This window comes from Saccopteryx leptura, chromosome 3, assembly GCF_036850995.1.
Source record: "Saccopteryx leptura isolate mSacLep1 chromosome 3, mSacLep1_pri_phased_curated, whole genome shotgun sequence".
Classification (NCBI taxonomy): domain Eukaryota; kingdom Metazoa; phylum Chordata; class Mammalia; order Chiroptera; family Emballonuridae; genus Saccopteryx; species Saccopteryx leptura.
Window position 1 is genome coordinate 36,232,835 of NC_089505.1, and position 144,179 is coordinate 36,377,013.

The 144,179-nt window shown below is 39.0% G+C and overlaps 2 protein-coding genes and 1 non-coding gene across 4 annotated transcripts; all 3 read left to right on the top strand.

Annotated features, from left to right (window-relative positions):
- The first annotated feature begins 18,479 nt into the window (after positions 1–18,479).
- Positions 18,480–90,397, top strand: MTCL3 (MTCL family member 3). 2 transcript variants are annotated; one of them, XM_066373281.1, is made up of 8 exons: positions 18,480–18,819; positions 20,924–22,021; positions 22,471–22,695; positions 23,851–24,009; positions 55,208–55,279; positions 66,548–67,723; positions 69,152–69,460; positions 90,316–90,397. In XM_066373281.1, exons 2-7 carry the CDS (start codon positions 20,930–20,932, stop codon positions 69,260–69,262), a joined length of 2,835 nt encoding a protein of 944 aa, XP_066229378.1. In that variant the 5' UTR covers positions 18,480–18,819; positions 20,924–20,929; the 3' UTR covers positions 69,263–69,460; positions 90,316–90,397. The 2 variants fall into 2 exon arrangements, with proteins under 2 accessions (XP_066229378.1, XP_066229377.1); XM_066373280.1 differs by having other exon boundaries at positions 90,302–90,387.
- On the top strand, positions 84,742–105,883 carry KIAA0408 (KIAA0408 ortholog). Its single transcript, XM_066373282.1, has 6 exons — positions 84,742–84,940; positions 90,316–90,556; positions 97,535–97,897; positions 97,985–98,064; positions 100,276–101,605; positions 104,802–105,883. Exons 1-6 carry the CDS (start codon positions 84,792–84,794, stop codon positions 104,973–104,975), a joined length of 2,337 nt encoding a protein of 778 aa, XP_066229379.1. The 5' UTR covers positions 84,742–84,791; the 3' UTR covers positions 104,976–105,883.
- A 34,635-nt stretch (positions 105,884–140,518) lies between these two features.
- Positions 140,519–140,677, top strand: LOC136401724 (U1 spliceosomal RNA). Its single transcript, XR_010750729.1, has one exon. It is a non-coding gene; the product is annotated as a U1 spliceosomal RNA (small nuclear RNA).
- The last annotated feature ends 3,502 nt before the right edge of the window (positions 140,678–144,179 follow it).

Consider the following 144,179-nt stretch of genomic DNA (forward strand, 5'->3'; position numbering starts at 1 on the left):
GAAATGTAAACTTTATACTAGAGTTCATCAAATGAACTAAACATAATTTTAAAAATACTCGGTCAAGAGGTCAATATTTTTACACAAAAATATCAGGTTTCCCTTACATTAAAATTGCATTGTAGTAGCCTGACCTGTTGTGGTACAGTGGATAAAGTGTCAACCTGGAAACGCTGAGGTCAACAGTTCAAAACCCTGGGCTTGCCTGGTTAAGGCACATATGGGAGTTGAAGCTTTCTGCTCCTCCCCCCCTTCTCTCTCTCTCTCTCTCTCTTTCTCCTGTCTAAAATGAATTTTTAAAAATTGCATTGTAGTATATAGAAATGATAAATGCTAGAATCATATTATTTTAAAGCACACATTTATAAAAGGGCTCGATTGCATCCAAATGCTTGTTGGGACCGGAGTGGACATGTGAATTCAGAACTAGGCAGCTCTGCATCCGTGTCTCCCTCTCTACAGCCTGGCAGCAAAGAACAGAGCAGCTGCCAGGCAGGTCTCTGGGAGAGCCTTGTCAGGAAAGGCCCCTAGAGTTTACCTACCTTGTACTTCATTCATAGTAGCAACTATTTGTTCCCTAGGAAAAAAGACCATCTATCTTCTTTTCTGTTTGTTGCAAACATTGAAATTTGGCTCATTTTATACTGCATTTGAGAATAAATGGCTATTTTCTGAAAAAGAATGTATCGCAAATTTTTTAAATTTCAAAATCATTGTTAACATCAGTACTACAAAGCTGGTTTCTTGAATATCATTTGCAGTAATTCTTTAAATGTGTGCTTTTATCATAGTGGGCCCACAAACTATGTAAATTTATGATAAATATGTTTGACTATGATCTCTTTTTAAAGATTACATTAAACAAAATAAAACTTCCTCAGTTATTACAATGAAATTTGAATAATGATAAAATTCCTTAGATCACCACTAGATGGTAGTATAAAACCTGTTAAAAATAATCTATCCCTATTTTTTGGTACTTTCTGTTTCAGGATATTCACAGATGCTTTTTAATGATTACAAGCTTAATTATAACTGATATTTATGTAGTGACTTCCAAAGACATTGATCAAATTGTATTGTACTCGATGAGTGACCTTGGACAGTAGAAGACTCTTGGTCCTCACGCAGGATCTCACACCATGGCCTCTTGGCCTTGGCTGAATACACCAAGGGTGGACTTGTGCCTTGGAAAGGCTACTCAGAGTCCTTCCCGGGTTTTCTTCCAATGAGAATTAGGAAATGCCAGCCGGTGCCTCCCTGGTAGTGGGAGCAGCAAGGTGTGGGCTGCAGGTGCAGGACAAGGACCGCAAGCTGGCCTCCTCAAGTAAGAAAAATGAAGCTGAAAAGCAGAGAAGCAGAGATAGAAGGCTGAGATAGAGAGTCCAAACAGTGGTCATGTGAGTGGTTCCAGCTATTTCTGAAGCCTGTGGCCCCTCTCCTATGAGAATTTGATGAGTCATGCTGTTTAAAACACACTTGACAGTAGGGCATCCTCCAACAAATACTCCTTTGGACCCCAGCTAGTTTTGGGTTACCATCACTTTAACCAAGTAGTTCTCAAACTATTTGAAGTTGGGATGCATTTAAAATCCTACAAATAATTGTAGGTGCACTACATACAAATTTCTGAGAAATATGTTATAATAATTAAGTCAAATATTAAAGAAAAAATATAAAGTCCAAGCATGCTTTTGTGGTAATTAAACAAAATAAATACAACAAAATTAAATTTATTCTGACATTAAAAAGCATTTTTATGTTACATTTTTTGAGTTATGCTTTTTAGAATTAGTAAAAAAGAGGGGTTAAAAAATTTAAAAAAAAATTTAATTTTTAAAAAAGATAACTTTTTTGACAAAAAAGTTATCTTTTTATATATATAGATACATTCTTAGTAAGATTTCATAAATTCAGCAGGTCCTGGCACGAATGTGTTAAGTTTTTTCATTCTTGTGTTTATGAGAAACATGAGCCTGATGTATCCTAGTGATTTCTTCAATGTTTGGGCATATATTTGAAAGGCAAACTCTTTTTCCTCATCAGTACATTGAAGAATTTCTCTCTTTTTACTCTTAATTGTGTTGAGGGTAGAAAATCCTAATTCACATAAATAGGATGTTGAAAATTGCAGTAAAATGTTCAAAGCTTTTTTAGATATTGCCACATATTCTTCTTTTATAGAAATCCAAAAGGCTTCAGAGACAATTCCTTATGTTTAATCATTAATTCAAAACCTCCACCATACATATCATCTTAACTTTACACCAAACAAAGGATAGAAGAAACTTATCTCCAGTCTTTTCAGAGACGTAGGAGTGGTAGTGTAAACAATCCAGCACCACAGCTTAACAGCCTTTTGCAACCTAATCAGGCAAGTGAAGTGGGGGGTTGGGCAGACTGTCAGCTTACAGCCAATTTCCCACACCTCTCTGTCCCCCCAAAATCTAACTTTTTGGTCCCCAACAGGCACATATTTTTCTGGAATACCATAGGGCACACCTGGAAATCTTCTAGGGCGTACCAGTGCACCCTGGCACCACTTTGAGAACCACTGCTCTAACCAAAGGAACTCTTAGAAATTCAAGTGGTCACACATGCTTCCCACTCAAAGTTGTACAAGCAATTAAGTCTTTATTTACCCTATAATCTCTTCAAGTCTAACTCCCATTATATTTAAAAATATCAAATGAGGAAAATTGTAAAGAGACCAAACAGCAAAAATTAGAAGAACAAATTTAAACTTGTGACCCATTAGGCATAAGTAGTATCTTAAAGAAATACAACTCCAGGAATACCAAGCACTTTGCAAATGGATATAATCTCTAACAGACATCACTTCAGTCCTATAAATCTGGATGGTTCAGCCTTCCCAAATGTTCCGGTACTGGGGATTTCAATAGTTTTGGAGGATAGGTGAGTAGTATGACTTTAGTCTATCAACTGATAGTCATCTTGATTTCTCCTTTATAAATTAATGGCATAAGCATGTATATCCCGTATAGTTATATTCTCAGAAATTCAACATAAAGGAAATAGAAGATAATAGAAGATACTAGGATTCTAGTGCAAAAGCTCAAAGCTATAAACCAATTTGATAGTCTCTCTCTCTCTCTCTTTCTCTCTCTCTCTCCCTTCTCCCTTCTTTCCCTCCCTCCCATTCCTTTTCTCTCCTCTTTTCCTGTCTTCTGATTTCTATCTCAATGGGAAAATGTAGGATCTTGGAATCCATTATGTCAATGTGCTATCTATGAAAGCAGAATACTAATATGGGGACACTGCTGAGGAGTTGGTGCCAGGGAGAATCTGGGGACTTATTTACTACTTTTGTGACTATTTTAAACACAGCAGGAATATACCCTAAATAAGTGTGGAGTAATAAAGAATCACTCCTCTGTTGATTACTCTACAGATCAAATTACAACTGTCAGATATATAAAGAAACAATATAAAATACAAAAACGTAGTTTTTTAAAAAAAGCCTTTACATTACTATAAACAATTCATTTTTATTCATCCTTCCTACATCATTGCAATAACGATTAAAAGAAACACCAACAAGCCATACCCCTTCCCCCATCTTTTCTAAACAAGCTTAACCTCTCACTTTTTCCATTTTTAGGAGTGGTCCAATCATGTCCATTTTTCTAAGATCACCATAATTGGACTATGAAATGTCTCTTCTTTCCATCCACAATATTTAATTCAGCCTATTCATTTCTGGTCCCATTTGAATTGATTACTTCTTCTTCATTTCCGTTACTATTTTCTTAAACCAGATTCCAGTCATCTCAGTGGAATGGCGATTCCTTCCTTACTCTTTTTGTCTTCCTCAGATTTTTCCTCTCTCTGATTTCAAGTTACCTTTCTTCTTTTCCTCAACTATCCATATTGTACCTCTGTTGTTTTTCATCTCAAAGCAAAGCTCTATTTTTGGCATTTTAAAGCCTCCAGAAATTTTTTTCTGATTTATTCATGTATTTATGTGTTCATTCATTTATTCAAATAAATAAAACATTTTTTAGTGCTTTCTAAGGTCCTTGTTCTGAATTCTAGGGATAGAGCAATGAGCAAGAAAAGCAAACAAACAAACAAAAACAATGCTCTTCTACTATCTCGGAGGTTCCATTCTAGAGTGCGGAGACAGACAAGAAGCAAATCAAATAACAGAGTATGTTCGATGGAGACACGTGCTGTAAAGGAAACCGTAAAACACAGGGAGGAAAACAGAGATTATTGAATGGGCACAAATTTGTATGGTCAGAATATTGGACTAGTAAGAAAAGGTGTCGTTTGGAAAAAGGCAAGAGTAGGTGCAGCAAAATACATTTTTAATTTACAAAATAGTTTTTAAATTTTACTTAGAAAAATAAATTTAACAGAGTGACATTGGCCAATAAGAGCACGTACATTTCAGGTGAACATTTGCATACTATTTGAATTGTTGATTATCTTATATACCCATCCCCCATGAAGAACATTTTCTAAATAAGGGAAATAAATGCTTTGAAAATCATGATTCCTGCATGTGCCTGTAGTGTTTAAGGAGCTACAAGGAGGCCAGTGTGAAAGGGGAAGTGGAGCAGAGCAGGGAGAGAGACTGAGGGAGCCAGGCCATGTAGCATTTTGTGTCATACTTTTGTCTTGGGTTTGCGCTGGAAGAAGGGCCAAGCCACTTCAAAGGCAACATATGTTCAGATTTACGATGGAAAGAATCACTCTGGTCACCATGTGGCCGTTACTTACAAACGGAAGAGAACAAGAGTAAAAGCAGGGGGAATCTTCCCTGGTAAGTGATGATTTCCCTGTGGACTGCAGGGCGAGTGGCAAGATGGGAGTCTATTTGAAATTTATTTTGTGTTTAGGGCTGACTAGATGACCTAACTATTAGAGGCGGTATATAAGAAGAAAAAGACAATTCAAGGATTTTGAATTCAATAACTGGAAAAATAAACTTTCTATTAACTGATACTAGAAAACTGCTGAAGGTACCCAACTACGTCTCAGAACAAAACTATGCCTTTCACTGTGGCCTCCTTCCTTGCCTTTACCTACAGCTTTCATTTCCTCTGTGTAGTCATCTTCCAACTGTGCCAGTCTTGTTCAATTGAGAAAATCTCTGAAGCACTCATGATTCACAAAGCTCTGCACTAGAAACTGGGAAGGATATAAAAAATATGGAAGTTGGGACCCCACATATCCCTAATAATCTCTATGAAAAATGTAACACACGTTTGTGATACTATAACAGTATAACTAGATTATGCAAATTGTGATGAATAAATAATCTTTGTAAATAAAGAATAGTGATAGGCCCTGGCCAGTTGGCTCAGTGGTAGAGCGTCGGCCTGGCGGGCGGAAGTCCCAGGTTCGATTCCCGGCCAGGGCACACAGGGGAAGCGCCCATCTGCTTCTCCACCCCTCCCCCTCTCCTTCCTCTCTGTCTCTCTCTTCCCCTCCCGCAGCTGAGGCTCCATTGGAGCAAAGATGGCCCGGGCGCTGGGGATGGCTCCTTGGCCTCTGCCCCAGGCGCTGGAGTGGCTCTGGTCGCGGCAGAGCGACGCCCCGGAGGGGCAGAGCACCGCCCCCTGGTGGGCAGAGCATCGCCCCCTGGTGGGCGTGCCGGGTGGGTCCCCGTCGGACACATGCGGGAGTCTGTCTGACTGTCTCTCCCCGTTTCCAGCTTCAGAAAAATACAAAAAAAAAAAAAAAAAAAAAAGAATAGTGATAGAAGGGATATAAATAACTGTGAACAAGACATGACCCTGTTCAATGAGTGGAGTCACCATTTCATGGTTGGGATTTAAGAAATTTTCAAAAAGCACTAAATAAAAAGAATGACACATCAGAATTAAAGTGAAAAGAGATCACCATCTGCCAAGGGAATTCAATAAATGGGTCAAAACTGCAGTTCTTTCCAGGCCAGCATAGGATTCACTGTTCTACGATGCTTTCCCTAAAGAAATGCCTCGCCACTACGTTTCCTATACACCTGCTTAGTGATTTGCTGCTATCTTGATGTTTTCTTAGAAATATTCATTAGTTATACTCTCTCAAATGTAAACTTGAAGGCAGGAGCTTCCTCTTATTTATTTCCCTTTGAACTTTATAAAAGCTAAATAAATAGTGTGAAAAAGCTATAAAATATACCTGAATAATATAAAATGTCTTAATATTAAAATGTTTTTTTGAAAAAAGGATGTGGGAGAGATTCCCCAAAAGTCCAGAAAACTTCCTCCTTTTGGAATATGCGTACATTTTGCAGCCCAAAATAGGAATCTGTTAAATGTTCAAGAGAATTAGTCAAGTTTTTGTCCCCTAATTTTGCTCTTAGACTTTAAATCAGGCAATTGCACTATTTCTATATCTCCTGTGCAATTTCTATCAATAATCATGAGATGTATGATATGAAATTATTTTTTATCTGGCACAGCATGTTATTTTAATTTTCTCTGAAATATTTTAAATTTAAACCACTATTACTTTTTGATAAAGATTTTAAAATAAGACTGTGTAGAAGCACAGTCATGTTTGAAGCATTCTGCAAAGGTATCATATTTTTATATACCACTAAAATCTACTATATATTATGCTAGTTCTCTCTTCTCCTGGCAAGATGCTTTTTATCTACAAATAATCTACAATTTATTACTTTGTTGATTTTATTTTTCCCACTTCATAAGTATACATTGATGTGGTTTTGTGTGTGTGTGCATTCTAAACAAAAATTCTCTAGGTTGTCCCAGGTCACCAACTATACTCATAGTGGGAAGTTTTTGCCTTTTAAAGGTGCTGAAATTGACAAAACATAGTGAAAGAGATTACTGCACAATGCTGATATTTCACTTTGAGTCAGGCAAATTTTATTTGCGTAAGCAAGATTCAACATTATCATAATAATATAAATTGACATATTTTTTCTTAGGCGGTTTTGTGCAAAAGAAAAAGAAAAAGCCAAAAAAGACAATAAAAAAAGTAATTCAAGTAAAGAAAATTGGTTCACATTGCTCAAAATATGTGAAATTTAGTTACTTTAATGGTTAGATGTAGTGAATGTTATGCATTTCTTCTTTTTTTTTCCTTCTCAAAGTAACAATTTTATATTTTTTGTGCAACAAATTTATATTCTTCTTTTCTAAAGGAAATCCAAAAGGCTTTTCATATTATTTCAAAAAAGAAATTTAATATGGTAAATGAAAAAATAATTAGAATTTTTATAAGATCATTTAGTTACATAAAAAAGACAAAAATCAATTATAGTTTTCACACATAGCAATAAATAATTGGAAAATATAGTTGGAAATATGCTGTTTATGATAAAAAATAAATATTATGGAATACCTTACAATAAAAACAAAAGAAAGTACAAGACTATGAAAAAAATAAACAATAAAAAAGAACATTGTTAAGTACCATTTAAAAAATCAAAATCAATGCATAGATTATATTCCTAGAGCAAACAATACTCTAATATTTTAAAGACATTAATTTTCCCAATTAAATGTATAAAGTCAAATAATCACGGCAGGATTTTCATAAAACTTGATAAACTAGTTCTAAAGTTCACATGAAACAGAAAATAAAAAAGGACAAGAAAATATTTAAATAAAAGAAGGGATATGCTTGACCACATATCAACATGTTGTACAAGTTTATAATAATTAAAATAGCATACATTAATATAAGAATAGTTCAATGAATGCAGTAGATAATACATAAAAAAAACTATTAATACTGAAATTTAGAATATTATAAAAATAGTACAATCATTAAGAGAATGTATTCTAGAGCCAGAATGGCTGGATTAAAATCTGATTCTGACAGTAAAAGGGCAAATCTTTAAAAGAATAAAAGGACATATATTTTAATTAGTAACTGACTTCTGGATATCTACTCCACTGAAAACACAGGTGCACAAGAGCATATGAAAAAAGTGACTATTTTGGCCCTGGCCGGTTGGCTCAGCGGTAGAGCGTTGGCCTGGCATGCAGGAGTCCCGGGTTCGATTCCCGGCCAGGGCACACAGGAGAAGCGCCCATCTACTTCTCCATCCCTCCCCCTCTCCTTCCTCTCTGTCTCTCTCCTCCCCTCCCGCAGCCAAGGCTCCATTGGAGCAAAGATGGCCCGGGCCCTGGGGATGGCTCTGTAGCCTCTGCCTCAGGCGCTAGAATGGCTCTGGATGCAACAGAGCAATGCCCCAGAGGGGAAAAACATCGCCCCCTGGTGGGCATGCCGGGTGGATCCTGGTTGGACGCATGCGGGAGTCTGTCTGACTGTCTCCCCGTTTCCAGCTTCGGAAAAATGAAAAAGAAAAAAGTGACTATTTTAAATTATTATTTGTAATGAAAAATTACAAAAGTCTGAAATTACTGAAATATTCATATTATAGTATACCAGGCACTGATTGTAAAATAAAGTATATCCATCTGACTTATAGAGAAACACATTCATCTCATACTGTTAAGTTAAAAGAAAGAATTTGGCAGAATTATATGCATAGTATGATCACATTTTATTTTTTAATCTATGTATTTGTAATAAAAATACACAAGAAAGTCCCACAAGAATACACAATAAACAAATGGCTTTCAATCTTTTACACTTGGGGACCAATGAAAATAGGAGAATTATTTTGGGGATCAATTAAAATAGGAGAATTATTGGGGGGACCGTTAAGGCAGAAATCAGCCGGAGCAAAAGTGAATTCAACTAAGATCATACATTGGCTATCACGAGTGGCTAGACATTGGCTTGAATTACCAAGGGTGAATACTCATGAGCATTTACAGAAGTAATGGAACAGAATTTTGACTATATAATATCAGATTGCAAACTTAAAAACAGCAAAAACATAAGTAACTAAAGCCTCTACATACAGTAGCAATTTTCGTCATTCACAGAGCAGCCTTAATCCAATATATGAACTAAACAATTAGTTTTCATCATAATTTTCTTCTAATGTGTATATTTACTTTGAAGATTGTAAAATAAACTTTATTGAGATGTCTGGAATTAGGCTAAACCCAATATATAATATGGTTTGGGTAAACTGCTTAGAGAAAAAAAAAAGATGAATCATGGTCTTTACAATCCAAGGAGTCTATGATTCATAAATTATTATCAAAATAGCCCAGAGAACAAATGTGGCTTATGACTGTATACATATGTCAATAAAGGTGAAGACAATGCACATATCCAAGCTAAATTACTCTCTATAAACAGAGAATGCATCTAAAAACATCAGCTTTTCTCTGTAACTAAAAGTTTAACAATCAATCCATTCCCTATACTGACAGCTTCTATGTGCCTAACTCTCTGCTGGAGATAATGAGGGAAACAGTAGTATTACTTAAGATATTTATCATCTGGGTTATTATAAAATAACCCAGAATTAATCAAGTGTTTCTAACGGTATGACATTATTTATTAGTTCTATAGAAATACAGGAACAGTAGAATTTGGTGTTAACTAATGTAATAATATTTCTAAAATAGGAATAATGAAAATAGTAGCTAACATTTTTTAGCAAGTTATAATGCCAGGCACATAATAATTATTACTCATCTTTTTTTTTTTTTTTTTAGAGAGAGAGAGACATAGAAGAAAAGAGAGAGAGAGAGAGAAAGAGAGGCATCATTCATTGTTCCACTTAGTTGTGCATTCATTGATTACTTCTCATAAGTGCCATGACTGGGGCTCCCACCAGTGCCCTTGGGATGGAGCTAGTGACCCTGGATAAAGCTAGGGACCTCAGGGCTCTGGATCATGCTCTATCCACTGTACTACTGGCCAGGGAAGTTATTATTTGTTATGATGAATGCATTTTATAATAGTCATATTAATAACATAAATTCAACAATATATATTAAATGTATAGATAAGTGAATAAATAAGTAAATGGAAAAATTAAGGCTAAAAAGTTGAATAATTTGCCTAAGTTCATATGACAGAAAGACCTGAAACTTAAGCTGAGTATTAGAATGTAGATAGCTTTTGAACAAAAAGGAAGAAAATAGCAAATATAAAAAATGGCAAAAGAGGAAAACTGGAGGCAGACAACACCAAGCCTAGACTCAACCAACTCGACAAAAAAAACACAGACAATGAGAAGACAAAAAAGTGCAATCCAAATGAAACCTTCAGGAGATGAACTGAGTGATATGGAAATAATCAAATTTCCACATGCGGAGTTCAAAATAATGATTGTAAGGATGCTTAGGGATCTTAGAACAACAATGGATGGTCATTATGAACACCTAAATAAAGAAATAGCAAGTATAAAAAAGAATCAGTCGGAGATGACAAATACAATATCAGAAATAAAGACCACAATGGAAGGAATTAAAAACAGGATAGATAGAGCTGAGAATCGAATCAGCGAGTTGGAAGACAACTGGAATGAAGGCAAGAAAGCAGAGAAGAAAAAAGAAAAGAGACTCAAAAAGTCTGAGGAAACTCTTAAAGAGCTCTGTGACAACATGAAGAGAAATAACATCCGCATCATAGGGGTTCCTGAAGAAGAAGAAAAAGAACAAGGGATAGAGACTTTGTTCAATCATATCATAGCTGAAAACTTCCCTAAATTAATGCAGGAGAAACTCTCACAAGTTCAAGAAGCACAGAGGACTCCATTAAAGAGAAACCCAAAGAAACCTACACTAAGACACATCATAATTAAAATACCAAAGCTAAGCAATAAAGAGAAAATATTAAAAGCTGCAAGAAAAAAAAAAGCTATCATCTACAAAGGAGCCCCCATAAGGATGACATCTGACTTCTCAACAGAAACACTTGAGGCCAGAAGGGAATGGCAAGAAATATTCAAAGTAATGCAGAACAAGAACCTACAACCAAGATTACTTTATCCAGCAAGGCTATTGTTTAAAATCGAAGGAGAAATAAAAAGCTTCCCAGACAAAAAACAACTCAAGGAATTCATTACAACCAAACCAATGCTGCAGGAAATGTTAAGGGGCCTGTTGTAAACAGATCAAAGTGGGAAAAATATAGCAAAAAGGGAATACAGCTTTAAAGAATTAAATGGCAATAAACAACTACATATCAATATTAACCTTAAATGTAAATGGATTAAATGACCCAATCAAAAGACATAGGGTAGCTGTGTGGATAAGAAAACAGGACCCATACATATGCTGTCTATAAGAGACACACCTTAAAACAAAAGATACACATAGGTTGAAGGTAAAAGGATGGAAAAAAATATTTTATGCAAATGAAAATGAAAAAAAAGCTGGGGTAGCAATACTTATATCAGACAAATTGGACTTTAAAACAAAGAATATAGTAAGAGATAAAGAAGGCCACTACATAATGATAAAGAGAGTAATCCAACAGGAAGATATAACTATTATAAATATCTATGCACCTAATATAGGAGCACCTAAATATATAAAGCAGACCTTGATGGATTTAAAGGGCGAGATCAACAGCAATACTATAATATTAGGGGATTTCAATACCCCACTAACATCACTAGATAGATCCTCAAGAAAGAAAATTAACAAAGAAACAGCAGACTTATTGGACACACTAGATCAACTCGATTTAATAGATATCTTCAGAACCTTTCACCCTAAAGCAGCAGAATATACATTGTTTTCAAGTGCTCATGGTACATTCTCTAGAATAGACCACATGTTAGGGCACAAAAGTAGTCTCAACAAATTTAAGAAGATTGAAATCATATCAAGCACTTTCTCTAATCACAACAGCATGAAACTAGAAATGAACCACAACAGAAAAGCTCAAAAATTCTCAAACACATGGAAACTAAATAGCAGGTTGTTAAATAACTAATGGATTAAGAATGAGATCAAAGAAGAAATAAAAAAATTCCTAGAAATGAATGACAATGAGCATACAATAACTCAAAATTTATGGGACACAGCAAAAGCAGTACTGAGAGGGAAGTTCATAGCACTACAGGCACACTTTAAGAAGCTAAAAAAAGCTCAAATAAACAACCTAATTGTGCATCTAAAAGAACTAGAAAAAGAACAGCAAGTAAAGTCCAAATGTAGTAGAAGGAAGGAAATAATAAAGATCAGAGCAGAAATAAATGACATAGAGACTAAAGAAACAATACAGAGGATCAATGAAACTAGGAGCTGGTTCTTTGAAAAAGGTAAACAAGATTGATGAACCTTTAACTAGAATCACCAAGAAAAAGAGAGAGAGGACTCAAATAAATAAAATTAGAAATGAGAGAGGAGAAATAACAACTGACACAAGAAATACAAAATGTTGTAAAAAAATACTATGAAGAACTATATGCCAAAAAACTAGACAACCTAGATGAAATGGACAAATTCCTTGAAACATGCAATCTTCCAAAAATTAATCTGGAAGAAGCAGAAAACCTAAACAGACTGATTACACCAAATGAGATCAAAACAGTTATAAAAAAACTCCCAACAAAGAAAAGTCCAGGGCCCGATGGCTTCACAACGGAATTCTACCAAATATTCAAAGAAGAACTAACTCCTATCCTTCTCAAACTATTTCAAAAAATTCAAAAGGAAGTAAGACTTCTAAGCTCCTTTTATGAGGCGAGCATAATTCTGATTCCAAAACCAGGCAAAGACAACACAAAGAAAGAAAATTATAGGCCAATATCTCTGATGAATATAGATGCTAAAATCCTCAACAAAATATTAGCAAACCGGATCCAACAATATATGGAAAAAATCATACACCATGATCAGGTGGGATTTATTCTGGGGAGGCAAGGCTGGTATAATATTCGTAAATCAATCAATGTGATTCATCACATAAACAAAAAGAAGGAGAAAAACCATATGATAATTTAAATAGATGCAGAAAAAGCATTTGATAAAATCCAGCACCCATTCATGATCATAACTCTCAGCAAAGTGGGAATACAGGGAACATACCTCAACATGATAAAAGCCATCTATGAGAAACCCACAGCCAACATCATACTCAATGGGCAAAAATTAAAAGCATTACCCTTAAGATCAGGAACAAGGCAGGGGTGCCCCCTTTCACTACTCTTATTTAACATAGTCCTGGAAGTCCTAGCCACAGCAATCAGACAACAAGAAGAAATAAAAGACATTCAAGTTGGAAAAGAAGAAGTAAAACTATCATTATTTGCACATGATATGATATTGTATATAGAAAACCCTAAAGTCTCAGTCAAAAAACTACTGGACCTGATAAATGAATTCAGTAAAGTGGCAGGATATAAAATCAATACTCAGAAATCAGAGGCATTTTTATACACCAACAATGAACAGTCAGAAAGAGAAATTAAGGAAACAATCCCCTTCACTATTACAACCAAAAAAATAAAATACCTAGGAGTAAACTTAACCAAGGAGCCTAAAGACTTGTACTCAGAAAATTACAAAGCATTGATAAAAGAAATCAAGGAAGATACAAACAAGTGGAAGCATATACCGTGCTCATGGTTAGGAAGAATAAACATCATTAAAATGTCTATATCACCCAAAGCCATCTATAAATTTAACGCAATACCAATTAAAATACCAATGACATACTTCAAAGATATAGATCACATATTACAAAAATTTATATGGAACCAAAAAAAGAACACGAATAGCCTCAGCAATCTTAAAAAAGAAGAATAAAGTGGGAGGTATCACAGTTTCTGATATCAAGTTATACTACAAGGCCATTGTACTCAAAACAGCCTGGTACTGGCATAAGAACAGGCATATACATCAATGGAACAGAACAGAGAACCCAGAAATAAACCCACAGCTCTATGGACAACTGATATTTGACAAAGGAGGTAAGGAAATACAATGGAGTAAAGACAGCCTCTTTAACAAATGGTGTTGGGAAAACTGGACAGCTATCTGCAAAAAAAATGAAACTAGATCACCAGCTTACACCACTCACAAAAATAAACTCAAAATGGATAAAAGACTTAAATGTAGGCCGTAAAACCATAAGTATCTTAGAGGAAAACATAGCAGTAAGCTCTCCGACATCTCTTGGAGCAATATATTTGCTGATTTATCTCCACAGGGAAGTGAAATAAAAGACAGGATAAACAAATGGGACTATATCAAACTAAAAAGCTTTTGCACAGCTAAAGACAATAAGAACAGAATAAAAAGACAAACTACACAATGGGAGAACATATTTGACAATACGTCTGATAAGGGGTTAATAACCAAAATTTATAAAGAACTTGTAAATCTCAACACCAGGAAGACACACAATCCAATCAAAAAATGGGAAAATGAAATGAATAGACAATTCTCCAAAGAGAGCATACAGATGGCCAATAGGCATATGAAAAAATGCTCAACATCACTAATCATTAGAGAAATGCAAATTAAAATCACAATGAGATATCACCTCACACCAGCCAGAATGGCGCTCATCAACAAAACAACACAGAATAAGTGCTGGCAAGGATGTGGAGAAAAGGGAACCCTCCTGCACTGCTGGTGGGAATGTAGACTGGTGCAGCCTCTGTCGAAAACAGTATGGAGATTCCTCAAAAAACTGAAAATTGAACTGCCTTTTGACCCAGCTATCCCACTTTTAGGAATATACCCCAAGAACACCATAGAACGGCTCCAAAAGGAGAAATGCACCCCCATGTTTGTGGCAGAATTGTTCAAAATAGCAAAGATCTGGAAACAGCCCAAGTGTCTGTCAGAGGACGAGTGGATTAAAAAGCTTTGGTACATATATACTATGGAATACTACTCAGCCATAAGAAATGATGACATTGGATCATTTACAATAACATGGACGGACCTTGATAATATTATACGGAGTGAAATAAGAAAATCAGAAAAAACTAAGAACTATATGAATCCATATATAGATGGGACATAAAAATAAGACTCAGAGACATGAACAAGAATGTAATGGCAATGGGGGTGGGGGGGTGGAGGGAGGAAGGAGAGAGGGGTGGGGGAGGGGAGGGGCACAAAGAAAACCAGATAGAAGGTGACAGAAGACAATTTGACTTTGGGTGAGGGGTATACAGCACAATCAAATGTCAAAATAATCTGGAGATGTTTTCTCTCAACATATGCACCGTGATTTATCAATGTCACTGCATTAAATTTAATAATAAAAAAATTGGCAAAAGAAAAAGCACATAAACAGAACAAAATCCACATGCTTACGGGGAAAGAGATGAAAAATATAAGTAGGACAAGGAGTATGTAAGGTGAAGTATTCGGGAGTATGTTTTGGTTTAGGATAGGAATTGTGTAGTTTCTTAAAGTCTGGAAAGAAGAGTTTGAAAATAATGCAGCCACTGTAAGCAGGTATAAATCGGCAGCATAAGGTAATGTTGATTTGGTAGGAAGAATTTATCTGCTATAGAAAAAATTTGCAGTAGTCTAAACATAAAATTATGAGAGTATGAATTTTGGTAGCAAATGCACTGGAGATAGGAAAGGTAAGCTTAGGAAATATTTTTGGGGGAAATGATTCTAAAAGAGAAAGGAATGAAGAAACCAATTTTAGTGAGAAAGTGTATCAAATAGTGATATCACCAAAAGAAAAACAAACATGGAATATATTGTTTATCTTCATTAAAAGAAAAATGGAATAGAATTCAGTATCAGTTGGAGGAGAGAAGGATTTCATATGGAGTCTGAGGTGGTAGGTTTATCTCCAGATATAGTCGATGCATAAGAGGATACAGACACAAAGTCAAGCTTAGAGATACTGATTTTAAAGTCATGGCAGGAAAAGGAGTACATGGGAAGAATATTAAAAACAGATTTGAGGGAAAAGACACCCCAGTTCAAGCTCTGATTATGAATGGAACTTGAGTTAAGTCGTTTAATCTCTCTGAAACATAGCTATTTCATGCTTTAAGTGGATAAGACAGTTTCTACTTCACAGAATTTTGAGCATACAAAGTGAAAGGGCCTTGCGATCTTTAAGGTGATGTAGATAAAGATGTAATTATGTGGATAAAGTCATGAGAATGAAAGCGTAGAGTGTTAAGCTATGTTTTTCCTAAGGGCTTTGAATTTGAGAGTTTAGCCTTCTTCTCTCATTGAAGATCCACACCTTACTGTGTACATGGTAAATGACTCATTATAACAGTCATAAAAAGGTCATTGGCTTGTCTACTTATAAAGTGCAGTAAAAATAATGCCTTCTTAAATTCTGACAAATCACTGAATAATCATCTCTAAGGTTTCCTTAATTGAAGATGTATAACTTTAACTAGCAAATAAAGGCATACACAGGATAAATTTCCTGTTCAAAAGTTCCTCTTATAGTTACCCTGGCTGGTTAGTTCAGTTAGAAGATTGTCCTGAAACATCAAAGTTGCAGGTTTGACCCCAGGTCAGGTCACATATGGAAAGTGACCAATGAGCACACAACTAAGTGAAACAACTAATGAATACCTCTGTCTCTCTTCCTTTCTCTCTCTAAAAAAAATAATAATAATAAAGGTTTTTCTTGTAGTATATTTACTTGAATAAAGAAGTATCTCAAATATCACTTAATCTGTTTTTTTTAGTTTTAAACCTTAAAAATACATATTAAATTATTAATTCTACACATTTAAGAACATTAACTGCATAATAACCAATTCTTGACTTCGTTATTTTTAAAGTTACTAATTTCATTAAAGAAATATTACCCTAGGCCAAATTTGAAACATAGATATCTGAATGACATACAAGTCTTTAGAAAAGCAGGCTGGTATGTTTTGTATTCTTAGATTATGCTTGTAATATCATTTCATTTTTAAAAATTAATGTGAAAAGTATTTTTATCCACTTTTATCCATTTTGGTTGAATGATACCTGTGGACCTTGATATTTCTTAAGGAAATCACAACTGAAATTTGGGTACTTAGTGACAAATTGCAGAATATAAATTCTAAGTAAACTGTGATTACATTTACTTATTTTTATTCCTCTATTTTTTGTATGCTGGTCGGAGTCTGAGTTATTAATGATAGGTGTCAGAGATATCACAATTCCACCATCCAAAAATATTCAGGGGATCATATGAAAATTATTCTAATCCTCATCAATAGATTTGAGCAACCCAGTAAAAAGACTATTTCTTAATTTAATTTTTTCATAACTAGCACCTTGGACAGTGCCAGGAATAAAATAGGCACTTATTAACTATTTTGGAGCAGATGAATGCATGATTTTGCTGTGATACTATACTTGTCTGATAGATCACTGAAAATACGACTCACCAGGGTTTGAACATCTGTTTTCTTTTGTTATTGAAATAATGATATTGCTTGTATGCAAACTACTTCTTAAGATGTTTCAATTACATTTTAATGCAAGATGTTACACTTGGTAAATAAAATATTACATTAAAATTCATGTTAGCATAAACAGAGATTATTTCACGACATTGACCTTTTAGATGCAAACCACAATATTAAATACAAGAGAAATTAAAAAATTTTAAAATAACCTTTTTAAAAGTGTTTATTATATATTTTCATCCTAAATTTCACTAAAAAATTTAAGAGGTAGGAGGACATCTTCATGTTCCCCCTCCAAAAAAATAAATAAAATAAAATAAAATAAAACTAGGAAGGAAAAAAAGAAATTTCCAGTCTGATTTTTTAAATGTTACTACTGTAGAACAGTATTGATTAGTGTCCATTTTAAAGGGATCTATTCTGAATTTCCCCCCAAATTTCTTAAGCTCATACCGTATAAATAACACTCTTGATAATTCCTGTTATGCACACGCAATACTTGAAAGATTATGGATTTTAGCAATTGGTACTGTATTCACGATGGAAACTAGAACTTAATAGCAAAGAAAATGTACCGAAGGCGAACCCGTCTATAAACTATCTTTGTAAACCCATGTTTATTCGTTTTACACTAAATTAGTCGCGGCATCACCAGAACCCTTTGTCTGTGGGATGGTGGGTCTGGCAACCATATCTACTCTTGGAAACGACGTCTGATGACTCCGCCCGGGCTGGGGGTGGGGACCATGCACCGCGTGGAGAGGTCGACTGAGAATTAAAGTGAACGAACAAAGAAAACTCCCAGCAGCCGCCCGCCAGCGCCTCGCAGCTGCAGCAGAAGACGTCAGTCACTCCCGGAAGGCTTGTTCGCATCTGTCTCCCTGTGGAAAAAAAAAAAAAAAAAAAAAAGCTTAAGTGAATAATTGATGGAAATTGATCGAGCCGAGGACAAAGCTTTGCAGAAAACCAGTGCATCCGATTTCGAGCGGTTTTGGAATTATCTGCCAAGTACGGGATACAGGAGTGGAGCAAAGACTTTGAGCGTGGCTATGGATCTTCCATCCCGGGCGTGGCTTTAGCCTTTTTGTCTTGTTGTCACCCCCCCCCCCCCATTCCCCATCCCCGCCTTCTTCTCTTTCTTTTTGTAAGTAGCTTCTCTTTGGTTACTTCTACCCTGTCCTCCCTTGCAATCCCACCCCCTCCCCTGCCCAGTCCGGTGAGGTCAGCTCATGAATATCAGTGCACTTCCTGGGGAGCGTCTGGCACGGCGTGGTACCTCCGTGGTCGCCTGCTCCGAGTCCCAGCTCCAGCCCCAGCTCCAGCCCAGCCGCGGGCTGCCGGGAAGTAATCGGCTCTGGTGGCCCCTGAGTCTGCACTTGAACGCCATTGTTTGGAGAAATCCAGTGGGTGTGGGACTTGGGGCGAGTGGGCCCAAAATAGTGCTCAACCAGAAAGTCGAATATAATACTACGAAGTCAAACTTTGTTTTTTTTCTGAAAGACACAAACCCTGAGGTCGCCGGAAGAACAAGAGGAAAACGCTATTGATTTGCATCAACTTCGAAACGTCGCCTCTGCTGAAAAGTGAGCAGTTCCGGATTTCTAAAGGGACGGGGATGAGTGAGGGGGTAGTTTAATGGGCATATAAAACTAGAGATGAAAAGTGTTGGTTTTGGTTGTTTCGGGTTGCTTGGTTAACGATTTTCACCGGGGAAGCCTTAAAGAGACACAATGTCTTGTCACTTTGGAAGAAGCACGTGACCGCAGTGGGGTATCTTTGTGGAAGCCGAGCTTTCTCTTGGGTTAAAGCTGTCCGGGTACCGAATTTAAGCGTTCTTTGCTGGGCCACATATACTTGGAGCATGTGGCTCCAAGAGAACACGTAAAAAATAAGTTGAAAGACAACTTTTTCTTTTTATCCCCACCCATAATGTCTTCTTTGTTCACTTTTATTTTCCAAATTGAGTTAGAAAGAGATTCTGGGAAGAGAAAGTGGTAGAGAACGAGCCCTCCAGTAATATTTCTTTATAAAATGAGGATTTATTATACATTTACTAAGTTACGATACTGAAAATAGACAATTTCAAGAATAATGCTAGTAAAGTAACTGACAAGCACCTTCTCTTCTAACTGGAATTTAAAAAAATAGAACTTTATGCCTAGTCATGTCTTCTTCAGTGTTTTAAAGAGTAATTATATATAGTTCTAGTTGGCTAACTGACTAGCTAGCTGAATTACTAAGGAGAACCCTGGAGGCAACCGTTTGCTGTATTCCAGATTTAAATGCCAATGATGGTTTTATCTTTGAAATAATACACAATAAAAATTGGTCTTATCACCATGAGTTAAGATGCACCAGCCTCTGGGTGCCCAGTCAGGATGTAGCAACCTTCTTGGGAGCAGGGTCATTCTGTCTCACAATGTGGCTTTATGGGATGGGCAGGGCACTGAAACAATATAACTTTGCCTATGAAATATCATCTGAGAAGATGCTTAAGAATAAAAATATTTTCTATGTAGCAACTAGACTTAAAACTAAGGTGATTCACAAAAACTACGAAGTGTGGTTAAGTGTAGAAAATGGCATCACCTGTAATTTAAGAAATTGTGCAGAGCCATCAATAAACTTCTAAACATATTTTAAAAATTATTTCCTGAAGCTTGGGAAAAGAAAAATCCCTGTAGAATTGTTCATGATTAAACTATAGAGATAATTCCTAATGCCATTTTTTCCCCTTGAAACTGAGGTTGATTTTAAATATATAAATTCACATATATATTCCTAAAAGAAATTAGGTGCATTTCTCCAACTATGAAGATCATTAAGGCTTAGAGTTGTTTCAAAAAAGTGCCATTCATCCATAACAAATTTTCTTCAAAAACCTCCCTCATCACCCTTTTTTTGTAATTGACACTGGGAGTATAAATTAAATACAACTCTCTCCACCAAATTGTGCTTTAAATTGTGAATTTGAAGTAAGAAAAACCAAAGTTGAAAAATTGGGGTATTGACAACTCTAATATGTGGACACATCTTTTTCCTCTGAAGCTTCTTCTTGATCTTATCTTTTTCTTTTTCTTTTCAAAAAATGTGCATTGATTTGAGGGGGGGGGGAGATAGAGAGAAAAATCAACTCGTTGGTCCACTTAGTTCTTCCATTTGGTTTTGCACTCATTGATTGCTTCTGTGCTGCCATTACCAGGGATTGAACCCACAACCTCTGAGCGCCAGGACTGACGTTCTATCTACTGAACAATCCAGCCAGAGCCCCTCTTCTTTTTAAAATATTCTCCCCCCTCAATTCTTTTCTGACTCTATGTCTCACCCTTGTCAAAACATGCTGCCTGGAGAGTGTTGGGTTCGGCTCCTTTCCCATCTTCTTCATTTTGCTGAAGTGAAGTGGGTTGGAGCTAGCGCCTTCCTGGGCAAAACGAGAATTGACAATCCTGCATCTTGCTCTTAAAGTCAAGGCTTCTATTAGGGGCCTTCCAAATCTCGTTATTTCCTAGGGCTTTTCTTGCATAGCAAACTCATCCTTTGCTCTGTAACAATGCAGACATGTTGTATGCTTTCCTGCTTTTGTTTCCGTTCCAGATTACAAAGGAAGTTTGGTGGCAGTGCGGAGGGAAGAAAATGATCTGGTGATGGATCATTCTAAATCTCATCCAGTATATTTATTCTTCCTAGACAGCCATGAGTCAGCCACCGACCGGGGGCGCTGCCCCTGCCACAGCGGCAGCTTCTTCTGCAACCGCAGTCACCGAAGCTCGTCTGCACCCGGAGGGCAGCAGCAGAAAGCAACAGCGTGCTCAATCACCCGCTAGACTGAGAGACAATTCGGCCAGACAGACGACGGCGTCTACACGGTCCCCGGTGGGGGCAGGCACTAAACTCAATACTGTTCGGCAGCAGCAGTTGCAGCAGCAGCAGAGCAATAAGAGCGGGGGCCGCGGGCCACCTCCCGCCAGCACTAGAGGAAGCGGAGGCGGGGCGGAGAAGGCTGCGCCCCTGGCTCCCAAAGGGGCCGTCCCGGGAGCTGTCCAAGCCGCGGCTGGTGCTGAAGCGGCCCCCGCGGTGACCCTGGCCCCGGTGGGCGGCAGGAGGCCTGGCCCAGCGGAGGAGCCGCCTCGGGAGCTAGAGCCTGTGTCCTCTAAACTCGGGGAACCCCCTCCGTTCGCAGAAGGAGGAGGAGGAGGTGTGGAAGGAGGAGGAGCCGGCGACGGCTCCGGGGAAAGGGAGGGGGGCGCGCCGCAGCCGCCGCCGCCGCCCAGGGGCTGGCGAGGGAAAGGCGGACGAGCTCAGCAGAGGGGCGGCTGCGGAGGGGAGGGGGCCTCCCCTTCGCCATCCTCTGCTGTCAAAACCCCAGGCCCCGGCAGTAGAAACTCAGGAAGCGGCGTTGTGGGGGGCAGCAACAGTGGAGGGGGGAGCTACTGGAAGGAAGGATGTCTGCAGTCTGAGCTCATCCAGTTCCATCTCAAGAAAGAGCGGGCAGCGGCGGCGGCAGCCGCGGCTCAGATGCACACTAAGAACGGCGGCAGTGGCAGCAACCGCAACTTCCCGGTCTCGGGCGCCCCTGCCATCAGCGAATCTCTGGTAGTCCCTTCCTCCTCCCCAATGGCGGCGGCAGCGGAGGGCCCCCAGCAGAGCGCAGAAGGCAGCGCGAGCGACGGGGGCATGCAGGCGGCGGCGCCCCCTTCGTCGCAGCCGCACCCGCAGCAGCTGCAGGATCAGGAAGAAATGCAGGAGGAGATGGAGAAGCTTCGAGAGGAAAACGAGACTCTCAAGGTGAGGAGGTGGGGGAAACGGGGTGGGGGAGGGGAGGTGTGGGCCTCGGGGGATTAGGGCGTGTCTGGCGAGGGTGAGAGGCTGCTAACGCGTTAGGGAGCCTTTAAAGAGGGAGGGGAACAGGAAATGAGGGGAGGGGGTTCCTAGGTCTTTTCCGGATTTAAAATAGCCTGAGATTGGTAGCGTTGTGTTTAATGTAAATCCAAATCTGAACCTTCGTTTCTCTAATTATCATGGTTTGCCCCACATTTTCACGGAGAAAGCTACATCGAATAGGAGAGCAAGAGAAAGCCCAAAAAGGGCCTGTTTTTCTAGCTGCTCCGTGTCACTCGTGTCTCCTAGAGAGGGGGCAATAAAGCTGAGAATTCGGAGTTAGGATGGGGTGTACACGTTGTATGTCAGAAGGGTGGGGGGCGAGGCTAATTTTCACCCGCGACCTGTCACCCCAGAACGAGATAGACGAGCTGAGGACCGAGATGGATGAGATGAGGGACACTTTCTTCGAGGAGGACGCCTGTCAATTGCAAGAAATGCGCCACGAGTTGGAGAGAGCCAACAAGAACTGCCGGATCCTGCAGTACCGCCTCCGCAAAGCCGAGCGCAAGAGGCTCCGTTATGCGCAGACTGGCGAAATCGACGGGGAGCTGCTGCGCAGCCTGGAGCAGGACCTCAAGGTCTGCGGCGCCCGGGCACGGGGGCGCGGGGGCTGGGGGCGCGTGGCAAGGGAGGCAAAGAAGGCGGGGCGGGGCGGGGCGGGGCGGATGGGGCGGGTTGGGCGGGGGGGGGAGGGGAGTGGGGCGGGGGACTGGTCAAAGGCTCTTTACTCTGAAAGGCCTTCATTGGTGCCTGTCTCCCTGTCTCCCTACACGTAGTTTCTCAGCTCTAACCACAAAATATCAGCCCTGGAAGGGATAGGAAGGGCAGATAGGCTGATCTGAAGAGTGTATGTCAGGCCTTATAGAGAGCGAGCCCTTGGGTTCTCCTGGGATTAAAGGCGGTTCTAAAGGAGATGGTGGGAAGAGGGCGCCTCCCTTCCTGGCAGAAACAAGGGTGTGGTAGGGCACAGGCTCTGGCCTCCAGAATCTGCCTCCCAGCTGAAGGCCTGGTGGAATCAAGCACTCCAGAGCAATGCGTTGAGGACTCCCCCAAAGTAGTTGAAGCCCTGAATAGGAAAAGCACTGGGAAGATGAGTTGAGAGTTCTCTCTGCAAGTCCCTTATCCCTTCCTTCCAGGAGTCTTTTGTTGCTGTATTTACCACCGCCATAATCCCTCAAAGGAAAAAATGTCCAACTTAAGACCCCTTTTGTAAGTAAAGGGAGAGTGAAATAAAGTAAAAGAAATACTTTATATACTTTTTTATTGTGAAAGAGCTTCTGCAAAATTTCCTCCAGTGGAGAAATTTCAATTTTGAAATGCGTTTTTAGGTGGGTGTGGCAATTTAATTTGACTGTAAGTCAAGTCGTATCTTCATGGCCTTGGACAACCAAAAATACATAATTTTAATTGTATTAACTTCAAGGTAAGGAACAGAGTTGAGAACCAGACAACCTGGCCACTTCTTAGCTATATGACCTTGAACATATTACTTCACATCTCTCATAGTCAGTTTTCCCATCTATACAATAGGAATAATAATCGTACTTATTTTATGGGGTTGTTTTGAGCATTAAATGGTTTGTGTATGTGAACGGCTTATATATAAAACATCTGGAATAATGTCTGCATATGGAAAACATTTTAAGTACTGACTCAGTACTTTTCTATGAATATAAATTTAGCCCACTTATTTTGTTGTCTTTAATTATATTTTATTGTTATAAACACTTTAGGTTGCAAAGGATGTATCTGTGAGACTTCACCATGAATTGGAAAATGTGGAGGAAAAGAGAACGACAACAGAAGATGAAAATGAGAAACTGAGGCAACAACTTATAGAAGTTGAGATTGCAAAGCAAGCTCTACAGAATGAATTGGAAAAAATGAAGGAGGTTAGTAATTCAGTTATCTCATGGTGTGCTAATTATTTTTAACTTTTTAGAAAAGAATTTCAAGGATTAATATGATTTAAAATAGGTTTTGTTTTGTTTTTTCTGTATTTCTCGGAAGCTGGAAATGGGGAGAGACAGTCAGACAGACTCCCCGCATGCGCCCAACCGGGATCCACCCGGCACGCCCACCAGGGGCGATGCTCTGCCCACCAGGGGGCGATGCTCTGCCCCTCCGGGGCGTCGCTCCTCCGCGACCAGAGCCACTCTAGCGCCTGGGGCAGAGGCCAAGGAGCCATCCCCAGCGTCCGGGCCATCTTTGCTCCAATGGAGCCTTGGCTGCGGGAGGGGAAGAGAGAGACAGAGAGGAAGTGGGGGGGGGGGGTGGAGAAGCAACTGAGCGCTTCTCCCATGTGCCCTGGCCGGGAATCGTACCCGGGTCCCCTGCACGCCAGGCCGACGCTCCACCGCTGAGCCAACCGGCCAGGGCCTGATTTAAAATAGTTTTATTTTTTCATGATTATAAGACATTTTGTTCTCACTCTATATAATAACAGATAGATGAGTTTGTACTAATAAATGAGAATTTGACTTCAGCTCTACCTCTAACTCAGCGGTTCTCAACCTGTGGGTCGCGACCCCGGCGGGGGTCGAACGACCAAAACACAGGGGTCGCCTAATTTCCGATGGCTTTAGGCGACCCCTGTGTTTTGGTCGTTCGACTCCCGCCGGGGTCGCGACCCACAGGTTGAGAACCGCTGCTCTAACTTGACATATATGAGCTGTGACTGATGTTTCAGCCTGTGTCATCTAAATGTATGTTAATTATATGAATTACACAGCTATATGAAACACAAAGGGTGTCAAGAGTACGGAGGAATAAACCTTGTGTTAGCAGAGGGGAAGAACTAGTTCTGTGATATTACTAAATTCATAGTACCATGGACTTTTGGATGAAAAAGGCCATAAAGTACATTTAATCTAACCTAACCATTGCTTGAATCCTCCTTTATGAAAAAGCTTCCAAACGGTCTGATACTCAGAACATCACCAGTGACTAACTCATAAAAGATCTTCTGCAGTAACTAATTCTACCACAGCATACATCTTTTTAAAGGTTTTCTTTGTGTTGAGTGGAAATCTATTTAATTTCAACTTTAACCAAGCTGTCTTAGTTCTGCCCTTAAGGGTAAAAGAGTCAGAATTGCCTTCCACATCAGTTATCTCAAGATTCCTACCATATATCCCTGAATGTTATCTGCAAAATTAGTATCAAAGAAAATAGTTGGAAGAGAAAGGGTCTATCGATACACAATTAGCTTTGTGATAAGTAATAACTTGAATTAAAATATTTTTCTTTGAAAACAGCATGAAAGTCTGACCAGGCGGTGGTGCAGTGGATAGAGCACTGGACTGGAATGCAGAGGACCCAGGTTCGAAACCCCAAGGTCGTTGGCTTGAGTACAGGCTCATTCAGCTTGAGTGCGGGCTCACCAGCTTGAGTGTGGGGTGGCTGACTTGAGCTTGGGATCATAGACATGACCCTATGGTACTTGGCTTGAGCTCAAAGCTTGCTGGCTTGAGCCCAAGGTCACTGGTTTGAGCGAGAGGTCACTGGCTCAGCTGGAGCCCCCCAGAGAAGGCACATATAGGAAAGCAATAATGAACAACTGAGGTGCTGCAATGAAGATGCTTCTCATCTTTTTCCCTTCCTATCTGTCTGTCCCTCTTTCTGCCTCTCTCACTAAAAAGAGAGAGAGAGAGAGAGAGAGAGAAAGAAAACTGCCTGAGAATATCACTGCAACTTGTAAAAACCATTGAGAATTACCAAATTATATAAAGGGCACTCTGAACCTTTTTCTCTGATGACATATGCAGAATTGAAATGAAAATCTTGAACTTTCTATGGACTGAGATATTTCAGTTTTCCATTCACCGTGCTATGTCAAAATGGTATATAAGTGTATCTATCTTATAACAGTGAATTGTCAATAGTCTGATTAAGAATATGTTTCAGAAATTGTATAAAGCTGTTTCAATGTAGTAAAACTCTTTGTGATCTAAGTTTCTACTTAGTCTTATCTTGACTTTAAATATATATATATATATTTGTTTTCTGGGGGAGGGAGGGAGGGACTGAAAGGGACAGGCAGGCAGGAAAGGAGAGAAATGAGAGATGAGAAGCATCAACTCATAGTTGCGGCACCTTAGTGGTACATTGATTTTTTTTCTCATACGTGCCTTGACCCGGGGGGCTGTAGCTGAGCCAGTGGCCCCATGCTTAAGCCAGCAACCTTGGGCTTAAGCCAGTGACCATGTGGCCATGTATATGATTCCACACTCAAGCCAGCAACCCCACACTCAAGCTGTTAACCCCAGGCTCAAGCTGGTGAGCCCGCACTCAAGTCGGCAACCTCGGGGTTTCAAACCTGGGTCTTTAGCATACAAGATGCTCTATCCACTGTGCTACTGCCTAGTCAAGCCTGACTTTCAATATTTTTAACATGATGTTTTAATGATAGTAATTCTTGGCTAAGGGTGACTGTGTGCTGAAGTAGAAAATCATAGAGACTAGAAGCCATGTTGATTTCATCTTCCCGTCTCTGGTGACAAACAGGGATTTGAACAGGCTTCTAACTTCTACTTGTTTCTGTTTATTCAATTATTAAATGTAGTTTTCGAGGGTTTTCAACATTTCCTGTTGCTATCGTGGATTCTACTGTGAAATCCAGGATGTTACCATTTAAAGAGCAGCATAGATACCTTTTTCTTAAAGTTAAGAGATCAAATATGAAATTAAATAGGTATCAGTATATGTTTCTTCCACAGAAATGTACAGTTGAAATTTCTCAAAAATGAAAGTTTAATTTCTAGGAAAACATAAAGTAGCTGTATTAATTTTCTAGAACTGCTGTATCAAAGTATCGCTAATGGGATGGCTTAAACAATAGAAATTCATTTTCTCACAGTTCTGGAGGCAAGAAGTCCAAAATCAAGGTGGTAGTGGGGTTGACACCTTTTGAGGGCTGTGAAGGAAGAATTTGTTCCAAGTCTCTTTTTGGCTTGTTGACATGGCATTCTCCTTGTAGCTGTGTGGGTTCCAATTCTCTCTTCTTATAAGGACAACAGTCATATTAGATTACAGCCTACCATAATAACCTCCTTCATTGTAGCTTGGTTGCCTCTATAAAGGCCTTATCTCCAAATAAAGTCACATTCTGTGATACTTGGGACTAGGACTTAAAAATATGATTTGCAGGGATACAATTCAACGCAGAACAGTAGCTATTAAATACCTTCTTATGGGAAAGCAAAGAGAAAGTTCATTGTTAGTTCCATTCAGCTTCATTCCATGTTCATACCTCACTTGCTTTCTGCCATGTTCTTTGTTTATATAATTGGAAACATTCAAGTCAAAACAAACTTTCTTTGATTACCAAGGATAAAAGAAAAATACTTGGTGATTTGGTGTCATGTGAGTAGTTTTCAAGTGGATATCTAGAAAGTTGGATTTAACAATAGCATAAGGGCTTTCTGATTTTAATCTATGTCCAGGAAAGGGAAAAGACACCTATAAACTAGCTTTCTATTAGCCAGACAGAGGCACCACTCCCATCTTAAAATAAAAGCTAAAGTCATCTGGTTACTGAGAAGGGCTAGAACCTGGAATGTCCTCAAGAGAATCATTGGAAAGATGTATTTCCTTGATTCTGTTCCTCACACCCTTCCCTGTGACTGCTTCTTCCTTCAGAGCTCTAACTCTGGATTGGGAAAACACTCTTGCAGCACCAAGCAGTATGGGTATATATATATATGTTCAAGCTAAAGAGGCAATTTGCTTTATTCTTGGAGTTAATAGAGGCCAAATTTCAATCCCTGATTAGAGATGACAACAAAAAGTGTAAAGAATTTAGGAACACATATACAGCACATCAGCTTTTAAAGTAAACTTATTAAAAAGATGGTCTTTAAAATAGCATTTACAGTTTGAGAAGGTGAGAGGAGTGGCAGAAATATAAATAAGAGGAAAGCCTGACCAGATGGTGGTTCAGTAGATAGAGCATAGGCCTGGAATATTGAGGACCCAGGTTCAAAATCCCGAGGTTGCCAGCTTGAGCACAGGGTCATCCTGCTTGAGTGCAGGGTCTCCAGCTTGAGCTTGGGATCATAGACAAGACCCCATAGGCACTGGTTTGAGCCCAAAGGTCACTGGCTTGAAACCCAAGGTTGCTGGCTTGAGTCCAAGGTTGCTGGCTTGAGCAAGGGGTCACTTGCTCTGCTGGAGCCCCCTGTTCAAGGCACACATGAGAAAGCAATCAAAGAACAGCTAAGGTGCCCCAACAAAGAATTGATGCTTCTCATCTCTCTCCCTTCCTGTCTGTCTGTTCCTATCTGTCCCTCTTGCTCACTCTCTCCCTCACTAAAAAAGAAAGAAAGAAAGAAAGAAAGAAAGAAAGAAAGAAAGAAAGAAAGAAAGAAAGAAAGAAAGAAAGAAAGAAGAAAGAAATAGAGACTAAGGACAAGAGAGTGGAAGATAAAAATTTGAAGGATTCTAAATGTAATATAAGGGAAGTGAAAAGTATTGGTAATTTTGTTGTCCTCCATGAACATAAATATTAAAACTGAGCTGCAGTAATAACAGGCTCACTGTTATTACTGGAACTGTGAGTTTGAAGACTGATTTGTCCCTGTACAATTGCAACAGCATCAGTTAACCATCTGTTTCCCTGGTTGTAAGATTTAAACATGTTCAAGTCCTTGGTGACTGTTAACCACATGACTGTCCATCCCTTTGTGGCATTCTACCAGTGGAGAAAACAGACCAGGCCAAGCTTTCCATTTTGGAGAGAAGACACTAGTTATGGAGTACAGTAATTAAATATTAAATAGAATATACTAGAGATAAGCAATCCTCCAACTCCCAGATTTTAGTTTCTTATATGGAGTCATATAGATGTTGAACAGCACAACTGGGACCAGTAGCCCATCTGTTGGAGTTTGAAAACTGTTTACTAAAGGTTTAACTGGCTTCAAGGGTGTTGACCAATTGCTCACAGGGCTGGTGGCTACACACAGTTCTGTGCACCTGCTCACATCCATCTGCTTATTGTCTCCCCCTGAGAGGGTAGAGTAGGCACTTGGGGGTAAGAAGAGTTGAGTAGAGACAGGATGGAGGTAATTAGTTAAGTTTATTGCAGTTCATTGTTTCTATTGAAATAGCTGATATTCTGCCATTTGCAAACAAAAAAGATTTCTTAGGATGCCGCCTTAGAATCATAGTGTTATTCTCACTCTGATTACAAAACACTGATTGCTACTAGTCAGTATGTTTTCTTGCGGTAGAAAAATGCCTTTACATTTATGTAACATAGGAAAAATGAGGGCCTTTCAGCACCACAAACTATCGTAGAGATATTATTTTTATGGAAACTATTACTACTTCTTTGAATGCAAGGACAAGTTAATGCACAAATAGCATAAAGTGAGGGTCTGTGAAGGGTGAGTCTTTGCTTCATTTAATTGAGGGTCACTGCCCTTCATGAAGTCCTGTTGTAAGATGAATCTTTATTATCAAAGCTTTGAAACAACTACTCTACAGTAGGGACAGTCTTCTCATGTCACCTAAGGTCTGGTGTTTGGAGAAGCATTGATGAGAGACAGTAAAGCAGATAACCAACAGAGGACCTTTGAAAATAGAGATAAAAAAGTAATTGAGATGGTGATGAGCATTGTTTATTGATCTTTTACGTATCAGAATCGGTATTTATGTTGTCTAACCCCTCACTCATACACAAGAGTCTTAAAAGAAAATGATTCTTTTCATTTTTCCTGGGATTTGCTCTGGAGAGCTCTTAACTGGTCTATTACAATAACACCATCTATCTTGGGACTTTCATTTTCTGTGTATTTGGTTAATATATCCTCTCTGTTATGATGAACTTTCATTCTAGAACAACAAAATTATTGATGCTATAAATTTCTGTTTCTGGGGATTTTTTAAATTTTATTTTTGGTCTTTTCTATAAAGAGTGTATCTGTATACTCAGACTCTCTTTGCAGACAGGACACATTAATGAACAAATGTTTGTCTTGCATGATTATAATTACCTATTATTTTCTTATAAAATAAAGAATTGATTGTAACAATACTTAGTTATGAGAGAGCATGTTTATCTAAGTTATAAAATACAAACAAGAAATGCTGAATGATAAGTTAGCAAAGAAACAGCCCTAGGGACAGTTTTAATGGGGAATTTCTTTGGCATTTTGAGTATTTCCCGTTAGTTCTGGTAGTTTCCTTATAATTTGAAAAAAAAAAAAAGAAACAGTGGTCATTGAAATTTTTAAATGAAATTGCCAGAAATATCTATATATTTTTTTGTATTTTTCTGAAGTTGGAAACAGGGAGGCAGTCAGACAGAATCCTGCATGCGCCCGACCGGGATCCACCTGGCATGCCCACTAGGGGGCGATGCTCTGCCTATCTGGGGTGTTGCTTTGTTGCTACCAGGGCCATTCTAGCGCCTGAGGCAGGGGCCATGGAGCCATCCTCAGCGCCCAGGTCAACTTTGCTCCAATGGAGCCTTGGCTGCAGGAGGGGAAGAGAGAGACAGAGAGGAAGGAGAGGGGGAGGGGTGGAGAAGCAGATGGGCGCTTCCCTGTGTGCCCTGGCTGGGAATCGAACCCAGGATTCCTGCACGCCAGGCCGATGCTCTACCACTGAGCCAACCGGCCAGGGCCGCCAGAAATATTTTCAAAAGCATCAAACACTATTACTTTAGTCATATCTTTTCAGAGACAATAGTTTTCTTGAATAATATTGGCAAGAAAAATAGAGATTAAATTTAAAAAAAGAGTATGCAAGGTAAGCACAGGAAGGCTTGTCTTCCAGGAGGTCACAATGTATTTTTAAAGACGTATTTATTTTGGAATTATAAACATTGCTGAATATTTTTTCATGCAATTCATATGCAGTTACATGTACTGTGAAATGATTTCCCAGACACAGCCTTGGGTAAGTGGCTCTTTTACTGAGATGCAATCCCCCAGCTAAAGCAAAGTAATTACACAGATCAGAAGAACTCTGTTGGTGGATTATATTTTGAAGCATATTGAACTTTTAATATAAACTTCAAATTTTTTATTCTTTACATAAAAACACATGTCAGCATAACTCACCTTATATAGTTGATTAGATCCTAGTTTCCCTCTTGGTTGGAGTTTGCAACTTTTTTTGTGTGTGTGTGACAGAGACAGAGACAGAGAGAAGGACAGATAGGGACAGACAGACAGGAAAGAGATGAGAAGCATCAATTCTTCATTGCGGCACCTCAGTTGTTCATTGATTGATTTCTCATATGTGCCTTGACTGGGGGGCTACAGCAGACTGAGTGACCCCTTGCTCAAGCCAGCGACCTTGGGCTCAAGCTGGTGAGCCTTGCTCAAACCAGATGATCCTCCACTCAAGCTGGCGACCTCGGGGTTTCGAACCTCAGTCTTCCACATCCCAGTACGACACTCTATCCACTGCCCCACCGCCTGGTTATTAGGCTCAACTTCATATTCTTGAAACAGTAAGGCACTGTAAAAACAGATTTTACCTGGTTAAGTGTTTCCTATTGAGTTGCAGTTTCTAGTTAAAATATTCATTGATTTTGGTATTTGTCACATCATGGCTTCATAGAAATTGTTCAACCTATGTGTGTTGAAATGTTTTTTGTGTTTGCTGACAAACCATTTCTATGGGAGTTCAGTGTCCAACCCAGGACTCTCCCAGGTTATCAGAGTTTCTGGAGCTTTAGGCTGATCATTGAGTAATTCACCCTTAAGACATGAGCAGCTTACATGTGTTTAAATATCTGTATGTCTTCTACTTCTCTATCCAACCTATCTTAAAAGAGGATTTGAAATGGTTCACAATAAACCATAAACATTGAAATAAGGGTTTAAAAATTAAGTCAAGTAAGAATCTGGGAAGATGCAGGCAAACTTAATTCAAGGGATGTACATTATTATGAACAGCTTTGAGTTTAGTAGCAATCAAAGTAGGGAGCAAAATATTGAAAGAAATATTTTTCTAGCTGTGATTTCATATATGAAGGCAACTCTGAGCTTCCAGTGAGTCCTCCTGAGCAACGGCGAAGAGAATCAATTATAGTACACGGAAATGTTGACTGCTACAGACTTTATTTACATGGCAACCAATGGAGGACCACCTTCTAAACAATTGTCATTTTTCATCTGTACAATTCATACATTAGAAATTAAAATTCTGCAGGATATAAAACTAAGGCATTTTGTCAGTAGCTGTGAATTTGAGTGTGGTTTCTTAGAAAATGCATGTAGCATAGAGTCCGGAAGCTGGCTTTTTTTTTTTAAGTTTAATGTTACCTCTTTTTTATTTTTTAAATTTTATTTATTGATTTTAGAGACAGGAGAAAGAAAGGCAGGGATGGGAGAAGCTGGAAGCATCAGCTGCTTCTCGCTTGTGCCTTGACCAGGCAAGCCCAGGGTTTTGAACCGGCGACCTCAGCATTCAAGGTCGATGCTTTAGCTACTGCATGCACCACCACAGGTCTGGTTGGTGACTGGCTTTGAGGCCTCACCTCTCATTCCCTGTGACCTTGAGCAAGTAACTTTAAAATTATAGACCTCAGTTTCTTTATTCATAAATGTAGAAGTTATACTGAATGTTCCCAAAAGTTCCTGTAAAAGTGTCATTTTTACTTTCTCACTTATTTATCTTTGTTCTTCCTAAAAAATTTCATTCACAGACAGGTATGCCATTCCATCTCATTAATGCTATTTTATTACTGCAAGCATCTTTTTCAGTTATTCAATCAACAGATATTTAGTGAACAGTAATTTGTTACGTGCTGTAGTGTGGTCAAACCAGAGAGGATACAAAGACAGAGATAGCAGGGTGTTACATTAAACTGAGTTTGCACTTCCTGGGAGCACGCTCAAGGGTCCTGAGCCACAGATACTGAGACCTACGCTGTGCTCCTGCTCAGCACTCAGGGCCTGGTTTGGTGGAAAAAAGCAGCACTGAGGACCCCGTGTGCCGGACTGAGGACAAGTGGAGCTTTCTGAACGCTCTGAGCCACGCTTTTTGTAGCCTTTAGCTCCCCACCCCAGGCAGCCACAAAGACCTCTTGGTAACCAAAGAATTCATCATCTTTTCCATTAGTTATAAACCAGAGTATTGAATGATGGTACAGACATTCGGATTTGTGTTGAAATCTCTGAAGTGACTTTATAGAGTTCTCTGGGGTGAAACCTGCCCCTATGTGAGAGTCTATGTGAGAGCGACTGCCAGGCTCTCACATAGCGGGTGTGGCACCTGAGTTAATGATTGCTGGTTCTCAAGTAAACGTCCAAATACTTGTAATATTTTCTTATTGAAATTCAACTTATTTTCGTCCTCCTGTGACTTCTCTGATGTTTTTTGAAGGGGAAATTCTTTACAAGATGGGAAGAATCTCTTCGGGGTTACTTGACCTTTTTGTTTGACAAGCAAAACTTCTTGTAGAGCTACTCCCCTCCCCTTTAAAACCTCGTTGCCTAAGGGACTCAGGTTGGGGCTCAATGCTACCTTTAGGCTTTGGGGGCAGGAGTTAACGTTATTCTTTGGCATCCTCTCCACCCTGGCCACCCTTGGCTGCCTGAGAAGAGCCTCACCCTGAGCATGACAGAAGACAGCTTTGGTTTTCTATCTCAGCCTTTTCTTGAGGTTAAAAACCAAAACGTATAATCTGACTTAGGTTAGCACACTTTTAAAACAAGCGTTTATTGAGTACATATATAGTATATATATAAGGGGATAACAGTGTCACTATGAGAAAAGTCCCTGACTTCAAGTGAATTATTTTTTGGCAGGAAAAGTCAGCCAGGTTGTAGTTTGGCGGTAGTTACGCATATATGCACCACCGTGCCAAATATTAGCTGCACGCTGTCTCAGTACAGTAGACCCTGTGAGGACGGGGCCATACCTGTGTTGATCACTGCCGCACCCTCCATTTCCAGTTCAGTGTCTAGCATGCAGTAATTAAACTATATTTTTTCTGTAATAGTCTAATTGTTATTTAGTATTTCATTTGCATATATTTCTCCCCCATCCAGTGGTGAGATTCAAATAATTTAACAACTGGTTCTCTGACCTAATGACTGTCTTAAGTGAAAAAAAAGATATACCAAAAGGTAGTTTATTATTTCATGCATTTAATACTTAAATAAGAACAATGATAGACGTACACAAAACTAGATTATAAGAAAAAGTTTTAAAATATTAATAAAAAATATTGAATAATACCTGACAAAAAACAATAAAGCTGTTATTTAAGATACTTCTATATTACGTCTTGATTAGTGTCCATACTTGCAATTTTTTTCACTTATGGACAGAATGAACATTACTACAGGCACTTAGTAATACGCTGTTGTGCAGATGAACATTAAAAAAGAGTAAGGAGGCCCTGGCCGGTTGACTCAGTGGTAGAGCATCGGCCTGGCGTGCAGAGGTCCCGGGTTCGATTCCCGGCCAGGGCACACAGGAGAAGCGCCCATCTGCTTCTCCACCCCTCCCCCTCTACTTCCTCTCTGTCTCTCTCTTCCCCTCCCGCAGCCGAGGCTCCGTTGGAGCAAAGATGGCCCGGGCGCTGGGGATAGCCCCTTGGCCACTGCCCCAGGCGCTAGAGTGGCTCTGGTCGCAACAGAGCGACTCCCCGGAGGGGCAGAGCATCGCCCCCTAGTGGGCAGAGCTTCACCCCCTGGTGGGCATGCGGGAGTCTGTCTGACTGTCTTTCCCCGTTTCCAGCTTCAGAAAAATACAAAAAATAAAAAGAGTAAGGAATGTAAATTTGTGATTTTTACATTGGGCAGCTGCCCATGTGACCACCTGAGAGAGAACCCTGATTACAAGTGCCATTTTAACGACCGGTTCACTGAACTCAACGAAGTATTAGGTATCGGTTCTACCGAACCAGTGCAAATAGGCTGAATCCCATCACTGCCCCCACCCCCACATGGAACTCCCCAAGAGTAAGGACTGAGTCTGTCTTAGTCATCATTGCATCCACAACAATCAAAAGTTGTTGACAAAAACCAGATAATAAATAATTTTGAAGGAGAGGATGAATGAAAACGAGGAGAGGTTTTAGGCCCTCTTTTGCAGAGAACGAGAAACATGACTCAGCACCAGGCCTCTTTCCAGGGAGCTTAGTGCAATAGACACAAAATGAGGAGGAAGCCAATGAGTAGCTCACCCTGCTTCTAGAGTTAGAGGTTTCCTGAGACTGCTTCCTCCTAGAAACTTCCAGTCCTCCTCCTAGCTGTTCTCAAACCCCCGTCATTCCCCACAAACAGCAAGTCCTCCCTGCAGCAGGCTCTTTTAGGCTTCTTGGGAGGGGGAATGAGAATAAGAATTCAAGAACAGGAGAACAATTCTGACATCCTCAACACCAGCTCTGCAGTTTAACTTGTATGTGCTTTGCTGAAAAAATGTGAAATGCAGATTTAGACAACGAGAGAAGACTGCAGATGCTGTTTCTCCCGAAGACTATTCAGCTAAATTTTGTTTTAAATCCTCAATGTTTGGGATAGTCAATTCAGCAGTTAATTTGGATGAAGAGATATGGAAAATTACCCCAGGGCTGCAGTGGCTTGATAACCATGTGTTGAGTGCTAATTATAAGCCAGTCACTGAGCCAGATAATTTATGTATAATTATGTTGTTAATAGTTTCATTTTTAAGATGAATACTCAAGGCTCAGAATGGTTATACCAGGAGTAACAGACTGGGCCCACAGCCATCTGCCTGTCTCCAAGCCTATGGTCTCCACTGGATACTCAAGGCTCAGACTGGTTATACCAGGAGTAAGTGACTGGGTCCACAGCCATCTGTCTGTCTCCAAGCCCATGGTCTCCACTGGCCAGTGTCGTGCAACCTCACTGCGGGGACTGAGGCTGAGGCTGCCCCTTCTATGGCCACTTCATCTTTTTCCTGACCCACAAGTAACCTGCTCTATGTAGGGACCTCAATATTCCGAGAATCTCCAAGTTCCACGCTTCTCGTGAACATGTTGGGACTGCTCTAAGACCACCACCATGCCTATAGGAAAAACATATTTTCCCACATAGAAAGTGACTCTTTGTGTGTGGGGGGGGACCTAGAAACAAGACTAGAAAAAAATTTTCAAGTATGCTGATCTTGTCCCTTATTTTTACAGACTTAAAACCTAGGAAAATATATATATATTTTTATCTATTCTTTTCACAAAGACGGTGTGAGATAATGTGTGTGTGAAAACATTTTATAAAGTGTAAGGTACAATGTAGACAGGAAATGTTATTGTCTTATTATTACCACATTCCTCTAGAGTAGCCAATTAAGACATCACTCCTGGAAAGAATTTTTAAGTCCATGAGATTGAAGTTTCATCTACCTAGGGCTCCAATTCTTGCACGCAGGCTTTTGAAACACTCCTGCTGTCTCTTTTCCCGTGAGCATCCATTGCGCTCTGAGGTTCCCCTTCACATTTTACTTCACTACAAAGTCATAGTAACTTGTTCCACCTGCCCTGTTCTCTATTCTTTGAGGCATGTGCTTAGATCAGGGGTCAGGAACCTATGGCTTGCGAGCCAGATGTGGCTCTTTTGATGGCTGCATCTGGCTCGCAGACAAATCTTTTTTTTTTTTTTTTTTTGTATTTTTCCGAAGTTGGAAACGGGGAGGCAGTCAGACAGACTCCCACATGCGCCCGACCGGGATCCACCCGGCATGCCCACCAGGGGGCGATGCTCTGCTCATCTTGGGGCGTCGCTCTGCAGCAATCAGAGCCATTCTAGCTCCTGAGGCAGAGGCCACAGAGCCATCCTCAGCGCCTGGGCAAACTTTGCTCCAGTGGAGCCTTGGCTGCAGGAGGGGAAGAGAGAGACAGAGAGGAAGGAGAGGGGGAGGGGTGGAGCAGATGGGTGCTTCTCCTGTGTGCCCTGGCTGGGAATTGAACCCAGGACTCCTGCACGCCAGGCCGACGCTCTACCAGTGAGCCAACCAGCCAGGGCCGACAAATCTTTAATAAAAAAAATAATGTTAAAAATATAAAACATTCTCATGTATTACAATCCATTCATTTCCTACCACTCATGTTCATGATTGCAGGTGGCTGGAGCCAATTACAGCTGTCCTCTGGGACAACACCAAATTTTTATTGGATAATGTGTAACGTACATGGGTCGTCGTGTGGCTCTCACGGAATTACATTTTAAAATACTTGGCGTTCATGGCTCTCTCAGCCCAAAAGGTTCCCGACCCCTGGCTGAGATCTTAGGGCTTCCCCACCATTAGCTCACATTTATATATGTTGGAGGGGGGATGTGCAGAGAGTATGGTTGACCTCTCTGCTGACCATTCCAGTTTGTCTCTCCTGCCTTTGCTGTTGTGTAAACTAGTCTTGTACACAAGATACTTCAGATGGCTTTGTAGCTTTTATTGACTCCACATCTATCTAAATTCTTTGCTTTCTGATTTTAAGAACGCTATTTCTGTTTAATTCACATGCAGAAGCTGTTATACATACGAAGACTATCAAAAAATGCTCAGGCAAGGGAAGAGTTGTTAAAATGTGATTGCTGTCAGAGGCATTCATCTTCAGCTCCTTAAATTACCGTAGAACTTACTCAGTTCTTTTGTTTTCTAATACTTGTGTTACGTTTGAGTAAATATAACATGCAGTTTCACTCACTGTATATTAGGAAGTATTTTCCACGGTGAAAATTCAGTTGTATCTTGAAGATTTTAGAGTTGATCGCATTTTAAAGGAAATACAATTACTTATTTAATATCTCTGTTCAGATTCCATTTTTACATTTCAAGGTTAGTTAAACTGATCTATATCCAGATAGTAAATGACATTTAAAGATGTCATTTAGTTTCTCTCCTGACATTTTCCATTTCATACTTATATATTTTACTTAATGGGACCATTTATATTCAGCACGAATCAACTCAGAAGCCCTTAAAATTAAAAATTCAAACTATTCTACATTTATCTGGGGCTAGTTCAATTATTTCTAATTTTTCTAGCCAATTAGTCATAGTCATAAATGGTTAATAAAATTAGCTACATTATTTTTTCTTTCCTTCACAAAGTAAGTGTTCTTACCACTGCATTGGCCAATTACCTTGAATGATAGTAGAAATAATTAGCACAATTGATTATTGTATTTAAGGGCACAGAGAACTACTAATATGTTGGTATGTGGTTGTATCTACTACCTCCTTGCACGTGGAAGAAGAGATTTTCTTAGACTTTTATCAAATGGTAACCAACTGAATTTAGGAAGAGCTGTTATATGGAAAATATTGTCTTTTAAGGATAAAATACAGCTAGAGGATTCACTTATTTAATGGTGTGGCTAGGCCCTAGCCGGTTGACTCAGTGGTAGAGCGTCGGCCCTGCATGTAGAAATCCCAGGTTCGATTCCCAGCCAGAGAACACAGGAGAAGTGCCCATCTGCTTCTCCACCTTTCCCCCTTTCATTTCTCCCTATCTCCTTCTTCCCCTCCCACAACCAAGGTTCCATTGGAGCAAACTTGGCCCAGGTGCTGAGGATGGCTCCATGGCCTCTGCCTCAGGTGCTAAAATGGCTCCAGTTGCAACAGAGCAATGCCCCAGATGGGCAGAGCATCGCCCCTTAGTGGACTTGCCAGGTGGATCCCGGTCCGGCACATGCGGGAGTCTATCTTCTCTGCCTCCTGCTAATTAGAATAATATGTTCTGCACTAATTTAGAAGTTGGTTGTCCTATTTTTTTTTTTCTGAGGTGAGAAACGGGGAGGAATAGAGACAGATTCTCGCATTAGCTTCTGGCTTTTGTTTTGCACTGGAGAAGTGTGAGATCATTCTGAATTTGATTCCTTTGTAAGTCAAATTATTTTCTCTTTAGATATTTAAGGGTATTTTTCTTTACCCTTTGTATCAATCAGGATCCTCCAGTAGGAAGTAAAATTCACCGTAGATGGATTAATGAGTAGGATTACTCACAGTGGTGTGGGCAGTATTGAAGAAACATACTCTTAATATGGGCTGGTGAGGTTTACAGAGATTAGTTACACTTGGAAAACATCTCCAGCTTTAGAGATGAAACCACTGCTGAGGAAATACTATTACAAGGGCCAGTAAAAGCTGGCACTCTGGAGGAAGGTCAAGCCAGTAGAAGCTGTCATTTGGAGGAGTCTTAGCTACTGCTAAGATGTGGTGTTGAAAAAGTGAGAACACAAGTAGAAATATCCTGAACGATCTTTTCTCTACTTTTCATCTCTCAGCATTTCTGCCAGTGTCTTCTATTGGCCAAAGCCAGCTGGAAAGCAGCTAGGAGGGGCTGTGGGCTGGGTGAGACAGTGTACAGAGATCAGCCTCCTGAAGCACAGAGCAAGGCAGAAAAGGGGCAAGAATGCACTTAGAGAGCTGAAGGAGAATAACCAGTTCAGAAATATTGCCAGGACATATCTAGGTGATGGTCTTTGTTTATAATATGTCCTAAATACATAGACCTTTTAATCTGAAATTAACATTTACTTATTATCTCAGAGGAGCTTTTTTGTAGTATAGGCTTGATAATTACATGTTCTCTATATTTTGTTGTTGTTTTTTAGAATTTTCTTCACTTTGTACTCCTTACTACTATCTTCTCATCCTTTGGCTTTCTTTTTATCCTTTTTACCTGTGTCTTTCGACAATTTCTCAAGTTTGTTCTCAGTATCACTCAATTAATTTTCTGCCATGTCAGTCATGCTCTTTAAAGATTCCAGTGAAAAATTTAATTCATACCTGGCTTTTTTCACTTCCATGTTTTTGAAACATGTCATATCACATATTAGTAGTTTATTTCTTATTGCTGAATAATATTCCTTCAAAAAGATACTGTATTTTATCTATCCATTCACCAGATGGACATTTAGGTTGTTTTTAGTTTGGGACTATTACGAATAACGTAGCTAAGAATACTTTTGTACAAGTACTTGTGTAAGTATATGTTTTATTTTATTTTATTTTATTTTGATACATACCTAAGTGTGGAATTGCTGAATTATAAGTAATTTTTTTTTCTGAAGTTAGAGGTGGGGAGGCAGTCAGACAGACTCCCACATGTGCCCCACCGGGATCCACCCGGCATGCCCACCAGGGAGCAATGCTCTACCCATCTGGGACATTGCTCCCTTGTGGCTGGAGCCATTCTAGCACCTGAGGCGGAGGCCATGGAGCTGCCCTCAGCACCCAGGCCAACTTTGCTCCAAAGGAGCCTTGGCTGCGAGAGGGAAAGAGAGAGATAGCGAGAAAGGGTGGAGAAGCAGATGGGCGCTTCTCCTGTGTGCCCTGACCGGGAATTGAACCGAAGATAAATTTATGTTTAATGTTTTTTTGTTTGTTTGTTTGTTTTTTCTGAAGCTGGAAACAGGGAGAGACAGTCAGACAGACTCCCGCATGCGCCCGACCGGGATCCACCCGGCATATGTTTAATGTTTTAAGAAACAGGAATGCCTAGTTTTGATTGGTCTACATTTCCAGTTGCTCTACTTCAGTCAGTAAAGGCTACATGTAAGACCAATTATGTTTCTTGGTTGAATTCTGCTGATGTTATTGTTAAAGGAAAAATTTTTCAAATTCTAGAAAATGCTTGACTACTAACCTAAGTTTCTGGTGTTACTGCGCTTACATTTTTATCTTTGCCTTTAAGTATATTTTAATAAGAAGAAAGTGATAGCTTCATGCCATATTAATCCCAAATTCTTTCAATTTGATTAACAATGTAAACAGGGTAAAATTTCTTTTAGAAACATTACTTTAGGAAATGAATCTGGTTCATCTTTGATCACTTACATTAACTTTCTTAATATATAGACTATTTTATTCCTATTTGTATTCCAGTGGTGCCTCATGCTCTCATGTTCATGCAGGTCCTCCTCAGGTACTTATTTATTATTTATTAAGACACTACTATCTGTGTACATGTAAAGTGGCTTTTACATCTAAAGATGATGCGTGTGCACATATCTGCATTCTATAACATTATATCAAGAGACTACAGAAATTTACTTAGCCTAGAATATAGCATTTGTTTTTGTGCAAGTTTTAGAAATTTAATGACTGCCCGTGAATTAAAATAACTTTGAAATCATCTGACTGATGTGATCAGATACAGTATGCTTCAAAAAACTATCAAGATACTGCTTAATGTAAAGTAAAATCAAATTATGACTTATTTCAGTGAGCATGTGTTCTGATAGCTATAATATATTTCAGATTATCTTTTTGATATATGGATAGAGGTTACAGAAATTCTGATTGTCCTTGTGTTTTAGAATTCACTAAGAAATTTTTTAAATGTGCTGAAATTCCTTCGAGAACCTAGAACACATACAGATATACACATGCACATATACATGCATGCTCCAACACAAACTTATTTATATATGTACATATGTGTATAGGCATGCACTTATGCTCACTTGCTCTATGAATGTGCACATATATGTACAAATAAAACACACTCTATAGATGTGTTGTTTGATTTTAAGGTCTTGGGTTTGTTCCATTGTTTGTTTTGCCTTTTCACGTATACGCTGAATTATTTTGGCCTCTACTTTCACTATATTTCAATATGGAAAAGGGTTAGTTTTCCAGAAATAGTTGATTATCATTGAATAAAATCATAGAAACAAGATTTTTTCCCAATACCTTTAAGATCTATAGGAAAACATCTTGACCAGGTGATGGTGCAGTGGATAGAGTGTTGACTGGGATGCTAAGGACCCAGGTTCGAAACCCGAAGGTTGCTGGCTTGAATATGGACTCACCAGCTTAAGCTTGGGTTGCTGACTTTAGTGTGGGATCATAGAGATGACTCCATGTTCACTGGCTTGAAGATCAAGTTTGCTGACTTGAGCCAAGAGGTCACTTGCTCAGCTAGAACCCCTGGTCAAGAAACATATGAGAAAGCAATCAATAAACAACTAAGATGTGTCAACTATGAGTTGATGCTTCTCATACCTTTCTGTCTGTCTGTCTCCTCTCTCTGTCTCTCTCTTTCAAAAAAAATGCAGAAAAAAATTCCATAATCTTAATTCATGACTTTTACTTACTTGGTACATGGATAGAAGTTACAGAAATTGTGATTTTCATGCTTTATTCATAAATGTTTTTATAAATTTGCAATAAGGAGTTAACTCAGTCTTCTTATGATGTTTATTTTAAGGTATTTCACCTATATTGTTAGTGTATATCTCTCATACTCTAATAAAAGAATATCTTAGGGCCTTGGCTGGTTGGCTCAGTGGTAGAGCGTCGGCCTGGCATGCAGGAGTCCCAGGTTCGATTCCCGGCCAGGGCACACAGGAGAAGCACCCATCTGCTTCTCCACCCCTCCCCCTCTCCTTCCTCTCTGTCTCTCTCTTCCCCTCCTGCAGCCAAGGTTCCATTGGAGCAAAGTTGGCCCGAGCACTGAGGATGGCTCCGTGGCCTCTGCCTCAGGTGCTAGAATGGCCCTGGTTGCAACAGAGCAATATCCCAGATGGGCAGAGCATTGCCCCCTGGTGGGCATGCCAGGTGGATCCCGGTCGGGCGCATGCGGGAGTCTGTCTGACTGCCTCCCCATTTCCAACTTCAGAAAAATACAAAAAAAAAAAAAAAGAATATCAGAATATCTTAGGGAAATCCTCCCTAGTAGCAATCAAGAAAAGTTCAGTCAAGAACAGAACAAAAAAATCAAAATAATATCAACATACTCAAGTGAAAAACCCACATTAACATAATATGGATAAATGTGATGTCTGACAACTTGATATTTTTAAAAATTTACACAAATATAAAAGGAGAGAAATACATTTATAGCTATTTACAGACAAAAAAGGTTTAGAGAGTTTACTGGACCATAAGTTAAATATTAAACTATTGGCCCTGGCCAGTTGGCTTTAGTGGATAGAGCATCAGCCCAGTATATGGACATCTGGGTTTAATCTTTGTTCAGGGCACAGATGAGAAGTGACCATCTGCTTCTCTCCCCCTCCCTCTCTGCCTTCTCTTCCTCTTCCCCTCTCGAAGCCAGTGGCTCAGTTGGTTCAAGCCTTGGCCCAGGGCACTGAGAATAGCTCAGTTGCTTAGAGCATTGGCCCCAGACTGGGGGAGGGATGCTGGCAGGTCCCAGTCAGGGTGCATGTAGAAGCCTGTCTCACTATCTCCCCTCCTCTCATTTAAACCAAACAAACAAAGAAACAAAACAACAACAACAACAAAAATCTATGGCATATGATGAATGCTTGAAAGAACTGGAGAGTATATAAAGCCGGAAATGGAAATACTTGCAATGTGTTCACTCCCTTCCATAATTTGGAAGATTTGCTATATAGAAGATATAATAAATTTATTCTTTGGACCATTTTTTAAGTAGGTTTTAACTTTAAGTAGATTTGAAAGGAAAGCAAAGATATTTTAGCCATTAAAGTTATCTTTAAAAGGGATTGTGTTGCTTACCACATACAGAGATAAGCTACTAGAAAAGAACAGGCAGAGTCTGGGTGGCACAGAAAAGATTCCTGTAAGATACTAACTGGAAGTTTGGGTTCCTTGAGCTCTTCCATATACACATAGCTTTCCAGGGCGGAGTCTGAACACTCCGTTTTATTGGGGACTAAGCAGGTTCTATGAATGACTGAAGCTCTCTGTGTTAATGATGAGGGGGGAAACTGGATATGTTATATATCTCAATATTCAGTTCCAACCCAAGGAGTTCATGCCATACCCAGAACCCAGCTTTACCAGGCCTTCTAAATTTTTTTTAGATTTTATTTATTTATTTTTAAAAAGAGGAAACAGAGAGAGAGAGAGAGAGAGAGAGAGAGAGAGAGAGAGAGAGAGGAGGAGCAGGAAGCATCAACTCCCATATGTGCCTTGACCAGGCAAGCCCGGGGTTTTGAACCAGCAACCTCAGCATTCCAGGTCGATGCTTTTACCCACTGTGCCACCACAGGTCAGGCAGGCCTTCTAATTTTTCAAGAGAAACTAGAAATCTTGATTTTTAAAATGTAATTGTCTACATTTTAAAATTTGGTAACTAATTCCAAATTTTTTAAAGCACAATTGAGGGCTATCACTTTTTAACCTCGTCTAAGAATTGCCCCCCAAAACTTGCTTCTACTCCCTTTCAGTGCATTTTGGAAATTATTGAATACTCTGACCTTTAAAACTTTATTACTAATATCTTAATGTGTAAATAAATAAAGAGTAACTTTCAAGCACCTTTGTAATACCCACCCCTTAGCATCTTGCCATTTTGTTAATGGAGCTTTTAGCATATTTCTTGCAAGATTCTGAATTGATACAGCAATGATGTTAATATCACTGCATTAATAAGGTAGAAGCTGGTTCAAACTCTGCATAAGAAAACACCAGACAAATCATGGTTTCATCTTATATATGCTGGCTATCAGTGCTCAGCTAAACTTTCTAAATGTGTCTTAATTGCTAAATCTAATGGTGCTTAGAACCCAATTTATTAACCAAAGCTAATTAGAAGGGAGTGCAAATCTCTGCATTTGCTGATGACATTCATAGCTTAGTAAGCATACATTTTCTCTCAATTATCTAAGGCATAAAGTATTTTTTAATGACTATTATTTCAGAAGTCATTAACCATGTTCTCAGATGAAAAAAAAATCTCAGCTGAGAAAGCTTCCAGTTCTAAATCCTTTGGAGCTTTTTGAGGCCTTTGAATGGTACCTATCCATCCCTGTGTTATACAGGATATGATTATCAAAGAAGCACTTATCATCATGTTGTCTTTGCTTTTTAAAGCAAGATGGTCTTGCTTTGGGATCAGTTCATTATTCATAATTTGAAAAAAATTCTTAACAACCTATACCTGCTCCAAAAAAAGGGTTTCTACAATGATCTAAGAGTTTCTTGTATGAGAAACTGTCTCACCAATAGCCTTGAGCACCTTGGAGATCCTAGAGTAGCTTAAAGAATATAGAGAATAATTCTGCCTAAGGAACTAGAGATGTTTTGTTTATATGCTACGAACCACATAATGGAAGTCAGGCAATTGTATCTACACTTAACTGTTAAAAGGAATATTTTTCAAAAAGGTTTTAAAAACCTCAGCTATTACATTATCATCGCCAATTTTATCCCAATTCTACTTCCTTTGATTCTATAACCACCACATTCCCATTAACAAGAGAAGCCTCCTTTTTTCTCTCTCTCTGATAATCCATGGTTCTTAAGACCATGGAACATAGATTTGCTGGACTTAAGTTCAATATTTTGTTTTTAAGTTCCTGGTTTATATAATTTTTACTCTACTAGTCATGGAAAGTGGGTTCCAATCTAAAAATGCTTAAGCCCTATTAACAAGTAGCATGTTCGGAAAAGACCAGGAGTGTTGTAAAGTAATTATTGGTATCAGGGAACGACTTTTAAAGGGGAAAGACACTAGGCAACTCTAGAGCCTTTCAAAGCCATTAGGCCCTGAACAGATAACTCTGATTTCCATACAGACAAAGATTCGAAGGTTTCTTCTTTCATTGATGTTCTATTTTGGTAGCATGCTCTACAAAGTTCACTTGTTAATGTTCCTTAGCAACAAAGAATAACTCTAGAGTTAATCTGATCAGTAGAAAGAGAGTAGGATGGAGAAGCAAAGAAAAGAAAAATTCATTTGATTAGTGTGTGTGTGTGTGTGTGTGTGTGTGTGTCCAAGAACATGACCCCAACTATTTTAACTTGTCATTGGTTCAAGGTTTTTACAGCAGAAAAATAACTTTTCCAGGTTTTGAAAGTGTTTATTTAAGGAATTTACTAGAGTTAAAAAAAATAAATTTGGAAGGCTCATAACTCAGAAAATAGAAATGGGGCCTGCAGTTATGGGGCAGAAGAAGGAGAGAACCTCTGGTGCAGAAGAAGGCTGAGTTATTTACTGCAGAAGTGGGGTACACCTGTGGAACATAAACTTCTTTGTGCCAGAGACACGTCTCCACCTTTGTAACATGAACCTCTATGATGATGTCCGGAGGATTACCAGGTTCCTCACGAATGAACAGTTTTTTGTTTGTTTGTTTGTTATCCAATTTATTAGTATCTTCTGAAAACAAATCCTTATTTAAACTGTTGATCAGTTTCCTTTCCCATATCTTTCAAAGTTGTTTCTTTGAGTAAATGAGTACCGTACATGACAACTTTCTTTTTCTCTCTCCCTCATTCTATTCTATAATAAATTCTGGCCTTTTTAACTGTCAATCGGTAGAAATTTGGAAAATCTGAGCCTTAAATTATACTTTTCTGGGTACAGCTTCCTGTGAATTTACCTTTATGTTTCAACTCTGTGAATAGACTTCAGTAGGACTCTTGTAAAATTACAGATATTTCTCTTCCCTAGCTAAGGAAAACTATAGAAACAGGAGGACCAACAAAATTTGCCAAGACTAGGGGTGGAACTGACAAATATAAGTTAGAAACCTAGATCCCAGGAGCAGGGTAAAGATGTACTCATATACCACTTTTTTTCTGAAAATAAAAAATGAAAGCTTAAGTTCAAATAGAAGAACAACTTGAAAAATATGCTGACGGTACAGAGGAAGAGCCAGACCCTGTAAAAGCTTGACTGTTAGAATGAATTTGATTAGCTTTTACCTCATATCACACCTTTGGTGCTTATAGAACACCTACTTTTATTAAAAGAAGCATCTGCAATTTAGAACTGAAAGGTGAGCTTTTATAATTATTTACTTATTTTTAAACAATTGATTTTTTTGTTGCTTAACCTTTTTTTTTTTTAATTTTAAACCTTATTTTATTTTATTTTAATTTCTCAAGAGAAAGAGACAGGAACATCACTCTGTTCCTGTATGTACCCTGACCGGGTATCGAGCCAGCAACTTTGTTATTTCAGGACGATGCTCTAACCAACCAAGCTATTGGCCAGGGCTATAATAATTTACTTACAGCTCAATTTTATTTTAACAATTTTATGGAATTATTATATTGACAAAAGCGGGGTAAAATAGAAACATGTAACGTAAGTCAAGTATTTTTTCCTATGTCTGATAATCCTTCAACTCTTTTCCTGCCTTTTTACATGTGTTTTTGGTTTTCTGAAATTTGGAGAGATTTTTTTTCCCCACAAATATCAACTGAGTTCATTAGCATAACGTCTTTTTCAATCTCCATGGTATTTTGCAAATGTATGAGCTTTTGCTCTATAACAAAACATCCTCAAACTTAATAGCTTAATATTACATTCAGTTATTTGCATAATTCTGTGCGCCTCTCTATGAGTTTCTACTCTCAGCTGGTCCCCACTTACATCCAGCTGACAGTCAGTGGGGAGGCTCTGCTTCTGGGATTGGATGGCTGTTGGCTGGGACAGTGGGAACAGCTGAGCCACGTGACCCTTCATCCAGCTGGCTATCCCAGACACATCATGTGAGGCAACACGTTTTCAAAAAAGAGTGAGTAGAAATGTCCCATGTCTCTTGAGGGAAGAATCAGAAGTAGCATGTCATCTACCTTACCACATTTTACTGCCACCATGTTTTGCTGTCATGAGGCCAACCCAATTTGAAGAGGTATAGAAACGGACCCTGCCTCTTAATGGGACACATTGCAAATTGACTACCCACTGGCAGGGGAAAAATACAGCCAGTTTTGTAAACTGTTTTGCTATAGAAAACCTTAATCATTAATAAAAGTCTGAAGTCTAATGTACAATATAATAAACACTGGTTGGGTCTGAAAGATAGGAGCCTTTATGCTTATAACTTACAGATTATTATTATAATTATTATTCTTTTTTTAGTGAGAGAGAGACAGAGACAGAGAGAAAGAGACAGGAAAGGAGAGAGATGACACACATCAACTTATAGTTGCGTCACCTTAGTTATTCATTGAGTGCTTTCTCATATGTACCTTGACCTGGGGGCTCCACCTAAGTCAGTAATCCCTTGTTCAAGCTAGCGAACTTGGGCCTCAAGCCAGCAACCTTTGGGGTAAAGCCAGTGGCCGTGGAGTCATGTCTATGATCCCACACTCAAGCCAACAACTTCAGAGCTTTGAACCCGGGCCATCAACATCCCAGTTTGATGCTGTATCCACTTTGCCACCACCTAGTCAGCCCAGGAAAGTAATTTAGTTGACATCAGAATTATCACATTGACATTTCCCCAAGGCTAAGGAAAGTGAAAGAGTTGGGAGAGTCATTGATTTGGTTCCTCCCACGACTGACAGCAAAGAATAGGACACTTTAGAAAGTGACTTGGAGAAGTGTGACCTGGGCTTAAGGACAGGAAGACAGAAGCAGAGGTTCTGCAGACTGGGAGGGTTAGGATAGGAAAAGAAATGATAGGGGAAGAGCTATGAATAGAAGCAGGCATACAGGCCACCAAAGAATGCTGATACCAGATATTCTTTGCAAAATGATTTTGAGACTTAGAATCTTAATTTATAACACTGGGGAAAATAAACTGGTAACAATCAAGAAAAGTAATAGAACAGAATAAAGGTATATTATATGTCTTATTTTAAATACTTCTCATCTCATATATTTTGCCTTGTATTCTTTCTGTTGAAAAGTTCGAATAAATTTTTATTTTTTCAAGCTTTGAGTGAAACTTCAAAAATGAACTTTTATTTGATTTAACCTTCTACCAACTTCTTGGGTTAGGATGCCTCGAAAACAAATCTGTGTAAAAAATGAGGTTGACCTAGCAATTTCCTTGTTTGTCTGATACTGTCTGAGCAACTTCTCTGTGCCAGTTGCGTGTCTAAGAGCTGGAGCTCTAAAAGAGAACAATGCAGAGAATGTGCAGGTGCAGCTCACATTCCAGAAAAAGGAGACAGACACAAAACAAATATACAAGTTCAGTGGTGAGAAGAGCTATGGAGAAAAATAAAGCAGGGATAGGAAGACAAGGTATACAAAGAGCGAGAGAGTGGAGGCATTCATTATTCTATACAAGGTGGTCTAGAACGTTCTGTCTGATTAGGGACCCTAAAAGAGCTATGGGAGGGGTTCATGAGAGTATATAGAAAGAGTGTTGCAGGCAGAAGAAAGGCCCCAAATCTGGAGCATGCTTGGCATACTTGAGGAACCACAAGGATATCTGTGACACTGGAGTGAAGGCAGCAAGGGAGGAGTATGGTAGAAGATGAGGTCTGAGATCTTGCTTGGGGTGGGCATGTGGCTGGCCATGGAGAGCAGGGTGGTGGTTCTCAGAGGCAGCTTCATATTATACCCTCCCTGGAGCGTTGCACAGAATGCCTGGGCCCACCCCCAGAATCTGTTTTAACAGGTCTAGTTTGACCCTGGTCATGTCTTTTTTTTTTTTTTTGCAAGAGTGACAGAGAGAGGGATAATAGGGACATACAGGAAAGGCGAGAGATGAGAATTATCAATTCTTCATTGCAGCACCTTAGTTGTTCATTGAGTGCTTTCTCATGTGCCTTGACTGGGGGGCTACAGCAGAGCAAGTGACCCCTTGCTCAAACCAGCGACCTTGGGTTCATTTCTATGATACTAGGCGCTGTAATAGAAGGAAATGAAGAGGTCTTCTAGAGTCAAGAGCCCTTCTGTTTCTTTCCAAAATGGGTTGGAGCCTGCCTTAGTTTAGTTAGGCTACTATAACAAATACCATAGACTGGGTAACTAATAACCAACGAAAATATACTTCTCACAGTTTGGGAGACTGAAAGTCCAAGGTCAGGGTGCCAGAATGCCCAAGTGAGGGCTCTCTTTTAGTGAGCAGACTCGTTATATCCTCACATGCTAGAAGAGGTGAGGTAGCTCTATGGGGTCTCTTTTATGAGGTCACTAATCCTGTTAATGAGGGCCCACCTTCATGACCCAAGCACCTCCCAAAGGCCCCACCTCTTAATATTATCACAGTGGGAATTAGAATTTCAACTTATGAATTTTGGGGAGACACAAGCATTTGGACAATAGCAGGGGCAGAGTTGCTGCCTTTTTCCTTTTTTCGCCAACCTTCAGTCTGAAATCCCCACGCCTCCTTCCCTATGTTTCCCTGGAGTCACAGTTATTTCCAGGAGGACTTTGAGAAGCAATGAATGTATGTCATGTCTGCTGACCCCTATGTTGAAAGTACAGAAACACACTGTTCATGTGTAATATATGTAAATAGTGCCCCCAAACCCATGTAGCTCAGTGTAAGAGCACAGAAAAAGATATCCTTGGAAATAACATAGCCTTGCACTTATCTTCCTTTGGAGTAACAGTGTAATGTGGCTGTTCAGAGCAAGAGCTTTGAAGCTGTGTAACTTGCATGCTGTTTCTGACAATTAGTAGCTAAGTGATTTATTCTTTGTGTGCTTCAAATAATGGTGTCAAACTCAGAAGACTATTGTAAGATTAAATAAGCAGATACATATTAGGTTCTCAGAAAAGTGTATGGTTCATATTTAGTGCTCAATAAATCCTAGGTATAATACAGTTATAGTTTCCTTACTTTTCTTTATTTTTTAAAAATTAAGTGAGAGGTAGGGAGGCAGAAAGACAGACTCCTGCATGTGCCTCAACCAGGATCCACCTAGCAAGCCCCCTACCAGGTGATGCTCTGCCCCTCTGGGCCACTGCTCTGTTGCTCAGCAACCAAGCTATTTTAGCACCTTACAGGAGATCATAGAGCCATTCTCAGCACCTGGGACCAACTTCCTCAAACTATTGAAGCCATGGCTGTGGGAGAAGAAGAGATAGTGAGCGAGAGAGAGAAGAGGAAGGGGTGGAGAAGCAGATGCTTATTTCTCCTGTGTGCCTTGACCAGGAATCAAACCCAGGACTTCCACATGCTGGGCCAAGCTCTACTGCTAAACCAACTGGCCAGACCCAATAGTTTCCTTCTTGGTTCATTCATCATGGAAATGGATCTCTCTCTAATTTTATCAAAAACAACATGAGAGATTTTTTTTTTTTTTTTTTTTTTTTTACAGAGACAGAGTGAGAGTCAGAGAGAGGGATATAGATAGGGACAGACAGACAGGAATAGAGAGAGATGAGAAGCAACAATCATCAGTTTTTTGTTGTGGCACTTTAGTTGTTCATTGATTGCTTTCTCATATGTGCCTTGACAGTGGGCCTTCAGCAGACCAAGTAACCTCTTACTCAAGCCAGTGACCTTGGGTCCAAGTTGGTGAGCTTTTGTTCAAACCAGATAAGCCCACGCTCAAGCTGGCAACCTCGGGGTCTCGAACCTGGGTCCTCCGCATCCCAGTCCGACGCTCTATCCACTGTGCCATTGCCTGGTCAGGCGAGAGAATTTTATAAACATAGTAATGTCTTCCAGTAGCATTTTTGACAGGTTCTTCTCTGTTGTTTAATTGTTGGAAATGTAAACATACTGCGTATTAAGAAGTGGTCCACATTTCAGTGAAGGAAGCAAAGCAAACTCAAACGTGTTTAGAACACAAACAATCCATTTTGTAATATTGTTGTGCAAACATAATTTTTGGCAAAACTCTCTAATTCCCAACCTTTGTGTAGATAAAAAGAACAGCAACTGCTTTTGGACAAGTTGAGGCTGGAAATGCAAAGAATCAAGATGTGGGCAAGACATATGTTCAATATGTTTCTCTAGGGAACGATCTGAAGTGCCTACTTTGCAAACTATGATGAAAATCTGAGATTTAGTTCTAGCCTCCCCAACTGCTGCCTTTATAATGGTTTCTAGGTGGTGAATGAAGGTAGAGAAGGATACAAAGAAGGAGGAAACGGACCGCTTTGGACTTAAAATATTTCTTCAACGTTCTCTAACCAAATGAATTTTTCATCTTTGTTTTATTAGAGTCAGAAATTTAATAACTTACTGGAATATAAAAAAAGATGATTAAATATTTATTGAAAATTTAAATGTGATACTTAAAGCTACTTATAGTCTTTCAGGCACCTTAAAGGCAGTCTACCTTTTATTCAAGGGAAAACCTTATTGCAAAGTTTTAACTGAGTTTGACACACCACCTGAGTGACACTTAAGTAAAAGTGAAATAGAAAATGCCTCTTAGGAAGGAATGGCCTAGTTTCAGCATTTCTCCCATATTAATTGAGAGGGCTCATTTTAACATTGCCCACAGGATCAAGTCTAAATTTCTCAGCTCCACAAACTGACCTCAATCCTTTCTGTGTCTTTTTCTACCTTGTCTCTAAAATGTCTCTACTTCTGTTAGTTCTTTTCAGAACTTAGGGAATCAATAAGACATTCATTCTCCAAGTCTTTGCTTCTGCTGTTTAGTTGTTTTTATTTCTATTGAAATTGTGTACATTCTTCTCTGGATCCTTTTTTTTTTTTTGTGATTTCCCCAGATAGGAAATCATAGATGTGTTTTTGTCCTCTCAATTCTTTGTTCTTCATTTCATGCCCTTAATCAACTCTGTCTTTTGTTTTTAGCTAATTATCTGTATCCTTTCTATCATCATAAACAATCAGCTCTTTCAGGGGAGAGTAAAATAGTTCTATGCTATAGAGGAGCATATATAGGCAGAACTCAACAAATATCTGTGGAATTAATGAAACCTAAAAACAAGGAGAAAAAACTCTCAGAACTAGAGCATACTTTTCTTCATTTTCTGCATGTCATTCCTTTTCTGCATGGACATTTGGACTTCCACTTTGTCCCTTTGTATTTCTTCTAGGACAGTCTGGTTATGGACACTTCTTGCTTAAAACCCTTTTATATTCCTGATTGACCATTATTTGTCTTTCTGGGAGGAAATCCAAACTTTATTCAGTGTCCTTCAAGATTGACTTACGCCCAATCCCACATCACTCCTTTCCTCACACTTTGTTACCACTATACTGAATTTCTCTGTCCCCTAGCATGGATGCTTTCTCTTTCCATCCTTCTCCTCTCCATCTTCTACCTGGTTAGCTCCTCATCCACCAGATTCAAGATAAAATGTTATCTTTTTTTTTCTTCTGGAAATCATCCCTAAATCCTGGTACCATTTCCAGCCCCAGATGAAATGAAACATTTCTCCTTTGTGATCTAATATATAAGAAAGTTTAGAGAGACTTGGATCAAGACAGGAATCTGTTTCCTAACTAAATATTGACTCTAGACCAGCACTTCTCAAACTTTGTCCTGCATCATGTTCACTGGGAGACTCAACCATCTCCAGAGTTTCTGATTCAGTAGTTCTGGGATTGGTCTTGAAATTTTGCATTTATAATTAGTTATACTGAAGATGTTCTGGGGATCACACTTTAAGACTCTACTTTAGAAACTTTAATCTCTGTAAACGTAACTTGCCATCTGCAAAGTGAGGCAGAGTGTTTGACATGAATAGGTACTCAGTCAACAGCAGTTAATATTGTTTCTACATTATCATTGCTTTCATCACAATAGTAAATTATAGACTGAACTGCCAAATAAAGTAGAAACCCCACAGAAATTTAGAGACTGGATTGATTTTCTTATAGTTGGGTCACAGGTGCATTATGAAGTACATTAGTAAACACTAAATAAACATATAATAGAATAAATTCAAAGTAAAAGCATTCAACAAATAAGAAATAAAATGAATTCAGACATTTCTATGTAGGTAGTCACTACACAGAATGTTCCAAGATTCCTTAGTTCAGATTGTTGTATTCTTGGTTTTCCTGGGACTGTTTTGGCAGATCGGTTCCCAAATTACTTTTGGTTTTGGTGAGTCAGTCCCCACAGCTTTTATTTCAAGCAACATAGAGAACGTTTTTCTGTAGGAACTAGAAATAAACACATGGACTACTCATTTGGCTCTAGTTTCGCTTTCACACTGAATTAAAGCATTGTAACAATGTGCTCTCTGCGCCTTCCATGAAGGATTTAATTTGCAGCTCTTGGCAATTCATGACTCCTCCTCTTTTGAGAAGCCTTTCCTGCTTTTATTGTCAGTTCCTACCCCTATCCTCCTCTTTGATCTCAGAATCTCACATTCACTCATTAGTTCAGCACATTTTTTTTTCACCATCCATCTTGTGGCAAGTATTGTGGTGAGGATGCCACATAAGACTGTGTTCTTGCTTCACAGAACCTGAAGCATAATATTTAACAACTTGTAATTGTTTGCTTCCCTGTCTCCCATGATGAACTGTGGGATTCCTAATGGTAGGTGCATCATCTGATTGATTTCCGGTTCTTCAGCTCAGTGTCTGGTGTACAAAAGGTATTCACACATAGAGATTATTATTTATACAGAGAAACCCTCCTTGTTATCTTGATGCTCAGAAATGCAACTGAGCACCAGAGATCATTAACTGCTAGTCCAGAAAATGATTTGGCACTAGAAATGTATAATTTGACATACGAAGTGTTGTTTGTTGGAATTTTAATTTGGGCCAACCAATAAAATGTAGGAGATTTTATATAACATTCCAGATTTCCAGCATCTCTTGAAAAAAGCCCACATTCCTGTATTACACCAATCAGCTGCAGTTAATTCCCACTCTGCGCGCTCCTTTACACGGCGCGTGCCCTCTTCGATACCACCACCCCCATTCCCTATTGTGTTACATAGGTGTGTACATGTATATTGTGTCATGCAGGTTTCCATGGATGCGTGGTAAAGGAAGAAATTCTTCAAATTCTACATAAATCCACTGTCAGTGGATCTTTACAAGCTTAAAACAACCTAACTCCAATTTATTCCTTTTTTTCTTTAGTGATGAAATCTGCTAACAAGAATTTGCTTTTAATTGAAATATCTAGCATGTTGAGTTATAATCTAAATTTTGTCCAAGTTATTTTTCTGCATTTTCACAGTAGGTTTCCTATATTTCTCAATTAATTAGACAATTATAATTGCCAGTTTATTTTCTACTGTGGCATGTAGCTCAGTCCGAAGTGAAAATATATCTAAATCTTTCTGGCTTGGGTTACTTTTCTCTTTTATGATTTTTGAACTAACACTTTTTATTTGCCTTGGTTTCATCATATGAGATTAAGACATTTAAAAACATAAAATTGACTTTGGGTGATGGGTATGTAACATAATTGAATGACAAGATAACCTGAAGATGTTTTCTTTGAACATATGTACCCTGATTTATTGATGTCAGCCCATTAAAATTAATAAAAATTTATAATTAAAAAAATGAAAAAAACCCATAAATTTGAATTAAAATTATAGTTTATCAAACTAAATATTTTCATGCTTTGTTTCAGCTATCCTTAAAAAGAAGAGGAAGCAAAGATTTGCCAAAATCTGAAAAAAAGACTCAACAGACTCCCACAGAGGTACGTAGAAGCACAAGTTCACTGGCACATCAGGCACCTATAAACGTATATAATAAACTACTTCTTTAATAGAGGTAATATCCTGATACACTCCTATAAATCAAAGTTAAATTATGCACACTGATTATGTAGCTATAAATACAGGCAGTATAAAACATTCAGTATCTCTGCTTACAAAGTTAGCACTAACATTGTTATTATTATTGTGTTTATACACAGCGAAATGCCATTAGCTTTTTATGTGTTCCTATATGTGAAAACTGTACCCATGTTACTAATCTTCTTCGCTCATAATTAATAAAGTCGGTAGAAAAGCTGTTCTTATGAAATCAGGAGAGGGTCAAGAAAAGAAGGTGGAGGAGGGGATGGCCGAGGGGAGCAGGAGGCTTGTGATGGCTTTAGAGTCTTACACTGAAGTAATTCTCTGTACCAGTGATTGAAGAAGCACAAGAAAGGCAATGAAAAACATAAAAATAAAACTTAAAAAATGGATTCAGCATGGGTTTGTTAAGAACCTTAGAAAAAGCCTGACCAGGCGGTGGCACAGTGGATAGAGAGTCGGACTGGGATGCAGAGAACCCAGGTTCGAGACCTCGAGATCGCCAGCTTGAGCACAGGCTCATCTGGTTTGAGCAAAGCTCACCAGCTTGAGCCCAAGGTCACTGGCTTGAGCAAGAGGTTACTCGGTCTGCTATAGTCCCACGGTCAAGGCACATATGAGAAAGCAATCAATGAACAACTAAAGTGCCACAACGAAAAACTGATGATTGATGCTTCTCTTCACTCTTCGTTCCTGTCTGTTTGTCCCTATCTGACCCTCTCTCTGTCTCTGTTAAAAAAGAAAAACCTTAGAAACATGGCCACCGTAAAGACTAGTTCTATCAGGGTGAGCAGAAGGTGGATATGGACATCCTGAAGGAGATTTTAAAACAGAAGAGAAAATATTTGGAAGCAAAAATGACATTATGGCTCTCCAAAAACCCTTTTTTGGAGATATTGACATGTAAATGTATATGTTGGAATCTAGAGTACTATTGCATGCTTTTTAAAACATTCTTTCAAAGGCGTTTCTCATTAGATAGTAACTTTAACTAAAGCAATATTTAAATACAGAAAATTTGAAAAAGTTGATCTTGATCATATTTTTAAAAAGCATAACATAACACATGTTTATTTTCTCTTTTCCTCTCTCTACCCACTCTGTTCATGGTTATCTGGTACTTACACAAGAATATTTATAAGTCAGAGTCTTATACCAAGATCACTCCCCCTTTTTGTACATTTTCTCACTTTTCTTGGTAAGTTCAAATATGCTCTGTTGCTCCAGCTTTCTCACTGTCTTTGCCATAACTTCAGCCACCTCAATCTCAGTATTTCCACCTCAATCTCAGTATTTTGCTATGAATCATTTTCCCTGTTGCCGTGAATCCTCCTCCTCATCTTATTTAGGAGAAGATGTTCCTTTTTCTAAAGTCTTACGTCAGTATTAGTCAGCAGTTTATTTCTCTTACTAAATAACTTTTGTCCTATTCTTATATTGCCCTTGTTAAAGTTTATTTATTCTTTTCAAAAATACTCTCTAATCCGGGAATTGTTAACCGTTTGCTCCTGACTCTGTAGACCTCCATCTAGTCTATCTGACTCTGAGACCTTTCGGCAAGATAGCCACAGCTTTTATCAGTTTCTCAGTGGGGCCTAGGACCTCAGAACAGCCAAGATAAGCTGAAATCCACCAGTTTTTATTTCATGGTGACAAACGTCCTGGGAAATTTATAACTATGTTTGATCTTTGAAGCCCCTGATATCCTTTGCAATTCACTTAATTTCAGAGGCTATTACCTGTCTTTTATCAAAAACCTACCCCAGCAGATTGGTTAGGGCTGTCTGTCTTGGAGGGGAGAGCTCAATTATAAAGTAGTACACAGATGGTTTCATTGCTCAGGCAAGGCTGAGGACCATTGATTCACGTACTTACAAGTGTCCCAATCTATTATAATTTTTGGTCACATATTCATTTCCTGTACTTAGCCAGGACATGTAGGCGGGGGCCACCTTATTCAGCTTTCACACATCAGTGTCTAGTGCCTGGCACTCTGCAACATGCTCAGTATGCACTTTTTTTTTTACAGAGACAGAGAGAGAGTCAGAGAGAGGGTTAGATAGAGACAGACAGACAGGAATGGAGAGAGATGAGAAGCATCAATCATTAGTTTTTTGTTGCAACACCTTAGTTGTTCATTGATCGCTTTCTCATATGTGCCCTTGACCGTGGGGCTACAGCAGACTGAGTAACCCTTTGCTCGAACCAGTGACCTTGGGCTCAAGCTGGTGAGCCTTGCTCAAACCAGATGAGCCCGCGCTCAAGCTGTAGACCTCGGCGTCTTGAACCTGGGTCCTCCACATCCCAGTCTGACGTTCTATCCACTGCGACACCGCCTGGTCAGGCTCAGTATGCACTTTTGAGTACTCCCCTGTCCCCCTTTTCATATAGCCACAGGAATGGCCAACATGCTGTTGATTTTGACCTCCAAAAATAACAATTTCATTTGGTTTAGCCTTGTATTGTTTGTACAGTTTTATATATATATTTCATTTTGTTCAAGGAAGCGTCCCTTACATGTTCCGCCAGCAGCACCGAGACTTTCCATACTGAGAAATGGTATGGCATAACAATTAAGAACAGTAACTTGAGGGCCGGGTTACATAGTTTAAAGTCTCTACCACATAAGCTCTGTGGCCTTACACCAGTTACTTCCTCTTGCTAGGAAGTTTCCCCATCTATGAAATGGGGGTCATAACAGAGAGTTGTTGTGCAGATTAAATGAGTTAATATTTTATTAGTGTATGGTTTAGCTTCTAGTAGTGGCTGAGGCAAAGCGAGACTTAGCTCACTTCCTTAGACCCTTCATCATCTTTAGGCTCCTCTTCCTCATGTCATTTGTGTCTTAATAATGAGTCTGGAATGTACACAAAAATAACAGACAACTTGTTTTGCATCTCAAAGCATTATAATGTTTCTTGCCTACCATTCACTGTGAAGAGAAGAACAAGTATTTACAGCTTATCAACCAGGCCTTCCCACTCAATCTCTGATTTGATGTTTTCAGCATTTCTATGTGGTACTTCTATGCCCAGTTCCAATGCAGCCTGTATTAATAATTAGACTACAGCACGAGGAGGCAAGGCACATTGATAGGCAGGGTTCTTAAACTCTTGCCGTTGCAGAAACTATCAATCACTCTTTGAAGCTTTTTTTGAAATTAATTTTAATGCAGTGAAATTGATAAATCAGGGTACATATGTTCAGAGAAAACATCTCCAGATTATTTTAACATTTGATTATGTTGCATACCCCTCCTCACCCAAAGTCAAATTATCTTCCGTCACCTTCTATCTGGTTTTCTTTGTGCCCCTCCCCTCCCCCCACCCCGTCTCTCTCCTTCCTCGTCCCCTCCCCCCCCACCCCCACTTCCCCGTTACCATCACATTCTTGTCCATGTCTCTGAGTCTCATTTTTATGTCCCATCTATGTATGGATTTATATAGTTCTTAGTTTTTTCTGATTTACTTATTTTACTCTGTATAATGTTATCAAGGTCCATGAATGTTGTTGTAAATGATCCGATGTCATCATTTCAACTCTTTGAATCTTGAAAAGGTTCCTTATTTAAAAAATAAAGTGATTGCCTGACCTGTGGTGGCGCAGTGGATCAAGCGTCAACCTGGAAATGCTGAGGTCGCTGGTTCAAAACCCTGGGCTTTCCTGGTCAAGGCACATATGGGAGTTGATGCTTCCAGCTCCTCCCCCCTACTCTCTCTCTGTCTCTCTCTCCCTCTCTGTCTCTCTCTCTCCCTCTCTCTCGCCTCTCTAAAAATGAATAAAGTAAAATAAAGAAATAAATATATATTTTTTAAATAAATAAATAAAGTGATTATCATACCCATCATTCTCTTTCCCTCTAAAGACTGTTCCATGCAGTATATGTTTAAGTCTTAAAATGATTTTTATGTTTTCATTCTTTAGGCAGGAGAGCTTGTATATACACAAGTCAGGTTTCTTTCTCTTTATATTTTCTTAACATAGCCCGTTCAGGTGTTTTTTTACTTCAGTTTGTGATTTCTGTCATATCCACTGTTGTTTGGTTAGATTCAAACGGTAGTATTATGCCGTATATGTATATTTTTTACTAGCAGATAAAGCCCTTGCCTTCCAATCAAGGACTTGTACCGTGCAGGTAGCCCAACCTAACCTCCTGATCTCACCGACTCTTACTTCCCAACAAAGCCTAGCCCATGTAAAATCATGTTTAATATGTATATTGTTGGTCACGTGTCAAACATTGTTTTTAACTCTTGGCTTACGTGACCTCTGGCTCTCAGTCCCCTCCCTCTGCAAACCTTTAACCATTTCCTATCTGTCTCCCTTGCTTTGCTTCTCCTCTTTCTTTGCCACCAGTAGCTTCAACCATCATGTCTGTACGTCTCATTCTCCTCTCTCCCTCCTGACCTGAGCTCTCTGCAGGTCCAGTTGTGTAATCATTGTAATTTTGGACTGGACTCCACATACCTGTTGATAGATGTTGCCACCAAGTAGCCCTCCACTGATACACCTTTAAGATAGCATTTTATTTAAAAAAAAAATTTTTTTTGTATTTTTCTGAAGCTGGAAATGGGGAGAGACAGTCAGACAGACTCCCGCATGCGCCCGACCGGGATCCACCTGGCACGCCCACCAGGGGCGATGCTCTGCCCCTCCGGGGCGTCACTCTGCCGCGACCAGAGTCACTCTAGCACCTGGGGCAGAGGCCAAGGAGCCATCCCCAGCGCCTGGGCCATCTTTGCTCTAATGGAGCCTTGGCTGCGGGAGGGGAAGAGAGAGACAGAGAGGAAGGAGGGGGTGGGGGTGGAGAAGCAAACGGGCGCTTCTCCTATGTGCCCTGGCCGGGAATCGAACCTGGGTCCCCCACACGCCAGGCCGACGCTCTACCGCTGAGCCAACCGGCCAGGGCTTAAGTTATTTTTTATTTGAATTTATTGGGATGACATTGGTTCGCAAAACCATATAGCCCTGGCCGGTTGGCTCAGCGGTAGAGCGTCGGCCTAGCGTGCGGAGGACCCGGGTTCGATTCCCAGCCAGGGCACACTGGAGAAGCACCCATTTGCTTCTCCACCCCTCCGCCGCACTTTCCTCTCTGTCTCTCTCTTCCCCTCCCGCAGCCAAGGCTCCATTGGAGCAAAGATGGCCCGGGCGCTGGGCATAGCTCTGTGGCCTCTGCCCCAGGCGCTAGAGTGGCTCTGGTCGCAATATGGCGACGCCCAGGATGGGCAGAGCATCGCCCCCTGGTGGGCAGAGCGTCGCCCCATGGTGGGCGTGCCGGGTGGATCCCGGTCGGGCGCATGCGGGAGTCTGTCTGACTGTCTCTCCCCGTTTCCAGCTTCAGAAAAATGAAAAAAAAAACAAAAAAAAAAAACCATATAAGTTTCAGGTGTACAACTCAATATAACACTATCTGTACACCACATCTTTGTCCTACAACCCGAAGCAGTCTTTCTCAACCCCGCCCCTCACACACACACTCTGCCCACCTCCACCTACCCCCAGCTCCCTTTCCCTCTGGTCATGCCACCCTGTTGTCTGTGTGTGTATGTTATGTATTTATGGTTTGGGGGCTATTCCCTTTACCTTCTGCCATCTAGTCCTTGCAGCCGTTTTTTCTCTAACAGCTGTTCTATCTGTTCCATGTATCCATGTCTCTATTTCTATTTTCTTCATCACTTTATGTGTTTGTTAGATTCTACATATAAGTGAATTCATATGGCATTTGTTTTTGTCTGACTGGCTTATCTCACTTAGCCTAAGAATCTCCAGGTCCATCCATATTGTCACCAAAGGTAAGAATTCCTTTATTATGGCTGTATAGTATTCCATTGTGTAAATGTGCCACAGCTTTTTTATCTACACATCTTTTATCTACAGATTTTGGCTACTATAATGCTGTAATAAACATGCGGGCACATATATTCTCTCAAATTAGTGTTTTGGGATTCTTAGGATAAATTCCTAGAAGTGGAATACATGGCTCATTAAGGCAGTTACATTATTAATTTTTTGAGGAAACTCCATAATGTTTTCCACAGTGGCTGCATGAGTCTGCCTTCCCATTAGCAGTGCATGAGGCTTCCCTTTTCTCCACATCCTCGCCAGCACTTGTTTGTTAATTTATTGATGATAGCCATTCTGACAGACATGAGGTGATATCTCATCATGGTTTTAATTTTTATCCTCTGATGATTAGTTACATTGAACATTTCTTTTCATATGTCCATTGGCCATCTGTATGTCCTCTTTGGAGAAGTGTCTATACTGGTCCTTTGCACTTTTTTAACCGGATTGTTTGTCTTCCTGGTGTTGAGTTTTAGAAGTTCTTTATAAATTTTAGATAGCCCGTTATCAGATGTATCAGCAAATACATTCTCTCGTTCAGTGGGTTATATTTTTATTTTGCTGATGGTTTCTTTTGCTGTGCAAAATTTTTTAGTTTGATGTAGTCCCATTTATATTTATTTTCCTGTTTCCTTTGTCCAAGTAGATATGTTGGCAAAAATATTGCTACAGGAGATGTCTGATATTTTACTTATTTCATGATTTCTTTGAGGATTTTTATGGTTTTATGACTTACATTTAAGTCTGTTATTCATTTTGAGCTTATTCTTATATATGGTATAAGTTGGTGGTCTAGTTCCATTTTTTTGTGTGTACCTGTTCACTTTTCCCAACACCATTCATTGGAGAGACTTTCTTTACTCCAAGGTGTGCTCTTGCCTTCTTTGTCAAATATTAAGTGACCATAAAAGTTTGGGTTTATTTCTGGGTTCTCTGTTCTGTTCCATTCAACTCTATGCCTGTTCTTATGCCAGTACCAGGCTGTTTTGAGTCTAATGGCCTTGTAGTATAGTTTAATATCAGGTTGTGTGATACCTTCCACTTTGTTCTTTTTCTCAAGATTGCTGAGGCTATTCAAGTTCTTTCTAAGTTCTATATACATTTTTGGAAGATTTGTTCTAAGTTTTCTAAATATGCCGTTGGTATTTTTCCGAAGCTGGAAATGGGGAGGCAGTCAGACAGACTCCCGCATGCGACCGTGATTCATCCAGCATGCCCACCAGGGGGTGATACTCTGCCCATCTGGGGCATTGCTCTGTTGCAACCAGAGCCATTCTAGCACCTGAAGCAGAGGCCATGGAGCCATCCTCAGCACCCAGGCCAGCTTTGCTCCAATGGAGCCTTGGCTGAGGGAGGGGAAGAGAGAAACAGAGAGGAAGGAGAGGGGGAGGGGTGGAGAAGCAGATGGGCGCTTCTCCTGTGTGCCCTGGCTGGGAATCAAACCCGGGACTCCTGCACGCCAGGCCGATGCTCTACCACTGAGCCAACCAGCCAGGGCCCATGCCATTGGTATTTTAATAATAATTGTGTTGAATCTATAGATCGCTTTAGATAATTTAATGTTTAATAGACATTTTAATGATGTTGATTCTTCCAATCCATGGACAAAGTATATGTTTCCACTTATTTGTATCTTCCTTAATTTCTTTCTTCAAAATCTTATAATTTTTTTAGTTCAAGTGTTTCACATCCTTGGTTAAATTTACTCTTAGTCATTTTATTCTTTTGAAGCAATTGTGAATGGGAATATCTTCTTAGTTTCTCTTTCTGATAGTTCATTATTGGTGCATAAAAATGCCACTGATTTCTGAATATTAGTTTTGTATTCTACTACTTTCCTGAATTCATTTATTAAGTCTAGTAGTTTTTTTGTTGAAGTCTTTAGGGTTTTCTATTAATATGTATACCATCAGCAAGTAATGACAGTTTTACTTCCTCTTTTACAATTTGGATGCCTTTTATTTCTTTTTCCTGTCTGATTACTGTGGGTAGGACTTCCAATACTATATTGAATGAGAGTGGTGAAAGTGTACATCCCTGTCTTGTCCCTAATCTTAAGGGAAACACTTGTAGTTTTTGCTTACTGAGTATGATGTTGGCTGTGGGTTTGTCTTATATAACCTTTATTACATTGATATATACTCTCTCTATTTCCAATTTGCTAAGAGTTTTTATCATAAACAGGTGCTGAATTTTATCAAATGTTTTTTCTGTGTCTATTGATATGATCATGTAATTTTTATCCTTCATTTTGTTTATGTGGTGTATAACATTTATTGATTTTTGTGAATATTATACTGACCTTGCATCCTTGCAGTAAATCCTACTTGATCATGGGGTGTGATAGTTGTAACATGTTGCTGGATCTGGTTTGCTAATATTTTGTTGAGGATTTTATTATTTATGTTCATTAGGGATTTTGGCCTATAGTTTTCTTTCTTTGCAGAGTCTTTATATGGTTTTGGAATTAAGATAAGGCATGCTTCGTAAAATGAGTTAGAAGTCTTCCCTCCTCTTGAATTCTTTGGATTAGTTTGAGACGGATGAGCATCATTTCTTCTTTGAATGTTTGGTAAATTTAACCTGTGAAGCCATCCGATTCAGTGCTTGTTTCTCGGGAGTTTTTTGATTACTGCTTCAATTTCATTAGCTGTAATCAATTTATTCAGGTTTTCTGATTTTTCCAGAATTAGTTTTTAAGGATTGTATGTTTCTAGGAATTTATCCATTTCACCCACATTGTCTAATAATGACAGCATTTTAATATACCTAAACCCATGCTCTTCACAGAAAACCTGCTCCTCTTTGTACATTCTCTATCCATGTTAGTAGCAGCACAACCCAGCAAACAGCACAACCAAAAATCCACATATGAGTGAAATCATCATATGGTATTTGTCTTTCTCTCTCTGACTTATTTCACTTAGGAGAATACAATCTAGTTCCATCTATGCTGTCACAAATGGTAAGATTTCATTCTTTTTTATGGCCAATAAACATTCCATTTTATGTATGCACCACAGCCTTTTTATCCACTCATCTGTTGAGGGCATTTGGGTTGCTTCTATAGCTTGGCTATTATAAAACTTCTTCGCAATGAACAAAGGGCTGCATACATTCTGTGGAATCTAATGAAAAATAAATGAACAAACAAAACAGAAAGAGACTCGTAGATAGAACAGACTGATGGTTGCCAGAGAGGTCGGGAGTTTGTGGACTGGGTAAAAAGATGAAAGGATTGAGAAGTACAAGTTGGTAGTTGCAAAGTAGTTATGGGGATGTAAAGTACAGCATAGGGAATATAATCAATAATATTGTAATAACTATGTACAGTGCCAGTTGGGTACTGGAAATATTAGGGAAAACACTTGTAAAGTATATGATTGTTTAACCACTATGTTGTACACCTGAAACTAATACGAAATAATACTAAATGTAAACTTCAATTGAAAAAATATTTTCATTGAATAAAAAGGGGAGAAACTAAATGCAAAAATATAAAAGATACCTAAACTCAAAATAGCAGGTTGTGTTCGATTCTTCTGCTGATGTGATATTTAACATTGAAAATGTCTTTGTTTTTATTATCACTGAATTAATTTGAGAGCCCAGCACAGTGTCTTACAAGGCAGCTTCTCTCTTCCCTTGTGAAAGAGTCTCTCATCAATCTCTCTGTGACATCCATTCTTATTCTTTTCTCTTACTGTGTTCCCGAATTCTCTGTTCTCGGTGCTTCTCTCCTTTCTTCTGAACTCCTTTTAGGGGGATGTGTACAAACCAACACATTTGTTTTATTACATCCATCTTCCTATTTTTTTTTTCTCTTCTTCTTTTCTATAAGAACATGTACAGTGGAAAGAATATGAGTTTTGGAACTGGCCTGACCGTCGATGTGCTGTGTCACTTGTGCTCTATCTAACATGTTAGTGAAGCTCTCTGAGGCTCAGCTACCTTATGTGTAAAGTAGACATAGTATCGCTCTCCTCACAGGGCTGATGTGAGGATGTAATGATTTAAGCAATGTGATGTTCAAGCTAGGCACACCCGACAGCTCTCAGACCCATTTTCATTAGGAGGACAGCAGACCTGTGTCCTGCTCTCCATCTCTTCCATCTCAAAAGCTCTGGGCCATAGTAACTGAGCATCTCTGTCAGAATCTCACTGTTCTTCTCACCTTCGCCACCAGTGTTGCTACTTCTTCACCAGAATGCATCGCAAACACAGCTGAGTCAGTGCTGTGAAAAGAAGGTATTCTCATTCCGATTTTAAAAATGAGGAAAGCAACATCCATAGAAGTTACACGATTATCCCAAAGTACATACTTAAAAGAGAATTTTAGGAACTATGCTATGGATATATTAATGTGCTTTTGTTAGCTCTCAGAGAAATAGTTGATTTCTACTTTTCTGTACTTTTTAGCTTAATGATTACGATTTGAATGTTGTCCTAGGAATGTGTGAGAGCTTCTGTCGGGTCTGCTCCGTCATTCTTTCAGGCGGCAGAACCAACCTATCCACTTCAGATGATGGGAGTAAATTCCATTTTAAAGGGATTTGATGGGACACTTATCAGGTTCTCCTTGGATAGGCCATTCTAGTGTGAAACTCTCCTTACTTACAAGGTCTCTAAGAACAATTCTACCTCAAATAAAGATGGAGATCAGTTTCTTTCTGTATGGTCGAGAAATCATGAGCTTGAGCTTCAGGGTTGGACAGAATTGAATTCAAATTTCACCTTTGTCCTTTTGCCCCTTATTACTTGTGCAGTCTTGAACAAGATAATGAACATTTTAAAACTATTTTAATATCTGTTCATAAGTTTACCCTGAACATTAAATTAGGTCATATCTGGAAAGAACTTTATAGACTCGGGCTGAGTCCATGATCAGTAAATGGCAGTGAGTACATATTAACTGCATGTTCCTTCCAGCGAATAGGTTTCATATTTATTACAGTCAGGGGAATTCAAACCATGTAAGAAACAAAACAAGCAAAATGAACGTAGTTTAAATTATAGCCAAATAGTTGTGTGCAGTTACAACATATAACAATCCCTGAATAATGACTACGGTTTTCTTCTTTTTATATTCCTTTCTCATTTTATTGTCAGTATGTAATGTTGTCTTAATCTTTTATTTGCCAAAGAATTTAAATGATTTGGAGAAAATATTAAAGCATCGAGCTCTCTCTCTCGCTCTCTCTGCCTCTCGTTAAATCTTAATTACGACAAAAAAGAATAATCTGCGCAAGTGTGTCCTTTTTTGGTTGTTGTCTTGATTTACATAAAAATGGTCTCCTGTCCCTTTTTCTCTTTTCCCAAATGAGGAGGACAACGAAGATCTGAAATGCCAGCTGCAGTTCGTGAAAGAAGAAGCTGCTTTGATGAGAAAGAAGATGGCCAAGATTGATAAAGAAAAGGACAGGTTTGAGCACGAGCTCCAGAAGTACCGATCTTTCTATGGGGATCTGGACAGTCCTTTGCCCAAAGGAGAAGCCGGGGGGCCTCCCAGCACCAGGGAGGCTGAGCTCAAGCTGCGGCTGAGGCTGGTGGAGGAAGAAGCCAACATCCTGGGCCGGAAAATCGTGGAACTGGAGGTAGAGAACAGAGGCCTAAAGGCGGAACTGGATGACCTGAGAGGCGACGACTTCAACGGCTCTGCCAACCCGCTCATGAGGGAGCAGAGCGAGTCCCTGTCCGAGCTGCGGCAGCACCTGCAGCTGGTGGAAGACGAGACGGAGCTGCTGCGGAGGAACGTGGCCGACCTGGAGGAGCAGAACAAGCGCATCACGGCGGAGCTCAACAAGTACAAGTACAAGTCCGGCGGCCACGACAGCGCGCGGCACCACGACAGCGCCAAGACCGAGGCCCTGCAGGAGGAGCTGAAGGCGGCGCGCCTGCAGATCAACGAGCTGAGCGGCAAGGTCATGCAGCTGCAGTACGAGAACCGGGTGCTCATGTCCAACATGCAGCGCTACGACCTGGCCTCGCACCTGGGCATCCGCGGCAGCCCCCGCGACAGCGACGCCGAGAGCGACGCGGGCAAGAAGGAGAGCGACGACGACTCGCGGCCGCCGCACCGCAAGCGCGAGGGGCCCATCGGCGGCGAGAGCGACTCGGAGGAGGTGCGCAACATCCGCTGCCTGACGCCCACGCGCTCCTTCTACCCCGCGCCCGGGCCCTGGCCCAAGAGCTTCTCCGACCGGCAGCAGATGAAGGACATCCGCTCGGAGGCCGAGCGCCTGGGCAAGACCATCGACCGGCTCATCGCCGACACCAGCACCATCATCACCGAGGCGCGCATCTACGTGGCCAACGGGGACCTGTTCGGGCTGATGGACGAGGAGGACGACGGCAGCCGCATCCGCGAGCACGAGCTGCTCTACCGCATCAACGCGCAGATGAAGGCCTTCCGCAAGGAGCTGCAGACGTTCATCGACCGCCTGGAGGTGCCCAAGTCCGCGGACGACCGCGGAGCCGAGGAGCCCATATCCGTGAGTCAGGTACAGTTCTGCCTATTGCGAGCCGCGGCCATGGCGAGGCTGTTCCGCGGAGCTGCGCCCCCCGGCGGGGCGGCCCCGCGCACCGACCGCCGCGCCCTCCCTGCTGTAGGGAAGTCCGCGTTCGGAGCCTCCCTGGGCGTGGAAGCCCCTTAGCGCTCCTGTTCTTTCACATTGTCCTTCTTCAGACCTGAGGTTTCCATCAGATTTCATCGATTACTTGGTAACTGTTTCCCCTGGGCTATTTTTAAAGGGAAACCTTATCCCCACTTTTATTGGAAAGCTTAATGGATTTTTAAGATTTATCATATTACTATTATTATCAGTTCACACTTTTAGTATTACTTAACTGATTCTAATAGATCCGAGCTGTAGGAAGATCCCTAATAGGAATCTTCAGTTGTTGATGTGCAATTTTCAAGCTAAAACTCAAATTGAGTTTAAAATAATTTTTTTTACAACTACTAAGATGACGCATAACTACTGGTAAAAGTAGAAACCAGCAAAGCAAAGAGATGACGATATTATGTCTAGAGCCCGACCAAAAAATAAATAAATAAATAGAAGCTGCTCCTTTTACCACAGGTTGAAGTAAAATAATCATTAATTACTTCTAGAAAATACCACTGTCTGCTCTGTAGTGGAGAATCTCAGGACTGGGGAAGGAGTGTTATACTTTAACTGTAAGGCAACACTTATTCAGATAAATAGTAATAACTATTCCCGAACAGGGAAAACCAGCATTTTTCCTCCATCCTAATTTGTAGAGGCATACCAGATGAATTGGACTGAGCTGCTCTAGCCAGGTATGGTGGCCAAAGACCCATGCATTTTGTCAGTTAATCACCTAAGAGATAATTCCTAAAACAACAGGCAGCCCCACCGGCTGTGGCCAGCCTGATATCCTGTATCCATTGGAGAACCCGAAGAAGTGCAACAGCATGCATGGCTTTTAGACATTCAAGAGGTTTAAATTTAAAAATCAGTTTATAGACAAAAGCATGACTGACATTCGATGAACTGCCTGTTAGTCACCACTAGAAAAATCGCAACTTTATTGCTTATTAATCTTGCATGTCGCTCTGCTTTGCTATGCAAAGAAAAATTGTCTTATGATAAAACTTGTTGAATTTTTTAAATGTGGAAGCTTATTTCTTTCTAGTTGGTGTATCCAATAATTGGTTTCTAGTTTTCTTGTTGCAACTTTTTCGATACTTTAAGCATGTTGTTTTTCGATTATACTTTTGAGGGAAAAGAGACAGTGAGAGAAGACACTGTGTATGATAATAGGCTTTTAGATTTAGTGAATAGAGACATAACGGAGGGTTATTTTATCTGAAGTTGAATGAATGCCTAGATTAGTTGCTATAAATATAAGTTTTTAAATTATTATTAATTAACTCTTCTTTGTCTTTGCATTTACCTTCCCAGATGTTCCAGCCTATCATTTTACTTATTCTCATTCTTGTATTATTTTCATCACTTTCTTACACAACAATATTTAAACTTGTCTTCCTTTTTACTCTGTTTTTTGTACTGTAAATCTCTCATTGTTTGCCATTCATTGTAGTATTTTCAGTTTGTTTATTTTGTTCACCCTTCAAGACAAGAAGTAAAAGAAGTATCATTTCTGTAGTAACCAATGTTATAAAAACACTGAAGACTGCTTAATATCTTTATAAAGACCCCCTCTTACCACTACCAAATTCAATAAGAAGCCCAAGCACTAAAATATTTCAGGTAAGGAAGTAAGTGTGACTTTTTTTATAAATCATTTTAACTTTTACATCTCTTTTACATCTTGATTTGTACTCATCCAGAAATGGGCAGAATGACTGTAAAAATTGGCTAAATCTCTCAGTTATTTCTTAGTACTTAACTATTACATTAATTCAAAAGCTGGACTTTCACAAGTTGGGTACATGTCCAAAATATATGTAGGTTTATAAACTATCTTTGCTAGATTACATCAGACTAACAAGATAATTCTGATATCCAATAAATATCTATGAAAATTTTGGTGAATGAATGAAATATGACCTTCATAGAAATTAAGTAATTCGTTGTAATGTTGATGAAGTTCTGTTTAAAGAATTGTGTTTTGTAGCATCAGAACGAATTAGGCTTTGGGTTTATTGAGAAAATAGTTATCCCCATCCTACTGCAATTGATCAGCTTTCAAACAAACCAGAATTTCTGCCTTTTATCTATTATGCTGGGAGACATATGTTGCTAATCAAGTTTGTTGCCTGGAATTCTTTCTTCTATAATAGATTGTCGCACAGAACTGCTTCCAGAGCAGGAAATATGATAGAATTATAATATGTAAAATATCTGGAATAGGGAAAAATATAATCATTCTCTAGAATTTTATTAAATCGCAATCCACAGCCAGTAGTATAGTTCCAACAAGGATTGCTCACTAGACATAAACTTACTTTCTTGGACCTGAGCCCACTTCCCCTTCTATCTAAAGTGGCCTAGATAGGCTCCAGGTGCCCAGATGGCCGCATTAGTCCATCTTGTTGGCAGTTTACCCAGTGGAAGGTGGAATGCACCAGTGCCACTGAAGATGCAGAATCACAGCACTCACTGAAGTCACACAGTTGGAAACATTCTCACACTGGTTGGTGGATATGAAAATCTATAGTATCTTATATCTCAGGATAAAGAATAAGATGTGGAAAATCTTTGTTTACTATAAAAGTTGGTACTGGTAAAAGACTTTTGTGATCTCAGGCCCCAGTGCCTCTACTTTCCTTTGAGTATTAATTTAAAAAATGAAAGAAAAAACACTTAACCAGGGGTAGGGAAACTATGGCTTGCGAGCCAGAAGTGGCTCTTTTGATGGCTGCATCTGGCTTGCAGACAAATCTTTAATAAAAAAATAATGTGCCTGACCTGTGGTGGCGCAGTGGATAGAGTGTCGACCTGGGAACGCTGAGGTCGCTGGTTTAAAACCCTGGGCTTACCTGGCCAAGGCACATATGGGAGTTGATGCTTTCTGCTCTTCTCCCTTCTCTCTCTCTCTCTCTCTCTATCTATCTATCTCTCTCTCTAAAAAAAACTGAATAAAGTTAAAAATAAAATATTAAAAAAAAAAGGAGGCCATTGTAGACCTCTTGTATCTTTAAAAAAAAATAATAATAATAATGTTAAAAATATAAAACATTCTAATGTATTACAATCCATTCATTTCCTACTGCTCATGTTCATGGTTGCGGGTGGCTGGAGCCAATCACCATTGTCCTCCAGGACAACAACAAATTTTTATTGGATAATGCGTAACGTACATGGGTTGTTGTATGGCTCTCACAGAATTACATTTTAAAATATGTGGCGTTCATGGCTCTCTCAGCCAAAAAGGTTCCCGACCCCTGCACTTAACAATAGTTGAAATTTTAATTTAAAATAACTGCTTTTAATCTCCTTTTTTCCCATTTGATATTAATTTCATTTTGTTTTGGAGTCGAGGAAAGAACTGGAGTGAGGAGTGGTTAACCAACAGTTGGAATCTGTCACTATGTATACACTTCTGGCCTTCCATCTTGGACATTCAACAGGCTACACAGTACTTCATGACAGAAAGAAATGAAAAAAAAATACATAAGTGCTGTATTTATTCAATTAGTCAAGAATTTAATTTTAAAATAAGTTTATCTCAGGGAAAGCAACTAGTTTAAAAACCAAAATCTGTCTGTTAGATCCTTGATAAGTCTCCAGACCAGAGGAACTATTTTGGGAGAGGAAGAAAAAGTTAATGTTTAAGGGCTGAAATTTAGCTGAAATATTTATTGCCTTTGAAACCAGATCCACCTGGCTAAGCAGTGGTTCTCAGCTACCTGTAGACATTTGGTAATATATAGAGGTGTTGTGAGTTGTCACATGACTGACAGGTTCTAATGGCATTTAAAGGAAAAGGGTCAGAATTTCAAATGATTGTCCTGTCCAAACTGCTAATATTGTCCCTGTCCAGGCATCCCCAAACTACAGCCTGCGGGCCGCATGCAGCCCCCTGAGGCCATTTATCCGGCCCTCCACCGCACTTCTGGAAGGGCCACCTCTTTCATTGTTGGTCAGTGAGAGGAGCACTGTATGTGGCGGCCCTCCAACGGTCTGAGGGACAGTGAACTGGCCCTCTGTGTAAAAAGTTTGGGGACCCCTGCTGTAGACAAAGAGTATATGCAATGCAATTGCTCAGTTCAGAAGTATTGTAGATATTCACTACCCTATGTGGCTTTAAGAAACTGGCTTTAGCATCTCAATTTGTGAGAGGTATCAAGAACTAAGTATCTAGATCAGAGGTTCTCAATCCTAGCTGCATATCTGAATTCTTGAGGTGTTTCTAGAATTAACATCCTGCCCCACATTAATTGAAATCCAATGTATAGATCCAGGCATTTATATTTTTAAAATTCCTCAGAACTACTTCTTTAGATGTTTGAATTTTATCTGTCTATCTGTCTATCTATCTATCGCCTATACCAAGGTTACAGTAAACTAGGATACTAGCTTTGTAGAATCCTTAGTTGTCTAGGTTTGAGTAGACCTTAAAATTCCAACCATTCAGTGAATGTCCAGACCCTCTCTAAAGTATTTCCACCTTTGTTATACAGTCTTTGCCATGATAAAGTAATTTCATTTCCACATTGATGACAGTGTCAGGAAACTCTCATTAATACAGGTTCTTGAAACCAACAAAATCAGAGAAGATAAACAGGAATAATATATGACAGAAAGGAGAACCCAGATGAAGAGAGTGTATATACAGGGTCATGCATGTATGCACATGGAGACACAGGCACATGTGTGCTGAATTAAAGCTACAAGGTGATCCTCTCACACACTTTAACAGTCCACCTCTCTGTCATTACGTCATTATCTCTACCACAAAGCTTCTCTTGTTTATCAAATAAAGGATATGGTACCCCACAAATCCACCTGGAATAATAAATGCCAACTTACTCTACCCTTCAAACCAAGGTAAAGAGCATATGCAAGAGATGAAAGCATGGAGCAAATAAATGGAGTGTGGGTCTTTTGTATAATTAATAAACTTTTTGAAGTATCTGCTATGTTCAGTATAGAGAAAAGTGACATTCAGTATCTGCTCTTTTGGAGTCTTCAGTTATTTGATGGAACAAGACAAACATGTAAACAGCTAAATCATTTTTTTTATTCAGTGAGAGGAGGGGAGGCAGAGACAGACTCCTGCATGTACCCCCCAGAATCCACTGGGCAAGCTCATTAGACGGTGATACTCTGCCCATCTGGGGCATTGCTCTGTTGCACAGCAGCCAAGCTCTTTTTAGCACCTGAGCCAGAAGCCATGGAGCCATCCTTAGTGCCCGGGCTCAACTCACTCTGATCTACCCATGGCTGCAGTAGGGGAAGAGAGTGAAAGAGAGAGAAGCAAGAGGGGGAGGTGTGGAGAAGCAGAAGGGTGCTGCTTCTGTATGCTCTGACAGGGAATCAAACAGGAACATCCACATGCCAGGCCAACGCTCTACAACTGAGCCAACCAGCCAGGACTTTAAACAGCTAATTCTAACATGTACTCTATTAAATTGAGAAAAAAGGCTTGTGATTGTAATGTATTGTTTATTTAACTCCTGATAGCATGCTAGATTTTCCTAAAAGCAACAATAACAAAACACATACACAGTAAAATTCTTAGGCAATCTGGGGTTGAATGATAGCATAAATATATGTAGGAGTGAGCCTATACCTCTCTGGTATCTTGTGACCTGTATTAGAAAGGACTGACTAACCCAAGAAAGTCTGGGCTAACTGGAACACCAACCTCATCTTCAGCTCTCTTCTGAGGAATTCAGGTTATCCTGGCAGCAGGTGTATTTATATTATTTATGAACTCCTAAAACACTTATTTTTTTCTAGAAAAATTTTATAAGAATCTTAGACTCCATCTAGGCCCTTATATGGAAGCCCAGAAGATATTGGGGAGGGGAAACAAGACTCACTTGGCTGCTGCTCACAAATTCGGAGGGGATGGAAGTCACTCTGACAGCTCCTCTGAAGTTAGGGCGGTGACTTCGCTGTGTAGTTAAAGCCCAGGGAAGCCCTTTCCAGCTCTGCTCTATGCACTGCGTAGTTGGTTTGCCTGTTTGTACGCACTCTTTTACAGCACTATGGCATACAATGAGTGGTGCTTTCAGTGTCAGGGAATTCAGACCTGTCTTTATCTTAGAGGACTGCTGGGGGCTAGTAATCGGGAGGTGGTCTCAGCAGTCGGCCAGCAGGGATGAAGTGACCTTGTCCTTTGCCTTATTCTCCATGGAACTTCAGACTGTTCTGTAAACACCCAGAGTCTTGGATGCATCTCTTCCTTGCACCGCAGGGTATAGGCATGAGAAGAGAAGTTAACAAAGACGGTGCCCAGGAGCTCAGAAAGAATTTACGGTATCTTCTTCCTCTCCCCTTTGATCCAGTGACTGGTATTATCTTGATTGTATAAAGCTAAAATGGAAACACCCAGGCTTCCTTGTTCATCAAAAGAAAAAAAGTCCCCCAATTATGGAGGCAAAGAATCTTTTCCTATTTGCACCTTTGAAACTGCTATTTAAAAAAAATTGTGCTGAAAGTAAATTCAAACAAACCAAAGTTATTGTAGAAAATTTCCTTGCATGCACAGTCTTGGGTGTACGAAAGAGTAGAGTGCCTTTCGTAATTTGGCCTAATTTAAGAAAAAGAAATCAGTTGACTATTTTTAAGCATAACTAACTCAGACTCGTAAAACAAAGGGAAATTCAGTGCTGAGCCTGGAATGTGTCTCGGCCTGCGCTCCCCAACCTTCACTTCAGTGGGATACGGTTGTTGAATCAGCTGCCGGGGAAGTGTAAAACGTCAGTTTGCCAGCTCAGCCTTAACTTCAGACATCCACGCGGGGTTTGGAGCTATATTCTTACATAACTGCGGTTCACTGTCACCTGGTACAGCCACGCATTGGGTCAGACAGCCTAACCGAATGGAAGGACTGAAGAGAAAAGTGGTGGAGGATAATATCAGAAAGTGAGACAAGTTGACTATGTATTAAACTACGTACTGGGATTTGGTATAGTTCAGAAATAGTATTTGTGAAGGCACTACTGCTTAAACCCTCGTGTAAACCAGGTAGAGCTAATGAAAAATATTTTTGATTCTGTCTGTAAGTTTGATTTAGCTTTGAGGAAATGAAGTGATTGCATACTCATTTTGATGAAGCTAACATTTCCTGAGGTCTTGGTATTATTCTCAATATTCTGCTTGTAAAATTTAGCAGGAAACTTGTACAGAGTAAGAAAGCTTTATGGGCATGGCAAGAAAACCTTTGTAGTGACTATATTAAATGTGGTAACATTTTAAATACTTTTGAACAGTGCTTCTGTGTATTGATCATTTGGGAGAGGAGGCAATGGTAGCTATTTTAAATGTTGTCCATTCAACAAGTATGTGTGAAATCATAGAATCTCTAAAGGTCCCTTTCCATGTAGCTTAATAAATTTTGGTGCACACCTTCTCTGCTTAAAGACTCAGTCACTCTATTCAGTTGCATTTTTTTTAACATTATTATTTTTTTAATCTTATTTTTATTAATTTTAATGCAGTGACATTGATAAATCAGGATACATAAGTTCAGAGAAAACATCTCCAGATTATTTTGACATTTGGTTATGTTGAATACCCCTCACTCAAAGTCAAATTGTCTTCCATCACCTTCTATCTGTTTTTTTTTGTGCCCCTTCCCTCCCCCACCCCCTCTCTCTCCTTCCTTGCCCCCACCCTACCCCCCACCCCCTGTTACCATCACATTCTTGTCCATGTCTCTGAGTCTCATTTTTATGCCCCATCTATGTATGGGTTCATATAGTTCTTAGTTTTTTCTGATTTACTTATTTCACTTCGTATAATGTTATCAAGGTCCATCCATGTTATTGTAAATGATCCGATGTCATCATTTCTTATGGCTGAGTAGTATTCCATAGTATATATGTACCAAAGCTTTTTAATCCACTCGTCCTCTGACGGATACTTGGGCTGTTTCCAGATCTTCGCTATTGTGAACAATGCTGCCATAAACATGGGGGTGCATTTCTTCTTTTCATACAGTGCTATGATGTTCTTGGGGTATATTCCTAACAGTGGGATAGCTGGGTCAAAAGGCAGTTCGATTTTTAATTTCTTGAGGAATCTCCATACTGTTTTCCACAGAGGCTGCACCAGTTTACATTCCCACCAGCAGTGCAGGAGGGTTCCCTTTTCTCCACATCCTTGCCAGCACTTATTCTGTGTTGTTTTGTTGATGAGCGCCATTCTGACTGGTGTGAGGTGATATCTCATTGTGGTTTTAATTTGCATTTCTCTAATGATTAGTGATGTTGAGCATTTTTTCATATGCCTATTGGCCATCTGTATGTCCTCTTTTGCAGTTTTAAAATACCTTGTGGCAGTCCTGATGAAGCTGTGGGTGACTGTTAAAACACTTCTAGGAACAGCTTTCAAGTAGAGTACTTATAACCTCAGCTGACCAGAGAATAGGAGCAGCAAATGTAACGCTCACCTCTTGAAAATGAGAAACCAGAAATCTCTACCTTTCACTGTCTACTGTTCAGCCAGGCTGTGTTGTCCTAAAGAGCCTCATCATATGTCTCAGATGTTCATTATTTAACAAGCTTAAAGTTATTGACATTGCCTGGTTATCTAGTTTCATTGTTATCAATTATGTATTTTTTAGTTTATAGTTGTATGAGTTCTCTTATACCTATTTTTCAAAATAGGTTACCATCAAAATCCAACATCTGAGAATAAAATTGCATGAGTTTATAAATTCATAAAATATATTATGATATCAGTTATTGATATTTCCTGGTTATTCAGTTTCATTGTCACAATTATAAAAGGTCTTTTAGTTCATAGCTGTATGAGTTTTCCTATAGTTATTTTTCAAAATAGGTACCATCAAAACCCAACATCTGAAAATACAATTGCATTATTTATAAATTTATGATTTAAGAATATATAATCAGTGATTTCTAGCAACTATTTAGCCTTTTCAAAAATATTCATGTAACTTTATTGACTTGTTTATTAGAATGCTTTTTTGACTGTTGTTAAAATCAAAATTCCTGTTTAGGATATTCCAAGCCCAGTTTATATTATTATTTGTCTTTTCTTTTGATTATTTTTTTAATTTTGAGCACATTTTTAGATATATTAAATAATTAAAAAGTTTTTATCTGAGACCAAAATATATATTAAATTGTGATTTGGAGGACCGCACAATTGAAACACTAGAAAAGCTTACAGTACTGACACATTTCACAAAATGGGAAAACAGCCCATAGTATTCAGGAACGGTGCGGCTGGTTCAGGAGTGTTAGTAAACTGCGCACTCCAGTGATGAAACACTGAGGATGATTGATTCTGAAAAGGTTGCTCTATACGTTTATTTTCTGTAGTCTCTTCTGCATGCTATGAATTGAGCTGCTTGTATAATTTATGTTAACAAATAAACTACGCAAGTAATTTTCAAAAGCTGGCAAACAACATTTGTACCTTTCCGAAGTTATCCAACATAATGCACCGTTAAAGTCAGCACGTCAGCTCTTCGAATTTGTGTCGAAAGTATTTGCATTGATCTAGGCGTTTGAAAATTTAGAGCATGTGAGGGCGAGAGAGAAACTCACTCCTTTGCCCACTTGCCTCAAATGGCTTAGTAAAGAAGAACTTAAGAACTTTAAAAAATACTTTATAGAGTCATTTCTTAAAGTCAGAATGCTCAGTTCAGTTCCTTATTTAGAACTCTTTCTTTTTTTTTGTTTTTCATGAACATGTACAATTTTTACACAATCTGTGTTACTCCTTCTGTATCATTAACTCCTGGACAGATAAAGGAGAGTTAAAATTTTAAAATAGAATGTTTTTATGTGCCCGCCTCGATCAGTCATTTAGAACTTCAGAAGGAGAGTTTGCCAGGAGTTAGCAAAATTCATTTATTCTAGATTTTAAGCGACTCCTAGGAATCTGAGCTTCTTCGCCTGAAAGGAAGTATGTATGTGCGAGGTACCAGGGCCACTGCATGAGGGGGTCACATTACCTTATTTGCTTTGACTCCTTATGTGGAAAAAGCCACAGTGAAGCAGCCAGGGGAGATAATTGAAAAAAGAGAGTGAGCATCCCCAGATTTGGACCTCATAGATCTTGAGGTGAGAAGGCTTCCAGGAGAAGAAATTCATGTCTCTGGCTACACTCCTCACTTCAAAGGAAATGTAATTGATTTGTAAGTAGCCATCCTAAGTGTTAATACTTGTAGAGAGATTAATTCAAAATACCAGGGTAGATTCAAAATAGTTGGATAAGGAAGAATGAAGTTAGAGGAGTATTATTGTTCAGAATATTTTGATGGCAACACCACCACCAAAAGAAAATAGTGCAAGGGCCAAGATGGCGGTGAAGATCCTGTGTTTGCAGTCTCGTCTGGACCTACTAAGAGCCCTTGTGGTGCAGAATGGGCCTGGCTGGCTCTGCAGTCTTCTGATGAGAGTGGGCCCGGGCGACACTGAAGTGTGACTGTGAGCCTCCCCTCTGTACCCACGTGTCCAGATCTTCAACCTGAGCCTTCTCACACCATATTGCCACAGTGAGCCCTCAAACTCCAGCACCCACTCGTGTGTGGTTCCTCGGTCTGACCTTCCCTCCCTCTCGCCACTCCATGCACTATGAGTGAAGCATGTTCTTTTCCCGAGCTCCAGTGAAGCTTACCGATACTGGGTTGTTCCTTCCAGTCCTTTCTGTGTGCTACATGTTCTTTCCTGTGGCAGTGTTTCCTCTTTCCTCTGTCAATGTCATTTTGTAAGACAGTCACTGAATATAGAATGCTGGCATCTAATGGTGATAATTCTAACATTTCTAGTAGAGATACAGGTGGGCTAGCAACTCCTTGGAGGTGGAGAGTGAGGGAGAATAGGGGTTGATCCCGTATCCTCCAATTTATATACTCACTAAATGACCTCTCTTAGCCCCGCTTTGCTGCCAGAACTTCCTGAGACAAGTGACTCAGGGTGGCCCTCTGGTGGTGGACAGGCATTCCCAAGGCTTTTTTCTAGAGTTAAGAGGTAGCCGGAGAACAGTCCCTTCATTAGTTACTGTTGTCAACATCGTCAACATCCCCCAAGAATCTGGAAATAATATAATGAGATGCTAAAAACAAATTTGAGCACTCATTAGAAAAACTATAGTTTTAAATAGCTCATATTTCTAAAATGTTTTTTTTTCCCAGAATACATAGTAGTTCTTAAAAAGAACATAGTTATGAAACTGTTTCTTTTGAATATTTCTGTCATCTGGAAATTCCTGTACATAACCCCATGCTGTGTGCTTGGCTAAAAAAGTCTGTTGACATGTCACCAGCCCTCAGGGTAAGACAGAGAGCCAGGGTCCTATGATTTTAGGGGAAAACATCCACACTGGGAAAATAACACAATTAGCTGAAAAACAGCATTCTAAATATGTAACTTCCATGGATAATAAGTACTCTCACAATTTTATAACCTAAACCAGAGTCTTATGAGTATCAAAACTATACTATTTATAACACAGAGTTTAACTTCTGCCTTTCTAGGATTCAAATAGCATAGGGCTACATTTGGCAGTATCAGGTATGGAACTTTATAAAAACTAAGAAACCCAGTTCTCACCACTGGATGGTCTCATTCAGAAAGTCTAGGGGAAAGTTACAGCTTTAGTTATTTTTAAAAGTAACTATCTGAGTGATTGTAGCATGCAGCAAAAGTTGAGAGTAACAGTAAACTATGGTCGCTGTGGTGGAGTGCTATGCAGAACACCGGGACAGGCTTCTCCACATTGGTTTATGAATCTACACAGGATGTTGGCAGTCGTGCTACAGATTATATTTCAGGGGTCTTCAGAGTTAGCTAGGCTTGTTGGGGACAAAGACTTGTCTTCTTCCAATCCTCAGGGTCTGACACAACACCTGGCACACAGTTGGTGCTTATGGATATTTGTTCAATGAAATGTTATTTGGAGTGCCCAAGACCTTTCCCTAAGAGTGGAAAATAATTTAAGATTGAAGAGAGTTCTAAACACCTGAGATCGGGAATCCTAAAGTACTTTGAAATTGCAAGGGACCAACATTATTCTAGAAGGAAGGATTATTTACAATATGTCACCTATGCCAGAGCAGGTGGTGGTGCAGTGGTTAGAGCATTGGACTGGGATGCAGAGGACCCAGGTTCGAGACCTTGAGGTTGCCGGCTTGAGCGCTGGCTCATCCAGCTTGAGCACGAGGTCATTGGGTTGAGTGTGGGATCATAGACATGACCCCATGGTCGCTTGCTTTAGCCAAAGGTTTCTGGCTTGAGCAAGGGGTCACTCACTCTGCTGTAGACCCCAGTCCAGGCACAAAACAGAAAGCAATCAATGAACAAACAATCAACGAACAAATAAGATGCTGCAATGAAGAATTGATGCTTCTCATCTCTCTCTCTTCCTGTCTGTCTCTGACTCTCTCTGTCTCTGTCAAAAACCAAATGTCACTTATAATAACCTCTTAGTTTTAATATGCATAAAATTAGCCCAGTTTTTCAAAGGCATCACTTTTACAACTTTTTCTATCTCCTTGCTAGTGAAAATAGAAATATGATACCCCTTTCACAACTAAATGTTTCAAGAGTGAAGGATAAAGGGACTAAAAACTACACAAGCAAGAAGTCAGAAGCCACCCATTCTCATACCCAAGCCAGAGTTGTTATAGCATAAAGAAATTAAATGAATAAATGCTTTGTGATGTTCCAAGATCATCCCTCAAACAAAAACCTATGAATTAAGTGTGCACTGGCACGCTAGACACAGTTGGTATGTTTGTACCCAGATTTTTTCCAACCACTATGTTAAAATCCTTTTGTTTTAGAATTTTGATCTAGGATTTATAGTATATGAGGGTAACAAGCCTCTTCTGATAAATAGTCATCAAAATAAATGCTGTGTGACTCCTGTGTTACACTTGGAAGTTGGACTTTCGTCTTCCTCATTTAGACTTAGAAGAAAGCTGAATTTAAAATTTGACAAACCAGGAATCAACCTCTTACACCCAAAACACTTATCCCGGGCTCTGTTGCCTTCCTTTGAATACCTTGGAATTTTAAACTTCAAGGCACTCCACCAGGAATGAGAAGACCTGGATTCTATTCCTGGCACTGTTAGTAAGTGGCTCTGTGACCTTGAGCAAGTGATTCAACATCAGGGGCTCTTTCCTCAGCTGTAAAATGAGAAGGTTGGCTAGATGATTCCAGAGGTCTTTCTGGCTGTAAAATTCTGTAAGTCTGGAAACACCTGCTGGTGACATTTATGCACTCAGTATTTCTTTCTCACCCTTTTCAAAACGTTTTAGTTTGTGGCTTACTTTCACTAGTCATATAAACATTTTCAAATCCTTTCCAGGATTTTATTTGTTTCTTGACAGCAGCTGGTATTTCTGCTTTTACGGTACTTTACATTAAGTATTATATGCACTTCTTTACGTATTTGTAATATATTGAAATGGGATGTGTGTCATAAGATGTGATTTTTCCAAATTCTCTGAATTAATAGAGCTATAATTTGTATCAGTTTTCTATTTGAAAGTTTAAATATTTAAATGGTTTAAAAGTGGCTCAATTGGTTTGAGCGTGGCCCCAGCACGGAGAGTAGCTGGGTTGGTCTGAGTGCATTAGCCTCAGGCGCTGAGGATAGCTCAGTTGATTTTAATATCAGTTCCAGACGGGGGATGTCAGGTGGATCCCAGTCAAGGTGCATATGTGAGAGTCTGTCTCATTATCTCCACTCCTCTCACTTAAAAAAAAAGAAATAGCCTGGACTGTACAACAAATTGCATTTGTCCCAAAAGATTTTTAACCGTTTGGACTCCGGCTTTAAAATGTCAGCCACTTCAAGATGTCTAAAATATCACTACACCAGCATCATCCTTTTTTTAAATTTTATTTTATTGAATTTATTGGGAAGACATTGGTTTGCAAAACCATACGGGTTATAAGTGTACAGCTCAACAAACCACCATCTGCCCGCCACATCAAAAACCCTTTGCCCCTAGCATAATGACTGTTTCTGTCTCCATTTTCCACCTCCCCTGAGCCCCCACCCCCTCCCCTCTAGCCATCACCACCCTGTTGTCTGTGTCTGTGTCTCTGTGTTATGTATGTATGTTTTTTAGCTAATCTCTTCACAGTCTTTCTTCCAGTCTCCCTGCCCCCGCAACTTTTCATCTCTGACAGCTGTCAGTCTTTTACATTCGATAACTTTATGTACATAGCAGCAATAACTTTTCCTTAAAACAGAGTTTTTTTAAAGTACTTAGTGGAAAGTTTCAAAAAACCTGTGCTGAATACAGTGGTACCTTGAGATACGAACAGACCAACATACGATTTTTTTTTAAGATACGAGCTGCGACTCGGTCTGTATTTTTGTTCGATATCCGAGCAAAATTCCAAGATACAAGTCGTGATTTGGTTAGCTGCCGCTAGTTGGCGTGTTGGCGCACGGGTCCAGTATCGGCAGTTTGATATACGAGTTGACTGACTGACAAGTTCGGTTACAGAACGAATTAAATTTGTATCTCAAGGTACCACTGTATTTATTGAGTTTGGTTGCTGTTATCTAATTGTGTTACTTTGTTTCTTTTAAGTATGAAATGTAGATGGAAATTTTAACTAATGCATATGAAAGTTAAAACAGAAAAGGTTGGTAAATAGTATAGGAAGTGGTGGTGCCTGACCAAGCAGTGGTGCAGTGGAGAGAGCATTGGCCTGGGATGCAGGGCATGCAGGTTTGAACCCCCAAGGTCTCCAGCTTAAGTGCGGGCTCATCTGGCTTGAGCATGGGATTACTGACTTGAATGTGGGATCATAGACATGACCCCATGGTCACTAGTTTGAGCCCAAGGTCACTGGCTTGAGCAAGGGGTCACTGGCTTGGCTGTAGTTCCCAGGTCAAGGCACATATGAGAAAGCAATCAATGAGAAACTAAGGTGCTGCAATGAAGAATTGTTGCTTCTCATCTCTATCCCTCCCTGTTTGTCCATATGTGTCCCTCTCTTTATCTCTGACTAAAAGAAAGAAAGAAAGCAGAGGAAGTAGGAGTGGTGGACTTGTTGGGAAATTCTTGTCATAGTCTTTTCTTTGTTTTTGTTTTTTTTTATATAATTCAAGATCAGCTTACAATAACAAGAAGCAAATGAAGCACCTGCAATAAATAATTATTAGTACATCCATGATAAAAGACATTGACATAGGTAGTACTGAGTGATAGTGTAACAATATAGCCCAACATAATTTCTCTTATAAGTTAAACACATTATCTGAAGTTCTGATGGAATTCGGAAACCAGTCTTACTTTGATTTACAAAGGACACTTGGAAATGAAGAGGTGTGGAGTGGGTAAGGGGAAACAATATTACTAAACAACTCTTTATAGATGCTTTTGAGCACCTCCCCCCTACCCCCAAGATCTTCCTCCTGTCCTCATAAGGATGAAGGCAGAAGTGAGCTAACATTTCTTGTATGTCTGGTCCTATAAGTTACCTCTCATACTTTTACAACAACCTCATGAAGTAAATATAACTACCTCTTTATGGAAGAAGCTGAAATTCCAAGTTCACACAGATAAGTGATGGAGATAGGATTGAAACCAAGATCTCTGACAAAATTTTAGAATCTCTAGTTGGAGAAACTAACTAGTTCCAACCCCCACTCTTCTACATGAGCATACTTCTGTGAGTCTAGGCAAGACACCTTGCCTCTTTGAGCCATGGTTTTATCAGTGAGATTGGGTTAATAGTGTCTACTGACTGACAGTTGCTATGAGGGTGACCTAAAAGAAAGGTACAAAGTACTTAGCACAGAGACTTGCAGAGAGCTGTCTCTCCTTGTGTAATCCCTATTGTAACTCTTCTTGTTGTTCTTGCTTTAGAGAATATGGTACCTGGATTTCAAAACACAGAGTATAATTTCAGTCAATTGTCCTACATATGCTAAAGTCCTACTATGAGCAGATCACTATTAATAAAACTTTTAGTTCCCCAGGCGATACTTATCTGGAAGCAGACAAAAACAATGCGAAAGTGAACAACTTGAGGATAAAACCATATTATTCAAACTGTTATCTAGCTTATTTGCTGAATTAGACACCAAATTGTTTTAGACACTTTTTTTTTTTTAAGTCAGTGAAACCAAACGAGCACACATACGTACAAGTTCTCACACAACCTGGAAATGCTGGGGAAACAGAGTTTCCTTAGCATTTCTAAGATAGATCCATTTGTCACGGTTTAGGCACCTTCTCCATATACTTGGGCTGCAGCACACAGCAAATGAAAACAAGCATGTGGGTCTCTCATTGGCTTTAATCCTCTCGTAATAAGCATCGTCCTTTCCCATATGCTGTATTTCGTTGTAGCAGAAAGACATCACTGTAGCTGGAGACACAGGCAGCAAGCTGTCATAGAATCACGGGGAGCTGTGAAGTTGGTCTTTAAATATGTCCCACTTCTACTTTATTTTAAAATAGAAATTTGATACATTTTCACAAGTCTTTTCAGATTTTATATATAATCATTACTACAACATGTTCTGCCACATTCAGGCACCAACCTCTAAAAACACTGAAAAGCGCATCCTGGTGCTAGCCAAAGAAAGGGGAAAGAGGGAGGGATGCAAGGAGATAACCCTTGCCTGTAAAAAAGGAATTCACTTTTCCAAATACAAGAATTCTAAAATTGGCCATTGTCATTGTATGATATTACCACCAGCTCTTTTGGCAAGTTTGAAAATACTGAGCTCCATTATAAAAGCTAAAAATGTCCTGGACCTGGAGTTGTTTACCAGAGTGAAGGAGCTGCTCTAAAGTTACAAAGCTCTGGTTGGAAGGGGTGGCTTGAAGGCCGCCTCCAAGTATCTGACGTCACAGTAGTCTCGGCTGCTGCAGTGACACAGAGCTGAGCAGCGTTCTGGTTTGTGCAAGTGGTGAAGGTTTCAGAGGGACTTGTCAGTACTGCTCCGTTGAATGGTTGGACTGACTTTGCGTTTCCATTTCTTGCAAAGAAGCAAGCTTCACCAAGCTGAGACTTTTCTCTTTAATACAACTAGCTATCCTTCCATTGCTAGATTGGCCAGTGGTCGAGCATCCATAGGATTCCTTCCCAGACTTAGAAGGTATGTGTCTTTCTGGCAGTTTGAAAGCAAGTGGCTAATTCTGGCGATATGTAAAAGGGCTGCTACTGACATGTTTGAAACTATAGATACTGTTTAAGTGGGGAGTGATTTCAACATCTGCTTGTTTCACTGTTTAAGTGAGGGCTGATTTCAACATCTGCCTGTTTGGGCTTGAAAACAGTGGGGCGGAGTTCATAACGGATTTTACTGACTCCCAGGGAAGAGAGGATTCCGCTGCTAGGAGTGAGTTTTCCTATTTTGGACTGACAGTGCCACCCGCTTTCTGACACTGTTTTTCTAACACTGCCTCAGTACTTAGAACAACGTTGTGCCTACCATGGGATTTCGCTAAAATTTAGTTATTTGAATGCTATTTTCATTCTTGGATGAACTTTCATTCATAGGATGAAGACATTTTAACATTTGTAAAATAAAGCTCACAACCCTTGAGGTTGCTGGTATTTGAAAATTGCAATGAAAAATAATAAATAAATGTAGTTTTATTCAAGACAGTGGTTTGCTAACTGCATGATAAGTGTTTCTGTAAATTGAGTTGAAGGATGTGCCATTTAATCTGAAGTTAGGTAGGACCTTACCAATCACCACATCGTCTGTTTAAGCTGGTTTTCAATGTTTGTTTACCCAAGCCAAAAGTTTCTTTCAAAGCTTTATTTTATAAGAGATGAAAAATCAGCACACCTATATCTTGGATGTTTTGTAGCTTGAGAATGTAACTGGAGAAAAAAGAAGGAAGGAGAAAAGATAATAAAATGAGAAGACAAAATTGCTTTCTTCAGAATTGCTTGTAGTAGTATCCCTTTGACCTTATTGGAACATAAGGAATATGCTGAATTAGCACAAAATAGCAAAAAAGAAAAAAAATTCTATTTTGCCCTTTAACAAAATCAAATCATGATTGTCTTTGGAAAGGTGCATTTGCCAGTGAGCCATAGCAGAGAACTTAACTCGGAACTCTGCTAATTAGTTGAAATGATACAAGTGATTTGTAATAGCCTGGAGGAAGAGCTAGAGAATCTTTGAGGCAAACGGTGCATTACTGTGATGGGTATTGATATGAGAATTCTTATGCCGTCAAAATTAAGAGCAAGCAAAGCACCTCCAAGGCAAATGATTCTTCTAGGAATTGTGAGGTTGACAGTACCTACTGTGTTAGCTTTCATGTTGGAAAATGAAACCTTCTACAAATGAAAAGTCTTTGACTATATGAAAAGTAATATGTTTAGAAAGAGGAAACAAGAGATCAAAAAACAAGTATTCTGAACACCTCCAAAGTGAGAAGGAACAGTGAAGTGAACTTTCCTAACATTGTTTCATTTGTTTGGCTCAAGTCCAGTTTTCATTGGGGGAGGTTAAAATGGTAATGACCAGGAGTAGTGAGAATGAAGCACCTTTCAGACAAAGAAGTTGTTACCATGACCAGTTGAGGCTAATTAGGGAATGATTTATCATGAGACGCCTATGTTACTCTTAACTTTTGCTTACAAGTGGGGCCAGAAGGTTAACAGAACTATCTTCCTCCCATGACCGTACTTATGCAGACCACTCACAACCCTACAATTCTGGCTTCCAGCCTTGGGGAGGGGGGCGTAGTTTAAAAGGATTATGTAATTCTATTTTAGAATTGTTGGATGAAGAGTTTATGCACGACTAAATAGTGCAGCTCACTCTACTCATTTACATTTGTTCTAATAAATTTCTATTTTGAATGAAGTTTTGGAAAGAATGAAATGGAGAGTCAAAAGAACATAGGGAGGGGTGCACATAGCAGAAATCCTTTCTTTTCTCCCACATAGATGCCAATATCTGTGGGTGAAAAAGAGTGACATCTTAGAACAAAGATAACTTTTATAGTTGCCTCAGTAGAGAACACTGAAATTGCATTTTTGAATCTGGTGAACTTTATAACTTCTCATTATAGAACTTTCAAAGTTGCCTCATTAATTGGATTTTAAATTTATATGTATATATGTTTAAGAATATATATTTATGCGACTCCTATGTTACTCAACTTTTGCTTCCAAAAAATTGGAGAATTATAACAAAAGCAGTTTTACATAAGACTTATTTACTCAAATATTTAATGATAATTTTATTCTTAAATATTTAACTTTTTATGCATCCTTGAAATACTTGAAAACTACTAAGTGCAAAGGAAAACCATTGAAAATATGAGAGTTCACAGATTAGACTTGCTTCGGTCAATTTTCTAATTAAATAAAGGTCGAAATCATCTATTTAATTTTTTAAAAAAAGAGAGGGATAGATGAAGAGAAGGAAAGAAGAGCAAGGGAAGGAAAACAAGAATAACGTCAAAGGGAGAAAGGGACAGAGGGAAGAAAACAAGAAACAAGCACTGATTAAATCTCTGCTATGATCCAAAACACTTTTAAGCATGTTTATTAAGCATTCTTTCTTTCACTTACTTCATCCTCACAACAACTTTATGGCCCCCACTTTATTTTTAGAGCAGAAAACAATATATTCAGCCATCTTAAATTTTACATTATGACGAGACAGAAGTGCTAAGAGTGTGAAATTATCCCCTCCCCCCAAATCGGCACAGATACTGCTCTATAGGAATTTTCTTTCAAAGTCTTTGTTTTTGATCCATAACTGTTACATTCCCTGGCACTAGGAATTGCTCTGGCCCTGCAAACGGGAAGCTCTGTAGACTGGCCCTTTTCCATATTAAGTGATGAGTTTGGCTCTTTGCAATTAAGTGTGGTATTATGTCTGCTTTGGGAACATGTATCTGGGTTTATGTATCTTACTGTTACCAGGAGCAAACTTGATTTAGAGTTTGCCTGGATGATCTTCAGTTAAGTGAAAAAGAAAAGAGTGTGTCACCTTTTAATCCTGGTTTGGAAGTGGTTCAGGAAGAGTTAGGAATAGAAAGAAAAATTGGAGCCACTTGCTATATAATTGTAGGGAAAACTGTATGATGATTTTTGAATATCTCCAGTGTTTACAGACCATTAGGATGAAATATAGAATACCATAACACTTCTTTTTCAGGTAGTTTGAAATTAGTCTGTTCCTTTTCTGTAACTTCTTTGGTTAAATCTGCAACTATCTCTTGATGTCTTAAACCACTCCACTGTTCCTAAGAAGTTCCAGTGTTATATACCTGCTAGTAAGCAAGATAATTGAAGCTCACAGTTATTACATACAACTTTTGAACAGTCTTCTAGTCTCTGAAAATAATCATTGTCTGCCTCTTCTGTGAATAGTTATTAAATGAACCTAAAAGATTACTACATTCAGGGGTCCCCAAACTTTTTACACAGGGGGCCAGTTCACTGTCCCTCAGACTGTTGGGGGGCCGCCACATACAGTGCTCCTCTCACTGACCACCAGTGAAAGAGGTGCCCCTTTCCGGAAGTGCTGCGGGAGCTGTATAAATGGTTTCAGGTGGCCACATGCGGCCCGCGGGCCGTAGTTTGGGGATGCCTGATTAGATCAATGACAGATTCACCAAAACAAAAAACAAATTCTGTGTCTTCTTTACTATCTTCATTTTGCTAGGTCTTCCTTGATGTATTTATTTGGGGGCAACTTGTATTTGCTGTGGCAGGTACTTAGGGTCATTCACTCATCGGTGTAAAGGGTCAAAAATGAAGGGAGGCTGACAGAGGGTAGAAAATGAGATTAGAAATACAGCATAGCTAAATGGAGAAAATGAGACATAACATTTTTAATGGTTAAGTCTGAAAGGACTTCTTTTCCTTGACTGAAGTAGTCGTAGCGTTGTGAGTGCCAAAGAAATAAGTAAAAATGATCAAAGTGGAGCAAATTGTTTGAGAAAAGAGTCACAGTACAGATCCCAATATTACGAGGGTGTTTTTGAAGGTGGAGCCCTGTGTTAGGATAACACTAACATTTTTATCCTTATTAGTCTATTATAATTCATTGCTAGATTGTAGCTCAGCAAACACATGTTTGGAACAGTTTGCCATTTGGATATGCATGTTCAGAACAGTCTGACAAAAATTTAAATTAGTCTTCAATGTTTATCTTTCGTTTGGGCTACGACATGCAGCTGTCCTCTGTTACACAAGATGGGGCACGCTGGCTGGTCACATCGGCTTCATTCCACCTTTCCAGCGCCTGGGCAGCTGTGAACTCCTGAGCACTTCCCTCGTAATTAACATAACCGCCACCTGCTAAGTTAATGCATTTCAGTCATGTCTTAGAAACCTGAAGAGTTAGATTTCCTATAGGCATGATTATCTTAGAGCTGCAAACATTTTAAACATATTTCTCTACCCATTAAAATAGCATATGACTTTTTTAATAAAAATCATTTTCAAAAAAGTCAGAGTAAGATTTTTCAAAGCAAAAATAAATAAATGAAATTTAAAAAAATGTTCAAACTACTTTGCCTATCACGTCATTTAATCTTTAGGAACAACGTTGTGATTAGTCCTGTTTTAATGTAAATAAACTGTATATCAGATATTTCAAATGACTTATAATAAAATTGCTAATCTGGTATTTTAAATGGTATCTTTGAACCCTACATACACTCTAAATGCTAGAATTCTAATTACTTTAGGTATTGCTTATTATGATTGAGGATTTCCCTGCAAACTGAGGCAAGTGTTTTCTTTATCTCTCTGTATTCAATATCCTAAATAGGTTGTAGTATATAATTTATTAGAAGGAAAAAAGAACATGGATAAATTTTAACATTTGGCTCCCAGGATAATTTTGCTGCTTTTACATTTTACTTGATAAAGTAAAATAATGAAAACACATATTTTTGTGTGTGATTTAGTTTGGTTTCTTGCTAATATACCAGACCCAGATTGACTACCAACTTTAGGGGCTTGTTAATACAGTAATCACATTTGGCACAGGCTTGAACTCCTGAATATAAAATTGAGACATTAGTCCAGCACTGTCTCAGGACTCTTAAGTCACAGAAATATAGAGTCTGGTTGCATAATCAGACCAGAGGAACAATTCTGATGCAGCAGATTCTGTCACGGTTCTGTAGATGTGACCATGCAATTGAATTTCAAACTTCTACTCTTAGATAGTCATGAAAACGTCCATGTTTAGATTTGGTAGTTAGTTAAAGGAATGTTTATATTTCACACGTACTTTTTAATCATCTTGTCCACTATAATTTTACTGTCTGGTCTTAGAAAGGGGGAGGAAAAACTTTAGATAATACTTATTTATTTATATTCTTTTACTGTTTCTTCTTAAATAGATTGTCACCTCTTCTTTTAAGTCCAATTATCCTATAGTTTGTTTATGTCAATGGTGCTTGATAAAACAGTGGAATGTTTCCAGAAAGCACATGGATCTGTAACTCTGTTATATTTATATTAGGCTTTATTTTAAAGGCAAGTGAGACTGCTTCAAATAAAACAACTCCAAGCTTCCAAGCAACAGTTGAGAGAAGGCAGAGACAAGCAGAAACACCCCTTCACTAACACTCACGTGGTTGCCATGGACCTGCATAAGCGGTGGGAGAACACAGAGACTGACTGGCACAAGGAGAAGATGGAGTTACTGGACCAGTTTGACAATGAAAGGAAGGAATGGGAAACCCAATGGAAGATCATGCAGAGAAAGATAGAGGAGGTACAAGTCGATTTGTTTTCAATACATTGGAAACTTAAATCTCAGAATGAAAATACTGTTGAAGTTTGCTTTGTATCAACCTATTTTCATTTTTCTTATTCCACTTAAGAGATGCATGTCTCAGTGACATTTAATACACCAAAAATAGCGTAACATTACCCAATGGCATCATACGGACTAGGCTTATTTTATAGACTTGCATGAAATTTAAGAACTTGAAATATCACTCTTAGATATATCAGTTTATTATTTTCAGACTAGGGTGTCTTGGTATCAAAAGTGAGATATATATTTTTCATTAGTGTTCAAATACCGGGTCCAGGAGGAAATGTGAGAAATCCATAATTAGTGAAACAAATCAGCAAAATTATAGTTGGTTATTAGAATGCAGATATTTCCTGAGAGGATTTTTGAACAATGTCTACTAAAGGAAATTACATACTAGGTAATCCAGTAAAATCAAAAGGACTGTCATATCTCAAACAGAAAATGGCAGCTGTGGTAGGGTGTGACACATTTATTGTCACATGTGTTAGAAATGGGAAAATGTCATGCCATAACCCTGATACAAATAGTCATTTAATCCTCAATCACCTTCCCTCAGTACACTGGGTCTAGAGTATTTGCTTTAAGCATTTACACTGATCTGTATTCAAGTTGTTCCAACTGAAAAGTGTTTATATTTATTTGTGCTTTCTTCTGGTAACATCCGTGGTATTGACTTATGTGGTTTTGTGCACATGGCCAAAGCCATTATTTTAATAGGCTCTTTGGCTTTTATTCAGAGGCAATCAAAGCTGCTGCTCTATGTGTTTATAATGCAAATATTTTTCTTATTAACATACATGTAGTTGGTTGTGAATAAAATATAAATTGGCATTTTCCAAAAAGAATTTTTCAAGAGTAGCTATTAAACTATTCCTTTAAAGTACAGGTGAGAAGGCAGGCACCTAATACATACATGATTAAAGATGGAAAAGATAATCTACTGCTCATCCCTTTATAGGTTTGGGAAAGGTGTTTTGCTCACTCTGTTAATTCCTCCACCCAGAGACTCAAATTGGATCAACAAAGATATGCCTAGGTCAAATCAGAATCCACAACTCTAATCAGAAACCTAAAGTCATGGGTCATTGGCTCACAATGGTTGGGAAGTTCCAGATAGTAACAGTCTCAGATAATTTTTTCATGCATACAAAATAATTATGAGCCTGACCTGTGGTGGCGCAGTGGATAAAGCGTCCACTTGGAAATGCTGAGGTTGCCGGTTCGAAACCCTGGGCTTGCCTAGTCAAGGCACATATGGGAGTTGATGCTTCCAGCTCCTCCCCTCATCTCTCTCTGTCTCTCCTCTCTCTCTGTCTCTCCCTCTCCTCTCTAAAATGAATAAATAAAAAATTAAAAATAATAATAATAATTATGAGAGTCAGGATAAATCTATCCAATGGATTAAACCATGTTGCGAAAACAATCTACTGTCTGATTAAATTTGTTATTGTAAAATAATTATTCTGACAGCTCTGTAGACTTCATCTATGATAAATATCAGCCTTATCAATTAGTAATAGTCATTAAAAATACTTCAAACTTAGGCTGATGGTCCATAATAGAAATACTGCCCCTTTATGCATGAAGGAGAGAAAAGGACTGTCATGTTTTCTCTTCACCTTGGATAGTAGTAACTTTGATGCTATTTATTTCTTGATGCTTGCATATACAGCTCCATAACCAGGGAATGTGTTTAGAAAATGTGCTTATCTACCCTGACCCATGGTGAACAGTGGTAAGGCATTGACCTGGGATGCTGAGGTCAACATGATCCCATTGTCACTGGTTTGAGCCCAAGGTCGCTGGCTTAAGCAAGGGGTCACTGGCTTGGCTTGAGCCCCTTCACCCCAGTCAAGGAATGTATGAGAAGCAATCAAAGAACAATTAAAGTGACACAAGTACAAGTTGATATTTCTCATCTCTCTCCCTTCTTCCCCTTCCTTCTTGCTTAAAAAAATAAAATGAGAAGAAAATGTGCTTACTTAGAATATCCATAGATGATGCTCTTCAATACCTGAATACTATTGTAGAATGCTCCCTTTCCTATACTAATATATTTTACTTTAGAATCTCAGCTTTGTACCCTGAAAGAAAGTACCTTTTATACATTGCTCTTATAGGCTTTAAAGTGGGGAGCAGAAAAGATTGTCACATGTCACAGAGAATCAAGATAATCTGTTTTAAACTAAAAAAATTAATACTTGGAAAATTTTTAGCATACCACAAATATCATAAGCTGTATTTGTTTAACATATACCACTAAGTTCTGAGTATTAAATCAGATACAAATTATTAAGCGATGCAGTAGAGAACTGTAGATTTTTAGGAGAACACATGTAGTCTTCCAGCCCTCTGGGAACTACCAGTGTCGTGTGGAAAAACTGCTAAAGACAAACTATTGTCAAGAGAAGAGAGAGAGGCATTCAAGAGAGACTAACCTCCCGAGTCTCCTTATCCCAGGGCTTTTATTGATCAGAAGCAGAAAATAGTAACAGGATTGCAGGGGCAGGAGATCAGATGATAAGGGGAAAGAATGACTAATGTATTTCTTGTTGATATGGAAAAAAAGGCTAGTTTCGGTCAACACATTCTTATTTATTTATTTATTTATTTATTTTATTTTTCTGAAGTTGGAAACGGGGAGGTTGTCAGACAGACTCCCGCATGCACCCGACAGGGATCCACCCGGCAACCCACCAGGGGGCAATGCTCTGCCCATCCGGGGCATCGCTCTGTTGCAACCAGAGCCACTCTAGTGCCTGAGGCAGAGGCCATAGAGCCATCCTCAGCACCCGGGCCAACTTTGCTCCAATGGAGCCTTGGCTGCAGGAGGGGAAGAGAGACAGAGAGGAAGGAGAGGGGGAGGGGTGGAGAAGCAGCTGGGCGCTTCTCCTGTGTGCCCTGGCCGGGAATCGAACCCGGGACTCCTGCACGCCAGGCCGACGCTCTACCACTGAGCCAACCGGCCAGGGACCTTTTTTTTATTTTTTATTTTTGCTAATTAGTAGCACAAAGTGAAGGGGATCTATAAACCTCTAGGCTAATTTCCTAAAACCCGTCCACGTGCGTTCCCTTCGTGTTTGCACAAAAGTTACTTACACAGTTTCTTGGTGTTTGCATGCAAGAAATTTATTTCCCTGTGTTTGCAGCAAGGGATTACATTAATATCACAATTCATACTCCGTGCTTTTTAACTATAGTTCCTTAATCCAAGTTATAGAGGGTCCAAGATCAGATAGGTGACTCCCTACACACACACACACACACACACACACACACACACACACACACACATAGAACTTTAGTGATTCCAAGTAAAAATATGATCTAGTGAGAGGATCCACAATTCAGTAGTAAGATGCTAATGGTTTTCTGTTCAGCCACTATCCATGATCATTACCTGGATATCCATGATCAACCAATGTGTACATAATTGGATCATTGAAACCTGGTATGGAGTACACAGATGCCTGGGAACGTTTTCTTTTTTTAAATCACACTGCAATTTTTCCTGCTTGTCTCTTTTATCAAATGATTAGATAACCATTTACAGGGGCTTATACAGATTTGCTTATACAGAATAAATTGTTTTCCATCAAAAACTTTGTTATTTGCTTATTCATACCACACTTAAGTTCCCAAGAGAATTTACAATGGCATATAAATTTCTACATAAGGTACCATTCGCCAAAACAAAAAGAAAGGTGAAATAAAGACAAGAACAAAGATCATATGTAAAATGTATGCAGCAAGTCTGTCTTTCTAGTCACTACCACAAAAATTATCAAATACATATTTCTCAATATTGAGAAAACAAAAGCAAACTTATTTTTCAGAAATAGTACTTCTGTTCCTGGTTTTGAAACTAAAGCAATTTTGTTTTCATCCATAGTTTCTCTTTTTTTTTTTTTTTTTTTTTTTTTTCTGAAGCTGGAAACAGGGAGAGACAGTCAGACAGACTCCCGCATGCTCCCGACCGGGATCCACCCGGCACGCCCACCATGGGGCGGCGCTCTGCCCACCAGGGGGCGATGCTCTGCCCATCCTGGGCGTCACCATATTGCGACCAGAGCCACTCTAGCGCCTGGGGCAGAGGCCGAGGAGCCATCCCCAGCGCCCGGGCCATCTTTGCTCCAATGGAGCCTTGGCTGCGGGAGGGGAAGAGAGAGACAGAGAGGAAAGCGCGGCGGAGGGGTGGAGAAGCAAATGGGCGCTTCTCCTGTGTGCCCTGGCCGGGAATCGAACCCGGGTCATAGTTTCTCAAAAAGAGGAGATTACCAACAACATCCTTAGATGGTACTTTGAGGGTTACTTCTTATAATATCTTTAAGGTCAGCCAAAATTATAATGCCCACAGTATTTCAGTACAGATCATTCTACAGGGGTCATGGCTACAATTTGATGCTTTACTGACTTCATCCAATGATAGATTTATAAGTAGGGCAATAAATACACTGTATAACCTTCAGAAATCAACCATGTTTAGTGCTTCTTTCAGCTGAGGGTTAGGTAAATACTGAGCAGTAATAAATCTGTTATTCCTTAAATAACAGATGTAGTGCAAATACAGTTTGTGGCTGTAAACTGGAGTCATTTGCATTAATAGTTATTGATAGTTTCCAATGAAATTTGATAAGCTTTCCCAGAACGGAAGCCAGAAGAGAAAGCCACTTCCTCTGTTCAGAGGCAAGCTGAGTGAGTGCCTGCAAGTTAAACTAAATTTTCATCAAGCAATAATTTGAGGTCCCCTTTAACATAGACTAATGATCATCAAAGCCTTACAGTTCTTGCCTGACCAGATGGTGGCGCATGGATAGAGCGTCAGACTGGGATGTGGAGGAATCAGGTCCGAAACCCCGAGGTCTCCAGCTTGAGCGTGGGCTCATCTGGTTTGAGCAAAGCTCACCAGTTTGGACCCAAGGTCGCTGGCTTGAGCAAGGGATTACTCGGTCTGCTGAAGGCCCACAGTCAAGGCACATAGGAGAAAGCAATCAATGAACAAACTAAGGTGTTGCAACGAAAAACTAATGATTGATGCTTCTCATCTCTCTCCGATCCTGTCTGTCTGTCCCTATCTATCCCGCTCTCTGACTCTGTCTCTGTAAAAAAAAAAAAAAAAAAAAAAAAGCCTTACAGTTCTTTTCTATCTCATATGACAGCATCACATCTGTTTTAATCAGGATGAAAAACTTTTTTTGAATGTTTATAACCTGGTATTAAAAAAAAAATCTCAGTTGAATTAACCCTTACCAACATAAATTCCAATGAAAGTGTCCTTTGATTGCAAAATGTCTACTTAGGGGACAGAATAAATTGACGATATGAGATTGTCAACTATTTAGACTGTCAAATGTTGATATACAAGTGAGATCACGTATTTAAAAGCATGATTTTAATGTTAAACTCTGAAAGCAATGGAAGATCATGGCCGGTAATTGATTCAGGTAGTTTTTTAAATTTATTTATTTTTTTATTTTATTTTTTTACAGAGCCAGTGAGTCAGAGAGAGGGACAGACAGGGACAGACAGACAGGAACGGAGAGAGACGAGAAGCATCAATCATTAGTTTTTCATTGTGCGTTGCAACACCTTAGTTGCTCACTGGTTGCTTTCTCATATGTGCCCCGACCGCGGGCCTTCAGTAGACCGAGTAACCCCTTGCTGGAGCCAGTGACCTTGGGTTCAAGCTGGTGGGCTTTTGCTCAAACCAGATGAGCCCGTGCTCAAGCTGGCGACCTCGGGGTCTCGAACCTGGGTCCTCTGCATCCCAGTCTGATGCTCCATCCACTGGAGCGCCACCGCCTGGTCAGGCTGATTCAGGTAGTTTCAACTTTGTTACAGTACTTATGTATCGTATGGATGTCCGTATATAAATACAGTCTTGTTTTTTGGGTTTTTTTAGTGAGAGAGGGAGAGGGGGAGGGACAGACAGGACAGGAGAGAAATGAGAAGCATAACTCATAGTTGTGGCACCTTAGTTGTTCATTGATTGCTTTCTCATATGTGTCCTGACCTGAGGACTCCAGCTGAGCCAGTGACCCCTTGCTCAAGCCAGCAACCTTGGGCTCAAGCCAGGACCTTTGGGTTCGAGCCAGTGACCATGAGGTCATGTCTATGATCCCACGCTGAAGCTGATAAGCTTGCGCTCAAGCTGATGACCTCGAGCTGATGACCTCAGGATTGCTGATGACCTCGGGATTTCGAACCTGTATCCTAAGCATCCCAGGTCGATAATCATCCCACTGTGCAACTGTCTGGTCAGGCAATACAAGTTTATTTTACTTTTTTTTTTTTTTTTGTATTTTTCTGAAGCTGGAAACGGGGAGAGACAGTCAGACAGACTCCCACATTCGCCCGACCGGGATCCACCCAGCACGCCCACCAGGGGCAACACTCTGCCCCTCCGGGGCGTTGCTCTGCCGCGATCAGAGCCACTCTAGCGCCTGGGGTAGAGGCCAAGGAGCCATCCCCAGCGCCCGGGCCATCTTTGCTCCAATGGAGCCTTGGCTGTGGGAGGGGAAGAGAGAGAGAGGAAGGAGAGGGGGAGGGGTGGAGAAGCAAATGGGCGCTTCTCCTGTGTGCCCTGGCCGGGAATCAAACCCGGGTCCCCCGCATGCCAGGCTGACGCTCTACCGCTGAGCCAACCGGCCAGGGCCAAGTTTATTTTACTTTTAACTGAGTTGATTTCTACTCAGAAAAACAAATTGTCATCCATGCTTTGGCCTACAAAAGTAGTCTTTATGATTTATCAAAGTTGTTCTGACTAATTCAGATTGTAGAAGCACTATTTAGAGGCATAAGCATTGATACCCTAGGGTAGTATATAGTCCTTTGACAAAGATAACTCAAAACACACAGTGTGCTTAGCTTAAAAAATATTAACAAAGTAAATTAAGGGAAGAAAAAGTCTTATCTTTGTTTTCCTTACAGCTTTGCCATGAAGTAAAGCTTCGGAGGCAAATCAACATGAGTGAACGTGCTAGGGTCATTGATCTTGACCATGAGAAGGCCACTCAGGACAAAGTGGTGGAATCGACTCCAAATTACTCCAATTTGGGACAATGTGAATTTACAGGGTTGACTCACAGGGAAGTTCTGGGAAAAAATAATAAAACAGAGCAGAATTTACTCAGTGAAAAAAATCAAATGTGTAAGGAACAAAAAGCAACCAAAAAATCAAAGGTAGGATTTGTGGATCCTCTGACCAGAGACAGCCAAAAAAACCGTGAGGCCGGGCCTGACCTGAGGACTTCTGAGGAGGCAAACAAAGGCTGTTCCCACGCCCTCAACACAGTAAGTAAGCTATGACTGGCCTGGAATGTTTCTAAAGTAGTATTTACATTTCAGAGTGCTAACGCACTGTTGCTTCTATATGTAAAGGCTCTTGAAGAACTTGCCAAAGTCAGTGAAGAACTCTGCTGCTTTCAAGAGGAAATTCGGAAGCGGTCTAATCACAGAAGGTAGGCTGGTACATGTATGATTATTTTGTTATAAAATTAAGAAAAATACTGTTTTCAGCTAATCAATTCTTCACACTTTGTTAGTGATAATTAACAATGGGTTATTAAAATCTGTTATCTTGCCCTGGCCGGTTGGCTCAGTGGTAGAGCGTCAGCCTGGCGTGCAGAAGTCCTGGGTTCAATTCCCGGCCAGGGCACACAGGAGAAGCACCCATCTGCTTCTCTACCCCTCCCCCTCTCCTTCCTCTCTGTCTCTGTCTTCCCCTCCCGCAGCCGAGGCTCTATTGGAGCAAATATGGCCCGGGCGCTGGGGATGGCTCCTTGGCCTCTGCCCCAGGTGCTAGAGTGGCTCTGGTCGCAAAAGAGCGACGCCCTGGAAGGGCAGAGCATCGCCCCCTGGTGGGCGTGCCAGGTGGATCCCGGTCGGGCGCATGTAGGAGTCTGTCTGACTGTCTCTCCCCGTTTCCAGCTTCAGAAAAATACAAAAAAAAAAAAAAATCTGTTATCTTTAAGAAGAGATAAAACTTTTGAGTGTTTCTCTCTTTGCTAATTCTTAAAATGAATCTTCTGATTTTCTTTATAATTTGACTATTAGGAATATTTACTAAACACCTAAAGAATCTAGTTTACCATCCATAATAAATTAACAAATATCTTCTAATGAAGGTGTTTTTTTTTTTAATTTTGAGTATTTAGCCAGTGAAATAGTATAAAACTGGGCTAATCCAGTTTAATACATCTTTAAACTATGCAGATTTAATTATGCAATGACATTCTACTGAAATGGTTTTTACCTAAGGCTCACTTATGTCTCTACATTTATTATGTGTATAATGGAAGCATACATAATTTTCAGAGTATCATATTTGAACATATGATCACACATATATACAATGCTATAAAAATAGTGTTTCAATTCAGAAACACTTATATAATTGTGAAAGTAAGTTTTAGCCAAATTAAAAAATAAACTGGAATTTTCTATAGGTTAAATCAAGATAGACTGTCCTAGGATCAACATTCATCGCCTCGTGAGGCAGGATGCTTCTCTTAGAAAGTTGTGGCAATGTATATATATATATTTTGTTGTTGTTGTTGTTGTTAGCTCTTAGGAAACTCAGAAAAAAAATTTATACTTAGTTACAATATATTTTCTTATCTATTTTATCCATAATTTTGCCCTCTACTTGCTCATTTGGCTTTTTCTACTATTCTCTGTTAATGAGCATTTATCTGCACTTTTTATGTGAGCTAGCACATAATAGTTTATAAGTTGAAGAGATAAAAATATGGTTTATATTTATCAATGTGATTAATTTAATTTAATTTGTGAATCCATATCATTGCTCTATTTAGCTTTTAATTTTGATTGAACTCAGAAGAAACTTACTGATTTTCTTTTATAATTCATACCGGTATAAAGTTCTTGTTACTTCATGACCTTTAAGAAATAAAGTTCAAAATTTTTCATATGTTATTCAAAGACTTTATAATCACTGAATGTTTCTCACTTATTTTCCATCCTCCTCCTCACTCTGCTTTATAATAATACATCCACACCAAATACTCGCTGTCCCCTGAACAATCACACTGCTTTCACTGTGGGTCACTTTGCCTTTGCCCTTTATTCACCCAGAAAATTCTTACTTTATCTTTCAAGCCCAAAGGACACCTTCCATTTGGTATTACTAATGTTTTGTTGTACGTTTATTCAGATTTCTGTCATACTGTGTAGAATGTTACTTAAAATTCAAGGGAAGGAATTTGAGCTCACATGTCATAATGAATAGGAATTCAGAAGGCAGACTGGAGGTAAGGAAATCACTAGTGAAAACCTATTGAAAGGGGACTGCTAACAACGGACAGCCAAGAAAATATATGTGATCTAGTCTGAGTGTAGGTGAAGTTTTAGGTAATAGAAAAAATAAGAGATGAGGTAGGAAGGATAGTTTGAGTCAGAGTATATAGAGACTTGAATGCAGCCCGGAGAAGTGGGCTTTACCTTGCACTAAAAATGACTTGGAAGTATTGACTAGGTGATTTATATAAAACGATCCTTTAGGAAATTTTGACTCTTTTTCCTATAGCAGATATCCATTGCTTAAGCCATGGTTTTTTGTTTTTTATTGTTGTTGTTTTGTGGGGTTTTTTTTTGAAGAGTTTATTCTAAATAAAGTTATCCCTAATATATAATGTTTTATCATTCTTTAGAATGAAGTCAGATTCTTTCCTCCAGGAAATGCCAAATGTAACTAACATGCCTCATGGAGACCACGTGATCGACAATGGCCAGTGCATTGTTCCAATCAGTTCAGAAAAGGAAAAGCAGAAAAACAGAAAGAATCTGAGCTACACTGATGTGCTCCAGGGCAATTCTATGAAAAAATATGGAATTGATACAATTGATTTGCAAAAAAATGAAGCCCCACCAGTTCCTCCTCCAAGAAGCACATCTCGAAATTTTCCCAGCTCATATCCTGAACCAGTCCATGAAAGTTTGAAGGAAAGTTTAGACCATAACAGCCTAGTAGTCCAAAGGGGTCAAGGTGAAAGAAACTGCAATCCTCATGTCTTTTTGAGGCATGATGAGATGCCTACACCGTGTCTAAATGAAAGGAAGATTTTGAAAGATGACATCATGTTTTCTTTGGTACCAGAAGCCAAAATAGATAACAAGCTTGCATGTAATAAAAATGTTGGAGTTGGCATGTGGTCATGCGACCCCGTGATAGGCACAAAAAATAGCCTCTCTACCTTGTGGTTTCAGAAAACCTGCTCTACTCCCAATAAGTCAAAATACGAAAAGATTATCCCAGATCACCCTGCTAAATCTCATTCTGACATTCATGTGAACAATGACTATAGCTCCTCGGTGACACAGAACAGTGGCCCGCTTAGAAGTTTCAGTTGTGGCTTTGAAAGGACTACTAGGAATGAAAAGCTGGCAGCAAAGACTGACGAATTTAATAGAACCGTGTTTAGAACAGATAGAAATTGTCATACGATACAGCAAAATCAAAGCTACTCTGAATCATCTCAAGATCTTAAACCCTGTGATCCTCTAATTACTCGTATGGGCAACATCCCAGAAGATGACAATGTGTCTGATGTTTTAAGAACCAGTGCCCACATGCCTGTGCCTAGAGAAAATGTGCCTGATAACCCCACCAAAAAATCTACAACAGGCCTAGTCAGACAAACGCAGGAGCACACAAGCCCTAGCAGTTATCGGAATAGGCTCCACGAGCATGACTGGAGACCAAGTAATTTGTCTGGCCGGCCGAGATCAGCTGATCCGAGGTCAAATTATGGTGTTGTGGAAAAGCTGCTGAAAACGTATGAGACATCAACAGGGTCCGCATTACAAAATCCTAAATGCTTCCAGGATAATTGGACCAAATGTAATGCTGATGTCAGTGTTGGGGCCACATTAAGTCAGCATTTAGAAATGTTCCAAGTAGAACAAGAGCTTCGAGGAAAAACAGCTATGTGTGGGGCACAGCAAATGAAGCAAGGAGTAGATTGGAAAAAGATGACAGAGGTGAGAAAATAATTAATATCGTTTGGTACAGGGGTCACCAAACTTTTTACTGTCCCTCAGACCGTTGGAGGGCCGGACTATAAAAAAAACTATGAACAAATCCCTATGCACACTGCACATATCTTATTTTAAAGTAAAAAAAAAAAAAAAAACAGGAACAAATACAATATTTAAAATAAAGAACAAGTAAATTTAAATCAACAAACTGACCAGTATTTCAATGGGAACTATGGACCTGCTTTTTGCTAATGAGTTGGTCAATGTGCTCCTCTCACTGACCACCAATGAAAGAGGTGCCCCTTCTGGAAGTGCGGCGGGGGCCGGATAAATGGCCTCAGGGGGCCGCATGTGGCCCGCGGGCCCGTAGTTTGGGGACCCCTGGTTTGGTAGAACTACATTTATATTTTCATGGCTCAGCCTACTCCCTACTCCCTCACGTTCACATAAACGGAATGCAGCCGCAGGCTTCGGCAGCCTCTTACTTTTCTGATCCTTCATTTGTGAATCACTGTAACCCTTCGGATTATAACTCAACACGAACTGTTTTAAGTGTAGTTTTAAGACTGGAGTTAGCACATTGTAACTTCTTTAAAAACTCTGAAATAGAATAACATAATATATGGGCTTAAGAACCTCAGTGAAATCAAATTGTGTTTGTTGGAAGTTTCTTGAAAAAGTATTCTGAATATTCACTTGTTGATTCATAGAATTTTATTCTTTTCAAGTATTTATGGTCTTAAAAGTATATGGGGCCTGACCTGTGGTGGTGCAGTGGATAAAGCATTGACCTGGAACACTGAGGTCACTGGTTCAAAACCCTGGGCTTGCCTGGTCAAGGCATATATGGGAGTTGATGCTTCCTGCTCCTCCCCCCTTTCTCTCTCTCTCTCTCTCTCTCTCTCTCATTCTAACTCTCTCTCCTCTCTAAAAAATGAATAAATAAATATAAAAAATTTAAAAAAAATTCTTCCAAAAATTAAAAAAAAGTGTATGGGAAATATTCTTTAAATAGCTTCCACTTTTCAGTTGTTAACTGTGACTGGTTCGGCATTCCCAGCATTTGGTTCATATGTTTTTCTCATGGAATCAGTTACATAAATGAGATATGAGTAAAACACATCATTTAAAATAGTGCTTTATAGAAAGAAATAAAAAATAAAATAAAATAGTGCTTTATAAAGCTCATTTATTTGTGGAGCAAACACAGAGTACATTGAAATAAAAAATATTAATAGCTTAAAATTTTTTAAGGTCATTCTAATTTCTGTAAATTCTTAGCATGAAATTTGCCAAAAAATTGATATTTGAAAAAACGCTTGTCCTTTTCTGGTTCCAGACAGTTTGCAAGGGTAAAATCTTCATTAGTTATAGGAAAAAGAGAGGTAGAAGTGATTGCTATTTACAATGAAGAGCTATCCGGCAGTCCCCTTTTGAGTCTAACTCACAAAAGCTTGCTATGCTAGGTGGCATATTGCTATAATCAGCTAATGCTTCAAAACACCTGTTTTACATAGTGAAGTATGTATGCAATATAATCTTAAGTTATGTAGGTCATTACCTTCTGGTGTAAAAAAATTTTTATGTGGCTTTCAAACCCTACAAAATACCAGTTTTATTCATTTTATCAGAAATCTTTTGCAAGTTTGCACAAGGTACAAATATCCTACTTTTATATCTTATTTTACATTAATTTTTTTCAATTAGTTTACATTCAATATTATTTTATATGTTTCCAGTATAAAGCATAGTGGTTCAACAGTCATATACTTCACAAAGTTTTCCCACTAATATATTCCCATACCTACCTGGCATCATACCGAGTTATTACAATGTTATTGACTTTATTTCCTATGCTGTATTTTACACCTCCATGACTATTTTGTAACTGCCAGTCTCTACTTCTCAACCCCTTCCCCTCTGACAACCATCGGTCTGTTCTCTGCATCTATGAGTCTGTTTCTGTTTTGTTTGTTCATTTATATTATTTTTTAGACTCCACATATAAGTGAAATCTGCTATATTTGTCTTTCTGCAACTACTTATGTCACTTAGGGTACTCTAGATCCATCCATGCTGTTACAAATGGTAAGATTTCATCCTTTTTTATTGTTAAGTCATATTCCTTTGTGTGTATGTATACTGCATCTTTTTTATTCGTTTGTCTATTGATGGGCCCTTGGGTTGCTTCCATAGCTTGGCTATTGCAGCTAATGCTGCAGTGAACACAGGTGCATATATGTATCTTTCCTTTTTGTTTGAGCCTATAAATACCTATAAACTTCTAAAGCTTTTAGTGGGAAAGAGAAACATGTACACAGTAACCAGCCAAATTTTCAGTAGTTAATAAGAACTATTTCTAGATATTTTATTTTTGCATTGATTGGAGATTTGGAAGGGGTTCTTCATCCTTCTTTCCTCTAGAAAAATAAGATTCCAAAGAAAGAAAAAGAAAATGCAAGTTATTGTCGTAGAAATTGAAGCTATCCTCACTGCCCATGTCTGATAAAAGAACAAACACTTTGTTCAAAAGGTCAGTAACAATCAAAGGTATAAAATGGGCCACGTAAGCTTTTTAATTTTCTTTTTCATTGCAAGGGCTTACGAATGCTTTTTTCCATTAAAATGAAAAAGAGAAGAAGGAAGAAATGAAAGAAAGGAAAAGAAAATTTTCAATCATCAAATGATGCCCAATAGTGATAGTAACTCCCTATTAGCAATTTCAAAATTTTTGAGATCTATAGTAGCAGTGGTTCTTAGAGGGAAAATAGAGCATCGGGTACATCATTTGATGGTATGTATGCTGTTTGCTTATGACTTCTAAAAGTGTCAATAACTAGAGAAAAATGAAATTTCTTCTATAAATTAACCGTTTGTTTACATCTGCAGTTCCGTTATATCAAAGTTATCTAACATGAACTTCTGAATACTGATCTTAAAATTAGTTCTAAAAAGAGATCAGTTGTGTTAAAATTTGGCAATGTGAAGAGATGATTAAATGTCATATTCTATATAAAAAGTGAATTGGTTTGATTTAATCATTCAAGACCACAATTACTAGCTGGTGAGCTTCTCTAGTTTTTGATGTTTTTTCATGCTTGTAAATATGCTAATATATTAGTCCCATTGTTGGGATTCATAAACTGCTAAGCACATTGCTGGTGCTGGTATAGTGAGATGACAGTCTTTTGTCTTTTAGGAATCCACGGCAGTGAAATCTTCACAGGGCAAAGGATTTTCTCGCCCAGCTAGACCAACCAATCGCCGCCTCCCATCCAGATGGGCCTCGAGATCTCCATCAGCTCCCCCTGCCTTGCGGAGAACTGCCCACAGCTGTACTGTTTCTCTGCGACCGGAAGCATCAATGATCTGAGTCTCTGGCCTGGATTGTTAGATTTCAAAAATCCAATTGCCAAACAAAAACATTCTGATTGTTTACAGGCAATCCTATCTTTTCCGTACCTTCTAAGATCACTGGGACAAACAATTATAAATCTTAACTTCTCACCAGTCTTCAGTGTTTTTAATCTATGGAATAATCATCTTCCTGTATGTTATTTTCTTAGATCAGAATTTTTTAATGTCATCCTCACTAATTTGCCAATATGATTTAAGTTGAAACAATGTACTATATTGTATATTCTGACTTCCTTGCAAGTGGCAGAAAGCAAGGTTATGTGCATGGCCAGTGTTTGTAGGTGCATGTCTTGAAATGAGAAGTATCCTAGTATGTATTTAGATAAGAAAACTTATGTGCTAGTGTTGACTTTGAAATTATAACATGTATACCTATATATTCTTTGTGTTTATTTAAAATTTTTAAAAATATACAATACTATTTATATTTTGTATACCTTTTCATAGGTATCCACTTAAAGCATTTGAGGTACATATATTAACTAACCACTTTCTCGGCCCAGCTACATTGAAAAAATAAGAATTCTACACATAGCTAACATTGGTAGATTTCTATATACAACTCATAAATAGTTTCTTAACCCATATCAGGATAATATCACCTATTTTACTCTTTTAAATAAATGAAATCGTCATAGGTTTAGCAGATCAGCCTTCAAAAGCAAACATAAAATGTTCACAAAAACTTTTATATATCATTTGATTGTCTATTATGGCTTTAAATGTATACTTGATTCTCTGAGCCAGTATCATGAGACTGCCTTATAAACAACATGACTTAAAAAATGAATTTATTTTGTCAAACTCAATGACAAACATTTTTAAAATAGGGTATAAAAATAAATTCAATAATATTAAATTTTACCTTTTGTTAAAATTGTAAGATTTAGTTTAACTTTATTTGGAGTCATACATGTTTAGAGATAAGTCATTTACTTTTCTTTCCTTTTCCTAACCTTTTTCCTAAAATTAGTAGATAAAAGATTAATTTACTTTGTGAACAAGGAAGATCAAGAATGATGTTTTATTGAAAGCTAATCATAATGTATTTCTTATAGTGTGCTACGTAAATAAGCCTTAAACTAATCTTTGGCACCTGTGAGTAGCATAAGGGGCAGAAACATGTATTTTGGCCACAGTTTGCATACAGTGAACACATAAAATCTATATTGAGAACTGACAGAAATATGAATGTTGAGATGCTTGGAATTCTACACGGAATATCTTAGAAGCAATTTTGCTTTCTGCTGTCTCTCTATAAAACCAACTGTGTTATTAGATGTTGTCTATTTAAGTGTTTCTTTACTACCAAAAAGGTTAAGAAGACATCTTTTGACAAAAGTATCCAAAGAGACTTCTCCTTATGACATATTCTAACAATTTAGAAAAATTCATTTCATAATCCACCAACTAAATAATTTCCAAATCCCAGACTGCCTTAATAGACTCAAGACTGTTGCATGGTGATGGACAGATTTATATTTTCCAATCAGGGACCTTCCAAGATTTGAGCTGAATTAAACTTCTAGAATGTGGACTTGGAGCAGATGGTAAGTAAGGGCTACAGATCCACTCTTTTAATTCTCGTTTCTTTCAGTGCTACCTTTTTCTATAGGAAGCCTATCAGAGAAAAGTAACCTAGAAACCGAGTGATATCATTCATATAACATGCATTTCACCTAGAAGGCAGACATCACTAAGGAGGTGGTAGCCTGTGGCATAAAACGACTAGGAAGATGCAGCCGTGTGTCACTGGAGAGCTTACACAAAACTGGGCAACAGACCTGTTCCCCCCCCATGACCGTATCCCAGGTAGTCTGATGGGGATCTGTGGTCCTAAACTTTAACTACCAAGTCAGAATATTGAGAACCTTTTTTACAAAATTAGAATAATGACGTCACCCCACTAGTGCTAAAGCAGAGTTCCCACAAGTGGTGAGCAGCAATATGGTGTTTTTAATAAAACACAAGACAAAACAAAACACACTATATTTGGTGATCAGAAAGATGTGGAAAAAGTGGCATTGATACCCAAATGAGCATTATTACTTCCTTGGGACTTGCCTTTAATTATCTGTAAATTAAGAGGTTTAGAGATCCAATATCACCCCATTAAACTTAATTTCAAAACAAAAAAATTTTAAAGGTTATATATATCAGACTTCATAATTTTAAGCCACATTTTTTATCACCAAATGACTTAAACAGTGGACACATTTTAACATTTTACGTTGACCAAAATCATAGAACATTAGAGCTGAAAAAAAAATTAGCACCTAGTTCAACTCCTTGATTGTAAAGACAGAACTAAAACAGAGATTATTTGAATGTTCTGTTTTCTCTTTTAGAGTATTTTATAAATTTTTATGGAAAAACATATCAGGTAAATGGAAATTGTCCTAAAAAATATTTTTTGCTGTGTTGTGATTTTTAATCAGTAGTTTTCTGCTTTGGACTGGCAGTTTCTTCTCAACACTACACCCTTTATTACGCCGTCATTACTGGGTTTAAGGGATTTGTAAACATTTTAGAAACATTTGATTAGAACCAATTGTGTTCATTGAAGTTTTCCTTAGCATACTTTTGGGGAGAAATCTTATATTATTTCAATTGAAGATTACTGATATAGTAATGAGTTATCTCAGAAAGGAGTGAGAATGAACAGAGCAGAATGCTTGAGTTCGTGTGTGTGTGTGTGTGTGTGTGTGTGTGTGAACGCACATATTTGCTCAAGTTCTCTATTTGGCCTTATGTCAAAGCCACGTATAAAAATGTAAATGTTTGTATAATGCATTTGATCAAAAAACATAACTTTTATTTGTTTTTACATAGACAATGAAGATAAGCTGATTATCATAACCAAAACATGATTTTCTTCTACATAGAGGATTTAGCCAGACTCCATTTCATCCCGAGAAAAACATCTGGACCATAAAAAAGAGAATATGATTCTCTACAAAGATTTTTAAAATTATTTTCAGGCACATTTGTGACAAACCACTACTATATATTGCTATCTCCTTCAGTCATTGGAAGCTACCAAATAATAGGTGTGGGGGACACCTGCTGTGGCATCTGTATACAATCAGAATGGGTTTTTTTAATTTATTCATTTTAGAGAGGAGAAGGAGAGACAGAGGGAGAGAGAGAGAGGAGAGACAGAGAGAGAGAAGGGGGGGAGGAACAGGAAGCATCAACTCCCATATGTGCCGATTTTCCTATTTTTCTACACTGATCTTCAGGAACGCTAAATGTTTTCATATAGTCTAAACTCAAAATGTACACAGTTTAACCTAGCTTTTCCATATATATATATATATATTTCATTTTTTTGCAAGAAATTTTGTGTTGCAATGAACTCAGTAAGTGATTCTTTGAGTTAATGATATCTTGGAGTGTAATAGTTAATTTTCAATGAAAGCAGAGAACTATTTACCATATTTTTAAAAGGAAGTTACATGTAAATGGGAAAGGGGTAATATTCTCTATATGTTAAGATTCAGAAGATAGATCACTGGGAATATAGATCCTTGATTGGAAATTCCAGCCAAGGAGAAAGAAGCTGAGACCGTGCATGTCACCTCATTAAACAGGATACTGGTGGTGGGGTAGCCCAGGCAGCCAAAGCTAAATGAATTCAACTCAGCAAAAGCAAATACTAGGCTTTCCCAGGAAAAGCATAACATCAAGGACTCCAGGGTGGACTGTGCTCAAAACTCAGGCAGGTCGTCATCCTTAAGGAGATGATTTTTCCTCACAAAGCAGCTGAAACTGGACACTAGATCCAAGTCCAAGGTAGGAATGAAGTGTTGAGGGATAAAAATTGGCAAAAGCAAGATACAAGATCTCAAAGTTCTGTCCAGGGAACCAGCATAAAAGAAAGTTAAGAGATGCAACTAGAAGTAGTGAGGAGAATTTCCATTGGAGGTAACAATGGAGAGTTCTTCACTGGCACACCAGCTCTTTAATGAAGTTGGGAGCCAAGAAGACTTGGGGAGCAAGTGAAAGACCCATTTAGAGACAGCTAGAAGTGTAACCACCACAAAGCTGAAATAAGTGGAGGGTCAGTGCAGCTTGAGCTCTCGTCTGGGATTTAGGAACTAGAATTGATCAGAGGCCACTAGAGAGGCTTACTTTGAAGGATTAATGACAGGCAAAGTCAATGAGGTGCAGACTGATACTCTTTTCAACTTCTGTTATTACTTTCTTGTGACTATTACCAGAATCTAAAATTTTATCCAGGTAATTGAATAAATAAAATAAGCCATCTATACCTTTATATAATAGACCATAAGGATAAAATTAGACACCCCAGAAAGTTATATTTTTTCTCCAATACAAATAAAAAATAGGCATATAATCAATTTGTAAGCCAATTTTTAAAAGAATTTAGAATATTATCCAAAACTGTATATATGAACTGGGTGAGTGCAAAAAAAAACTCAAATTGCATCTGATAATAAAATATAGTGCCAACAAAAAAGAAATGTGGCCCTGGCTGGTGGGGTCAGTGATAGAGCATCAACCTTGCATGTGGGTGTCCAAGGTTTGATTCCTGGTCAGGGCACCTAGGAGAAGTATCCCACCTACTTCTCTTTCTCTCCCCCCCCCTCTCTCTTCCCCTCCTGCAGCCATGGCTCAATTGGAGTGAGTTAATGCTGGGCACTGAGGATGGCTCCATGGCTTCCACCTCAGGTGCTAAGAATAGCTTGGTTGCTGACCAATGGAGCAACACCCCAGATGGGCAGAGTGTCACCCCCAAGTGGGCTTGCCTGGTGGATCCTGGTTGGGGCATAGGTGGGAATCTGTCTCTGCTTTCCCCCCTCTCATTGAATTAAAAAGAAAGAAAAAATGTGATTATAACTAAAAGAAATGAGGCTTAACTGGTCGGAGCTCTATGTGAATAAAAAAGAACTAGGCTGCGTGGAACAGAGAAAAAGGTACCCCAAGAGTAAGAACATCTAGTGTTGATCCTCTGCTGTCTCTTGGAAAAGACCAGAGTCTGAGAACATGAAATTTCTGAACACAGGACTATTCCAGTCTGTCGTGGGAGGAGGTCCCCCCCAAACTGATCTTTTTCACACAGATGTCCCTCAAAGTTACCCAATTCCATCAGCTCACCTTTTCCACACTCGAGCAGCCTTCTAGTTCTCAAATTAACTACCTGGGTATTTACAGAAGTAAGAAAGTAACCAGAGTAGTGTTTCTTGAATATTGCCAGGAAGTTCTCTTATAGCAGAGAAAATAAATATCTATCCAAAGGTCTCTGTCTAAACTTCTTGAAATTTGGAAAATTTTAACTTGAAAATTTTTACTGTTCTTGAATATGGGTTTTTGTCTTGTTCACTGATTATGCCAAATTAGAAAAGTGCCAGTAGATAGTAGGCTCAATAAATACTTGTTGAATAAATTTTTTTAAATTTTTAATGTTTTAATTATGTGCTATCAGGAAAAACAAAACTTTTCCTCTCTGCTTCCTTATTTAATCACAGCTGAATGGAATGTACTTATTTCATAAAATTGAGCCAATCTGAATTTTCATTGTACAGTAATTTCCCTTCTTGTCATAGTCTCACCATATTTTGAGAATGTGAATCTACTTTAAAATGTGCATGCAAATTGAAATTTTTTTTTTTACTGTTTTGTAAACTTTATAAACAATCCAGTCCATAAGGCGAAATGACTAGAAAACTAGAGGAAATTTGTTAAACATCTTTTAGTTGAAAAATCAAGGGACTCACGTCATATGAAATATTGTAAGGCTGCCTCTATTACTGTCTTAAGGGAAAAATAGTTGAAGGACCTTTAAGGAAGAAAAACATACATGTGGGCAAACTTTTATCGCATACAATTGAATTACAGTTTCCAAAATTCTACTGTCAATAAATTCATCTCTTCACAATTTTTACACGTTAATTCTGCTGCAGTCTTATTACACCCAGTGAAAGCTTTCACAATTTCACTTCCGTAAAAAATTCACCGGCAAAATGTTTTTGCTGAATAAGAGAACTTTGAGACCTACTGTTTATCCTTAGGCAAAACAATGACATCATTTTACCCATGTTTTAGCCATTATTATAATACAATTTCAACTCTATTTGAAAAAAGGGTAATTCCACAAAATTGAAAACCAATTCTTTATTTTTCTTTGCCTAAGTCAGGAAGCTAGTTTTCAAACTAATTTTCCAGTTCTTTACAAATGTACCCACAAAAATGGATAACTTCATAATTATTCCTGCTAACTTTCAACAAAATTCAGCATATCTTTTCAGCCCATTAACACACAAAATGAAGACAGATTTTCTTTTTTGAGAGGATGTATTATTGAGGGGCTGCTCCGGGACCGCTGACTCACGCTGTGTTCAAACTGAGACCTTACTCCGGTCGTCAACACTGAAGATCAGTTTCCCTGCGTGCATTCAGCACCGTGTGCTTTTCCATTTATTAAAAAGATATCTCACATCTTTTAAAAAATTATTTACTAGTTATTTTACTAGAAATTATCCTTATGCAATTAATGAACAAAGGTTAATTAGCTAGTCAAACTGCTAAAATATTAGTGTGGAAGTTAAAAATAAAGAGCTGAGTTAGCATTAATCTCTCAACCAGTCATTCCAAAATACCCTTCTGGCGTGTGAACAGCTATGGAGCATCATTCAGCAAGTGGATCTTTTCCACCTTTGCCAGTTTCTTTTTAAACCCCAAACGTATTTGGTCATAACTACAGCAGAGAATGTCACCAAGATTTTTTTTTCTTTGATATGAGGGTAATATTGGCCTCATGGAATGAAATGAGAAATTGTTCTTCCCCTTCTGTCTTTTTTTTTTTTTTTTTTAAGAGCTTGTGAAGGATTGGTGTTAATTTTTTCTTAGGTATTTGGTAGAATTTACTGGTAAAATTAACTGCTCTAAAACTTTTAAGAGTGAAAAAGAATAATTGTCTTTTGAAATACAATCTTCACTTGAAATTTATATCCCAAAAGCTGTGTTGAGTTTATAATACGCACACCACTGCATTTTCGTTTCAGAAGTATGAATATACTTCATCATTTTTATAAGACTATATATACATATATATATAGTATATCTTCCAAAAGGAGGACAGTTGTTGAGGCGCCTCTTCATTCTGGTGGCAAAGACAGATAGATACTCTGTTTGTACTGGAGGATTCCTAGTGGCTTCTTATCTGTCAGAGTTCAATCAGGAAAACAGAAACAACAGTAGGAACATAAATACATAACAAGGCCCTGGCCGGTTGGCTCAGTGGTAGAGCGTCGGTCTGGTGTGCAGAAATCCCTGGTTCGATTCCTGGCCAGGGCACACAGGAGAAGCGCCCATCTGCTTCTCCACCCCTCCCCCTCTCCTTCCTCTCTGTCTCTTCCCCTCCCACAGCGAGGCTCCATTGGAGCAAAGATGGCCCGGGCGCTGGGGATGGCTCCTCGGCCTCTGCCCCAGGTGCTAGAGTGGCTCTGGTTGCAACAGAGCGACGCCCGGTAGGGGCAGAGCATCGCCCCCTGGTGGGCGTGCCGGGTGGATCCCGGTCAGGCATATGCGGGAGTCTGTCTGCTTGTCTCTCCCCATTTCCGGCTTCAGAAAAATACAGAATAAAAAATAAATAACAAGATATTGATAACAAAGGTGAGAACTAGAGGAAAAAGAAGGAAAAAGTAAGACTACCTAAAGATTAGGCAGGTGTTGCATTAGCATCCGTTCCTGGCTGGTGAGCACACGTTTGGTGCTCCAGGGTTGGAAGCTCTGATCTGGGATGCTACGCAAGGACTATTGTATAATACAAGGAAAAATGTTCCTTCCGTTTGTACTCCAGAGTTTGGAATGACCTTTCCTTATTACCATTTCCAAACTGCCAGCAGTTTTGTAGGGTAGAAGCTAAAACTTGAAGCTTTTCACTTCTTATATCATTCTGATCTGCTGGTTTCAAAAGAATCTAGGAAATTTAATCTGTAGTCTCCCAGCCCTGGCCACACACAGAAGAAGCCTCAAAGGCAAGTGGGAAAAACCAAAGTGTTTCTGTAGAACAAATTCTAAAGTCCAACATTTGATTTAAAGTACCTTAAATAACAACAAAAACAAAAAGAATATAAGATACTTCTGATGAACAACTTTCTGTTTATTCTAATATTTTAGAACAAAATTTATAAATTTATATCAATATGTAGTAAGATCATAATAGTTCTCAATAAATTAAAAAAGACTTACAAGCTTAAATTGTCAGAAATTTCAAACTGCTAGAGAAAAGAATAAAGAAGTTTGGTTGTCACGCACTCTCACACCCAAATTATACTCAGGATATTAACTTGTTCATGCGACAGAGAAAAGCAAGGAATAAGAAAGAGACAGAAGCATTAACATGTTCCACTTAGTTGTGTACTAATTGATTGCTTTTCATAGGTGCCTTGACCAGTAATCTGACCAGTGATCTTCAAGTACCAGGATGACACTTTGTCCACTGAACCACCTGGTGAGGGTCTCTATTAACTTATTTTAAATAATACATTACGAAATTCTAAGTTACTTCAACACTGAATAAATTACCATTTTTGAGGAAAACTATTTCAATAAGCATATTAATGATGACCATACAAAGGAGGTTGCTAATCTTAATAGTTATAACTGTTTATAAACAGAATGCCTAATTAAATTTGAACTTCTGTTAAAAAACAGTCTATAGGCCCTGGCCGGTTGGCTCAGTGGTAGAGCATTGGCCTGGTGTGCAGGAGTCCCGGTTCGATTCCCAGCCAGGGTACACAGGAGAAGCGCCCTCTCCTTCCTCTGTCTCTCTCTTCCCCTCCCGCAGCCAAGGCTCCATTGGAGCAAAGTTGGCCCGGGCGCTGAGGATGGCTCTGTGGCCTCTGCCTCAGGCACTAGAATGGCTCTGGTTGCAACAGAGCAACACCCCAGATGGGCAAAGTATCGCCCCCTGGTGGGTGTGCTGGGTGGATCCCGGTCGGGCGTATGCGGGAGTCTGTCTGTCTCCCCGTTTCCAACTTCAGAAAAATACAAAACAAAACAAACAAAAACCAGTCTATAACCGCCTTATTGATTTATTCTACTCTAAACTGATTATTAACACAAAGATAGATAAATGGTAGATAGATAAATACATTACTTGGGACTTAATTAAACTAAAACATCTTTATTTGATGCTCCTCAAAGAAGCATCACAGGATAGAAGGGGAAAAATTGAGTATTTTAAAACCAGAAAGCAGAGACCAAAGTAGAGCAGGATAGAAAGAAGCAAAGAAAATTCCTTGGCAAGTGGAATGGGGAAACTGAGACAGATCATCAAAAAGTTGAGTAATTTACAGCCAGCTGATAAATTGCAAGATCTTATCTTCCTTAACCAAGGACACTTAGAAGCAAATGGTTCACATATTCCAGATGCCAGGGCAGACCTGCCTTGATCTTGGTCCCTCTCTAGTGACATTCTTTGAAGGTGAAACTGACCAGAGGATGACCCTGACCCCTCTATTTGCTCATTTTGATGAATCAGCATATTAAAGGACACACCTGGAAAGTTGATGAATATTCTGTTGAGATCCTTCCCAAAGACCTCCCCTAAAATTTCTGCTTTTAAAAACAGATCAAATTCCTTCATACAATGAGCCTGGTGCATGCTCTTTCTCTGGACCACACCTGCATCTTTCCTCCCCTTCTTTTCACAGGCGTGTATCTTTGCATTCTTTATCCTAGGCTCTAAAGGTTCTTGGGAGATTTGAAACCAGGGGAATAGAGTGCAGTGGCTCAAACCAGAGACCTTGGGGTCATGTCTATGATCCCACACTCAAGCCAGCGACCCTGCGCTCAAGCTGATGAGCCCCCAGTCAAGCCAGATGAGCCCATGCTCAAGCTGGCAACCTCAGGGTTTTGAAACTGAGTGGGTACTCTGTGTCCCAGGCCGACGCTCTATTCACTGCGCCACCACCTGGTCAGGCTAAATATCACTTTTAATATCAGTATTTTAATATTTGCATTATGGTTCATTTTACTCATTTATAAACATTTTATTTCTTCAGAATTGTTATTTTCTCTTGAAAGAATATTAGATATAATCTTTGAGTAAATAAAAATAAATATCTTTAAAGTTTTAATACATGTTACTGAATTGTTAAAAGTTATTTTTCTAAATAACAGTGTTTTATCAAAGAGTTTTCCTCCCCTTCCTCTTCAAGCAATTACACAATGCCTATGATTTTAAAATTGACTTTAATGATTTCTTCTTTTTGTTGCAATTAAATACTCAAGAAGCATTCAAAACCATTGGGAGTTATAATAATCCTCGTTATTCATCTTTCTCTCTTTTTAAGGAGAGCCCTACCCACTTTGCCCCCTTTGGAAGCACAACCCAACAGTAGCTGCCAAAGATAACAGGAGAAGCAATACTAAATGAATTTCAAATTGCCTTTAATTATCTCTTGAAGCTTTAATGAATACTTGTGATGATTACATACTCATATAGAAAAACAGATTGCATAACCTCATACTAATAACCAAGAGGAGGATTTTTAAATACTCTATTTGACTGTATTTCTTATTCGTCTTTCTCTGTCTCAAACTGTCATGTTTACCCTGGAGACCTACTAAAATAAACCCTGGAGATGCCACTGACCTGAGTCGCTGAAGCAGCCACTGGTGTCTGTGATCAATGGACAAAAAAAGTCCCTAAAACAAAGCATCTTTTCTTTTTCCCCACCGTACCCTCAGCTTTTTCACTGATGTCAGCTCTTTCAAAGCTCTAATTAAAGCCACTGTGTTCTAATTTGCAGCCAACCCCCAAAAGGTTGAATTACAACTTATCTTGCAGTCAGAGACTCGGGGTTGAGTCCTAATTTGTGAAGCTAAAAGAGTTAATAACTTGCCATGATTTGATCAACTTTGGCAGTGGTTTTTCTGTCAAAGAGACAGAAATTAAGGGTATATATATTTTTTATTATATAAAGCATGATCATCTTTGTCAAAATGATTACTTTAAATGAGCCCAAATCCCCTGCTATTAACAACACAATTAATTACTATGTTTACATATTACTAACCAGTGAATAAGATATCAAATGTGAGATACTCCAAAAACTTTTTATCACTGTATTAAATGTAGTCCATTAATTGACAAATATTTCTGTTCATATAGAATAAAAAAGATACTTGGCCAGACATAATAAAACAAAGCAGGATGGGGCAAAAGTAGAATTATAATTATTTGTAATAATAATACAATGATTAATAAATAATAATACAACAGTAAACTCTGTATTTCATGTATTCACAATTGTAACTCTACTTTTGCCCACCCTTTATAAGAACTACATAGCACTCTTAAGGATTTCAGGATGGTGAAATAAGGTATTTGGACATAAAACAGTAACTAACATAAACACTACATAGAATTGAACAGAACTTATAATTATATATCTTATATTTCTATAAACTGTCAGATTTTACAAAGTTTTTAACCTTTTCAATAACTGTAAATTTGGTATTATTACCACCATGCAATAGATAAAAGAATGGGGATTTAGGTAGATAGCTTCCACATCTAGCAAAAGGTTAAGGTCAAATTCACAATTCTGACTATTCTTGGCAATTAAATGTCAAGAAGATCGGAATTAGATCATGACTTGATCATGGGAGCATTCATGACAGATGTTGGGTTTGACGGGGCCTAGACACATGGGTCACATTAGGGGCAAGATAAGTTCGTTGGCAAAGGCGTGGCCATGGGACTTCTTGAGGCCTCCATTGGAACTTGGAGGACAGTCAGTGGACCAGTTTGCCTTAAGGGGAGGCTTCAGGTGAGACTGGAATGGTACGGCTAAGTGTTTATGTTTAGTTCGGTAAACCAATGGTTAACTACTGAAAATTTTTGAACAAGGGAGTGACATTACATCTTTGAAGAAAATAATTATATAAGTACCTGAGTCAGAAGTGTTCTTTATTTTATTTTATTTTATTTTTTAATAAGTTACTTAGAGTAACTCAGGACTGCCCTACCGGGACAGAATAAGTGTTCAGACCACTAACCTTGACAAAAATGTGATGGGCATCGCTGAATTATCAAAATCTCTTCACAGATGCTTTTTTTGATAGTGGATGAAGGATATCCACTTATGTCAACTGCTTCTTTGTAGCAATGCCCCAAAATTCTAAAACTCCTTTATTGCATAAGAAATTTGGGTCATTATTATCTCTAATAAATACTTTTTGTTTTTAAGAACTTTGAACATTTTCTGAGGCACAGTGGTTGTTTCTCAAAAGCCTTGAGATCCCCAGGAAACTGGGATGAGGCATAGCCGAGAGGAAGTGAATAGCATAGCACTGACAATTGGTTTGAAGTCTATAGGGTGAGGCTTTAAAATATACCAGTAAGGCCTGACCTGCGGTGGTGCAGTGGATAAAGCGTCTACCTGGAACCCTGAGGTCGCCAGTTCGTGAAGCCTGGGCTTGCTTGGTCAAGGCACATATGGGAGTTGATGCTTCTTGCTCCTCCCCTCTTCTCTCTCTTCTCTCTTTTCTCTCTGTTCTCTCTCCCCTCTACTCTCTAAACCAAATAAATAAGAATATTAAAAAAAAAAAAAAAAAGAGCATACCAATTGATTCAGATCTGGTTTTAGGGAACATTGTTTCTTTATCTTTCTTTTCCAGGTCAGAGCTGAAATAGCTTCCGGCTTGCGGAGGCAACAGAATGAAGGTCCGTACAACTGGTACCTTCTCCAGCAGAACTTTGCCCCTCTTCTAAAATCCTCTGCTGATGGACAATCAGGAGAATTTATGGGTTTGAAAGATTCGTTAAAATTGTTCTTATGAATACTAGACCAAATACTTTTATAACAACATGTGGAAAGAAGCAAGATATACTATGATGAATAAAATTAATTAGTATTTTGAAAATGTTCTCAACACTTATATAATGGTAATAAATGTTGAAGCAATAAAAAATTATCTTCTCATTTCTTTCTTTCCTTTCATTCTCTGATTCCAAATTTCTTGATATTTTAAGGGCATGCAGGAATTACTTGTTCTTACTTGGATCTTAAAACAGTTGGTGTAGTCGATACTGTGGATCAGACTTATAATTTCTTTGGCATTAGTTGACTCTCATAATTAAAAGACTGTCATCATTGCATCAAGTCAACCTATATTTATTGAGTTTCTGTGCACCATCAGTTAAAGCATCATAGAAACCTGGTCCTCTGCCCTCGAGTATTAAAACTTGATTATAAAGAAAAATACAGGCCCTGGCCAGTTGGCTTAGTGGTAGAACATCAGCCCAGTGTGTGGAAGTCTTAGGTTCGATTCCCGGTCGGGGCACACAGGAGAAGCAACCATCTGCTTCTCCTCATTCCCCCCTATTTCTGTCTCTCTTCCTTTCCTGCAGCCATGGCTCGAATCATTCAAGCAAAGTTGTACTCAGGCACTGAGGATGGCTCCATGGCCTCGCCTCCAGCACTAAAATAGCTCAGTTGCCAAGCAACGGAAGCTGTGGCCCAGCCGGGTAGAACATCTTCTAGTGTGAGAAATAATATGATTATTAATACATAATAATACAAGAATAAACTGTTTTGTGTACTCACAACTGTGAATCTACTTTTGCTTACCCCTCTACATCAACTGAAAAAAGAAATTTCTTGTACTTTGTACAAAAAAAATGTGTCAAATTCATCCTCAGTTGAGCACTTGGCTGAAAAATGGTGGTGGAGGGGAACTGGATCCATCCACCCTCTCTAACTCAGCCACCCTCGCAACCAGTTGATCACAGAGAGCACCATCTGGCCAGGATTAGTTGCTTCCTCCCCACGCCGGAGAACGAAAGGAAGGTGTAGGCCTCAGCAGCTTATTATTAGCAGGTGCAATGTGTTCCGCTCATCTCCCCTCATGCTCCCACTAAGCAGCTCACTCTCAAGAGCAAATAAACCGTATTTGTATTAATAAAAATAAGATTTCTTTACTTCAGTTGCTTTTGCTAAAAATCATAGTGTAAAATCATCAGAGTAAAATGCAAAGCTCCGACCTGACGCCCAAGGCCTCATCAACACAGCCCTGTTCTTTCTCACCTTTTCCATTTCTCCTGAACACAGACAGCGAGCTTTAAACAAACAGCCGTTTTCTGTTTCTTTGTTCGTGCTATTTGCTGCACTTAGGTTGCTTTCCTAACTCCCATTTCTCCTGGCCCAAATCATACCCCAGATGATTGAAGGTGAAAGAGAAAGAACTTATAATGAGACATGCTGGGTGACTAACTTAAATTTTGGTTTCATTACTTTAAAATTTCTCAACCTGTTTCTTATCTGTTCCAACCTACGTCACAGGGTGTATTATATATACACCAGCTAGAGGACACGTGTGAAAGGCCCCACAGCCTGCAGAAATAAAAATACCATGTTAGTTTATTTTGTCAACAAATCTTTATTTCATTGAAAGGGAAGGGCTGAGGAGAAATAGAGGGGATGTGGGAAGAGAAGCTCAGTGGTAAGCAGTGTCAGGAGGGGTCTATGGCTGCCTGTGGATCCTCCCCTCCGCGGTACCCAGTCCTATGCTGGAAAGTAGCCAATTCCACGCCTCACACTGGTGGGACTTGCAGAAAAGGTATAAGTGGAGACCCATCGTCTACCTGTCGCATCCCTCCATAACAACAAAATTGCAAAATGTGTGGAAACCTTTGGGTTTTTTTATGACTTGAGAGTCTTAAATATACCAAAGTTGGCTGAATGCAATCACTATTACACATTTGGTATTCTTTTTATAGACTGGTGATCCACTGAGCCATAAAACAAGGCCAAACATAATAAATAAGCATACATTCCATTAAATTTGTTTTCTTGTCTTCATTTTGCAAATATCAATAATGCTGGGCTATAAGTATAAAATACGTAGAGTTTGGAGACTTGCTACCAGGAAAATGAATGTAAAACTCATTAAAACTTTTGTATTGATTACATATTGATATGATCTCTCTATATATTGAATTAAATCAGTTATTACTGAAATTTTAATAAACATAGATAGCACATATTTACGTCACGTGGTTTTGATAAAACTAGACACTGAGCAGTCCAAAGGCAAGCAGGGATAACTCCCTTTTCCACTTTATTTCTGAATAGGAAAGGTGACAGAGCATTCTTAGTGATCACTAGTGCTTCAATACTTTCCCTGAACAGACATAAGAAGCACATATCAGGAGCCAGGGCTGGAGATCAAAAACCGAGCTCAGGATCCGGAGGCCTAGTTTCAGCCCAGGTCCACCATTGGCTAGGCAGTGCCCTGACTTGTCCTGCCTGTGGAGTTACTATGAACCCCTATTAGTCTGTGTGGACCGAGGTAAGGAAGACTGAATCAATACCGGCTCTGTGAACGGGCAGAACCTGCATTATGCCAGTCTCCCACATACTGGCATAGTCTCAGAGTTGCCACAAAACTGGACCCAGAAAAACCTTCTTCCTCAGAGAGACCTGAAATATTGAAAAGAATTTCCTTCTGAATTAAAGTCACAGGAGGAAAGGGACAGCCCCAAACTACCTGGTGTACAACTGTTTTACATGTATAAGTCAATGAGTTGCTTGTGAAATCAAGGACTTCAGAGTTTCCTGAAATTGAAAAGCCATTGTATGTGACTTACAGTCTATCTGGTAGGTTCTGCCTCCTTAAACATAGCATTGCTATGAATTATTATCTCGCCAAGTCAAGTAAAGGTAGCAGATTCAGATAAACTTAGCTTGAAAGACTTCAATCTCTTTTAAATCCAAATTACTTCGAGTGTGGAATTCACCCGGGGATTTAGAACATTTAGGATGTATGAGAGTAGGATAGGGCCTGGGGTTTGATCACAGAGGCAGAGAGGTGCGTTTTGTTCCCCTGAGAAGCGCGAAGCGGAGTGTGTGGGACAAAGGCGAGAAATGGCTAGGTGGGCTCTGCGCTTCGCAGGGAGCAGTGCGGGCAGCCGGGAGGGTGAGGGTCCCCAAGCCTTCTCAGCGCAGGCCTCCGAGCAGAGCAAGGTTAGCACCGAGTGAGGAGAAGGTAAAGTGGTCACAGGAGAGAAGAAGGCAGGAAATCTGCTTGCTTTCTCGGTTTCCTCCTCCTCCCTTTCATCCTATAAAACATATATACACGCTGCTCATGGGAGTGGTATTTCCTGAGCATTAAAATAAATACCAGGATTGTCTCCAGGACACAACTTTGTATTTCTCTGAAGGCGTACAGGCGAGAGGGCACCCTCCCACACACATACACCCACATGCACACTCTGTCCTTAAGAAAGGGCTAATGAGGTACCTCAAAGAAAAGCTTGTGGAAGAGTGCATCAACACCCTCACAGAGGTGACTAGGGCCTCGGAAACAGGGGCATCAGGCTCAAGGTCCAGGGACTTTTAACCCGCCAAGTCAGAGGCCAGGAAGCCAAGCAGCCAAAGATGTGGCAGAGAGAAAGAGAGAAAAAAGCTGCTGACACTGAGTAGCTGATCAACTGTTATCAGAGAATGTTGTTTGTCCAAATGGGAGACAGAAGAAAAACACAATTGGCTTTTTAACCAGTAAGATACAGGACTCCTGCTTGAGCTGTGAACACTGATGTGTAGCTTTAAGCAGGTGGAGAAAATACAGAGGACAAGATCAGACAGAAACCCCAGCCACATTGAGGTTAAAGGTAACGAAAACATTCCTGCCTGACCAGGCGGTGGCACAGTGGATAGAGCGTTGGACTGGGATGCAGAGGACGCAGGTTCGAAACCCCAAGGTTGCTGGCTTGAGCGTGGGCTCATCTGGTTTGAGCAAGGCTCACCAGCTTGAGCCCAGGATCTCTAGCTCGAGCAAGGGGTCACTTGGTCTGCTAGAGCTCCCCAGTCAAGGCACATATGAGAAAGCAATCAATGAACAACTAAGGAGCTACAACAAAGAATTGATGCTTCTCATCTCTTTCCCTTCTTGTCTGTCTGTTCCTATCTGTCTCTCTCTCTGTCTCTGTTGCAAAAAGAAAAAAGAAAAGAAAGCACTATTGATATCAGGGTTCAAATGAATGTTATCTCAGAGAAAGGCAAGGCGAATATCCGTCCTGAATTTTTTATATCTTTAAATTTGTGCTATAGTGTCTGCAGCCATCCTAGTTGGCCTGTTCATTAGTCTTTGTTCTGGAAGATAGATATACACATATTGCTATTTGCTTTGTTTTTCTTTATTTATTCAACAAAAGTTCATTGGCCTTTTCCTTTTACTTAGATCACAATGAAAAACAAAATCAAGAAACTTCTTAATCGTCTGACTCATCTCTTTTTATCATATAATGTAAAAATATTTTTTCAATTAAACATTGCTGAGAGAGTTGGTATTTGTACCAGCACTTAGTGACCTTTGAATATGGAGAATATTTATTTTGTTTTTTAATTCCAATCCAAACAGGGCCGTTTGGGAAAGTGTGCTAAAAGCAATTATGAAATGATATTTGGGTAAAAGATACTTGATAAATATTTAACCACTAGAGGAGAGATGAGATGCAGGATTGAGAAGATGAGTATTCTGCACATTATTAAAAAGAGGTCAGGCTTCAGGGCAACTGCCAATCATTTTCAGTAAAGTATTTAAATTTGAATTCTCCACATGCCTGAGACGTAATTTTTATCATTATAAAAGATTATTTTAAACTTGAAGAAAATATACTTATTGAACCATTGATTTTCATTATATAAACAGTAAAAACATGTATGTATTAAAAAGGCATAATTATACCGAAGTGCTACTGATGTGTTTGTTTATGTGATGAAGTATGTTCTTTCTTCTTTCATCTGTTTTCTAAATTTTAGAATTTCTTCTGTGAATTAAATAGTGAGTATTAGGAGGAGGTGGGAGTATTTGCACCTAGTCATGTCATTCACCTGGAAAAACCCGAGATTTATATCAGTCCAGTAGTTTCTTTTCTCTTGCTCTTTGGAACTACTAGAGAACAGAAGAAATTCTATACCTCTGAAGGTTGGTGTGTTGCCACAAAGGGCAGCCATCAAGTTTGCCTGGACCTAAGTGCCTGAACTCAGTGCCTTTGATTGTCCCAAGTCAACCGTCTCCCACTGCCCTGTGGACATTCCAGTCCCCCACTTTTTCTGAGCCCTCTACTTCAAAGCCCCTCCTGTTTTCAACAGTTTACCTTACCTAATTTTTAATTAAAAGAAAAAGAAAAAACTAGAGGCTATTCTGCAAGAACAGGATCAGCTTTCTCTCCACACTCATGTCAAACCACCCAGCCTGACTCTCTCCTCCTCTCAAAGGCTGACTCTGTCTTGTGGCCTAGATACTATCTCCTCATAATCCCTGAAGGGACTTCCCTCCACCAAAGGCCCCTCTCCTGTTACTGTGTCCTAAATATTATCTGTTATAACAATCTCTTCCCCGGGAGTCTTTAAATGTGCTCTCTTTCAAACGCGGCCCCAATTCAGCATGCCCCATGCCCCGTCCTCACCCTTTCCCTTCCCCAGTCTTCACTTCCGTAGCTTTCCTGGCCTCACAGCTAGTCTTTGCTTAGCAGCATCCTGGCATCACCCATATTAACCCTATACAGTTATTTTTCCCCGGGACCTTCAGTAAATTCCTTGATGAAAATTATTTGGAAACGTTATTAAATTACACTCCCCTCTTTGCCGCCCAGGTCATTAAAAGCGCTGACTTCACCCTCCTTCTTGAAAGATCCTCTTTCTTTGGCCCACTGGACATGCAGCTTCTCTGCTTTGTTTCCAGACCTCGGATTCCAGCCATTCAGAATATTTTTTCTCTTCCTCTGATTGCCCCTTAAATGTAGACAACCCACAGTTTTCAGTTCCCTCTCTTTTTTTACTTTTAAATACTTTCTGTATTTTCCCCAAGAAATCTCACTCACCACGATAGATTCGCTTAATGTCTTTATTCCTACCTTTTATTTTTTATTTATTTATTTTATTATTTTTTTTAATTTCTGAAGCTGGAAACGGGGAGAGACAGTCAGACAGACTCCCGCATGCGCCCCACCGGGATCCACCTGGCACGCCCACCAGGGGCGATGCTCTGCCCACCAGGGGGCGATGCTCTGCCCCTCCGGGGCGTCACTCTGCCCCTCCGGGGCGTCGCTCTGCCGCGACCAGAGCCACTCTAGCGCCTGGGGCAGAAGCCAAGGAGCCATCCTCAGCGCCCGGGCCATCTTTGCTCCAATGGAGCCTTGGCTGGAGGGGAAGAGAGACAGAGAGGAAGGGGGGGGGTGGAGAAGCAAATGGGTGCTTCTCCTATGTGCCCTGGCCAAGAATCGAACCCGGGTCCCCCACACGCCAGGCCGACGCTCTACCGCTGAGCCAACCGGCCAGGGCTTCCTGCCTTTTATTTTTTATTGCTTTCTATATTTCCATTATGTCACCTGACTGTAAAGAGATTTCTGTATATACTAGAGCCACAGGATGAGACAGTAGATTCAATTCAGCAAGCATCCAGCTGGGTGGGTGAATGAAGTGAGGGCATATTAGTTTTCCCATGAGAAGTGACAGAGGAAAGAAAAAAATCTTGCACTCTCTAATTTGTTCTAGAGAAGGGAGACTGAAGAGGTTCTACTCTGTGCTGGAAAGCCCCCTGTTGGCAAATTCCACCATGGGGGTATTTTTTTTTTTTTAGTATCATTTGTTATCAGACTGTGCAGTCCCTACAGTAGGCATTCCCTACTGCAAGAAAGGGTCTCCAAAGGGACAACACCATCATATTATTCATTAATTTATTTTAACAAATATTGAATGTCCTCAAAGGTGTTTATAATCAAGTGGGAGGACACATATTAAACCAGTAATTACATGGATCATTATTTCATTATATACTATTAAATGTTCTGAAGGAGAAATACAGGGTGTTGAGAGCACAAAATAGGGATCTTTGCCTAATCTAGGGCATCAGGAAGGGCTTCCCTGAGAAAATGTCAGTTGAGAGGAGGAGAACTGGTATAAGCTAGTTAAGCAACATGATGGGGAAAAGGCCTCCTAAGCCAAGTGATCATAAAGATTGTCATGAATCTTGATAAGCTATAAGAATTGAAAGTAGGTCAGTGCAGCTAGAGTTTATTGACCAAAAAAAAAGTAAAGCTAAAGAAAGCACTGTTTCTAGATATGCCGGGACCAGATGTTGGAAGAGCCAGCTAAGGATGTTTGATCTTACCCTATGAGCAATGGAAAGCTTTGGAATAAATTAAATCAAGCTTGGCCTTATTTGCATTTTTAAAATGTAGATTTCCAATGTTTTGTTACCAATACCAACTAAAACACTAATATTTTAACTCATAAAAATTCATATCAGATTCCAGGAATATTTTTACTATTGTGCTATTTCTTTTTTCTGTCTATTTAAATCCCACTCAGCTAAATGCACAGCTCACCGTTGCCTCCTCCCCGACGCCTGCTCTGAGCATGTCAGAGCTCAGCGATCATCCCCTTTGTGGATTCTCGGAGCCATTGCAGCCATGCAGTCTCCTACCAGAACATTCTAGGCAGCAGACTTTTCTGTCTGCTGTGTTCACTGCTATAGTCTAACCACGTAAACCGGGACCTGGATATACCTGGTGCTCAGTAAATATTTGTTCAATGAAAGAATGGACTGTCCTGAGGGAGATTTTGGGATTTAGGAACCTATAATATTCCTTTTTAAAATCAATTATATTGATTTTTTATTAAGCGTATGTTGGCTGAAAAGAAAAATCAACAAAAATTCTGTCAAACTTAAAACAAATATACATATGTTATACATATTTGTTTAGGATATATAGTTTATATCTTCATAAATGTTCAACTTTACATATAACATATATAAGATAGGAAATTACACATATATGTTAAATTTATATATAGTTATTCAAAGCAGAATGTCGTGAAGGTACAAATTCACCGAACTGAAGGAAATGCTGAGTCATCAGATTCTATATGAACCAGACCATTTCTGGGGATTTCAGTCACAAATACCTTCGGATGGTCATTGTAGACCCTTGTCTTATATGCTTGCATGACTTCACTTCTGATTTAAATTTCTAAGAGATGGTGATTAACGCAGTTTGGAATGCATGTGCAGCTTGCCCTCTACCTTTTTGGATTTTGGATGAGGAAGATCCATTTCCAAAAGGAAGAGCAAGGGGCTATTAACAGATACTAGAAAAACTGACAAACATCGCAAAAAGTAGCAAGTGTCTAACATACTCATTTTATCAGGATGTAGTCTCTTCCTTTAATAAAGTGCTATCATAGACAACATGATATAGGTACAAATAAGTTTCAAGCCAAGAAAACTGAGAACAGTAAGAAACTATGATCTGTATTTATGTAAGAGAAAAAGTATTTAAATGAATAATTTATGTATAATGTTATATTATTCACATATTATAATTATTTATGTTCATATTGAAATGTATGTCAGTGTGATGGAGTCTGAAATGGCCACAAATTCTTTCTCTTCCTGAACTCAAGTCATGGTAGATTAACTCTACAGCTCTTCCCATCCAAGGGTGGCATTTATTTCTCCACCTTTGATTTGGGCATTAGTAAAGGAGACACAAGCGGCAGAAGTTTAATAAGCATTTGAACCTTGGGGTTTGCTTATGAGAACAAGTCCACATGGCTACTCGGGTCAAGGAGGACAGGTCACATCGAGAAGAGGCAGCTGAAGCCTTCCAGACCAACCCTTAGCCAGCCTGGACTGACGGCCACTCTCAAAACACCTGCAGACCAGGGGACCCCAAACAAAATGTCACAAGCCCAGATAAATGTCTGTTGCTTTACATGCCAAGTTGTTGCATGATTTGCCTTGAAGCAACTGAGGTAATTAGTAATTAAAATTTTAAGTCTAAGAAATAAAATAAGAAAAAGCAAGTAGAGAAAATCCAACCACAACTTTGTATATTGTCTCTCTTAACTAAACATGATATGGGATAGTAAGCAAATTCTAAATTAACCAATTAATTTCTTTTGTTATTCATGCTCTTAATAAGGACCATATGTCATAGATTTCAGGTAATCCAAACTTTGTGTTTTCGGAGTAACTTACACCTGTTTGGTTCTAGGCTTTGTTGTTGGTTGATATATTTGTATTGTTTTAATTTACAAAATTAAAAAAAGAGGAGCGAAAAAAAAAAGAGGAGCGGCACTTCCTTTCTGACCTAAAACAACCCTTTATAGAGCTTTGTTCTACAATTCTTTCTAGGTGCAGCCCAACCCTGAAAAAACAGCAAAGTTTCTTTTTTGGGTTCTCCTTTGCCCTTCACTTTTTTGATGATATTTTCAGTTTTTCACTATAAAGTTCACCAATGCGCATTCCCAGTCCCACACACAGTTTATTATAGCTCATTGAAAATTCTTTCTTCTTCTATGTCTCAGTTTCCTTCTGGTTGAGATTAAAACTAAGATACATAACAAAGTTAACACTGAAGACAGAAGTTGATGAAGACAGAAGTCCAGCAGATCTAAGTTTGTCACTTAAAACCTTTGGGCAGCCCTGGCCGGTTGGCTCAGTGATAGAGCGTCGGCCTGGCGTGCAGAAGTCCCGGTTCGATTCCCGGCCAGGGCACACAGGAGAAGCGCTCATCTGCTTCTCCACCCCTCCCCCTCTCCTTCCTCTCGGTCTGTCTCTTCCCCTCCTGCAGTGAGGCTCCATTGGAGCAAAGATGGCCCGGGCGCTGGGGATGGCTCCTTGGCCTCTGCCCCAGGCGCTGGAGTGGCTCTGGTCACAACAGAGCAACGCCCTGGAGGGGCAGAGCATCGCCCCCTGGTGGGCAGAGCGTCGCCCCCTGGTGGGCGTGCCAGGTGGATCCCGGTCGGGCGCATGCGGGAGTCTGTCGGACTGTCTCTCCCCGTTTCCAGCTTCAGAAATTAAAAAAAATAATAAAATAAATAAATAAATAAATAAAAAAGAAAAAAAAAACCTTTGGGCACATTATTCAACATTTCTATTTCTTATCTCATTTGCAAAATAATATCAAGTGATAATTTATAGGATTATTCACAATAAATGAGTGTTTATAAAAGTATTTTGATAGTGCTTGATGTAATAACTCTCTTAGGAGAGGTATTTTATTACAATTTTCATTTATTTAGTATTTTTCTAAGGACACTGATTTCAAAATTATTAACTGACCATCCAGACAAAATGAAGACAAACCTGTAATGTTAACATTAGTAATAACTATAAGCATATGCAACCCTTTAACATATTAAATGTTGTTTCATTCGTTGGTCTCCAACTTCAAAATAATTTTATGAAATGGTTATTATCAGCCTTCATTTAATAGATTAAGTGAATGAAATTTGTGAGTTTAAGTGTCTTGTGTAAGTTTATACAACTTTGTAGTGGTCACTGTGTATACAATTGTTGATCCTCAACACTTCTTGTCACTCAACTGGTGAAACAGAGACTCTGGGTCTTCTAAACTTGCCCTGGAGTCACTGATGCCACATTAAAAGCTTGGGAAAAGCTTTTAAATGTTGTATAATATTCATACCATAATTTGTTTCTTTAGAAATGTTGGTCAAAATACTAAAAAGAAAGAAGATAAATCTTTGTCTTTGCTTTTTCTCAAATCCAGAAATACAAAGAGGCATCAAGAAGAAAAATAGTACTCAAAGAAAACTCAACAACACTCACTCATAATTTCTCCTATATCCGTCGTAAGGTTTTCTTTAGATGTGCATCCCAAGATACATAACAAAATTGATCTGACTGCAATTTCATTTCGTTGTGCAATACCTTGTCTTAGAATCTGCATCTAGTCACCTATTCCATGCTTACCCCATCTTTCTGATATCACTTAAGTAAGATATTTCAGATCAATGAGTACACAGTATTTCACTCTGAAAAGCAAAAAGCTATTGGATTATGTAATAAAAAATCATATTAAGAAAAGTAATGTAATGTTTCTTCACTTTATTGATTTTTAGAGAGAAAGGAAGGGGCAGAGACAGAGAGAGAAACATCAACTTGTTGTTCCACCTGTTCATGCTGTCCTTGGTTGTTTCTTGTGTGCCCTGTCCAGGGATCAAACCTGCAACCTCAGCTGTCCTCATGATGCTCTAACCAAATAAACCCTGCAGCCAGGATCTGTGCTGTTTCAAATTGTTTAAAAATCAGTGATGAAAGCAAATTTTTCCTGCTGACAGTTTTGACAAGACACAAAGAGCTGTATCACCAGAACTTAGAGGCGTACTGAGCTAATGCCCAGCAGATGTCACGCCGACAAATATAGATTTTACAGTTGCTCCTATCACTTTAGCAATACTCAATTGTGTGATTAGCACCTCAGTCCTTGTTAACATGCCCTAGAGGCCGAGGAAAATATTCTGAACCAGTATTGCATTCTCTGATTCACAAGTTCTAGTAGAGTTGTCTTAGTGTTGATTTTTTTAATCCACAGAGGTGTGATTAAAGTTTTAGAAAATGAACAGATTATTCATTAAAAAGAGAAAATTTTAATATTGTTCCTCATTAGCAGAGCAAACAGTAACAGTAGTGAGGAATATATCCAGAGTGCCAGAATAGGTCTTTGGGTTATGTTTTAAATGGTAAAAAGTAAAAATCATTTAAATGGTTCCATCAGGTTGAAAAAATGAGATGACTAATTCAGGTTTGGGGCAAAGAAGAAGCAAGATGAGCTTGAATCCATTGTTGTATCAGAAATTAAAGAAATGCTCACCAAAAACAAACAAACAAACAAAACAATGACACACGAGCCAGCCTGAAGTGTCTCCACCTTGGCAATCTCAGATATATTAATTAGCCAAGAAAAAAAAGGACAGAAATATCTTCAGATAAAAGTAGAATCCACAGGTCCACAATGGAGACTGATCAATAATAGAGGAGAGGAAGGGCCTATTTCTTGGAGTAGAATGACAACAAAAAATGGAAGAAGTGCTAGTGTTGTGAAATCATCATTTTGCCTTCATTATAGTAAGTATTGCTTTGCACAAGAATAATCAATGGATGGACATGAAGGCAGGGAGCAGGAAATAAATTTAACAAAGAGCAGGAGTGTCTTCCTTGTTTCAAATTGTCTCCCCACAGATTGTTTAAAGGTTTTAATAGGAAAATCGGTAATTATATAATGACGAAATCAGACAACACATTGACCAGTGATCAAAATTAATATTATCCAACAGGGGTATGTGGGTGTCATGTGCCTCCAAGTATGATACTCTAAAAGAGACACAATATCACTATTTTAACATACTTACCTGATTCTAACTGTGAAGAAACATTGTTAAATAAAAATTCAGGAATGTTATGTGAAATAACTTGCCTGATTCTTCAAAATAATAGTGTCATTGGCTGGAGAACTATTCTAGATGACACAGAGACAAGAAAACTTCACAATGCATAATCCTAGATTGGTCTTATACTGAAGGGGAAAATCCTACCTGAACATTATGAGAAAATTGTCAAGATTTTAATATAGATTGTAGATTTGATAAAACTATTGCATCAATGCTAAATTTACTGAATTTGATAACTATACTATGGTAATATACATTATTCAAGTTTTTCTTACAACTTGTCTATAAGTTGAAATCATTTTAAAATAAAAAAAAAATTTTAAAAGAAAAGAACACGTGAGAAATATAGAATAGTGTTCTAATCCAATGGTTCATAATACTTTATAATAGATTATGTAGATAGATCCATAGAACAAAAGACATTGGCACCAAATAAGGAGAAAGCCAAATTACTTGTAAATCAATTAACTTTCTTTTAATATGATGGCTTTACTTCTTCTATCATGATCTAATTTATTTTTAATATGTGTGTTCCAACTTTCTGCAGGCTTTACCTGTATTTGTTCTAATAAAAATTATCTTAATAACTTGTATTACAAGTTAGGTGTGTAACTGTTTTAAATTAATTAAAAACTTGATAATATTGGAAATCTGGACCACATTCTAATTAGGTCTCCTGGGTTAATGTACTAAGTGTAGTTAAAAGGTGGTTCAGGTTTCCAGTATTATAATAAATAGCAGGAAATAAAGTATTTTTTAAGTTAGTAACTGGCACTGTATTTACCTTTTCTTTTATCTCCTGATTATTGAGAACAAAGAAAGACCACATATTTTGGTAAAAACTGTTTTTATAACTATTTAAAAGGCAGAATAATAACTGTTCTACAAATTACTTCTGTATTTTGTACATTCTCAAGTGTCCCAAACTGAACTCTATGCTATCTTCTTGGACTTGCTTAAAGATGCATCTGCAATGTGCGCTATTTATTCTATTTTCTAAGCTAAAAATTCTATCTTTCTTTTCCCAACGTCAGTCCAGTCAAACAACTTCTGTGATGATATATCAAAAGTGTCTCTTTAATCTGCCCACATGAAACAGCTTATCATTGCCCAAACATCACAGGTCCCTTTTATAACTTGGTGCTCTAGTATATGCTATTACATTCAAGGAACATTTTTTTTTCTTTCTGTCTGGCCAACTTCTCTCATTCTTCAAGTTCTGTCTCAGGTGTCCCCAAACATAGTAGGCAATACTGTCTGTGTTCCAACAGCAATTCTGTAATGTTTGTGGTGTACTAGTATTGTAATGTATCTGTTTACATACATGTCTGACACAGGAGACTATAAAATCCTTCAGAAGAGGGAACATAGATATCTTTATATTATATATCACCCAGAATGTGAAAGGTACATTCAATAAATGTGAAATGGATAAATATAATAATAAAGAAAAAACAAACAAATGGATAAGTTATAGTAGAATAAAATTCAAGTGCTAAAGAGAGGAGAGGAGGTAAGACTTTTTTTAAAAAAAGAACTAGACATTTTGACCCCATTTGCAGTGTACAGAATATCAATATAAATATATGTAATATATATATACTATATATGCTGTCATTTTCTTAAAGGAAATCTCTGGGGTTCAGAAGAATTCTTAGATCAAACTTAGGAATAGCTCAAGTCAATGCCAGAAGGAAAGTGTAGGAGCCTTTTGTTTTTTTTTTTACCAGGTAAAACTAGCCAGCCAGGTCCCACCTAGCAGGAAAGGTTTCCTCTGAAAATGACGCCCCTCCTGCTTAGCAACTCTGGGAGCTGCATTTTTGGCATGTGACAATCCTCACTTTCCATGTGTTTTTATGGTGCAGACCACCTCTCTGTGTCCTTTCTCATTCCTTGCCTAGCACTCTGAGTCATGTATCTATAAAACCCCACCACTTCACCTTTGTTCATGGGACAACTTTCTATCTCTACCAACCCCTGCCTGGTTTCTGGTTCCTTATATCTAATATGAAGAAGAGGAACTTGAATTATCTAGAAGCTTTTTTCTAGTTATACAATTTTCTGTTAATAATGGTTATGACAACACAGGTTATCTGGTGGGTTGCCAGCTAAAAATCTCAAGTCTGTACCGTGATTGAAGGTTTCTGAGGTTGATAGCTACCTAATAACTGCAGGTGACTTCTGCACTGGTTGAGCTGAGAGAAGCCACACTTTGAGTGAGCCACTTGGCCTGATAGGTCAAAAATGTGATAGGTCAGAAACCATGTGCTAGACTTTAGCACAGAAGACTAGACCTCTCAATGTGGCCCAGCAAAGCTAAAATACCCTAACTAGGTCTTATGTCTCTGAGGCTCAGCTTTTGTAAAAGTAAAAGTAGAAGAACAATGTTGAATGGGGTTGTTTATAAAACCATAAACTTGAAATACCAAAACACAAGTTTCTACTGGAAAGAAAGAGTCAGAGTTTGTCATCTGCCTTGTGTGAGGGAGGGCACAGGATAATTGATATGCCTGTTATTTATATACAGGTGGTGATATCATGCTAGTAATTTGAACTTTGTAAGAAAACTGTGTTTTTAATTTCTGAATAAGTCCTGGGACATATTTAAATGACAACCAAGCATTCAAATGAGGAAAGAAAATTTTATGTGATCAATGAATAGGAAGATAAATGAATGCTTATCAACTTGACATTCTACAGGCAAAGAGCTATGTGGTTGATAGAACATTACACATTCACACAGATCATTCTTGGCATTACACAGATGCGGCCTCGGGTTCTGTTAGCAGTGAACTACTCAAAGGGAATCACGAGCTTTGGGAAACAGACAGGTTGGTGAATGGGCTGTCTGTGAGTTGGGTTGACCTGATGGCTGTGAAGTTTCCACCTAGCTTGTTAGCATGCAGTCTGTGCAATGAATCGCATACTTGTCCTGCCAGTTAGTCTGTACGTGAGGGTTCCTGGCTCTGTGATGACTCCAAGACATCCTATTCTTAGTCATGGAAATAGCTACAGCATTGCAAAAATGTGTGATACTCTCTAGCCCACACTATAGTTAGTGCCTTCTGTTCCTTATTCAGTCACGTTAAAGTGTCCAGGGATTTCTTGGCCCTATAAAGCGTGTGTTCTCATTCACAGACAATTTCTGGCTTGTCTCTGGCCTCTTTTCACAAAAGCTATTTTGAGTTCATTTATTTTATTAGTTCTAGGAGAGAAAAGGATATCAAAACCTGTCTGAGATGTTGAATTCAATTCTAAAAGAAGTTTGTTGCTACATTTTTATATAATGGAAATATTTAATAAGCTAGGAATATATTCTGCCATATATCTCTTTCTATGACATCTAAAAAAATTGACATGTTCAAGCTTTTCTCTCCATTTTCAGTAATTATGTTACGATAACACCAGCATGCAGCTCTTACAAATATTATTTTATTAATTTTCATTTGCTTCAGAAGGGAATTACTAGTTAATTGGTAAGTTATGAACCTTGGGAGTTAATTTTAAGTGAGCCTTTTAGTTTCTAAAAGAAAGTAAACCCAAAACTATGACAACAAATCTTACAAGAAAGGCACCTGGTTTTTTAACTTACTAACTCTGCAACAGGAAAAATAACGTCATAACGTCTGCAAACCTGTTTCATCATGTTAGAAATAGTAAAATATTTTGTATAGAAAATATGGTTTTGAAAATTAAAGGTTAAAAAGGTGATTACCTTTGAGTAATGTTCCTTGAGATATTGTTTAAAATGTAAGTATTATATGCTCCTTGCCTGACCTGTAGTAGTGCAGTGGATAGAGCATCCACGCAGAGCACTGAGGTCGCCATTCAAAATCCTGGGCTCATCCTATTAAGGCATGTAGGAGAAGCAACTAATGAACAACTAAAGTGAAGCAACTATGAGTTAATGCTTCTCTCTCTCTCTCTCTCCCTCTCTCTCATTCTCTTCCATCTCTAAAAATAAAAAAAACTTTAAAAATTAAAAATTATAAGCCCTGGCCGGTTGGCTCAGCGGTAGAGCGTCGGCCTAGCGTGCGGAGGACCCAGGTTCGATTCCCGGCCAGGGCACACAGGAGAGGCGCCCATTTGCTTCTCCACCCCTCTGCGGCGCCTTCCTCTCTGTCTCTCTCTTCCCCTCTGCAGCCGAGGCTCCATTGGAGCAAAGATGGCCCGGGCTCTGGGGATGGCTCTGTGGCCTCTGCCTCAGGCGCTAGAGTGGCTCTGGTCGCAATATGGCGATGCCCAGGATGGGCAGAGCATCACCCCCTGGTGGGCATACCGGGTGGATCCCGGTCGGGCGCATGCGGGAGTCTGTCTGACTGTCTCTCCCTGTTTCCAGCTTCAGAAAAATGCAAAAAAATTAAAAAAAATAAAAAAATTTAAAAAAAAATTAAAAATTATATTTTTAATTTTAAAGAAGACAATAACTCCTTGCTATTGGGTAGCAACTTATATAGACTAGAAAAGACCAGTTATAAAGAACCATGTTAAGGACACTATATGTTATAATGAGGGAAATGATAAAACTTTGGAACCCAATTAAATGTCACATTATACATCTCACCCCATAGTCAGATCTAATATTTGACTATTTCAACAAGGAATAATCAGTGCTATAAAAGTTTCTAAAGTTTCTGTTATTATATATAATGTATATAGTCTAGTACTTACATTTATACTGTAGATACAGAGGAGTTTGTGGGTATGAGTTTTCTGGCTTCTACCTTAGGAAGGCAGGACTTATAGTGTGAGAATTACAAAAATAAAGGAAAGTATTCAAAGGAGCAGGCCAACTATAGATGACAAATGTCCACCCAATAGCAAAACTATAAGATAATTTTCAAGGTACAATGAAATTTCACCTGGAAATATTGAATTTAAATTTTAGAGAGACCTCTGTGACCAGGCAGTGGCGCAGTGGATAGAGCATTGGACTGGGACACAGAGGGCCCAGGTTCGAAACCTCGAGGTTGCCGGCTTGAGCATGGGCTCATCCAACTTGAGTGCCGGTCGCTGGCTTGAGCATGGGATCATAGACATGACCTCATGGTCACTGGCTTGAGCAAGGAGTCACTGGCTAGACTAAAGTCCCCCTCCCCGTCAAAGCACGTTTGAGAAAGTAATCAATGAACAACTAAGGTGTCACAATGAAGAATTGATGCTTCACATCTCTCCCTTTCTGTCTGTCTGTCCCTGTCTCTCTCTCTCTCTCTCTCCACTTAAATAAATAAATAAAATAAAATAAATTTTAGGAGACTAGACAGTAAAACATACTTAATAGGCTTTTTAGAGCTAAGATGAGATGTCTAAACTACAGATATAGAAGTGAGAATATGTATAAATAATCTATAAACATTAAAATTAAGGAAAATGGTAAAACTACGTAAGAAAATATGACTTTTTTAAAAGCTTAATTAACAAAGCTTTTTGGGGTGTGGAAAAGTCACACTCAATGAGAATTTAGCAATTAGCAAGGATGGTTTCAATGGAGAAATTAGGACTCAACTTCCATTGGAAAAATATAACAAATAGTATTAGGATGTAGGGAGTTCTGAAAGAAAGAAAAGACAAACTTTTACACTGCCCCTGATTGTCTGGGGCATTTGCCTAATCCTTAGCACATGCAGAGGGAAGGAGTTAGGTTTTAGCTAACTGTCATTAGCTGGCCCACTGCACAACCTAGCGTGACAACTCAGGCAACTTGCAGCAGATTCATAGTCTTCACACCCCAGGATCTATGGGGCTCAGTGCTGTTAAATGGTTTGAGTGCTGTGTTTTACACAAGGTTGTCTTTGTTATTTTTTCCCTTCAAGTATTTGGGGTTTTTTTTATTCGTGTGAATTATAGTAATGTGTAAAAAAAAAAAATTGAATGAATGAACTCAGTAAGTCTAAAGAATACAGCTGGTTTTGAGGAGAGGACACGGTGAACACTACAAGCCTGTGTGACTCCTGATTCATAAAGTCAGTCCTGAATACAATGGCCTTGAATATGGCTAATGAAGAGATCTTTCCCCCGTGACAATGCTAGTCAGGAGCTTTCTACTTCAACCTCTATTATCTTACCTGCTTATCTGCCTCTTTGCTACATGCATCCTTAGTAACATTGATACTTTTGGCACCTTCCAAGGTGATTAACAGACCCTCAAAATTATCTCTTCCTGGGAGTCAACCCCAACAGTAGGAAGGAAGTAACGGTTCCTAAGGGTTAATTCGGTAGAAAATGTCATTTTCAACATAGACCAAGCTACTTGATCCAAGGATGGATTTCAAAACCAAACTCACCAATTAAAAGATGGGGAGCCTGGGAGTTAGTTGAGCTCAGTTCTTCAAATGGCAGGGACAATCTAAACAAAAATATTCAGTCTCCTGATACTGAATTCCTAGATCTGCCTTCTTCCCTCCCTTTTTGTTTTCTGATTTTTCTCTTGATTTTGTGAGATGTATGTATAGTCTTCCAACAAATTCCCTGGTTTGATTTATGCTCATCAGATATACTCAATTACTGCTCCCAACCAAGAGCATTTAATGAATTGTATTACAATTATTTCTTGAAGTTCAAGAAAAACATGTTCCTTGGAGGGCGCATAATAGAATTAGCATTTCCTGTTTTACAGTGGTAGCTTGAGCCAGTGGTTGCTTACCCCTTCATCAGAACACCTAACTATACCTGTATTGTAATCGTCCGTTTTGTTTTCAGATCTGCCACTGGATTGTAAGCTTCATGGAAGAACGGAACACTACTGATGTGCATACTAATGAACCCCATGCGCTAAGCACAGAGCCTGACTTGTAGTAGTTGTGCCAATACTGTTTACTGGGAAAAGGAGTTAATGATCTAGATACCTTGTCATCCTCAGCATGCTATATTTGGCCAAATTGGCTAAATTCATTTTGTATTATCACAATATAACTACTAATACTATTTTTAAAATTTCTTTTAGGGCTTCCATTTACATTGCCTTACAATTTTTTCTTCTGCTAAATCTTAAACTTAAGTCAATTCTTTCATTTTGTGCAGCTAAATTAATTCTGAGCCCATCTTATCGCTGAGGCTTTGCTCAGAAACTGTTTCAAATATGAAAAATGCAGAAAACAAAGTACAGACTGACAAAAAATAACAAATAATGTAACTTGTAAGGACCTACAAACAGCTGGCTGAACAAATAATTCTTTCTGGTCCATTCCTTCATGTGAGAAAAGGGGGAGAACCCTTTCCATCTGAACCTCTCAGTCTGTGGGAAATCAGTCATCTGTCTGTAGGCATCTAGTGTAGCTAATGCAATTTGCCAAGCATTAGAATCAGTGATCTCACAGCCTGGGCTTGGCAGAAAGGAGTGAGAGAGGTGATGCCTGCTGAGTGATCTGGGGCTGTATAAAAACAGCTGTGGAGAAACTGGATCCTGCCTTGTCTGTTCACAAATTTCTTTCTTTCTTCCAAGATACAACATGTGTAAACATCTGACCTAAGGATAAGGGATATGAATGTTTTACAACTAGCTTTCTGGGGAAAAGGAAAACCGAAAACATCCTTGTTATGGCATTTGTTGATTTCTATGGTGTACATTGTTTCTACCATGGTCAATTTCCAGTTACCAATGTGTTATTACTAGCCTATAGAACAGGGGTCCCCAAACTATGGCCCGTGGGCCGCATGCGGCCCCCTGAGGCCATTTATCCGGCCCCCGCCGCACTTCCGGAAGGGGTACCTCTTTCATTGGTGGTCAGTGAGAGGAGCATAGTTCCCATTGAAATACTGGTCAGTTTGTTGATTTAAATTTACTTGTTCTTTATTTTAAATATTGTATTTGTTCCCGTTTTTGTTTTTGTTTTTTGTTTTTACTTTAAAATAAGATATGTGCAGTGTGCATAGGGATTTGTTCATAGTTTTTTTTATAGTCCGGCCCTCCAATGGTCTGAGGGACAGTGAACTGGCCCCCTGTGTAAAAAGTTTGGGGACCCCTGCTATAGAATATTCCTCAATGACTCCCGTGAACTGGTGTCAGTAAACTCCAGTGCACTGCTAGCTCTCCTCCTGGACACTTAAGTGTCTGTCACATGACTCAGCCAGTCACGGAGTTTGGTTTCATCTTACATGTATACTTATATTCATTTACCAAACCAACATCTATGAAGTGTCTTGTGTCAGAAATGGGGAATAAAAAGATTAACCTTATCCTTTGAGGGTTAGTAGTCTAACAGAGACAAGTTTTTTTAACAAGTCATATTAGAGGTATGTGTAGGCTATATGGGACTACAAACAGCAAAGTACTTAAATCTATCTGAGGCAGCCAAGGAACACAATGTTAACTATTTAATGATTTAATGAACAAGCTTTTAGCAATGACTGTGTCCCAGGAACTGCTAAGCATTTTTTATTTTATTTAGCATTATTTACTTTATTTATTTAGTTAGTTGGTTAATTAATTATTTATTTTAATTCAGTGAAAAAAAGGGAGGCAGAGACAGACTCCCACATGCACCCCAACCAGGATCCACCTGGCAAGCCCACTAGGGGGTGATGCTCTATTCATCTGGGGCCTTGCTCTGTTGCTCAGCAACCAAGCTCTCCTTAGTTCCTGAGGCAGAGGCTATGGAGCCATCCTCAGAGTCTGGAGCCAACTTGGTCAAATCAATTCATGGCTGCGGGAGAGGAAGAGAGAGAGAGAAGCAAAAAGGGGAGGAATAGAGAAGCACATGGGCATTTCATGACTGGAAATCGAACTTGGGATATCCACACACCAGGCCAATGCTCTACCACTGAGCAAATTGCCCAGGACTATTGCTAAGTATTGATACTACAAAATAATCGTAGATATTTCTGTAGAGGGCTTTACACTATAATAGGAAACATATCAATAGGTATGTAAATGACTATGATCTAATGTAAGTACTCTTGTAGAAGTGGATATTTGAAACAGTGTAGAAACAGCAATGGCATATAAAAAGCATAATATTCACACTGCTTTGCATGGTTGATCAGACCCCCAATCAGAGGGCCCCTTCATGTCTCTCTAGATTCATTTCCGCCATACCATGTCGTTCATGCTCCGCTGTGACTGAGTATCTTGAAGCTCCTCTAAGATGTCCCCCAGCCCCTCACCATTTCCTGCCAGTAAATTCTGGGTTTTCCTCTTCTAGAATCAAATAGTACTGAATATCTTCATACAGCTTTTTGAAGGGAAGCATACTAGAGCAGTCTTTATCTTTCTTTCAGATTTTCTTGTTTTTCTTTAATTAAAAAATATCATATTAATTCATGTAAGTATCACAAAATAGAATAATAAAATTTACCATTTTATTTGTTCAGCAATCCTTTTGCTTCCCAAACCAGCTGGGATAATCTTACTTCCTCTAAAGCACACCTTTAAATGCTGCTTTATGCTGGACAGTGGGTAGGTAGTAAGCTCAGTTTTTTATTTGTAAATATTATTTTTATTTCTTCCTCATTCTTAAATGGTTTGCTAAACATGCAATTCTAAGTTCAGGGTTTTTTCCTCAATATTAATCTATTCTACATTTCATTGCTGCTGCTGAAAAGTTTGTTGTAACCTTATTGACATTGTTATTCCTTTGTAGTTTGGAATAAAAAGAATGACAATGTGTAACCCATTCCTCTCACATGGACATCAGAGGTAAGCTTGACCCTGGAGAGAATTCCTTGCAAGTGTTGACTAGTAAAATTTACTGACTAAAGTATACATGGGAATCATGTTAGCGTTCCACGTACTAATTACAGAGCTAAGGATGCTTTTAAGCCTGGCGTGTCTGTTCCATCCAGATTGGTCATAGTAAATAGTCTGCAGTTTATATACTGAGTTGCACTGAAGAATGGAAGGCATTTATGGTGATTTTTCTGTGCTAACTTGCCCCATACTCACCACTCAACACTCTAAAACTAAGTATATACTGGTAAGGTTAAGGGATTCTGGAAATAAGATCTGAGAGTTTGGGGATTCCTGATGTTGAAGACACCCTCAGTGTTTTGTGTGAGTTAGACAGTTTGAGTCTTTGTGGTCATGCACAAGTGTCTGTTCCTTCCTCTTCAGCTAATTGTAAACAGTTATTTGTCCTAGTGCTGTGTAGTTTCAAATTATATGCCTATGTATGGATTGAGTTTTATAAATTGCAATATGTCTTCACATGGAGAGAGTTTCCCTGAGAAGTATAGTAGGGAACAAAGAATCATGAGCCATTGTAAACTAGCCAAGGATGTGAGACAGTGGACAGTAGCATAGCACAGGGATTAAGAGCCCCAGTTCATTACCTGGCAGGGGAGATACCATGATCACGAAGGTGGTTTTCCCAGAGCGAGGCTTATCCATTGCACTCTGGATGTGCTGACCCCTGCGATTTCCCCAAATGTGGGAAACTCGACTGCATAATTTGTGGTAGTGGGGGACTGCGTTCGCGCTCAAAATTAAATTTTTTATTTAAAAAAAAAAAAGAGCCCCAGTTCTGCAGCCATACAACATGAGTTAAAATCTCGGAGGCTGAGCAACAAAGCACCTTCAATTTCAGGTCATAAGAGATAATATTTCACTTAAATAATATTCAAATAGCTGGTAGTTATGTTTTGTTTGTATCTCGCTGTCTTTTAAAATATAAGTTGCTATATTCACCTAGACAAAAATCAGTTGGTGATTAATTTAAGGGCAGTTGTCACAGGCACATTTATCCCTACAAGTACAGCTTTTTTCTAGTTATATTTTATTTCTTGAAATTCAATTTTTAAAGATCTCAAAGTTAGCGTTTCTGAAATATAAATTATATAGAGAAAAAAGCACCTTGTATTTCATCATATTGATAACTGAGCTCAACTGTAAAAACAAATGCATTCCAGTTGCATATTTGTCCAAATCTGATATAGCCATGAAGTCAAGAGGCATTGAGGTCAAAGCCAACTTTACTTGTCTGAGGAGTAAATGGCTGCCTGTGCCCTGTTCTTTCAGGGATAACAGGAAGGCTGTCTGTCACTCAAAACAACTCCTCTATCTATAGACTGACTCCTGATGCCTTTATAGAGAAAGAAGCCTTTCATTCTATCTAAAAAGAGACTTTTAAAATGTTACCAGAGAAAATGGGCTCTTGCAATGTCATGAGAAAGGAATTTCAGGGTCACACGCATAGGAGAAGTTTAAGCATAGTGGCTAGATTTATTGGGATGAAAAGAAATAATATACTTTTGGGGATATAGAGAGCAGGCAGGTTCTAGTAACAGCTTTCCAGAGGCCCTTACTAATCCTCCATATATTTTCTTAGTTTTAGGAAGAAGCAGGTTGTCTTTCAAACTATCCAACCTCTTTCCTGATTCTTCCCCAAAGCTATGCTGGGCCCTTCCCCTACCTGATTGTTTTCTGGATTTTCTAGAATTTTGAACCCTTAGCCTTTGCCAAGCTAGACTCTTCATCTTCATGGTCAACGTTTTGGTTCCTACTGTGCATGCCTCCAAGTTCTGCTTTATCATTTATCTCCTATTGCACATGCACTTAGTGGAAGGATCTTCTCTGTACCATCTTGGCCTCTACAGTGCATGCAACCAGCAAAGGAATTTCCCTCTCACTATTTATCCCTTCCACTGGTATTCCAGACTAATGGGCAGTTCTTCCTAGGCATTTTGGAAAGTTGGTTTCCTTCCTGCTTGGAGATTAATGTACCTTTGGTGGAAGATGTGACTGTCCCCTGGGGTGTCCCTAAAACTGCCTTTTCCTAGTTATTCAGGCTTAATTAGATATCTGGCTCTCTTCTCTTTTGTTAATACCTAACTAGCTACCTACATTAACAAAACCAAGATTTTTTGTGCAGCTTAAGCAATTGGTTTAAAATTACTTCAAGGTATAAATGAACGAGGCTGATTCACTCCTGCCAATAGAAAACTCCCTTTTGATCTAATGATATAATTTGATCACATATCACAATTCTGACCATGGAAAGCTTGCATAGAAAATCTGGATATGGAATAGCAACAGATATACTGGATCACTGATTTACTTATTTAAATAACACTGAAATACATCAGCAAATGCAGTTTCAGTTTTTTATACCACCCATAACAACATAATTTGTGTATTGAGTACAATTTAAATTTTAATGCCAAAGCTTTCAAATTATAAAAAGTGAAAATATTTTCATTCCAAAGAATATAGTCTCTGATCTTTAATAAGCACCATTTCTTAGCCATAAAAGATTTTATGCTATTGTAGGAAGATAAAATGTCATATGAGAAGGATCTAAAATGGATTTACATTTGGATTCTGTCTATTGTTGCAAAAGGAAGTAGCAGTTGGCATCTAAAATAACACAGCTTTCAAGTGATCCCATAAGGAACTATGAATAGTCAGTTTCCTGCAGGCCAAAGAAACAAAAGGACTGTTCAACAGACACAATCGATTTGGTAACTATCTGAGTATCTGTGTTACAAGATAAATCTAGAATATATATTTTATGAGTAACACCTGTAGTCTAAGTATTAGATATTGCAAACATGAGTCCCTGTTTTAAAAATTATAATAAGTATACCCAGGAAAGAAATTACAGAAATGAAACAAACATGATTATGTACCTCTAGTGGAAGTGTACGTTGGTCTAACCTTTTCTGAAAACAAGTATCAAATGCCTTTAAAATGTACTTTTGACCTTTCGGCATTTTTAGCAATTATTTAAGAAATTTATCAGAAATCTTTTTTAAAAAATTGTATGGATTTTTCACAGTATTCTGAAGAGCAAAATTTAACTCTATAACAAAGGAATGGTTAGATAAATCATATCATTTCCACAAATAAAATACGGTGAAACCAATAATTATGTTATAAAAACTTTTAATATTATTTTTACAGTTTTATAATTTAATGCTAACCCTTTGAATATGGGTAAAATTTTACATGTGACCATCAAAATTTGTAAATAAATAAGTAAAATGAAGGTATTTTAGTTCTTTATTTTTCATATGGCCAGACAATAATGGTTGCTACATTTATTAATAGATCAGTCTTAATGCTATTCATTTAGGTCATATAGAACAAATAAATTTCTACTTTTATACCTTTCATATATTTGAAGCCAGGTAGAAAGAACTACCACATGATCTATCTACTCATTCCCAACCATAACAAAATGTCACAATTACTGTGACTTAAACATTCCTGGTCCCCTCAACCATTTCTTGTGTGACATTTTCTATTTATTTATTTATTTGATGTGTCATTATATAGGTATAATACTTCCTATCTGCTGGTTACTGTACTGTGTACTCTCTATGGTGATTTAAAGTAACTTTCAGAGCACAGTGTGTCCGTAAAGTCATGGTGCACTTTTGACGGGTCACAGGAAAGCAACAAAAAATGAAAGAAATGTGAAATCTGCACCAAATAAAAAGAAAACCCTCTCAGTTTCTGTAGGATGATGTGGCAGCATGTGCGCATGTGCAGGTGATGATGTAACATCGTTTATACAGCAGAGCAGCCCATGGCCATGCCAGTCGAGATGTGGACAGTACAGAGGAAAGTTCAGTGTGTTCTGTGGCTCGCTAAATTAGAATCTGTGACCAAAGTGCAACGTGAATATTGGTGCGTTTATAACGAAGCGCCACCACAAAGGAATAACATTACTTGGTGGGATAAGCAATTGAAGGAAACCAGCAGTTTGGTGGAGAAACCCCGTTCTGGTAGGCCATCAGTCAGTGAGGAGTCTGTAGAGCAGGGGTCCCCAAACTATGGCCCGCGGGCCTCATGCGGCCCCCTGAGGCCATTCATCCAGCCCCCGCTGCACTTCCGGAAGGGGCACCTCTTTCATTGGTGGTCAGTGAGAGGAGCATAGTTCCCATTGAAATACTGGTCAGTTTGTTGATTTAAATTTACTTGTTCTTTATTTTAAATATTGTATTTGTTCCTGTTTTGTTTTGTTTTTTTTACTTTAAAATAA

Coding starts and splice junctions, on each gene's coding strand:
- KIAA0408 (XM_066373282.1), top strand. CDS start 84,792: ATGGTTGGACTGACTTTGCGTTTCCATTTCTTGCAAAGAAGCAAGCTT. Junction 84,941..90,315: donor TTCCTTCCCAGACTTAGAAG/GTATGTGTCTTT, acceptor TTTATTTTAAAG/GCAAGTGAGACTGCTTCAAA. Junction 101,606..104,801: donor ATTGGAAAAAGATGACAGAG/GTGAGAAAATAA, acceptor TTTGTCTTTTAG/GAATCCACGGCAGTGAAATC.
- MTCL3 (XM_066373281.1), top strand. CDS start 20,930: ATGAGTCAGCCACCGACCGGGGGCGCTGCCCCTGCCACAGCGGCAGCT. Junction 22,022..22,470: donor AGGAAAACGAGACTCTCAAG/GTGAGGAGGTGG, acceptor CTGTCACCCCAG/AACGAGATAGACGAGCTGAG. Junction 67,724..69,151: donor AGCCCATATCCGTGAGTCAG/GTACAGTTCTGC, acceptor TTACCTTCCCAG/ATGTTCCAGCCTATCATTTT.